This window comes from Rhipicephalus microplus, chromosome 3 (assembly GCF_043290135.1).
Source record: "Rhipicephalus microplus isolate Deutch F79 chromosome 3, USDA_Rmic, whole genome shotgun sequence".
NCBI lineage: Eukaryota > Metazoa > Arthropoda > Arachnida > Ixodida > Ixodidae > Rhipicephalus > Rhipicephalus microplus.
Genome location: NC_134702.1, coordinates 196,571,765 through 196,685,843, shown reverse-complemented (window position 1 = coordinate 196,685,843; position 114,079 = coordinate 196,571,765). Strand labels below are relative to the sequence as shown.

Here is a 114,079-nt window from a genome sequence, read left to right as displayed (position 1 = left end):
ACAGTGAGTTATCGCGGTCGAGATTGATGGAATTGGCTATAACCGAATTTCGCTGCCGGGTTATCACCTTCAACTTTTACCTGCGTAGAGCTAGTCAAGCGCTGTCTTCTCTGTGTCTATTGTGTAAGGAGGAGAAATAATTAGTTGTAACTATCCTGTGCCTGGTACACGCAATAGAGAATATTCATAGCAACATCTCTTCGAACCTTGGGTCTGGAAATATCCGAATCAGTTGTTCTATCAAATGGCGCCTAAACACTCGGCTACAGTGACATAGATGTTCACTACGACAGTGAGAAATTTCTGTCAGACTAAAAGAATACTGAGCAAAATTCTCCATTCCTTTAAACATATAAATAATTATACTAAGTAATTAAATTTGTTGTATTAGCTATTCCTAGTTCACAAGAGTAGTAATGCGAAAAAACAGTTTAAAGAAAACAAAAAAATTGGCAGATCCCACGTCCAGTGGGAATGAATGATATGCGAAGCATAAATGACAAATATTGATATGTCACTTTAAAAGCAGCACAAAGTTACGAGGTGAAGGTAAATTATGCCTTACATGACTTCTGTGTCATGATTACCATGTTTGGATGCGTCATTTACCTTTGTCTTCTATTAACCTCAAGTGGTACCAAATTTTGTATAGGTGGAGCTAGCGAAACGGCCGCGAACACGCTATGAGCGTGTTATGTTGTCACGTTGTTACATGACACGCGGGTCAAGATTTTCCTGTTTGCACCAGTCATATATTTTGTCGTTCATTGACGTCAAGTAACTCGAAATTTGATATATGTGGAGCTAGCGAAACGGCCGCGAGCGCATCATGAAGGGTCCAATATACTCCAAAGTAGCGCTGGCGCACGCGCACGCTGGGCACAGTGACGCTGCGCTAGCAAAACGCGAGCATTTATGTCTGACGCCAGGCGCAACCAGCCCAGCGCCCGTCAGCGCGGCCAGACAAACCGGATATATATATATATATATATATATATATATATATATATATATATATATATATATATATATATATATTGCCACGTTCCATTTCCCAAGTTTTTCTTATCGTCCCAAAACATCACACGATTCTCAGCGCAAATCGCGCCTGCAGTTTTCGAGAAGGTTCCGGACTGTAGTAGATCATTTCGATAAGATCACGCCCACTGTGTGAACGGTACAATTGTTCTGGAACCTAGGCCACCGCCAGCGATAACGCTAGAACATTCGACGGCAAGAGTATAAATGCCGACGCGCTTCGCCGCTTGTCAGTTGTTGATCGAAGGCCGACGCTCCGTTCGCCGCTATCAGTCCGAGACTGCTATCTGTGCGAGACTGCTGCTGTAATTAGAGTTTCCGTTTACCGGGCACAGGTTCGCCCAAACAAACAGTTAAATCCCAACACGAAGCCTCCTGTCTTCGGCCACGTCACGAACCCGTGACATCTGGTGGAAGTGCTGCTTCGTTCATGTACTGGACGCCCCCGTCAAGCCGTGAACCCAGCCCACGTCGCGGAGAAGACACCGACGCACACCAGGAGCAGCGAACAAGCCGCTGACAGCAAGGGCTACCACCGGAGTACGGGCTTCTACAAGACAAGGCGCGGAAGACCAACGCCATGACCGCGACTGCAGCGACAATGACAACCGCAGCGTCCCCGCCCACGATGGTCATGCATCAACCCAGGGAACCACCAATTTTCCATGGGTCATCGTTCGAAGACCCGGAGTCCTGGCTAGAAACCACTGGGACCATGATGAAAAGCCGCGTCGTGTGTTTTTCTATTTGGAAGACACCGCAAGGACCTGGCTCGAAAATCGAGAGTCCACGCTCCGAACGTGGGATGTTTTCTGCGGAACATTTCTGCAAACGTTCGCGAGCGTCGCTCGCAAAGAGAGGGCCGCTGCTTTATTAGAGACCCGGGTTCAGCTACCAAATGAAAATGTCGCCATTTTCACAGAAGAAATGACCCGACTATTCCGTCACGCTGACCAAGACATGCCTGAGGAGAAAAAAGTTCGTTTCCTCATGCGAGGAGTCAAACAGGAGCTCTTCGCGGGACTGATGAGAAACTTACCGAAAACCGTCCAAGAATTTGTAGCCGAAGCGACCACTATCGAAAAGACCCTGGACATGCGCACCAGACAGTATAATCGTCGCCTGACTGCAGACTGCGCTGCTGCTCAAGCCAGTAACTCCGGAGACCTGCGTGAAACGATCCGAGCGATCGTGCGGGAAGAGCTGCGCAAGCTGTTGCCTTCGGCACAGCCTCAAGTGGATTCAATCGCCGACATTGTGCGAGAAGAAGTTCAGCAATCGCTTCAAATTCCCCATGCACCGCTGCCCTAGCCGGAAGCTATGAGCTACGCCGCTGCACTGCGCCACAACGCTCCTCCCCGTCCACGCCAAAACGCCGCCCCATCGCACTTCCGTCGACAGACGCCACCGCCGCCACCACCCCCACCGACGTCATACCGTTCGCCAGCGGCCCAGCGCAGTGCACCGAGGAAGACTGACATCTGGCGCACCCCTGACCATCGCCCGCTCTGCTACCACTGCGGCGAGGCCGGACACACATACCGCCGTTGCCAGTACCGACAGATAGGACTGCGTGGCTTCGCCGTCAATGCACCGCGTCCACAGCCAGGAGAACGACCACGTGACATCGCCGACTACCTGACAGGAACTCAATGGACACCACGAAGCCCTTCGCGTTCGCCGTCGCCCAGCCGCCGCACGTCACCACACCACCGGCAGTACTTTGGCCCAACGCGGGGCCGGTCTCCTAGCCCGTATCCGGGAAACTAAGGGCAGCAACCGATGGAGGTGCGTTTGCTGTGCGACGAACTACCGAAGATCCTCCGACGACGACGACGCCGCGACGGAGCTTTCCGAACACAACGCCAAACAGGCAAAGCCCTGACGGCGAAAGCTCACTCACTGAAGGTGGCCTGACGACGCAACATTGAAGCAGCGGAACAAGCCGACGCAGCCGTGACCCGACGCCACGCCCTAACTGTTTTGCTAGACGGCGAACTAGCGACCTCGACGTTCTTATCGACGGCCACAGTGTGACCGCTCTCGTTGATACTGGAGCCGACTATTCTGTCATCAGTGGGTCGTTCGCCGCGAAGTTAAAGAAAGTTAGGACAACTTGGAAAGGCCCTGAAATCCGCACAGCCGGAGGTCATCTCGTAACGCCTGCAGGAATCTGCACAGTGAGAGTCACCATTAACGGCCGTATTTATTCTACAGACTTCGTAGTCCTACAGCGTTGCTCGAGAGATGTCATCCTTGGCATGGACTTCTTATGCCTCCATGGTGCTGTCATCAACCTAAAAACAAAGTCGATAACGTTATCCACAGAAGAAGCGCTACCGCCGCGCACGCCGTCAGGACACCATGCGTTGAATGTGCTGGAAGAAAAAGTCACCATTCCGCCTCGCTCAAGCGTCATTATTTCAGTCGGCGCTCCTAAATCTCCTGACTTGGAAGGCGTCGTTAAAGGCAGTAAGCATTTGTTGGTCACCCGAAATATTTGCGTCGCAAGAGGAATTGCAGAGCTGCGGGGAGGCAAAGCAACGGTTATGCTCACAAATTTCAGCAATGAGTACAAACACGTGAACAAAGGAACAACGGTCGCATACATCGAAGAAATATTCGAAGCCACCAGTGCTTTCTCCCTCGCCGATTCTGCGGAACCTGCTCAGGGGAACCAAGCCCCTCCCATAGCTTTCGACGTCAATCCAAGACTTCCGAACGATAAGCAAGAACAGCTCAAGGCCCTGCTCCTGCAATACGAAGATTGGTTTTCGTCGTCATCGAAAATTCGGCAGACCCCAATCACGAAACATCGCATCATAACCGAAGAAAATGCCAGACCATTCCATCAGAGTCCGTACAGGGTTTCGACGCGAGAACGTGAGGCCATGAAGAGACAAGTTAATGAAATGCTGCGGGATGACATTATCCAGCCGTCCAAGAGTCCATGGGCATCCCCCGTGGTGTTAGTGAAGAAAAAGAATGGGACCCTACGTTTCTGCGTCGATTATCGCCGCCTGAACAAAATCACAAGAAAGGACGTGTATCCTCTCCCACGATTAGACGACGCACTTGATCGACTCCATAACGCCAAGTACTTTTCGTCAATGGACCTCAAGACCGGCTATTGGCAAATCGAAGTCGACGAAAGAGACCGAGAGAAGACGGCGTTTATAACACCGGACGGCCTCTTCGAGTTTAAGGTGATGCCCTTCGGCCTTTGCTCAGCGCCTGCAACCTTTCAACGCGTTATGGATACAGCACTGGCAGGATTGAAGTGGCAGACTTGCCTTGTGTACTTGGATGACGTCGTCGTGTTTTCCTCGAGCTTCGACGAGCATCTTCGGCGCCTTGAAGCTGTACTTCAAGCCATCAAGACTTCGGACTCACACTGAAGCCAGAAAAGTCCAGATTTACGTATGGGGAGCTTTTGTTTCTTGGACACGTTATCAGCAAGTCCGGAGTTCGTCCCGATCCACAGAAAACAGCCGCCATCGCCGACTTCCCGCCGCCCACTGACAAGAAAGCCGTGCGCCGATTTCTGGGCCTGTGTGCCTATTATAGGCGGATCGTGAAAAACTTCGCCCGCATCGCCGATCCTCTCACTAACCTTACCAAGGCCGACGTGGAGTTTAAGTGGGAAATGCCACTGGAACACGCTATCCAGGAGCTTAAACATCGCCTCCAGACGCCTCCGTTACTTGCCCATTTCGACGAATTGGCCGAGACAGAAATACATACTGATGCAAGCAGCGTAGGTCTTGGCGCCGTTCTTGTGCAGAGGGCTGACGGACATGAAAGGGTTATTAATAATAGTTACGCCAGCCGATCGCTATCCAAAGCAGAAGCAAATTATTCCACAACAGAAAAGGAGTGCCTCGCCATTATCTGGGCTACGTCGAAATTTCGCCCTTACCTCTACGGCAGGCCCTTCAAAGTTGTGAGCGACCACCACGCATTGTGTTGGCTAGCCACCTTGAAGGACCCTTCAGGTCGCCTCGCACGATGGAGCCTGAGACTTCAAGAATATGACATTACTGTCATTTACAAGTCCGGCAGAAAACACTCCGACGCCGACTGTCTCTCTCGTGCGCCTGTCGACCAACCGCTACCCGACGACCCGGATGACGACTACTATTAGGAACGATAACTGCCGACGACTTCGCTGAATGACAGTGGGCCGACCCGGAACTTAAAGCCCTAATAGAATACCTCGAAGACAGGACCGCCGAAGTCCGGAAGATATTCAAGCACGCACTTGCGTTGTTCTTCCTATAAAACGGGCTTCTCCAAAAGAAAAACTTTTCACCGCTTTAAGCCAAGTACCTCCTTGTGGTGCCTTCAGCTCTGCGACCAGAACTCCTGCAGGCCCTGCATGACGATCCGACGGCAGGGCACCTCGGTGTTTCTCGCACGCTTGCGAGGATACAAGAAAGGTACTACTGGCCCCGTCTTACCACCGACGTCACTCGTTATGTGAAAACAAGCCGGGACTGTCAGCGACGCCAGACACTACCGACAAGACCAGCGGGACTTCTGCAGCCAATTGATCCACCTTGCCGACCTTTCCAGCAGATTGGTATGGACCTACTGGGGCCGTTCCCGACGTCGGCTTTCGGAAACAAGTGGATCGTGGTATCTACCGACTACCTCACCCGCTACGCCGAGACAAAAGCCCTGCCAAAAGGCAGTGCATTCGAGGTAGCTAAGTTCTTGGTCGAAAATATCGTCCTACGACACGGCGCCCCGGAGGTCCTTATCACCGACAGAGGAAATGCATTCACTGCCTACTTAACTCAAGCGATCTTGGCATACAGCCAAACGAACCACCACCGGACGACAACGTACCACCCACAGACCAACGGCCTCACCGAGTGGCTTAACAAGACGATCGCCGACATGCTGTCAATGTACGTCGATGTCAAACACAAGACGTGGGACGCCATTTTTCCGTATGTGACCTTCGCATACAAAACGGCGGTGCAGGAGACGACGCAGATATCTCCATACAAATTGGTCTACAGAAGGATCCCGGCAACGACGCTCGATGCCATGTTACCAACGTCACAGACGAAGAAAACCTCGATGTGAGCGAGTACCTTCAACGCGCCGAAGAATCCCGACATTTTGCGCGTCTCCGTATCAAGAATCAACAGACGACCGACCGCCACCACTACAACCTTCGACGACGCTTCGTGGAATACCAGCCCGGTGAACGTGTTTGGGTGTGGACGACGATACGCCGACGTGGACCAAGTGAAAAGCTTCTGCGACGGTACTTCGGACCGTACAGGGTGGTTCGACGTCTCGGCCCACTTGATTACGAGGCTGTGCCTGACGGCATCACGAACTCTCAACGACGCCGATCGCGACCTGAAGCCGTCCATGTCGCGCGCCTCAAGCCGTTTCATGCGCGTCAACAAACTGAACAAGTGTTTTTTGTATAATTGTTGTATCGTAATTTATTCATTGTACTTTCTTGCATTATTATTGTACTTTCATCTTTAGTTAAAGCATCGGGCCCCGCCGCGGTGGTCTAGTGGCTAAGGTACTCGGCTGCTGACCCGCAGGGCGCGGGTTCAAATCCCGGCTGCTGCGGCTGCATTTCCGATGGAGGCGGAAATGTTGTAGGCCCGTGTGCTCAGATTTGGGTGCACGTTAAAGAACCCCAGGTGGTCTAAATCTCCGGAGCCCTCCACTACGGCGTCTCTCATAATCATATAGTGGTTTTGGGACGTTAAACGCCACATATCAATCAATAAATCAGTTAAAGCATCGGGACGATGCCTTTTTTCAGAGGGAGGCAATGCCACGTTCCATTTCCCAAGTTTTTGTTATCATCCCAAAACATCACACGATTCTCAGCGCAAACCGCGCCTGCAGTTTTTGAGAAGGTTCAGGACTGTAGTAGATCATTTCGATAAGATCACGCCCACTGTGCGAACGGTACAAATTGTTCTGGAACCTACGCCACTGCCAGCGATAACGCTAGAACATTCGACGGCAAGAGTATAAATGCCGACGCGCTTCGCCGCTTGTCAGTTGTTGATCGAAGGCCGACGCTCCATTCGCCGCTATCAGTCCGAGACTGCTATATGTGCGAGACCGCTGCTGTAATTGGACTTTTCGTTTACCGGGCACAGGTTCGCCCAAATAAACAGTTAAATCCCAACACGAAGTCTCCTGTCTTCGGCCACGTCACAACCCCGGGACAATATATATATATTGACGCTCGTATGTGCCAGAGGTGAGGACAACGAAGGAGCGCGAGTGTCTTTGGCCGAGGGAAAAAGACGAAGAAGTCGTTGCAGTCTGTTTCCTGCGATCGATAAATCGTATTTGTTTGAGGCGCTTTGTGTGCTCGTCAATCTCGCGTCGTCACACTGGTGGAAGTGCTGGGTACGTCTTCATGCTTGGCACCCCTTCGCAGACCCGACATTCAAGCCCGGAATCACTACCACCCGTCGACACACCAGTCCACCGTTCCAGTCGCCGTCTGCGAGGCCTAGCTCCCGAGCTCAATCCCTTTCCAGAAACTGCCAGCAATCGCTTGCCTCCTTCAACCACCATGGCCACTGCAGCTACATCGCACATGACACTTCAGAATCCCATGATTCCTGACTGCTTTCATGGTGAGACCTATGAAGATGCACAAGACTGGCTGGACCAGTTCGAACGCTGCGCGAAGTACAACCAGTGGGCCACCCCAGAAGACAAGCTCGCGAATGTGTACTTCTACCTGAAAGACAACGCCCAGACGTGGTACATTAACAGGGAAAGAAGCATGGCTACGTGGAATGACTGCCGCAACCAGCTGATTGACACCTTCAGCAGTCCTGACAGGAAGGAGAATGCGCAACGTCTCCTGGAAGCTCGAATTCAAAAACCAAACGAGAGCGTCGCTATGTTCGCCGAGGACATGACCCGTCTTTTCGGCAGGGCGGATCCCGAGATGCCGGAAGACAGGAAGCTCCGGTATCTAATGCGAGGCGTGAAGGAGCAACTGTTTGCTGGGCTTGTGAGAAATCCGCCAACAACAGTAGCTGAGTTCACGAAAGAAGCCACAGCTATTGAACGGCCCTTACAGCAACGGTACCGCCAGCAGAACCCGGTCAACGTTCGAGCGAGTAGCCCTGTCACGACTGCGGCGAGCCTCTGCGACAACGACAGGCCTCTGCGGGAAGTCATCCGGGAGATTTTGAGGGAGGAGCTTCGGCAGCTTGGTTTAATTCCAGCAACTGAACCGACGCTGGCATTGTCTTTTGTCGCTGATGTTGTCCGGGATGAGGTCCGCCATGCTCTGTCTTCATCCGGCTATAATGGTGTGCGACGACATTTTACTTATGCTGATGCAGTCCGACGCCCCGTCGTCGCTCCTTCAGCACAGCAGACCCCAATGACTGGACCACCACCAACCCTGCAAACACAGCCACAGTCAGCACCGACCACTTTCGCAACCTCACCGATTCCTCCGACAAGACGAATGCCGTATAACCAACGTGCCCCACAACGTCGCCCCACAACGTGGCCCAATAGTGAGTCTCCACTTACCTATCAGCGTCGGAAAACCGATTTGTGGCGTACCGCTGACCGTCGACCGGTATGCTTTCATTGTGGCGAAGCTGGGCACGTCTACAGAGTTTGACGTCATTGCGACGCTCAGTACTCGAGATTTCCTCGCTACCCTGATTACGTTGCGTACAACGATCAACGCATGTACAACTACGCCCATGTGAACACACCGCCGCAGAATCCAGTAATGCCCAGATCACGTTCTCCATCTCCTGCGCGGCCCAGTTCACCTAATCGTCGCAGTTTTGCCGACGTCACCAGGGGCAGGTCCCCTAGCCCGCGACGGGGAAACTAGACGCAGCGACCTCGGGGGGTGGGGTTGCCAATATTCGAAATTCCGAACAGCCCCCATTGCAGACAAGTGATAGCTCGAAGCCATCGATACCAGAGAAGACGACAGCAACGACTAATTCGACGAATGAGACAACTGCCGACGTAACCGACGTTATCAGCGCTGACCTCGTCGTTCACATTGACGGCCACCAAGTGACGGCACTTGTGGACACTGGCTCCCACTTTTCTATAATAAGCCTACAGCTAGCCGAAAGACTCAGGAAGGTGAAAATGCCATGGCAGGGACCCAATATAAGAACTGCAGGAGGTCAGTTGATGACACCGGTTGGAAAGTGCACGGCCCGACTCCTCATTGCTGGTTCAACCTTTGTCGCCACCCTCGTCATTCTCCACGAGTGCTGTAAACAGCTCATATTGGGAATGGATTTCTTGCGCGAATACGGGGCTGTGATTGACATCCGTGACAGAAGCGTAACGTTCACTGTAAGCTCGGAGACTGCTACAGATGAGGAACACCAGCCACCTCGCTTCAGTATTGCCGATGACGACGTCATACTGCCGCCACGAAGTTGTTCTCTCGTATCCGTGCAGTGTGACAAATTACGAAATGGTACTGGCGTCGCTGAACACATCAAAGAGCTCGCATTCACTAGCGGCATTTCTGTTGCCAGGGCTGTCATCACTGTTATTGACGGATGCGCTGAACTGCTAATGACAAATTTTAGCAGAGAACAGCCGACACATAGTTAAAGGCACGGCTATTGCCTATTTTGACGAACTCTCGCAAACAGAAGATTGTCATTTAGTGGAGGAAGCAGCAGCGTCTACTATCACTACACCGACACCTGTAGACGTTGGTGCAATGTTATCTCTCATTGAGCGAGACCGCCTTCTCACGCTGATCAACAAGTTCCACGGCTGCTTCTCATCCACATCAAGAGTTGGTCAAACGGCACTGACGAAACACCGCATCATCACGGATTCTGATGCCAGACCCATCCGGCAAAATCCTTATCGAGTCGCCCCAAAGGAGCGTGAGGTAATTCAAAAACAGGTGAAAACGATGCTAGAAGATGGTGTTATTCGGCCGTCTAACAGTCCTTGGGCATCACCGGTAGTACTCGTCAAAAAGAAGGATGGTAGCTTGCGTTTCTGCGTCGACTACCGTAATTAAGCTTAATCAGATCACAAAGAAGGACGTCTACCCTCTGCCGCGTATTGATGATTCATTGGATAGGCTACGAAACGCACGCTACTTTTCGTCTATGGACTTAAAAAGCGGCTACTGGCAAATTGAAGTGGACGAGAGAGATCGTGAGAAGACCGCCTTTGTTACGCCCGACGGACTTTATGAATTTCAGGTTCTTCCTTTCGGTTTGTGTTCGGCGCCAGCAACATTCCAGCGTCTCATGGACACGGTTCTGTCGGGACTGAAGTGGCAAACCTGCTTGGTGTACCTCGATGACGTGATTGTCTTTTCGGCGACTTTCGAGGAACACTTACAAAGGCTCGAAGCAGTTTTTGAAGCAATACGCTTGGCCGGTCTTACTCTAAAACCAGAAAAGTGCCACTTCGGCTTCCACAAACTTCGATTCCTCGGTCACGTCGTGAGCAGCCAAGGGATCCGACCCGACCCGGATAAAATTGCCGCCGTGGCAAACTTCCCGACGCCATCAGACAAAAAATCAGTGCGGCGTTTTTTAGGTCTCTGTGCCTACTACCGGCGGTTTATTGCTAATTTTTCGCGCATCGCATGGCCATTGACACAGCTTACTCGGGAAGATACCCCCTTCAGATGGGGCGAAGACCAACAGCAGGCATTTCACGAGCTTCGTCAGCGAATGCAAACACCCCCCGTGTTGGCCCACTTCGATGAAGACGCACCGACAATACTTCATACAGACGCTAGTAATGTGGGTCTTGGAGCAGTGCTCGTACAGTCAAAGGACAACAATGAAAACGTGATCGCCTATGCCAGCAGGACGCTGTCCCGAGCTGAAGCTAATTACACTACGACAGAAAAAGAATGTCTTGCAATGGTATGGGCAGTCCTGAAGTTTCGTCCTTATTTGTACGGCCGCCCATTCACCGTTATCAGCGATCACCACTCTCTCTGTTGGTTAGTCAACTTGAAAGATCCGTCTGGCTGCCTTGCACGATGGAGTCTTCGGCTCCAAGAATTTGACTTCACTGTTGCCTACAAGTCGGGAAAACGACACACCGATGCCGACTGTCTTTCTCGGTCTCCGGTTGAGACGGCATGCCCGGACAACGACGATGGCGACACGGCCTTTCTCGGAATTGTGGACACTGCCACCTTTTCTCAACAGCAGCGTGGCGATGCTGAGCTGCTACCACTCATAGATTACCTACAAGGGCGAGCGAATAGCGTTCCGAAGTTATTTGCGAGAGGGCTGCCGTCGTACTGCTTGCGAAATGACGTTCTTTATAAGAGGAACTTTTCGCCCACCGGCAGCAGCTACTTGCTCGTCGTTCCTTCTTCGCTTCGCCGTGAGGTACTGCAAGCCTGTCACGACGAACCTACTGCTGGTCACTTGGGTTACGCAAGAACATTGGCGAGGATAAGGCAGAACTATTACTGGCCAAGACTTGCCGAAGTTGTCAAAACTTACGTGCAGGCATGTCTAGATTGCCAGCGCCGCAAGCCACCATCCATCAAACCAGCTGGCCTGCTGCAGCCTGTTCGAGTGCCGGCGACACCGTTTGCACAAATTGGCATGGATTTTCTGGGCCCCTTCCCAAAGTCTGCCACTGGAAACAGGTGGATAATCGTCGCCACGGATTACCTGACCCGATACGCGGAGACAGGCGCTCTGCCACGGGCAACGGCAGCTGAAGCGGCGCAATTTTTCATCGAAGCCATCGTCTTAAGACACGGTGCCCCCGCAATAGTAATCACCGACAGAGGTACTGCGTTCATGGCCGAGCTTTTGAACACCATTTTCCGACTAAGTGGTACAGCTCACAGGAAGACAACGGCGTATCATCCCCAGACCAACGGGCTCACCGAACGCCTCAACAAGACCCTGGCTGACATGATAAGCATGTACGTAGATGTAGAGCACAAGAACTGGGACATCATTTTGCCCTACGTCACGTTCGCCTACAACACGGCTCGTCAAGAGACCACTCGGAAGACACCTTTTAGTCTCCTCTACGGACGCGAGGTTTTAACAACGTTAGACGCAATGCTCCCTCATGAAAATGATGGCAATGAGACAGACGCCCAAGAGTTTACCCAGCTAGCAGAAGAAGCCAGACAACTTGCCAGGTTGCGAATCACCAAACAGCAAGACGAAGATGCCAAGTATTACAACCTCCGGCACAGACCCGTCATATACAACGTGGACGACAAAGTATGGGTCTGGACACCTGTTCGTCAGCGTGGGCTTTCCGAAAAGCTGTTGCGAAGATACTTCGGACCCTACAAGGTTCTGCGACGCATTAGTGACGTCAACTACGAGGTTGTTCCGGACGGCGTGCAGTGTTCAAAGCGGCGCAGACATTCACCAGAAATTGTCCACGTGCTTCGGATGAAGCCTTACTTTCAGTGACTAACTGTGCGGTTTTGGTTTCGCCTTGCTTCTCAAACGTGTAACATCGGGACGATGTTTTTTTTAAAGGGGGAATAATGACGCGCGTATGTGCCAGAGGTGAGGACAACGAAGGAGCGCGAGTGTCTTTGGCCGAGGGAAAAAGACGAAGAAGTCGTTGCAGTCTGTTTCCTGCGATCGATAAATCGTATTTGTTTGAGGCGCTTTGTGTGCTCGTCAATCTCGCGTCGTCACAATATATATATATATATATATATATATATATATATATATACAGACAGACAGATACGCTCAAAGTCGCTGAAGTTCACTAAGAAGTGCTTCGCATTAAAAAAATAGGAAGCATTATTCTTCAAACGTTTGGTTCTCACGTTCCATCGATTGATTGTTCTTTGGGCTTTAACATCCCAAAAATACCATCTGATTATAAGAGACGCTGTAGTGGAAGGCTCCGGAAATTTTGACCACCTGCGGTTTTATAACGTGCACCCAAATCTGAGTACATGGGCCTACAACATTACCGCCTTCATCAGAAACGCAGCCACCACAGCCGGCATTCGATCCAGCGACCTGCGGGTCAGCAGCCGAGTACTTCAGCCACTAGACCACCGTGGCGGGGCTTGGTTCTCACGTTCGAAATGCCGTTATGAACGCCATGCGATGTATTCGCATTTCCCCACGATCCGCTTCGGGGAGGTGGGGTCAATTTTTTGTGCATTCTTTCGTCTTGAGCGGCGCGTTGCACGGTCTGATTTGGTAATCTGGTTGCTGTTCGTTCCCTGACATTGCGCTTTCTTGCTGTCGCATTCATTGCCCCGTCTTTGTGGCGATACTACGACTTTTTCACGAGCCCTTCCTCGCTCATACAGGGAACAGTATAGAAAGTGGGTAACAGTCCACAGCCAGTATAAGAAGCGCTCTTTATATGAAATCTTGACAGTAAAAATATTTCTTTTTCCTTTCTCACAGGCGGAGCCAAGCGTCATTCGTAATGATTTCTTCTTATTGGAACAATTTCATAATCACGACAGCGATGATCTTTATGGGCTTGCTTCTTAGCCTCATTACAGGTGAGTAGACGCCTCACTCATGCATGCGCATCTTCGCGCGTTCATTCACGTGATCCCCACAAAAATGGTCGTATATGATGCGTAGGACCAGTTGCATATAGGTTTGTTGCATATGAGCTCACTTTTGGCTAATCAAATATAGTTACTGCGTTGTTATACGCACTTTTTTCGGTTTTGTTTCTGCGGGAGAAATTCAAGCCCACATCAACTTTAAACGTGAATTGGCTAGGTCATTTTTATTCAGTCTATGTGAAATAGAACAGGATTTTGATAGCTCAAGTTGGCCTTTCATACAATGGCCTTTCATACAGTATGTCGAAGTGAGAAATTCACAGCGCAATTCATACAAAATATCGTCGTAACGAGCGAATATGATAGTGAACTTCGTTATATATTTTGTACGTGAGTAACCTTACACCGCTAAAGCAACTGATAAACACAATATCTTACAGACGCACCAGGCACTCAATCGTGGTGACATTATCATAGAAGAATACGAAGATAAATAATACCGTGACTTGACACACCTGCTACAAAACAGCACATCCAATGCAAGCTAAACGGCAACCGACACATTGCAACTTTGCTGAAATGACTGCTCATTCAAGTCTTGATAGTCGTTTTAAAGTGACCTTTAGCATTCTCATGCGGCTATTGTACAGTATCCGAAGAAGAAGCCGCACTGATCGGCTGTGTTATAAAATAATCTCTGCTGGTAACAGCGAATCGGCCAACGGTCGAGGATCATCGACTCCGTTTTATGATGAAGACTCAAGCTATAAAGTCGTCCTGCCACGTCTTCCAACCGGTAACGACGTTTTGAATTCTGTTTTCCTTCATGCCGACTTGAGTTGTAGGCCGTACCGTGCCCAGACTTCGGTGACGCGCTGCTTCCTTTAAAGTGGTGAGCACAGCGGGCATTAGAGGAGATGGCCAGTATCAAATGAGCCATGTATGGATGGTTACGTGTGCCAGCAGCATGGCGAAACAGAAACTGGTCACTTGTTGTGAGCTCCGTGTAAAAGGGCTGAAGTGCATGTTGATAAATCCGGAGACCAAGAATATTAGACTGCAACTTCTTTGGCTTCCGCCTCATCTTGAATCGCGACGTGTTGAAGAGGCGTTCCAAGCTTACGGCGTTGTGAAGTTCGTTGAGAGAGAGGAATGGAAATGTGCTGGAATGAAACAATGAATGACGACAAATAGGGACGTTGCCTTGGAGCTCAAGGGCACCATCACTGTGAGCTCACTACCACACCTTATGAAAATCTATGGACACCAATGCCTCGTACTTATTCCCGGTAGGCCTCTACTGTGTGTTCGCTGCAAGCGAGTGGGTAATGTACGTCGACAGTGCAAAACACCGAGGTGCTTTCAGTGCTAGCGATTTGGTCACACGTCGGATGCATGTGTGTCGACTTATGCCAACAAGCTCAATTCTGACCAAGGCACAGAAGAGCAGCATCTGGATCATCTTATGGATGTCACTGAGGTAGTTTCTGCGACAGGGGACGCAGTGGGAGAAGCAGAAGGTGCCTCAAAGTAAGCTGAACACTTGTCCATTGATACCCTCGGAACGCAAATTAACATCGCTAACGACGCAGTGAAACCATAAACGAATGCAATGATGCAAAAGAACACCACTTGGAAGACCTTGAAGACAAGCCTCCTGACAATGAGGAACAAGAAGGAATGGATAGTGGTCAGACAAGGAAGCGTCAGGCACCGGTAACCGATGAAGCAACAACGAGTTGCGCCAGATACGACAGAGCAAGTGTCTTCGTGTGGTCCAGGTGTCACCTTCTTTGAGGACCGAGGAACGCGCTGCCTATGCCAGCGTCCTCAGGAAAGTGCTCCTAAAAAGTGCCAAGGAGGTAAAGCCACAGATTTCCTTGTGGCTAAAGGTGACCTACAAAAGTTTTAGGATAGCAAAATTGCTACCAGGCTAACGTTTTCCTTGTGTGTAGCGACACCCAACGTACATGGCTTGAGGAATGTAAGGCGTCAGTGGCAGTTGCGCCACGTGCTTGAGCAGTACAACATTGATTTACTTGCAGTGCAAGAGACTAAGATTTCGCCTGCTCGTGACAGCGATCTTGCACTGGAAATTTTTGGACATTAAAATTTATACATCAGCCCAGCACGTGGTGCATCCGGTGGATACATTTTATTAGTTAGAAAGCACTTCAATATATTTTGACGTCACTACTTGCTGATGGGGAAGAACGCCTCATTTGTTGCGACTTATCTTTCCATTCCCATAATTGGAGGTTTACTGTGTCTATGCTCCCTCCAAAGTGAATGCCAGCTAGGAATGCTTTTTTTTCTCTTTAACTTCGCTGCTAAACACTGACAGAATTTTTGTCGTTTTTGGAGACTTTACTTGTGTTCATGACGCGAGAGATAATTCATATATAACAAATCGTTATGATGCAAGTGCAACTTTACTGCATAAATTATTGAATGACCACAATTTAATAGATGTGGGAGCACATGCACCTTTTTCGGTGAGGTTCACGCACTTTGAAGGCATCTCTTATGCTCGGCTTGACCGCGTATATGTATCTCTGAGCTTATGGTCTCACATTCATAATTATGTTGTAAAGCCCATATTTTTTACAGACCATTGCTTGGTCACTGTTTCTTGGTGGTCCTGAAAATGTTTGTAAAACCCCTCTAAATTGGGACCTATGGAAGCTTAACGTACAGTTGTTGCTCGAAGATTGTTATGTTAAAATAGTAAAAGAATCGGTACAAGAAGTAAGAGAGTGTCGACAGCTGCCAATTTTCGCTCAAAAGGAAAGGTTCGAAGAAGGAGTCAAGTATCAGGCAATTAGTATTTCATGTGAAATGGCGCAAAAAAAAGCTGAAAAACTCTATCTTTATGATTCACTTCATAAGCTCCATACTTTTGAAAGTCGACAGCCGGGATTGTACGTGAACGAGATAAATGTGATTCGAGCACAGATACAAAAACTTCATACAGATTTATACACAGGAGCAATGATTCGTTCCCGTGTTACCATTTCACTGAAGATGAACTCACTAAAAAATCCCTTGGGGATGAAAAGAGATATGCACTTTCTAAACAGATACTGCAAACTGAGTCACGGTATTCCCTTTACATAGAGACATGTGAAATAAGAACCGAATTTGAAGATTATTACAAAAGTTTGTTCACCGCGGCAGAGCTTCAGAAGAATTTCGAGGAAGAAGCTGACCACTTCATTGCCCTTGTGCCTCAGTTACAAGAAGATGATAGACTCACTGTAGGTGGCCCCGTAACCAGAGAGAAAATTAGATTTGCAATAACAACGGTACAGAAAAGCAAGACTCCTGGCCCAGACGGCTTTAGTGGAGAATTTTATATAGCTTTTCAGGAACTTCTGATACCTTTCCTTGAGCAACTTTTTGAAGAGGCTTATGATCGTGGTTAGCTCCTCCTTCTTTCCATGAGAGCCATACAACGTTAATCCCCAAAAGTGCATATCCTGACGCATTAAAGAAAGTTTACAATTACAGGCCTATATTGTTATGTAATGTTGACTACAAAATATTTGGTAAATTGTTGACAAATTGCCAGAGACAGTGATTACTAAATGTGTAGGTGACTACCAAACATGTGAAAATCGCGGTCACTCTATACAGACAGACTTCACATTGCACGTTAATTTCTTAAGTGTATTGATGGTAGCATGAACCATGTAGCCCTCCTTCAAATAGACCTTGCAAAAGCATTCGATAAGGTACAGCGTCCTTTTTTGTTCCGGCTCCTCAGACACCTGTAGTTGGGTGATGTACTGTACAATGGTATTTAACTCTGTTATAAGAAGTGCACAACTGGGGTAATTGTAAATCGCACACTTTCGAATATAATAAAGTTAAATTCATCTGTACGTCAGGGATGTCCCCTCTCACCCTTGATTTTTGCAATTTATCTGGAACCATTTTGTTTAAGTGTGCTTCTAAAGTCTAGAATCAGAGGCTACCAATATGATGCTGAAGAAGTTAAAGTTCTAGCTTATGCTGATGACATTGCTTTCTTCCTAAAAATATACGCATCCCCACATAGGAGGTCACAATGTTTTAATTATTGAGCCGACGTCCATTTTTAACCAACGGTGGTCTAGATTAAAATGTCCACAAGTCATCGTCACACAGAAGCTTTTCGAAACATTACAAGTTAACCTTCGTGAAGTACGAGTACTAAGAACACCTATTCGAACAATGAAATTTGAATTTGACAGTATTTTTCCTAATAATTGCAAAAATCTTCCCAGTAGATATCTAGATGCTATTTTCAAAGACCACCTGGCAAGATTAGACATAAAGATTGTAATAGCAACAGATGCGTCAGTTCGCGAAGAGAAGGCAGGAGTCGGAATTGCATCTTCAGTGTTGGATTGGTCTTTTTTCAATTCGTTTACCAGATTTTTCACCTATTTATCAAGCGGAATTACTGGCAATTCTTTTAGCGTTACGAAAATTACCTCAAGCAATAACAGATGCTATTATTCTTTCAGGCTGCTTGTCTGTGGGTAGTTCATTAACTGCGCCTAATATGTCCAATGCTTTAAAAGTATTTTACGACCTTGCCCCAAGACATTTACGACTCATTCGCTTAGTGTGGATACCAGGGCATAAAGGTTTAACCCTCAATGTATATGCATATGCACTCGCAGTGGCCTCACATAATTATCCCATGATTTCTACATTGCCGACGCTAGCATTTATTGGTGTGGCACGCTTTGAAAAATTTGTCATGTCAGATCAGTTTGAAAATTCTCGCTTGGCAACATCGAATTTTTTCCATCTTAAGTACCCTTGAAAAAATTGATGGTGCTCCTCTAGAACGGCGGAGGTATCAATTACGAGACTAAGATGCCGAGTCCCCCCCCTTAACTTTTATCTACACAGGTCTGGCCTGGCGCAGTCTCCCCTATGCCTCCACTGCAACGAGAGTGAATCCCTTCACCATTTCCTCTTAACATGCAGGTTATACACAAACCAACAGAGCAGACTGTTAGAAGAACCTCTCCGTAGGTTGGCTCTAAATTTATCCCTTCCGGTGGTCCTCTCCTTTGGAGCAACTGAAAAGAGATTTAGCCACAGGAATGTTTGCGAGGCCGTATGCGATTTTCTAAAGGCAACAAAACGATTAGAATGTTAAGCTGAGGCATAAATTCACTTTATTTCAAATCATATTAGCCTGTTCGTTCTTGTTATTACCACAATTTTATTTATAATCTATCGTTTTCCAATTGGTTCTTTGTTTAAACATCGTTATCTAAATAATCAGGGTGGTAAAACAACTCCACTTCACAAATTAGGCACCGTTCGTTTCATGGCCGATCCCCCATGGTGGGTTGCGCCAGGACTCTGAGGAACAACCAACCAACCATTGCCTTCTTTTGCGCTGATAAACCCAGCGTTCAAGAAGCAGTCAACAATACGTTACGTTTCTGTAAAGTCGCTGGCGCAAGCACAAGTTTTGATAAAAGTAGTGGATTGTGGCTAGGCATATGTTCCCAAACTCCTTCCGTCTTCGCATATATTCATTGGAATGCTACTCCTATGAAATACCTAGGTCCGCCTCTTGATATCTATCGTAACAGCGGCCCACACTGGACCGCTTCGATAACTACGATCCGTCGAAAGGTGGCAACATGGCAAGCACGGAAACTTTCCATTCTTGCCAGAGCGAAAGCGTGCAATATATTCCTTGCATCAAACCTTATTTATATTCTGCATGTGTTGCACTGCTCTCGTGTACACAATCAAGCCTTTCATAGAATATTTGCCTGCTTTGTTTGTAGCTCTTCCTGGGAACCCATGAGAAGAGACAACCTTTTTCTTCCGCTTGAAAAGGGTGGCCTCGGCCTTGTGCATTTGTTCGTGCGACAGTTGGTGTTGCGAGTTTTCGCCTAAAGAATATGTGTCACCTTTTTCTTTTAGCGGTTCCTCGTAACCGTCAATGTTACCACCTTCCTTTTATTCATCTCACAACAAGCGTTGCCAAGGAATTGTCATTGCGGGGATTCCTAAAAGAAATTGTTGATACTGTCAATTTTTTGAAAGCTAGGTTTAACTTAGAGTATTTGTATACTATTGACAGAACAAATTTAGTCGCTGTACTTGTGAATAACCTTTTCCCAGAACTTGTTTACCGAAAGCCATATTTCGCTTTTGCCTGGTCACGATGTATTATTTTCTGTACGTAGAATATGGATGTCTCCTAAAGCGAAAACATTTTTCTTTAAACTGCACACTTTTACGCTCCCAGTGAAAACGTGCCTGAATGGAAAATCAAGATACGTACCCTGAACGTTGAATTGTAGACTCTGTAAGCAACCTGAGATTATAAAGCATTGTTTTATTCATTGTCGTGACGCTGTTTATTTTGGGACATTCTAAAAAGAACATTAAGAAAAGAACTATCATGGTATTAGGTTCCTCCAATTCAAAAAGACTCTAACTGATAATACTTCTTATGATCTGTTTATGTTGTTGGGACTTTATTCACTATGGAAAAGTCGCATGATTGATAGACACGCCGAGCCACCACAGTCGACGAGATCTGTCTTCCGAGAAGCAGCTGCGCAAGTGCGCAGTGTTGTTGATACTTTCGACCCCGTTCAGGAATGGTTTCCCGTTCTTGACGCTTGTGTGTGTTTGCCTGACTTCTGGTGAAGTATGCTGTGTGTACTTCACTGGTGATAATTTCATTCATTAAAGAAAAGAAAAGACAGTGGTTAGCGCAGTGGTTAGTGTGCTCACTTTGCAATCGAAAGATAGCAGGTTCGATTCCACGTTGTCACATCTTTTTTTACGGGTGTTTTCTACATCGTTTTCTATACAATTATTTTTATTATTCCTTTAGTGGCAGCTCGTCACGGTGGTTCAGACGCTGCTTCGCGCTCCAGCATTGCCAGCAGGAGCGCGCCATCCATCATCCGCCCAACCATACGCCACTATACACCAAGTTCCACCAACACTTCCACCACCATATTCCACCAAAAGTTTTGAATACACCACTCCTATGGTGGACATTTTTTCAATACGGTTATAGCTGCATCATTGTTAATAACATATTTACAGATATCAGTTGGAATAAAAAAATTGGGAACATATCCACGGAGTGAATGATGGAGAGTGGGGCGAAGCATTCGTCCATCCATTCGTTCTTGCTTCCGTCCGTCCCTGCGTCCGTCTGTGTGACCGTCCATGCGTCCATCCGCCCCTCCGTGCATGCGTCTGTTCGTGCGTCCGTCCCTGCGTTCGTCCATGCATCCGCCCCTGTGTCCGTCCGTTCATGCGTCCATTCATGCATCTGTCTGTGTGTCCGTTCGTCCATGTATTCAACACTCCAAGTGCCACCATCTCGCATCTTTTCAGTATATTTTCCCCATATAGATGCACCGCCATCCAGCGGACATTTCAAAGACTAAACTAGAGGTGACACACGCACACTTTCTTACGGCTTGCGCTTAGGGTCTACTTCCCACCTTTAACCACCTCGAGTTCTTTCATGGTATATACTAGTTCATTGTATTCATGGCACTGCGGCTCAACACTCGCTAAACCTTTCTAAAACTAAGGAGGTTACGCCCAGCGAGTATAACGTAGCAACCCTTTCTTGACAGATAGTGCACAATGTATATACCAATGGCTGCTAATGGGGATCGCAGCGTGCGCGTTAACTAAAATCCGAATGCTCCTGTCTCTCATTCCCCAAGTAGCAGCCATTGGCATGTACATTGAGCACTATTTTTATTGTTCAACAACGCAAAGAAGAAATCTCTCACCGGCACCACCTAGGAGGTCATAATGTTATACTTGTTACATACTACCACGGCTACGAGGGACAAACGGGTGCCGCTATAAGGAGCTTCGCTCCTAAAGCTATGCTCTATGAGAACAAGAGTCGCACGCATTCAACACTGAAATCGGGATACTTGGCGACAACAGTATTAGCTATGCTAGAAGTAGCATAATTCAAGCCAAGCGCTGGAATCATAATCAAACGTATCGAGAAAAGGTATGCTTTTATTTAACACCAATCTATTCCGATGAAACGTTTGGCACGTCAATAGCACTTAAGCAGCATTGCTTCTCAAATAGATCGTCATCTAGACATCACGGTTCAGCATCAACAAAAGACTCGCGAATGAGAGAAGTAAGCTCTACCGCTGCGGAGGAGCACAGATTTGTGTTATAGCGGATACAATTCACATCCGAGCGGTGAGCGTAGTATGCGTAGTGCGTCAGCAAACAATGACTAAAATGCGCAGTGGGTGCCACCGGAGTGGCACCGCCACCTTAACGTGAGTATGGTACCCATTAGTGTGTCAATATTGTAACGAGTGCGTTACTTATTTACCTAAAAAATCAAGGTACTATTGCTAATAACGTTACTTCTAGCGCGTTATGGCCAATACTGGACGAAAACAGCGGTTAGCATGCGTCTCTGGCTAAACAATGGAGGCAAGGCTTCTGAATTCCATGCTGCCAGCGTAATAGTGACGCTCACTTCAACGAACTTCTAAATATAGACTAACGGTTCATGCTAGCTTGTTTCCAGTTTTGATAAAGTGGCCTAGCCCGAAGCAGGACCTCAACACATAAACAATAACGAGTGCTTACTTCTAGTAAAAAATTGTTTTCTAGAGACATAGAAAGAGTAGAAAAAAGAACTAACAAAGCAAGGAATGCGAAATAAAACGAAGATCTCCTTCTGATTGCCGTGTGGCAAGGCAGGTGTTTTCTAGAAATGATTTGGAGAAGGAAATATCGTTGATGGCCCAGAGCACCACCCAGTGAATTATTGTGCTGGTTTGTAGCTTCTGCGATAATCTCCGGGTTTTCAAATGAACACCACAAAAAGAAGGAAAGAAAACGAGAAATAAAGCACTGCACATTCAATTGCCATGAGGAAACACATTTAAAAACGACGCTGCTTGATGGCGCCCGCTGCGCAGTATACAATCCTCCTCACAATAAAAATTTACATTAAAAATACAATTCTCCTCACCTTTGGAACTTAAAATGGCAATATAACATTGTTGGCAAGCTCAAGCAGGTGATCATTCAAACTCAATTCAGTTCTGCCTGAAGATGCGCAATAGGATGTCGGTAGCAAAGTGCCTGCTTTGCTTTCAAGAAGAAGGGAGTCCGTTTCGTCCTCAGCAGAAATGTGCTCGCCGTGGACTACCAAGGTCATGCAGAAAAATTATTATTGTAGACACGTCTCAGCTCATTTCAGAAGAAAAAATTTGGGAGATACCCGTGTCCTGGAGAGTACCGTGATGTGGGCGAAACATTGTACAAGTATTTCACTACTACTACTGAGATACCAATGGATTTTTGAAAAGTATCTCGATACAGCAATACAGATGCTCAGTAGTATCTACATCAATCTTTAATGAGTTACTGAGTGCATGATTACATGTAAGGAACAGAGTTTACAAAAAGGCAAATTAATTCCTGGCATGGTGCCATCACTCATCCCAGTCAATAGTCACAAAAGGGACAGTTATGTACATACGTTAAAATATTTTAGAACAAACAAGTTGTGACAGTTTCACACTTTTCATAGGATGTCATAAGACATCGTTATCAAAACACTGTTACTTCGAAACCAGTCGTTAAGACCTAACTTGTAGTGTAATATTTTTTGCAGACAATAAATCAAGGAATGTGTGAAAATACCGAGACTTCTTGAATAACAACTTGAGGTTACAGCTAACTAAATTAAAATGCAGCGGATGTTTATACACATCAATTTTAACAAAAAGGTGCAAACAAAACGAAAACCTCTGTGATTTCATAGAGAGAGGAAAGTTAATTTGGCAGCATTACTAGATATGTGTGCATTTTCTTTTTAAACTGAGCAACTTTCTTTCAAAATGGTGGTCATTGCGGGATGTGCGTTCAACATTTCAGGGATCGTATGCTGTAGCCTTTGTGTACCGTAGGTCGTTCGTATTCTTTCGATGCAGTATGTTATGCGTCTAAAGTTGTATGTATTATGTCTTCGAGAATATGTATTGTGAAATAGGACAGTATTGGATTTCAATTTATCATATATGGTCATCGATATTTTTTTTGTTAGGATATTCTGAAACGTTTTTATGGGGTGTTTGTGAAAGAGTGGGGCCGACTGCCTTCTAGACTGAACCCTTTCAATTATTCGTACTATTCTTTTCTGTAGCCTGTGAATGCGCTCTTTGTTTGTCTTAGTAGTATTACTCCATATTAATAAACAATAATGGATACGTGAATATATAAAGAATAATGTGGTTACTGTGTTACTCAAGTAGGTAAAAATCATCTGATTTGTTCGGTTACCACAATTGAGCGTAAAAGACTAATCCGAATTTCATTAACGACTAGTGTGAAATACTATCGCGATACTCTTGTATTGCGACACTGCCCAGATCTCCTATACACCATTGCCTGCTTCAATGAAGCTCACGGTGCAGAAAATCCGGCGACGAATCGAGACTTGGGGTAAACACCGATAGCACATGCTTCCTCGACCTAACTAGAAGGAGAGAGAGAGAACTGGACCTACCAGAGAAGCTTTTGTCAGACAATTTGAAACTTAATTCTGTACTATTTTTTTTGGGTCCCGACAGCCAAATGAATTCCAGATTTTGCAGGTGATGAGGAACAACTAATCGCAATAATCTTGGAGTTTGCGAGCCTATTGGAGCAGTTAGTGCTGAACACAATAAAAATAAATCTGTTATTATGGCCACAGAAGTTATTGATAAAGTAAGCTTACGTAGGGTGAAATTGACAGCTATTATTACAATCAAAATTATTTGTGTAATATCTGGAAGCATAACAGAAAACCACAAGCCTAGTTGTGTTGAAAAAAATTCCCACCCCAGCCTATTAATCACAATGCGAGGCATCAGTTGATAATCATAACCATCAAAGGAATCGCACTTATGTGATCCTGAAAAAGGCTATTCATCAGACTACTAGGTAGTAACTTCGCATCGTTAGGAAATATGTCGTCATATTCGACCAATTTCAAATATGGTAGTGTGGTTTGGAACCCGTATAAGAAATGTGACATCCACAAACTATAAGCAGTTCAAAAATGAGCTGTGCACTTTGTGTGCATAAGACATGACAGAGATTTTTCTCCAACCAATCTCCTTCCCCAGCTAGGCCTCATTACACTTGCGAAAGGTCGCCATATCAAATGCCCAAAGTTTCTGCACATTTTAATTAAATTCTTCTCGCTTCAGCACTCTCGAATCATATGGGAAATTTTCCAAATGTTTGTCTACTAGGAGTGACCATGCCCTTAACATTAGAACTTTTCTCACCTACGCCGATATGCTCAAATAACGCTATTTTCCTTCAACTATAGAAGCCTACAATTCGTTTCCTGAAAGCGTTCGTTCTCTACTCCTTCAAAATTTTTTTCACGCCTGTTTAGCAATGCGGATTTGTTGAAGTTATTTTTTTTCCCACTCCTGCTATAGCCCTACTAAGCCTTCAGTATGTGAAAATAAATAAACATTATAAGGCCAGTTCACTCAACCTGTCACCCATAATCTTAATATTGTTAAGCTTTACCTTAAATGCAGCCAATAGCTGCTGCCTAAAGATTGCCAGAAGGGTATGAAAGCGAGGCCATGTTACATTAAAAAATGGAGCTGGATCACTGATAAATATATTGTCTTCTCGTCTTACTAGCAATTCATATACTCTTAAGAATGCCTCAACTGTTAATATTTCAATCTAACATGCAAAGTAGGGATTAGAGATTCCTTGTATAGAACGAAGTTTTCTCAAAATTTGGTTAGCTCCAGGCACCAGTCGCTCGAGTGGAATTAACGTACGTAACTTCCAAGCTGGCTAGAAAAGAAGGCTGACTCAAACTTCATTGTAGGATGTGTGGTCTGTAACGCGCGTGTACTTCGTCACCATCAGTGTCATAATCAGCGTAATCAGTAGCTGGCTAATGCGATTAGCGAAGAAGCCTGGACCCCCTATAAGAAACTTCGTCCCTGCAAGTGCGTGTCTATTAGTTTGTTCACTTTCGCGCCCTAGGAATAGGAAAACGTATACAAACGCACCTTGCGTTGGTTCGTTGCAGATGGCCAGAAGCACTACAAGAAGAACTTGCATCTCACAAGCGCTTGGTTCTTGAAAATATGGGTCAACCATGGAATCATTTCACAAAGCGATGTAGTAAGTTTCTTGCTACGTCATAAAACTTCAAATTATGCTTGTACGTAAACACTCTTTGCAATGATTGAGCAGATTGTTAACTGTCGACTGTGTAAAAAGAAATTAGTTTTGCATCTTATTGAGCATGTCATCTAAACCACTGGTAGTGTAATATAACAAGGTTTACTTTAATGATATTAAAAAAACGTGGCTCGAAATCGGGTCATTTTTAGCGATTCGCAGGCTGCTCTAGCACCGCTGCAAATTGAAAAAACTCTTTTAAACGCTTTGCTATTATACTAAACCTGAATGAACACGCCAAAGCATGAAAAATGAACCACATTTTTGCGTTTCAATGAATTCCAGGTCACTGCATGTTCAGGAAACACTGCAGCGAATGCCGCGGCAAAGATGTCCCATAATAACGCAAATTTGTTCTGCCAATTTCGCACACTGAAATACGTCTGCTTCTGAGACAGATAACCTGTAGCGTCACCAAAGACAAATGGTTTGATGAGAGATTCAACAGTTCAGATTTATATTTAATAGACCCTTGCATAAAACTACCCATCCATTCAGAGTTAAGACAAAGTAGAAGATTTGAAACATTGGTCCGCCACCTACGGCTTGGTAAAGCATTTAGCAGCACTCCCTCCACATGGTAAAGCGTGCGCCTAGCACATAGTGCTCCTGCGGCCACCCTGACGAATGTGCACGTCACCTGCTTCTGGAGGGCCCGAAATATGAAACACAAAGTCAAGTATTACAAGGAACTTGCAGCTTTTAGATAGGAGGCCTTTCACAGGTTCATGGCCAACTACTAGGTTCATGGCCAACTGCACATCTTCAAAAAAGAGCACTTGTTGCCTTCGAGAAGTTTCTGAAAAATGAAATTGTGGAATTATTGACCTACCGTATGTGATCTTGTTTTAATGCAAAAGGAATTATGCAATATTTATATAGTGTGTTTCATATATGTAATCATCTATATTCATGTGAACTAACCTTGTATGTGGAAATTGTGTATATATGTATTTGTAGTGTGAACTGGCCTTGCATGAGGAAATTGTGTACATATGTATCTATTAGGCGAATATAAACTGTCATTAGAGGTGAACAGATTTTGTGTGTGGAATATCTGAACCTATTACTGTATGTGAACTAACCTGCTAAGTTTGGCTAATGTGTACTTTCACATTGTATGTTGCACGTTCTCACAATTAGTGCCCTTATTGTTAATCTTACAGGATTCTTTGCCTTAGGAGAGAAAAGGAGTAGGCGGTGCCACCATAATGGCACCAACCTCGCTTATTTTATCACTTAAATAAAAACAAAGATTTACCTAAAATTCAAAAGAGTGACTAATAAGGAACTAGCAAGCAATTGGCTGTGACCAAAATCTCCAACGTAAGCATAATAAGTTTTGTGAATTTCGCTTCAGAAGAAACAAGGCAACTTTGAACTCTTTTATGAGGTATAAAATTGGTTTAGCCTCTATGAAAAAGACGGTATTTCAGGATTTCTAATCAGCTCATACTACAACTAAAATGTATCAAAAATCTGCACATCCTTTGCTACTTAAAGCAATGATTTAAGCGTACCAATAGAGTTTTCTACTTTGCTTAGCGAAACCTTAAGTAATACGACAGGCCTTTGTACGATAATACGAGTTACTCGTGCATACGATTACGCAATTTTTGCAGTTAGTGAAGCTTTCACTCATACAGGCGGAAAAACTGCTTTGAAAATTTGGTAATTTCGGACCATTGTTATATCCGCACTATTTGATCACGTGCTAGCTCGCGCAACTAGGAATTTTTTTACATAAAAGGCACTACTGGGATCAGTTGTGCTAGAAACTAGGGCTTTGTTTCGCTTTCAGTCGTTGTTAGGTGACATTATAATGCTCGAATGATCAATCTGTAACTGGGTAAAGTGCCTAAAGATCAAAGCTTCAGGAACCTGTGACCCGTGTGAATGATGTTATCTCCCAACGTTCGGTATTAGACTGTCATAAGAAAAACATACGAAAGAGTGAGTGGCTTCAATCTCATTAGCATGTACTACGCTCACTTAGTCTAAGCAAGTCACTGCAATGTGTTAACTCTATGCCTATATATGCCCTAAAATAAACAAAATTATGCAAACTTCTTTACAAATGCGCTTAGCGTAATATAAAAAAGACAATACGATGTGTAGAACACAAAAAATGTTAGCATCCCTCTTGTTTCCGAAAGTGAGCCAGTGCACAACAAAGCAATATGAAAATCTCTGTTAAATTATTCTATTTTGCAATTCATGTCAACAAAATGAAACTGCCGCTTTTAACTGCCAATTATCATGATCGCCAACGGCTTACAAAGCTAAGCTGTGGGCTCATATTAGTTCCGCTGTTCGGTATTCAGCCAAAGCGTTGCAAGTACACTGCATATTCTACTGGAAATATTTGCAAGCAAAATTTTACCGGAGGCACTTTTTTGTACGCAATAGTGAAACTTGCCCTGTCATCAACAGAGAACCTAATCCCACTATCGGAAAACTTGTTTTAATACGTAGTGAATGACCTAAATATCCAACTCAATGGTATTTTGACCAGTGTCACACCTGAAAGCTCATCAAAGCATGAAGAAGATATACTAACAATCGCTTTTTTCTAGCCTTATTAGCTTAGCTTTGTTTTACTAAAGAAAAAGGTTTAGTGGCGTCAGTTACAACTGATTTGAGTGCACTGATAACAAAATTTCATTTCGCCTGTTTCAGAATCAGCTCAATGAAACAAAAGAACAGCCACTCCTAGAAAACGGTGCTGCAAAGCTGGGCAAACTCAGTGAGAGCAGCGTGTGAAATTCTGGAAAAGAAACAAATATTCTGTACATATATGTTGACTGTCCTTGATTCGAAACCACTGATATGTTTTGAGAAATAAATAACCATGAATTCACGTTACCTATGTTATAGGAAGACGATGTGCTGATTTACTTGTTTATTTTTTACTTGAATCATATACCTTACAAGCAGCCGTAGCCCGAAGCCATAGCAGGTGGTCATTCATGTAGTGATATATTATCAAAGCGCATAATAAGCAGAATACTTGAGTAGCATAGTTCGGGCAACAGGCGTACTTGCGCGACACCAATAGGCAAACAAAAAACGCACTCAACACTAACTGTAATGGCTACTGGCTGCCCTGACTGACATTCAAACAATTCAAATTCACATTAGGTGCATGCATATAGGGTGAACGAAAGGATCCCTTCTGCTGTAGCTCAGTAAGCTGAGAATCGAAAGCGTTAGTCGCAGGTCACAGTTCAGTCTCTGCCAGCGGCAAGTCATCTTTTCATGAACTTTTCTTTCTTCATATTTAAGTCTTTGTTACTTCAAATAACGCGCTCTATACTTTCCTTGAGATGACTTTTTGATAGTCTTTATAAAACTTATGCTTTGAATGATAAGAGGCATCCAAATGTTGGACATACATGACAAAACGCTCAGTGTATTAGAACGTAACGTGCACAATAGCACAATTCGCAGTCGTCTTGACAGTGTCCTATTAAGACGATTTCAGCAAACGTTGTACTATTCTCCCTCTAAAAGTCGAATAGTTTCGTGTGTTGACCCCGCTCAAAGTTGTCTATTCCACGCTTGTGCATAACTTGCAGGTAGGTTTTCAGTCCTTTCATATATCGATGCGTGAGCGGCAGGTTTTGCTTATTTTACGGAGCTAGGTGTCTAAAAAGGAAGGCGCCAGCGGGTTTGACGTAATTATCGGAAAATTTTTTCTTAGTCAAAGAAACTGAACAGGAGGAAAAGATGAGTGAAATCGGACAACACACATGAACACAGGACGGCTGCGCGAGTGCTCGTACAGTCGTCTTCTCTATACTCGCGTGTTGTTCATTTGCCCTCAAATATATTCTAAAAAGAACCAACGCACGCAACAAAGCATTTTATCAAGAGGAGGAGAAGGGTAAAAAATGAAATGCAGGGAAGCCAACTTGAGACGCGTCCTGCTTACTACCTTGCACAGAGAGAAGTGGTGAAAGGATTAAAAGAGAACAAAGAGAGGAGAGGTAAAAGAGCACTGTGTGGGTACATGCGCGACTGTCTATTGCAAACTTATTGCCGCGTGGTCACTAAGTACGGTCACATATAAAAACCTAGCAATGATCCCGTCACTTTGTTGGCCTGCGATGCATAGAGCCATGACCCCTGTGTCTTCTCTCCAGAAGAACGTCTACTATCTAGTTTCTTTAACCTTCCGCGTAACACGCTGTGTTCGCTCGCAAAAAATCTCAGGGCCACAGTAAATGTCCTGTTGTTTCCTAACTATTGCATAAGTTACATCTGAAGGTCTCTCTCTCCCCCAATCCCAGTGTAGTGTAGCATACCGGATACTAGCATCTGGTTAACCTCCCTGCCCCTTTTTCTTGTTTTTCTCTTTCTGGAGGTCTCTGCCATTCTGAAGCAAAAGTAATGCCACTTCATGAAAGCGCCTCATAACCACAGGAAGAACAGTAAAATTGGCTCCCGGTGGGGCAGGTCTGATAGAACTTGAAACTTTCTCGAGATGCGCATGCGCAATCAGAATGCTTGTTTGTCCTATTGAATGTGCATATCCAAATAGCAAAATACTTTCCAGTTGAAGGAGACCCTTCATTGGAAACATACTAGCTGTAAACAGTTGTTCTTGACCTGGTAGAAACCAGTTATTTCAACTGGCTGAACAGCTGAAGACCAGTTTTCTTCAACTGGTTAACAATATGAAGTGCCATGTGCAAGTTCTGTGAAGTCGGCAATGACTGAGGTCGTAAAAAGTTCTAGTATTTTTATCAAAAATCATAAAACACCCTATATATACCACTGTATCTACTACAAACGTTTACTTCCATTGAACATCTTGATGGCGCAAGCGGCCACTGCAGCTTGTTCTTTCGAGAACACAGTGAAAAAACCACTGAGCTAGCGTTTGTTTAGTACTAACAACCCTTCCAAAAACGCTGCATTCGAAGTGATAAAGTAAGGTCAAAATAAACTTCAAAAATATTTTCTCAGTACAAAATTTTGAATTCTTTTCTGACGAAAGCAATATTTGTGTACTTTATATTTTGTACATGCACTCACAATGTACATGCACTCACAAAGCAAGCGCTGTGTGCACTCAAAATGTACATGCACTCACAATGCAAGCGCTGTGGCAAGTGCCATCAGCACCGTCATAACTATTGAACCACGCACCACCGCAGCGGACACAAGTCACAAGCTTCACCAGTGTGTTTTATATCCGGCGTCTTCGCAGTAATCAAAAATCCATTGATTCAGCCCTATTTTTTTACAATCAAGGCAAGTATATTGCTTTTAAACTACCTTAACCGTTCTAATATTAGCACCTTTTGCACATTTTGTTCGTTACCCTAACTAGTGTTGGCTCGCGACTGCAGTGGGCACGGTGCGCGGGCGCAGCCAGCAAGAAGTTTGAAAGCTACTGTACATGGTAAGTCTTGTTACATCGATAACACTTTATTATTCATGCAAAGGTAACCACACTCATACGCGAAATTCGAATGACGCACTTCGAATCGCACTGTCGACGTTGGCATTCATGACTGCTTAGGACGAATGCTCACGTGTGGACTATCTCGAACTACCCGATCTGAAAAGTGCCAGAGCGTGCAGTTACAGCGTATAAGACATGTGTCTTAACCGCTTTACTAGAGCATTGTAGCTTATTTTTCTCTCTCTTTTATCATATTTTTGTTTCATGCGGCCTGCCTGTATGGTTACTGATCCAACGCGAAACAAAGAAAAAACTCTGAGCAACAAGAATATATCAGCGACCTCCTTTCCAGAAGCTGCAGCAGAACAGGCGGTAGTTTGACTACAAATACCCTGACTAGCGGAAACTGGGAGTTGTACTACGAAGGTGACTATGTATGAGACATTTTCGCCCATTTATTGTTGTCTAATAAATGTTCTTCGTGTTGAGCACCAGTTTGCTTTAATCGGATGACCATTTGCACTCAGCTGGTTACTCAGTTAGGAACCAGTATATTTCAACTGGCTGACCAGTTCAACACCAAGTACCTTTAATCTAATGACCACAGCTATTGAATTGCTTAACCAATTCAATACCACGTACCGTCGACTGGCCTTCTAGTTGGACACCAATTCTTTCCAACTGGCAAGCCATTTAAACGCCAGCTAGCTTCAGTTTGATGACTACAGCTATTCAAATCAGTTTACCAACTGAGCGCTACCAAGTTTCAACTGGTGGACCACTTAGGTATAACTATATTACCAGTTGCACACCAGTTCACTGTAACTGGTTAGCCATTTGGGCACCAGTTAGCTTCAATTGGATGACCAATTGGTCTTCCGCCTCCATCAATTGTTCAGCTAATTAGCCTCGAGTTCTGTCTGAATGGTTATAACCAATTGCATCTGAACTGGTTCACCCATTAGACATAAGTGTTATGTTTCCAATCGGTGGCAAAACTTTAATGGTTTCAAAACCAATTGATGTCAATTGATATTTTTTCAATAAGACGACTTGAGTTTTTTTGACTGGGCTCTAAATTTATTGACTAGTTGTTCAAGCTATCTTCGTTCTTAACACTGATTGCTAGCTCTAAAGGAATGCGTTAGGGTCACACAAAACAGCTCATTTTTGAGGCCGGGATTCCGCAATACAAAGTATACAGCACGTAAGGCGGCAAGCTTCGCTGCCGTTCATATTGTGCTGTGGGGCACATTGAACTTAATAGTCACTTGGCACGCAAGGATATTAACAGCGCCTCTGCAGTTGTTAGCCGAGATGGGCCTATTGGTGTGAATGTTGGTGCTTTGGCCATATTCTTTATTGAGTTGCAATCATGTCACCGGTCGCAGGACCAATGGTGGTTGACTACTCTTGCTCACAACTCCCCGAATAGTGAGGGGCATTTGTGGTTACTGTAAGCACGGAGGCGACATTGGTTTTTCCCACTGCAGTGGACGCCAACGATTCTGTAGCAGGGTGAGTCACGGGCGTACTTGTCTAATGCACACGCTAGGGTGTTTTTTTTTTTTTTTGCGGCATGACTGGGAAGAGCAGAGCACAAGCAGAGAGCCGTACCATTAAAAATTGTAGAAGAGAACGGTTGATCACATTAGGTGGTTCGAATACAATAGCGCCAATTCCTCCATTGTCGGTGAACTTCGCATGGACACCATATTCTTTCTCATTTTGCTCATCACTCTTCGTTAGCCTGATGGCTCTCTGTGGTTCCGAATTCCCTACTAGCTCAGTTAATGTCTTCCAGGCGGCACCCGCATGCTGGAGCGTCCGATTTTTCACTGCTGCTGTCGGTTTTTTTTATATCTCGTTTCATAAGAGGACTAGTTTGAACCCCGTTTGATTCCAAACAGGGACTGTTACCTGGTAACGTAAATAAAGGTCTCACACTTCACTGGAAAGTGGAACTTGAGGCTAACGAGAGCTAATATAAGTGCCTCTTTCGAAAGTAGGCCTTTACTGGCATTTCTAGGCATTCAGACACAAACGGCTAAATTGGTAATTTTTAGAGAATATAAAACACTTCAAAAGCCCTTTTAACATTTGATTCACTACGATTAAACTTCTGTAGGGCGGAGCTTTTAAAAATAAAACATCAGTGCAAACCAGGAGGGACCACAAAAAATAGAGGAAAGAAGCACTGGCGCTGACCACCAAATGCTCCACTTCTCTCGCACCAACGCTCATAAGTGCCTTAATCTCATAAACATGCGTGCAGTGTCAATAAAGTATGTATTGCATACCTAAGAACGGAGATATCTTACGAGCTTTTCGAACTAAACGGTAAATGCTTGAGGCTCTTGTACTGAGACTCAGACACAAGTTGAAAAATACCACCTGGTTGAACTTTCCTGTGCTCTCCACTACGGCGTCTCTCGTAATATTATTGGTTTGGGGACGGTATCCTCTTATAATTTGAGACATGTAACAAAACTATTACAGGCGTACATTTCTATTTCGAGAATAGAAGGGTGCAGAGATGCACAAAGGTACAAACATCTCTCGTTTTATTTATGTGATACACTTCCGAAGCAAGCCTCCTGCGTTTCTTCTATTTTTCGTAAAGAATCAAGGTCTTACGAAATCGCTGAGCGTAGCTGCAGCAGAATAAACTATAAGTAATAAGATGTGCTCGTTTGTAATACTTTCCTTTATTTTGGGGCATGTTCTTAATGTCCTACGCTTATGTACTACCCACTTTGCCCGAGGTAGGTCTCGTCACAAGACAGGTGCTGTAAGGAATGTAGCACACACCGTGCTTTATCAGGGGCCCATGATTTTTAACAGTTCACATGTGGGAGCGCAACTTGGCTAGATTGTTGGGCGCGAAAACGCAAACGAGACATCGTGCCTGCTAGCAACTCTGTTGAGTTTACGGGCAACTTTGTAAAGGTGAAGTTGCACGATGAGGCATGAAGTGTTCACGTTCGCTCATTACTAACTTATTGGCTTTTCCTTTTGGGGACAAAGCTTTTTACGGTCGAGGTTTGTCTGTTGGTGTCAGCGTTGTTGTGCGCCGTAGCCACCGCTGACGATGACGATGATGCATAAAAGTGTGAAAAACGCACGCGTTCCATACCACACATTTTCTTTCTACCATGACGACACAGCACATTCAAGGTACCCCCATACGACTTGACAATGAGGACATTGCGGCTGACAACGAAGATTATCACAATGACGATCGCAGACAACGACTGGCTTATGCCGCTGTTGACGACTCAGCATGCTCTGTGTTCCATATCGCATACATGCGAAAACAAACACAAGGAGACGTGCCCCAGACCTAATGTTTGCCAACTTCAGAACAGATCTCATACCACAAAACACCCATATTTAAGGCATAACGCTAACAACAAACACTCTAATAACTGTACACACCTTAGCACTCATTTACATGCGTGAGTGGTCAATGTCTGTCAATGGTGGTCAATGTCTGTCAATGTCACTAATGATGCACGGTAACATCAAACGAACCTACTGATTTGCTAACTCATAATCATACACTTCGTGGTAATGCTGTGAGTTCTTTTTTGTCAGGGATTTGGTAACAACTGTTAGCAGCGACATAAAGCAACCTAGAGCGGAACGTCTGACTGTACTTTACGCACAACTTTTGGGTGCCTTTTCTGTTCTGTTCAACTGTATTGCTGTGGAGAGGTTGAGGTGCATATTGCCTCGGCTACTCCATATCACAAAGTTCTGCAGCGAAAAAAAGAATAATAAAGAACGGTACCCAAAAATTAACAGAACAGAAAAAAACATAACTGTAAACTGAAACTAGTTCAAATATCATGCCAATACACAGTTTTCTTGGAGCAGTTCACACAGTCATAAACTGTTTACACGCCCACCTTCCTTTTCTACCGTAAGAATATGCATAAACACATTTTATATATATCCATCTCTGGCTGTCTATCATAGGCACTTGTTTAGTCCATTCTCCACTAAAAAGTCTAAAAAATATTATTCCCTTTTTCTGGAGATGCATCTCAGGCCATGGTCCAAGTAGTTTCTTTATTGCGAGGAGCCTTCTGTCCAAACTTGCTAATTTGTTCCTTATTTTTCTCTTTCATTCGCGTAATTAACGCACTCAAAAGAATATGGCGAACATTTTCTTCTGCATGACCACAATGACATTCCGGTGAGTTGGATCAATGTATCTTTTGCAGGAAGCTGTTTGTGTATGCTACTTCCAATCAAAGTCGGTGGATTAATGTCTCTAGGTGTCGTGGGAGGTCTGCTGCTGTGGAAAATGTTCTGCGTCAATCAACCTCATAAAGTGCGGTTTTCAATAATTTAGGGCTCTCAAACCACTTCTTCATTGAACAATGGTTAGCTCCTCGCGTCATAAAATGTCGAATATCCGCCCCAGACATAGGGATTGCGCAACCCGTCCTTTCTTCAATGCTTTCTTCGCGAGGCTGTCAGTTTCTTCATTTCCCTTTATTCCAATGTGGCTGGGTATCCATTGGAGTACGATGTTGTGGCACTGCGATAAGGCATATTCCACAGTTTCTTCAATACATCGTGCTATTTTACCATTTTTGTATACTGATCTCACATTTTTGATTAGCTGAAGAGCAGGTTTGCTATCCATGCATATCACCCACTTTTGTAGCTCACGATTCTCACAGATAAGCTTAACTGCTTCAAAGATAGCCACCAAATCTGCTGTCGTCGACGAAAATTTGTGCGATAATTTGTACACTCTGTTTTTCTAAATTTCAGGTGTAAAGACCGCACAGGCTGACGCTTCTTTAGTGCATGATCCGTCTGTATATATCTTCATTTTTTCATTATGCTATAGATGAAGCTAACGATGTACCATCTCTGCCGCTACTAGAGGGGCCATGTCTGATTTCTTCTCTACGCCGTCTATTTCACGGATAACGTTCAGAAGTGGCAGCGTCCAAGGTGGTTTTGAAGGTTTCCATCGTTTAAATTATGGTACTACTGCTTGAAATGATGATACACTATTCTGTACTCTCGCTGCCGTCCTCTGTGCTAGTGCACCAGATAAAGAATGATTTTCATGTTGCGTTATTATTCTAAATAAATTTCGAGATGTTTCTTTAGTTCGGAGTACTGCCAAAGGTGGCTGTCAAACCTCTGCATACACTAAAGCACTGAACGTTGGCCGTGGCAACACCACACATACCCTGAAGCTCCTTGCCAGTAACAGGTGAAATCTCCTTTCGGTGGAGGCTGGAAGTTCATGCAGAAGAGGCAGTGAGTAACTTACGATTGGGCGCATCCAGGCAGCATGTAAGGCTAATAATGACTCTGTAGTACCATCCTATTTGGCCCCGCAGAGAAGGCGGAGGATTCGAATGGCCCGATTCACTCTTTGTTCAAAGGACTGAAAATGAGGCGACCACGTTAATCTAAGGTCTAAAATTACTCCCAAGAATTTATGAGTTTTAACCATTTTATTAGGCGGGTTTTCCAGAATATTCTGAAAATCTCCAGGTCTTTTCAATATATATGGTACTATGGCTGTTTTAGCCAGACTCAGTGCCATACCCTTTTTCTTAGAAAATGGTCTACATAATCCAATTCTTTCTGTAAAGTTTGTTTTACATGCAAAAACGATGAACCAGACGTCCATATACTTATATCACCAGCATGTAGTGAACATCTGATGTTAGGTGGAAGATAATACGGGAGCTGCGCCATGACTGCATTGAAGAGACTAGGGCTTAGCACGCTGCCCTGTGGCACTCCTTGAATGACGACATGTTCTGACGTTGGGCCCCCTGCGTTACTACAAAAATTTTCCGGTGCTTCAGGGAGTCAGCAATCCAACGCTGTATCTTGCCCTTGCCCTTGAATACCAGGCCTTCCAGAACGTGAACGTGACTCACTGTGGCGTACGCTCGATGAACATCAAGGAATACAGCGACAGTGACGTTTCCAAGCGTTCGTTAGTTTTTCACATCTGTCATCAAATCCAGAATGCAGTGTATTTTGCATCTACCTCTTCTGGAGCCGGTTATGCTTTCTGGTAGTAGTTTGTCATGTCTTGCCACCATAAAATTTCTTCATTGATCATTTTTTTACAACTTTTGAAAAACAACTCGTCAAACTAACCGGCCTAAACGAGTCCAACTGCATAGGGCTCTTCCCTGGCTTTAGCAACGGTACTACTTTGATATCTTCCAACCTTCCGGAACTTTTTTTGAAAATGTTTACTATAGATGTCCTTTCTCGCAAAAATTCCTTTCTCGCACAAATTAGCAAGTGCAGCATATGTAACTCCATCTGTTCCAGGTGAACCTGTTCGTTTTACTGAAGATAGCACTATTTGGAGCTCCTCTGGTGTGAAGCTGTCATCCAGATCAGATGAACTGACCGCAGAGAACTTTGTTACAACCGCCGAAGCTGAATTTGCTGAGGATTTATATTCGCTAGTTTGGACGGTCTCTCCATTTCTCAGTATAAGATCGCAAAATTCTTTGGCAATCACACGATCGCTAACTGCTCGAGACAGCACTAGAGCCTGCAGTGGTCTCGAGTGGACTACTGGCTGTCGGAGGGCGCGTACCATGTTCCACAGTTGAGGCACCGAGGTAAATAGAGAAAGTGAGGCCCATAAATCTTGCCACCTTTTATTTGAAAGCTTCTGCAGTTAATTATGCATTGCAGATTGTACTTTCCGTGCAGCCTTGAAATTTTCTAAATCACCCGACCTGCAATATCTTCTTTCCGATCGGCGTCGTATTGCCCGAAGCCTCCCATACTCAGCGTCAACAACCGAATACCCATCTGGAATGAGTACTGCACGAGTTGCTTTTGTTAGAAAATGTTTTATCTTCGGTGCATAGGTTTCTGCGTCAAAAAAGTTTCAAGATTTTGTCTCCGTAGTTCTGGAAAGATTGCCCAATTTGTAATTCTTGTTGTGCGGTTATTTCTTGTTTTCTTCAACTTTGGATGATATATGAATACTGACAAGTGGTCACTTCTTCTTGTATCAGTGTCTGTAGTCCAGTCTGCTCCAGCCGCTAATTCAGAGGAGCACACAGTGATGTCTGGTACGCTGCAGTAGTTATGTCCCTGTAGAAACGTCGGAGAACTATCATTTAGTATAGCGTAACCATGGTCTTCGCATATATTTACTATAGATGATCGCCTTACACTACAACGCTCACTACCCCACAATTCATGGTGCATGTTAAAATCGCCATATATAATTATGGGTTCGAAATCAGATCTACACACTGCAGCCACCTCTGCGTATGAAACGTTTGCTTGAGAGGCACGTATACACTAACTACCTTTACAGTAATGTTACCAAACTTCACGTTGCATCTAACAAATTCCGGCGCATCTGTTTTTGAAGTAGCCACAAGTGTCGATAGAATATCGCGTCTCACACACAACATTCCGGCTTTTTGCAGCAAGACGTTCTGCTTGGTACACCACATAATGGGACAAGCCAAAGTTAGTGAATACTCTTGTTTCAGAAACACACAAAATCGGAAACCCGTACTGAGCGACGAATTTACGAAAGTCTCCACTCTTATTCTGCAAACCATTGCAGTTCCACTGGAATATTGCAATTTTTTCACCAGTTAGATAGTCCGGTAGCCATGGTTACTACAAGATAAGATGCTCAACAAGTAGCAGCAGTTTCACTTCTGGTAAAGAGCCTGCTTGTGGAAGGGATCGTATATATGCTTTAAGAGCCGCAGAGATTATTGGCAAAATGACTTGCTCTTTTCCAGCTGTCGCCACCAAGATCACATTTCTTCAAGAACTTTTCCTCATCAAGCTGCTGTGACTTCTTTGCCAACGCGATGTTTTGGTGCTGAGCGCCTAAGTACTCCCGAGTAAGAGTCGTGGCGCCTCTGTTTTGCATTTATTTGTGCCGCAGGAACATCTTCTACTATATCCGCATGGGGTGCTTGACCTCTTTATATCTTATGGTACCCTTTTACGATTCTCTCTGCTTGAGCAGCCGGTGCCAAACGATTGCGAGAGCAGCCTGAAAACGACGCCGGATATGGTCCAGCACAGTTGGCACACTTACGTTGACGCTTCGAGATGCATTCTTTGTAATCATGTGCACCCACACATGCCTTGCATCTCTTGGTTCCTCAGCAGATCTTAGCTTTATGCCCATATCTTTGGGAGCTGTAGCACCTTACAGCCGGCTCAATGTATTCCTCAACAGTGTGAACGGTAAAGCCGAGAGCAACTTTTCTTGGCAATGGCATGCCATGTCTAAACTGGAGTTTTACATTACGCATGGGCTGCATTGCGGCAATTCCATCTTTATTTCTTGCTCATCTCTTTTGTCGTGTGACTGAGATTATTCCAACATCTTTAAGATATTCCAGTTGGTCATATTCACTGAATTCAAGTGGAGCATCTCTCATTTTTGCTAGGGTCTTCATTTAGGACTGAGGTATCATCACATGTACAGGCAATCCAGTCAGACTCTTTATCAGCACCAACTTGTTTGCCGAGTACAAAGACCGTACTCCAACACAAATACTTTTGTCTGTGTTGATTCTTGATCATGTCACTTTCTCATTGATAGCAGAAATTATCTTAGATGTCATGCGTTTTGGATTCACCTTCCAGAAGGAGTCCTCGGCAGCGATTGGCCTGAACACCACTGGTATCTCCGTAGCTCGGTTCTTGTAATGGGTGACCACCGTGTAAGCTCCCTCGTCTTCCTTGGGGGATTGTGTATCCATCTGTGTCATTTCATTAAGGAAGTACATCGATGTGGCGTCGTCGTTTCAACCTCTTCTCCCTCCTCTGTACGCCTCTTCTTACACTGCGAGGCTTCGCTGTTCTCTGTAAGGGACGTCGATATCGTTGCTGAGCCTGCAGCAACTTGAAGTCGAGCGCGATGAATAAGTGGTGCTCCGCTTGGCGCTAGCGGCATCTCGTTGTTCCCCATACCCGGGCTTTGCCAGTATGTGGCACGGGCCCGCTAAGGGGCAATTCTGATCGCGATGTGTAGTGAAACTCCGACTCACCGATGTTTAGCTGCCACTCTGGAGACAGTCCACCCACCGCACACACCGTGAAAAAATCCCGAACTCAATTTATTAACTGCATTAGGAGAGCGAAATGAAGCTACGGCCTCCTTCCATTCACTTCTTTCTCCGTTTCTATACATGACGGCACGAGCACTCTTTTTTAACAACCATTGAAGGGGCTGAATGGAAGTACTCAAGCTAATTTTGTAAGCACGAACAATGGGCGAGACACTCTTTACCATTACTTACTTAGAGCCTAGGCTCCATAATTCACAAAACACACCTCATCAACAGAAACAAGCCCTTTTGGATGCGATGCGTCTTATGGTGGAGTTCATAAGGTTTGTGGCGTGACCATCTTACTGCGTATACGCTTCTTCTCACCCTCTCATTACTCACAACACCTGGCGCGGACAGCGCCTGCTAGCATACGCTCGCTCCCCACTCTCTTCCCGCGGCGTATCCACTCATTTTCCCTGCAGGCGCTCAGACCTATATCACGTCATGTATGGGGAAGCTTTTCGAACGGGTCGTTCACACCCGACTTCAGAATTTCATAGAGGACAGGGAGCTAATTCCGGCTACCAAGCTGGGCTTCCACAGTGGCCTCTCATCACAGGACTATTTCCACCTGATACAAGAAGAGGTCCTCGAAGGCGTTCCCAAAGTAGGAGAGCCTTTGTTGCTTGCTCTTGACTTAAAGGGAGCTTTTAACAATATCTCTCATGAAGCTATACTCTCAGAGCTAAACATAATAGGTTGACGGAAAAAGATATATAACTATATAAATGATTTTCTCACTGATCGGGAAGCCATGATTGCTATCTCAGGTATTAGGTCTGAGCCATTCCGAATGCAACACAAGGGAACGCGGGAACGCCTCAAAGAGCCATAATATCTCCTCTCTTCTTTAATATCGCCATGCGTTGACTCACTTGGGCTTTAGACTGTGTATCACAGCTAGATTATACCCTCTACGCGGACGACATTTCTCTGTGGGCCACACGGGGGTCCCTGGCCAGCAAGGAGCAGACTCTGCAAGAGTCGGCACTGGCTGTAGAAAACTTTGCCAGAACCAGTGGCCTAATCTGCGCACCCGAAAAATCGGAGGTGATCAGAATACACAGCAAACGCTACAAAAGTATTGGAAGAATAGAAATCGAAATCGAAAAGCAGAGTATTAATGAAGTCAACGTCGCCCGGATCCTGGGTTTTTGGGTACAAAGCAACGGTAGGCCAAATTACCCTATCGGCCTTCTTGAATGAGCAACCAAACAAGTGGCTTGGATGATTCCGAGGATCACCTCCCACAAAAAGGGCATGAAGGAAAGTGATACTGTCCGCTTAGTGCAGGCGCTCGTAATGAGCAAATTGACATACAGCTTGCCTTTCCACACGCTGAACAAGAGCGAGGAAGAGATAGTAGACTCTATCATCAGAGGGGCTTACAAGGCAGCATTAGACTTACCGATAAGCACTCCTACACACAGGCTTCTCGAGATCGGCCTGCATAACACGTACGCTGACCTGAAAGCAGCAACATGGATGTCTCAGCGCAACCGCCTCAGCCAGACGAAGTCGGGAAGAGAGACACTGATGAGGGCGGGTATACCTCCGCAACCCCAAAACTTGGACGAGGAGCTGGTAGACGTACCAGACCCAGCCCAACGGCATATTTTGATCGCCCCTATCCCGAGGAACATGACCAAGTAGCGGCATCACGAAAGGCGAGAGGAGCGTGTAAAATGGATCAGAAAATTATTCAGAGGCAATGAGAACGTGCTATACGATGACGCGTCCAGGTACGACTGGAAGCACAGCGTCGTCACCGTGGTAAGCAGCGACACGAGAAGCATGGCGTCCAGCGCATCACTGTACACTACATCGATCACCAAGGCTGAGCGTTTCGCCATCGCATTGGCAATTAAAAGTCGAGACCTGAACGACGGCTAGACGTACATCACCATACTCTCAGATTCGCAAGAGGCATGCCGGCTATTCACGAAAGGCCGCCTCCCAATAAACATTTGCAAATTTCTAGGTGGTGATTTGGGCAACACTAGTAGGTTGGTCTGGTGCCCGGGACATGCAGGCCTACAGGTTAACGAGAGAGTGGACGTTCTAGCTCGAGCGTTCACGAACTGAGTGGAGCAGCAGCCTTTCTCGCTGTTACCACTACCCCGCACTACCCACGACGGCTTTCACGAGGAGGAGGAAAACGACCCGGCTCGGATGGCTCCGCGAGAGCTTCTTGCTCACCAGCGATGCACGCGGCGGATATATGGCACCCCCACAAATCTCTCAAAGGGGAAGACGCCATAGACTTGCGTAATGTTTAAACAGGAGTTTATCCAAATTAATTACGACGCACAAAATTTATCCAACTTTGTATAGGCGCAATTGTCCGTGGTGTCGCGAATCACCACCAATCCTTTACCATATCTCGTGGAGTTGTGCAAAACGGCCAAATGCTCTCGATCGCTTGCAGCGTATGTATAGAATGGAAAACTCTTATGAGCAGTGGGAGGCACTCCTCGCTAGCTCGGACCCGGAGGTGCAACTAGCACTCCTGGACTACGTCCGACAGGCGGCGCAAGCCAGTGAAGCCTTGGACATGGGGCCCCACCCATCTAGCTCCTAAACCCCTTCTATTTTTTTCAACACAATAAAGCTATTTCTCTCTCTCTCTCTCCATCCCCATTATGCATGTGAGTTCAGTCGCCCTCTCTCGCTTCGCAACGCGGACGCAGGTGGCATCTGCTAGTGAGTTTCTAGATTTAAAAAAAAACGGACTGCTCCAGCTGCACAACCATTCAGAGGCCACCGCGTATATATAGGACCTGGATCTTGACCTCCAAGGTAATTCAGGTGGAAGATTTCTTCTGTGCGTTGTTGAAGAATAATAATTTGCACCGTTTGCGTTAACTAAAAGCAGATACGGGTCTCTGTGTCCAGTCGGAGTCTTCTGTCTCTCATTGTCCAGTGTTTGGCATGTCCCAGCAGAAAACACCGGTGCATCACTGCATGCTTTGTTCCTCTTCGGTGCGACGTCACGATGAGTGCCAGCGTCAACGCCGTCACCAGTGTAAGCGTTAGTGCGGGCTGCTTCGCATCTACACATGATTCCCTTTACCGGGATATGGCGTAATGTTTCTTTGTTGCCTTAAAACGTTTGCAATGTTGTTCATCTAATTCAGGCAATGAGTGGTAAGCATTAAAAAGGCGACAAATCATCAAGGTATCTAAATAATTCCAATCTTTAAGCCATTAAACACTGTCTATGGACCTGTCTACAAGAGTTAAAAAATATCGACTACAACCGGAGCACCATAGCAACATAGGACACCATGCAAGTATAACCACGCTGTCCAGATTACAGGCTATTGATAACACTAAAAGTACCCTTCAGATGATGTTCTAATACAGTGAGAAAAATTGTCACAAACATCCCGTCTTCACTCTTGTTCGGAATCGTACCACTCTCTTCAATACATACACGCTAGAAATAGAAAATTTCACACTGTGGAACATAAAAGAATGACTCTTAGACGTCAACTCATAAAGTCGGCAGACCCCATGTACTTATTGAAATTGATGTTATGTGATGTTGTTGTACTTTTTTGTCGCGCAAAACGTTATGAAACTACGCTAAAGATATGTACGAGTGTTGTATACACCGACATTTATTCAACAGAATCATGTGTTTTACGTAATCAGTTCATTACAGTTGCATAGCGATGCCAACAGCAAAGTAGGTATTATCAATACCTACTTTCATATCAGCTGTGAGCTGATATGAGATACTGCTATATGATATGATATGAATATACCGCTACATATCAGCTGTGAGCTGATATGCAGCGCTTGCGCTTGCGAGGATGGTAGCGCTAGCTTGTGCAACGCAGGCGTCGGTACATGTTATCTAAGTGCACATTCGACGTTAGTTCGACGTGATGCCTGCATCATTGGTGTACATGGGGATTGTTTTTGATATTCGATGGCCGGCACTACAACCAAAAGCGACATTGCACCAACAGTACGCAGGCATAAATTCATTTTCTAAAATATTTTTAAACTGGTGTGACTTTGTGGTAGATTGTCCTATTGCCACATGGACTTATTGAATTAGATTTCTGTTGATACCCTAATGTATATTCTTTGCATTCATCGGGCGAACACGATTGGTGTCAGTTTTTTCTTAACACTTATGCATTTACCTCACCAATGTCATTACTCGCACATCTCTGAGTATATAAGAACAGTCTATCGCCAGTGACTCATACCGACATACCACCGCCCGCTGTTTCCGGGTATTTGCAACGCGTGTCTAATGGAGAGCGTTTCATGCCGTACAGGACGGCATTTTCACGTTATCTATATCATGACCAGCCATGCATACTCATTGAATTATGCTACCCTCCCATAGTAATTGTTCTCTACTACAACATAACAAAACAATCACGAGAGCGCCTAGAGGTGGGTGAATAGATAGATAGATAGATAGATAGATAGACAGATAGATAGAAGATAGATAGATAGATAGATAGATAGATAGATAAATAGATAGGTAGATAGATAGATGTCGTCAAGGTCGCTGCAGTCCGCAAAAATACATCACCCTTATAAACATAACCATAGTTTTGATTGCCACGCAACACGCACGTTATTTCATCTGAAAATTTAGTAGGAAATGGGAAATTTAGAGCTTGTAGCCTTGAGTCTCTTTTCCGAGAAGTGGCTGCTGTTATGCTGACAGTAACCATACTCGCTGGTAATGGTTTGAATTGCGCATGAAGAATGAAAGTGATGAACGTATCCGTGATACGTTTCTATCTTTGTAGCAGTTAAAATATGGATTCATTCGTGCTCATCTTCTTTAGACATCTATAAATTTACGTCTACGGTACGTCATGCCAAGGTTGCGCGTACAAGTCTCCGTGGTTGTAGCGTTTATATGCGTTGGACCTAGAAGAATAAAGCAATTCGTTGTCAGTATCAGTACTTATCTCGTTAGTCATGCTTATATATCAAAGTGTACTAGTAGGACCGCAAAAAAAAATCCTTTAAATCCTGTATCTAGTAAGGATGAATTAGTGGAGGTGTTCTTGAAAAAATCACATCACAGCATGGTAGTTACATCGCAGGATAGCCTGTGGTGAATGGTTGTTACAATCACCTACCTTTGTTGCCTTTTCTGCAAAAGCCTAGGCAAACTGAAATTGCAGTGCCTACGGCATCCAAGAAGGACAACTTTATTGTCCAACTAACCAAACCTTTCATGTGTCATCATTTTAGTGAGATAAACTATTTCGTTTACTCGTACTATTGGCTACACTGCCATAGTTCAAAATGCCCAGAGAACTCACAGGCAGTTTTTTGTGCGCCGAGCTAACACTTCGCAGACTACAGCACTTCTCTTCTGTCCATCGACGGGCACCTTTGGTAGCGCCTGGATACGATGAACGATTTTTACAGGAATTCACGATCCACGGTCCTTCACAATTAACGCAGTCTTGCAAGGCCCCGGAGGAGTGGCAATGTTTCTTCTCTGTACAGAAACATCGATTTATATATGAATGTTTACAATCATTGATATATGAGACGTCCCGCATTTCTTTGAGTTTTGATGATTCAGTTTGCTCATGATGTGAAGTGCCTTGAGGAGACCCACGCCGTCGCTCCTGGTACGATATGAATAGCCACAGAATGAACAAGAGGAGCTGCATTCCTCCCAGCATTCTGTAGAGGTCATCGTACGAGCCGAGTGTGTCCCGGAAATAACCTGCACATAGGATGAAAGAGCAAGCACAAACATTGCATGTATGTTTAGTAGAACAGACAATTGAGAGTGTTGGTCAGCACTCATTATATATATAACCGTGGGCAACAAAAGGGTGAAGACGTGGCATATAGCTATTAATAGTTTTTTTATTCTTAAAGGCAACCCTAATCCAAACGAAGAGACGAAAAAGCACATGTTGGTATAGAGCACGCTGTTGAGGTATTTATTTGTACAGTGGTAATTATTATGAAATTGTGAAGAAATAAAGTGGACGACACCACGAATTGCCCCCGGCACAGGTCGAACCTGCTGCCTTCGGATAACGCGTCCGATATTTCCTCAATTCAGTACAGCCGCAATATTCCTCAGGTGCATTTAGGTTCCCGTGGTTATGAGAGCGCTAGCCACCGCCGCTCGCAGCCATGACAGCGTGTGTTCAACACGTTTTGTCAGCTAGGGCCATGTAATACGTGATCTTTTTGCAAGCCGAAAGCTGGCCGATATGTCACCGAATACTACCTGAAGACTTCAAATATGCCAAAAGTGGACTTTTCATTATTTAGCAGCAAATTTTTACTGCCGCGTGATTGATGCGAAAAATTATGGCTGCTGAATTTATTATATTAGGATATAGTGCTCTCTAGGTGGTACTTGTGCATAGGGGTCATATTATTCAGTTATTCGAAAGTTTTTTTTTTTACTTTTTATCATTTTTTGCTGCAGCATGAACTTCTTTTTCAGGATATTTGACCTTAATAAAGCTGCCCTTAAGCCAAATACATGATGACAATGGCCATCTTCTTAACGCGATAGCGTTAAGAAGCTCATTTCGCGGAAATCTCGGTGTCAGCGTCGGCGGCGTCGGTTGGGAGCGAGAACATTGAAGGACCGTTAAGCTTCACTTTTAAAACCTGAACTCTACAGCAATATTCAGTTCCTAGTGCGCATTTCAAAGACTTAGTGCACGAATTTTTTTCGAACTTGGTTTGCACACACTACGTGGTCTTGATGGTGCTGTAGCGTTTGTGTCTTACATAGTAGGTGACTGGCTTTGAACTATGAAGTCGTGAAGATAATCTCATGTTTTGACGCCCCATGGCAATGTAAACTTGTACCACGCATTGTTACGGCAATGCTTTATGTTGTATTGTGAAGCATAAATACAGGACGCGTGTTTTTTAAGCATTGAAGTAACATTCATGGTATTAGCGCGCAGAGGTAGTTATCTTCACTGTTTTTCAAAGCAGGCATGGTAGTGTGGTAGAATACCCGCTTGCCACGCAAACGACGCGGTTTCGATTCGCACTCATACACTAGCGAGCTTGGCTCTATCCGTACTTGCACAGAGGTTTTTTTTTTTTATTGGCATGTTTCTAAATTTCTCTGTCAAGCAAAGATGCTCAGTTTTTCGGTCACGCAAAGAGAAATTTTCGCTCACAACCAATGACGCCGACACCAACGCCATAATCTCTACGAAATAAGCGCCTCACTGTTATCGCGTTAAAATCATTATATTTGTGGGACCAAATAATCAGCATCATTGCGTGTCCGAAAAGTCCAAAAAAGATGCAAATAATAATAAAGAATTCTTAACCTCAGATAGATCAAAGCTAGATCGTTCGCGTGGCACAAGAGTGTTCTACCGCCCAGCCACGCCTTTTTTGTGCTTATGTACAGCTTCTGAAAGATACACACGCAGGAACGCAATGCAGAACCCTTCATCTCTTCAAGCAGACACTTCATCCAAATGGCTATTCGCCTCATGAACATTTATGACAACCTGTACTTTAGACGGGACTGGTACTCTATCTTGGTGAGGTGTTTGGTCTCAATTTTTTTTCTTGTTTGTATAACACGATGTGAATAACTCATGCTTTAGCCACGCCTTCGGTTTTTGAATAGAGCGAAATTAACTGTCGTGCTTTCTAATCACACGTGTCCTCTATACGTGCTTGACAATACAACATGAAATATTGCTTTGATAATGCGCAGTACATGCGTACATTGCCATCGGGCGTCAGAAAATGGGATGACTTCGACTGCCAACTCTTTTCGGAAGAGAAACTTTTGGGTGCTTGGGAACGTGTGGATCACGCCTAACGCAGCTTAAGGGGCCTGCTTGCATTTCTAAGCAAGACAAGTTTAGATTCCCGTCTTTATAGCATCTGCTAACGCAGATACTTTTGTGCTTGTCCTACAACAATCGAGACATTGTGTGCAGTGAGTCATTGTGCTATATTAGAATCACCCGTCATCACGCCCTCCTTTTTCTTTCCTTTTTTCCCTTACCTCTGTGAAAAGTAGCAGGCTAAAAACCCGTTTTTCAGGAAGACCTCTCCAGTCACCCATTACAAAAGCCAGTCACCCACTACAAAAGGGACACACGTTACTGCGCCCTTAAGACCAGGTAGTGGATGCATAGCAAGTTCGAAAAGATTTCGTACACCAAGTGTTCGAAATACGCACTAAGAACAAAATAACTCTGTTGTGTTCAACTCTTAAAGGCAAAGCTTAATGGTCCCATAATTATTTTTTTCCTTCTGCATCATTGCTTTAGAATTCATTATCTACGGTGAGGCTAAACTTGACGCAACGACAACGCAGCGGGGCAAAAATAAGTGGCGAAGGTCCAATAGGGCCCACATGTGTGACTTGGCGTCGTGTTTGTTAATTCTCGTTCATATAGTCTACTGCATTGCACCATAGAAACACACACGCAAGGAGCAAAGGTAGCTGTCTTGAATTCGACGTTCACGAGTAACTGTAATACTGCAGGTTCTTTGCAAGAGACGTTGTCGCTCCATATTTTTGAGGATAGATGTTCTAAGGTAACATAAAAAATCTATGCCCGCCAGCGGAGATAACACATGGTTCGCAAAAGTGGTTCACTTGTAGCAAACAGAAAGAAAAGCTTTACGTGTGTGACCCCTCCTTTTTGGCGCTTTGTTTTCGCCATCGCGCTCTCCGAACGATTCGACAATCATTCATTGATTCATTGTTTTCATTGTATCTAGCTAGTGATATATTTCCGGTAGTTCGTTATATAGATTCCCTTTGGTACGTAGACTACACATAAGTTATTACCTATGAGCACTGGCTTGACCAACAACAGTGGTACGACGAGAATCCCAGCTACGCCATATCCAACGGGGAGGTTATCCATCCCGATGTAATCCGCCATCAGAACACCATGCATAGTCATGCCGCACCCGTTGAAACAGGCAGCAAGCAGGGTAGCCACCACGAGAAAAGCGTACGTGTTGGCTTCCGGTATGATGGCGACGGATGTCGCTGTGAGTGCGGCGTTGCAGCAAACCAACGTGCTGCGCCGAAGGATCTTTCGATCAGCAAGTAGCGGAAGCCCAATGCGTCCTATTGCATCAGTGAAAGACAGATAAGAGAGTAGCGGCACAGCCATATTCTTTGCGAAGCCTTTGTCGACAGCGAAGTCTACTATTGTTGTCAAAAAAATGTCCTCGTTGTAGCACATCACCGTCCACGTCACGAGGATCACGTAGAACATTGGGAGACGAAGAACTTCGGCAGCACTCTGGAGAACTCCTGACTTTCCATTCGTGCTTGATGAAGTTGACGAACTTGAGCAGGATTTGCTATTTGATTCTGGAACATCCTTGATGTTCAAGTTCACATCCCGCGTCTCCACGAGTGTGCTTTGCCCTGTGTCGAGTTGACACGAGGTGCTTCCTGGCGAGCCAGGCCGAAGAAGGAAGCTGATGGGAACCAAGTGCAAGAGCAGCGCACTGAATACTAGCAAGCAGCCACTGAATCCGTACGTGTTTTCCAGGAAGAAGAGCGCTTGCGGAACGACAAGGGACGAAACTATTGATCCCATGAACATCAATCCATGCGCCGTGCCTCGGTACTCGATGAAATTCATGCTCAAGAACACTTGTAGCATCATGCTCACCGTTCCGGCTCCGGCTCCTGCGTAAAGTATAAACGTTTCTTGTATATACAAAATGCGTAGGAATGTGCGAGACCAAGTAGCAACTTGATAGGGACAACATTTACTCTGCCCATCACTGTAACTGATATACGCGTTGTGCTTTCCTATATAAGACCTATGTGGCAGTACTTCAATTTGCTTAAAAATATATTTGAAGAGTGATCGAGAAAAAAAAGAAACCAGCGCAAAACACTTTCGTCAGAAGCTGCATTTTTTTACCAAGTGACTTTACACACTGAACCTAACTCTAGATACATAGCCTGAATGTGTGAGTTGTGGTAAGCACGCATCCAGGAATCCTCAGTTTAAAATAAAGCACGTCTCTTCTTTCATGGAACTACTCAGACGGTTACGCTTCAAGTCAATGCTAAAATGGCGGCTTGTCGACGAATACATTATGGTGTGTAAACTTGTGAAAGACCAAGTCCTACATAAAGCACAAAGTGTTGACGTCTTCCTAGCATTATGTCGCCTTAGATAATTTTGTATGACATTAAAAAGACATAACAGCAAACATAAGAGTCTAGTTGTACTGTCTTATGAAATTCTTCTCTTAGATTTCTTAGAGATATGTGTTGAACAACGCGAACTAGGCTTGAGAACCTTTGGAACAAGAACAACTCTCATTTATGCGGTTCACAAATATGTGTTTACGTGGGAGCTATAAATTAACGAGAAATGCCCGCTGAAGGCGCCTAAAACAGCATAAGTAGATATCACTGTTCTAGGAAAAAAACCATATTGAATACATCGTTTCAGGCTGCCTAATTAGATTCTAGCATGAAATCACCCTGCAATCTATATGTAAAAATATTGCATTTTCGGGTACATGCAGCTTTATCAAGTTCCCGTTTAAAAGGTAATAATTTGGCGATTGAGTAACACTGTGTTTTACAACCTGTTTGTCATAGCATTTAGGAGCAATTTTATTAGTTTCGCCATGACAGTACACTTCATATTTAATATTGTTGACCAACGGACGATTACTAGTCGCGAAAAGGGGGCTTCTTAACGTTTTAAGCAAATAATGCGGTAAATGTGATTGCTTGAATAATCGTAAAAACGAAGTAGCAGTGGTCCTGGTGAGGAACTATCTACCAGCTAGGGCCTTGTGTTGAACAACCAAGGCGATAACCGTAAATGCCCTGGCCTCAGGCATTGGCCTTGCAAAACGTGCATGTGGTACGAAATATCACGTGCACACATGCAGAATCAAAAATTGGCCTGGCCGAAACAAAGCAGATACATTATGTCGGCTGGGCAAGCCTTCTACCAAAGCACCACGCCAGCACTCGAAAATTCTTCAGAAAAAGAATTTACGCAGGTGTCATGCCAGTTGAGCAGCAATGTCAATAGATGCAATGATGCGTGCAACCAACAAGCTCGCCTTGCGACTATATCAAATGTACGTGCAATGCTCTATATGTTTATTTATTTATTTTTTTATTTACAACACAAAAAGTTGGGGGTTCCCCAGGCAAAAAAGCTGTTGAAAAACAGCTTGAAGGGACCTGGGGGACCGTACAGGCAGCAGCGAATAAAAAGTATAACTAACACGACATGTTACAACTTATACAACTTGACAAGATATAATAGCATCGATACATAGCGAAGTAGATATAAGGAGGTACAACAAAAATCCACAGATACAGCGAAACGAATGCAACAGAGAAATGCGTCAGAAATTAAAATGCACCTATATAACTAGGATAACTGCACATACCGAAAATGCAAACGTTTGAACGTATAAAAAACGCAATGCAAGAACAGTGGTGCAGTGAGAGTTAATGAGGTTATGCTGTAACGGCTGCACAGTCATTTAATAGGAAAAGTGTTATTTGTTTTTTTAAATCTATGGAATGGTATATCAAAATTTATTTGTGAAGATACACGATTTATTAGTGCAGGTATTTGATAAGTGAGGGCTGACCTTCCGTAGTTCGTACGTGTTCTGGGTATTGATGTCTGTGTATTACGTAGTGGATAACGTCTTGATGTTGCATGTGCCATGTCTATCAGATCATGTTTCTGTATGTGCAGGAGGAGTTTATAATATTATAATTTGGTTGCTTTAGGCAAATTATACTTAACAAATAAAGGATGTGTGGGTAAGTCTTTTGGCTCAGCAAACTAGTTCTCGAAAAGTCTGAACACTTTCTTTTGCATTGTTTCTAGTTCGTAGTAATTAGTGGTTGTTATTGTACCCCAAACAAGTGTGCAATAAGATAAGCGGGAGTAGAAATGCGCGTAATATATCGCCTTTTTTAGATGTATAGGAATTAAATGGGATAGTTTAAATATTACACCGACGGCTCTGCTTAGCTCTGAAGTGAAATTATTGATGTGTGTATTCCACGACATGCTTTTTTCAAACCATACGCCTAAAAATTTCTGACATTTTACGCGCTCCAAGACGGTGCCCTGATACGTTAGCGTAAGCTCTGTGTCACAGGGCTTATTAACTGGCTTAAAGAAGACGTAATTAGATTTCTTATTATTTAGGGATAGTATTGATGTAAGTAGCATAATCTTGTAAGAGTAATAATGTAATGACTGATGAAGTTTAAGCAGCACTATTTATTGGCGAGAAACCCTTTAGCCGGTACACTTCGCCTGAGAATGTGCGGTCAGACAAATGTACTCAGAGCACTCGCTGATGTAGGCTTAGGGTGTTCATGTCACTGTCGGTGTTCCTGCTCACTGCTTGTTACCGCGCCTTTCATTGATTTTGAAATAATGCTCACCGTGAATGACGCCCAGTGTAACTGTCATCCACGGGATATCTGGTGCAAATGCAGAAGCCATTACTCCCACTGCAGTCACCAGGGCTCCAGCTCTCAGTGTAGCAGCGGCACCGAACCACTGGCACAGTGGTCCTGCTAAGATACCTGCATGAGAAAAAAAGAGCTTTAAGTGCCACTGGCAGCACGCCTTGTAATAAACACTTTCAAAGGAACTATTTCTAACACTATTAAAAGAATATCTTAAGACAAACGCATAAGAAAATGTACAAAGTGATATCCAATGGTAGAAAAATGGTAGAAAAATGTGGAAAAATGTCCACTTAGAAGGCCTGCATTTGAATTGACAGCCCTACTTGCTCTTCAGTAATCAACCTTTATCTCCGCGACACCACTCCACTATATTAGCCTCGATCTAGCTGGCCAATTGCAACCAGATAAAAGCGCGAAAAGTTCTCCCAATAAAGTTAGGAATCGCACGGGATGATTTCATGAAAACCAGTCACACTCCCGTAGTAATCATGCAGAACTATCGATAGCCCTATCGATGCTAGTTATAGTTAAGCGACTATTGAAATATTGATTGTAAAAGAAGGCTAGTGTTATCAATAGGATGAATTATAGCCTTTTCGATAATACAAAATCAACAATGGTAACTGATAGATGCATAAACATCGCTCCGCGTGTGCCTCGTGAAAGGTAATGCTGGAAGAGTGGGATGAAAGACAAGAAAACTAACATGCCCCTTTCCTTTCACCCGAATGCTTCAAAGAACAACAGAATTAAGTTTAGCGTTTTATCTTCGGTAAAAAGGAGGTCGTTCCATATGGCGGCATTGTGTGGCTTCAAATTTAAATGGCGAATGCGCGTTCTAATATCAAGTAGTAATTGTAGTGTTATCGCGTCACAACATAAATATATCACAAACGAAGTTGGTAATTATAAGTTGTAACTAATTACTTTCGACGAAAAATGATCCGGTATTTTAATAATTCAATAGTTTATTATTACTAAATATTATTTGTTAATATTTTTATTTATTTGACCAAAGGATTCCGTATAACTGACCCCAGGAGGTCAAAATTTCCGGAGCCCTTCATAATGGCGTCTCTCATAATCATATGGTAGTTTTGGGACGTTCAACCCCACACATCATCATCATTATTCGTATAACCGAGCCGAGTATTGCTGATAAAATGCTGCAGTAAAAGATCAGGCAGTATCCCCAGCCAAAAACAGCGTTATTCACGGCACTAACAATGGTATTTTTTGTAGCAACTCCAGCAATGGTGCTGCCACTTGCACTATCAGCAAAAAGTTGATAGTTTAATGATATCGATGTTATTTCTAGTTTTCTTGCACAATCGATAGTTTTTAAAGTCTATCCATGCTATCGATAGTCCATTTACCGATAGTTTTACAACGCTACGTGGTAGCCAGTCCAATAAATTGCTCTAGAATCAGACCAGGATTTGGGTCTCTTCCCAGAAAAACGCATTGCTGACAAATTGCATTCGGCTGCACTAACCGTTTTGTGGGTGTTGCCTTCTGAATTTAAATATGAAACATTATTGACTCAGTGAAAACACGTGAGGATTTTCTCGTAGCAATTATTTGCTCTCATTCGATGTCATTTTTATATATATATATATATGTCTAATTCTGAGTTCAGTAGTCTGTGATAATTTCTGCTTAGGGTAGTGGCCCACTATAGTTCCTCCGTATATTCATCATATTCCGCCCACTATACCGTCTGACCCCACAGCAAACTACACAATTAGGCACTGCATTCTGCAGATGACAACACATTAACTACCAAATTGTTTGGCTCATTGAAAATTGACGTTTCCTGGTTGGCTATTACCTGAGCACTCGGTGACGTAACGGGCACCTAATAATTTTTGAACCTCATATACCAGCTATTTAAGCTGCCTAAGGTCCAAGATGCGTTCTCATTTGATTTATGAGGATGCTGTTAGGTGGTGTTTGCGCGCTTGACTCATATGGTACACCTTACTGAAGAGTGAGAAAAGGGCTGACGTCACTCCCGTAGTGTGAGCCTCTCCTCTTCCTCACTCCGCACCATTCACGCCGCGCAAGTGCAGTCAGTGCTAGAGCGCGATGTTAGCCTAAGTGCGGCCACTCAATGAGGGCCGACTATTCTAGCGGCGTTCAATGACAAACCTCTGTTATTAGTACGCCTTGGCATGTTGGCAAGTTCGCTTCTGTTTGTGTGTTATTTGTGTACAAAGCCATCAGACATTTACGAATGCCTGTATACTCTTACTGGTGCTTTATGCAGCACAAGGCTGCCGCTCTGCGCTGTCACGTAATGCGCGTGCGCGTGCGCGTGTGTGGTTTCTTTCTCTCTCTGTTTACTATTTTTTTTATTTCCCCCAACTCTCACTCTTCGCAAGGTAGAATGCCGGTTGTGCGAAACTGATTAACATTCCTGCCTTTGTTATCTTTCCTTTTACTTGCTTCCTCCAATTTACAACTACGTTTCTTGCGTTTACACAACCTATACATCACCTTACCTGAAATGTATTAGGGCTACTCCGTGATCCACCTAGTTCGATCTTAACATTTCTTATCTGCATCTTTGCTGTAAGGATGTATCAATAGCGCTATAGGTTCTTTTAGAACGGATTTAATGCGCGGTAGTAATTTGAAGTACATACCGCCTGCGTCGACGACTGTGCCTAGAACGCTGACGGGCCATGATGCAGCCTCGTGGTCGACTTCGAAGTGATCCATGAGGGCGACATAGATGAATCCCGATGATCGAAATGCCGCCGACTGACCGAAGTCCATGAGAACGGCTATTAGGATCACGTGCCAGTGTAACCGAAGTTCCGACGGCTCACCGTCGTCGGCACAGTCACCACCCACATCAGCAGTTTCTCCTCCTCGCTCGCAATCACCTGAAGGAGCCTGCGGTTAAGTGAACAATATTAAATCACAATCAATAACACAGTGTGCGGATAGAACACCTTGTCTGCAAACCGTTTCTGTGTGCTTTTCCCAAAGTACACAAAATAATTGTGAACTTACACAGCTCTCTAAATCACAGTATCAACGTTGTACCCTAAAACAGAAACGTTGTTATGAGATCAATAGATTTATTTAGGCAAACGTTGTCAGGTCACACATCTTGTTGTCTCTATCAGTCGTGTAGACAGGCTGTGGCATGCAAAACCATGCGTCCCCCATCGTGTATTATATTTCAATGCGATAGCAAATTCATGGACACATTCACTCGATGTTTGCCGTCTGCCGGATTAGGGCCTATGTTATTATTTGTAGGGTGGGTTCCCGTTTGTATTAACTCCAGGTTTCCTAGAATACATGGCGTTTTAATTTCGCAATCCGGTTCTGAAGCTATACTTATGTGCACGACCAGTGGCCCATGAAATCAAATGCGTATATTAGTAGGGTAAAAATTGCAGTCCTGCACAACAAAAATACCTAGAGCTTTCATGTACTCTTAATTGCTTTTATTTAACCATTTTATCAGTGGCTGTTTTCTTCGTCTACATGTAACTCTCAAGCTCCATTGGAGTGCGCAATTTAAATGCCTACTTAATTGTGCATAAAAATGCTCAGATATCTAATCTTTACCTTTTTAACAATATTCCGCGACGTACCAATGAAATTATGCTTAAATTAAGTAAGAAAAATTGAGAGATGGTTGAACTATTTAGGTTTCTTCTATTTCCGCCTCATTCACAACTTTGAATTCATAATCATAACACCTCTCATGTATCGCCCTAATACTGCGACTACACCAGTGCATGTTTTGTTAATCTTGTTTGCGAATACTTAACTTACAATCAACATTGCCACTCCGGACCCAGATCCTTCTCGCAAATAATATATGTTAGCCTGACGCTTGCAAATCGCTTTTTCCTTCTAGTATCTTTCCACTAGATAACACTTCTTCGCAAATTGATTATAACATAAACATTAATAATGGCTTGTAGACCCCAATAACATTAGCTGTACTGTTATTTTACCCCATACAAGCACTGACATCAAATACCGCGCCCCTTACCCTATCGTAATGCAAAATCTTGTCGTGTTCATAGTTGCAATTGGTAATATATTGTTAGACAACTGTTCGCCACAGTACCTGGGGCCCATGAGAGCATAGACAATAAAATAAAAAAACATGACTTATTCTTCTTTCAGATGAATCGGTATAACACCATAGTGAAAACTGTGTTCACAGTAGTGCTTCAGTATGAGAATTTGTACAACGTGAATTGATTTTCGGCAGATATTGTATTGTTTAAGGCGGATGCACCCCCGTTGGTGCCTGGCGGCACATCTCCGTCGCCATGACTAACGCTCATGATCATGATTTACCTCTTTCCCACACGTTGACCACCCCAGGTAACCATTTTTTTTCTATTGAAACACGTGAGCTCTACGTGCCAGATTTTAAATGGCTCATATTTGAAAACATTTGGCAATCTACCATCGATGACGGTACTTTGTTTTGGCTTTATTGTTACATGTTACGTTTGTTTTCTTCCGGCTGCCACCATCCTCAGGGCAAGATGGGTGGTGGACCCAATATATATATATATATATATATATATATATATATATATATATATATATATATATATATATATATATAAGTATGTGCTTATGTGCTGTTCCTAGTGTGCTGACAGGGCCGGAAAGAATGTAGTATTAGTAGGTAATGCTAAGAACTACGAAAATGATGAGCTGTACTTTCATCGAAAGTCGCCTGTATACCCTTAGAGCATGAAGGTCACCTCAGGTGACTGCCTCATAACTAGTGAGTTAAAATTGCCAATCTTTTTGTTGCTTGCGATACATTCATTTTCTGCAAAACATATCACCGTTTATTAAAAAACGAAGCTCGCCTTGGAGGAACTGGACCAACAACGACATCTCGTTGCCAGGTCAAAGGAGGCAGCGAAGGCTAGCGGGTTCCTGGCATGAGGAGACCTACCACCTTAGGTAGACACCGAACCTACACCGTTACACCGTTTCGAAAAATAAACGCTTATTTCTTCTCCTCCTCTGTTTTGCTTAAAAAATAACGTATTGTGCTTGCAAGAGTTAACAATCGCAGTAGCAGAAACTATTAAGATATACTTGGACCCAGCATACCGTGCATTCCATGAGAAGATGACATCACCAAGTTTGTAATAAACCTTGGCACTTGATATGCACTTCATCAACGCTTCGTCGATTAAGGAGAGAAATAGCAATTTGTGTGTAAGAATCGAGTTGTGTAAAGACTGGGTGAAGGAAAAGCAGAAAAAAATTGGCACCGTATTTGGTTGTTACACGGCAAATGTCGTCGAAAGACGATAGTCTTGCGTCTCGACAGAGTGAACGAAACGTTTATTTGATGTTCTGCGCGAGGAAATCGGTGAATGGTGTTCTGGAGGCGCTGCATTAGAGTGCCTCGAGCGTGCAGTGGAGGCGAACGAACACATCAAGTCACGTCACACGTAAGACGTGGGCGCTATTTTGCAGTTATCTTAGAAAACAAAGCGCGCGCGCCCTGCGCGCCCGTCTCGGAGGTGATAAGATGTAGAACGCAAGTCGACGGGAAACGCTAGTCGGCGATGTTTGTCCGGAGCCTTGAATCTGTCTCGATAGTTCAGCAGTAATAAAAAAAAAGCTTCGATAGCTCAGACAGTTCCTCACCGGGTGCTTATCTTCGACGGCCACTGGTTCGGACATTCCATTCCTGAGCAGGAAAATTTTCCTTAACAGCTTCTTTTTGATGTGGTGGCGTGCACTTTATATATGTCTTATCCTTAACTAAAATACGTCTCTGAATTCTTGGTGGAAGCCGGTGCAAAGCGATTTATTGTTAAAAAAAGAACACTTAGGTAGTGCATTCAGAGCCACAAAAAGAACCGTTGGAAGCCTTTCGAGATAGAGAATATTTCCAATGTCTCTTAAAAAATACTTCGTTTTAGGCAAGTTGCTTCATTTTGATAAATGGAAGTACCAGCGCAAAGAAATACCCCAAGATCTAGTCTGGCATTGTAGCTATTCTTCCTGTAATTTCGCTCTGTAAGAACTTGAATTCAAATTTAAAAATGCATTTCAGCTAATAGCATAAAAGCTAATAGTATAATATCATTTAGGTGAAAATAAACAACATTGCCTTTATTTAGTTTAACTGCCTGGTGGTACAGGTCAAGAAAAAGGTGTGATGACGCCCTTCATATGATGACCCGCTTTTGTGCCAGAATTTTTTATCAAATATTACGCCGACAACCACAAACGCATAGAAAGGCGCTGATGTTTGCGCTCCCTGAAAGGCAGCCTTGTTCGCAATAAAAGAGAAGGAAGGAAAGTTATTGTTTAACCTGTATTGCGCACTTGATGTAATCAACTTTCGTATGCGGGTGGCAGACTAGCTTTTACCTTGAGTGGGGCTCCCGTTCTGGATCCCAAAACGTCATCCATTATTAATCTCTCGTTGTTGGAGTCTTCATCTTTTAATTCAAGAATTCTTCCTGATCGGACAGGTGTTCATCGAAGCCTTGATCTCCGCTTTCGGATTGAAACATGAGTGGTCCACAGCCATCTTTTTCATCGGAAACCGGGAGCGCCATAATCGTGCACTAAGTACAACTCCGTGGCAGCTCCGACTTAGTAAAGGTATGGGAATGCTCGGAACACCTTCCTCCGTCCCCTTTTTACTTGAAAAAATTAGAAGGAAAGTGCAGTCAGGTGTGTTCTGAAGAAAAAAGTATGGACCATCTTCCCTAAGGACACTCGTAGGGATACGAAGCAATAGGGGTGCGCACGGCGTTGACCTGGTAGAAACAGGTGTGGACGAATGTGCTGAACTGGTTTGAAGCAAAACTCAGTGTAGCGTTTTCTCCAGTAAACGTTTGTTCGCAACCTAAAGACACAGGAGGTGGGTTTCGGTTTGTGTAAGACACGTTAAAGCGTTTTGCAAAACTTTGTAGTCATCGTTTCTTCAGAGTGGAGACGCGGATGCTAGACCACCGCAGGCATGCGTTTCGCCTTGACTATCATGGCCTTGTGATCAGTGAAGTTCACGCTCAGAAGTTTCTGGAGACACGCAGGACCAAGAAGCTGCTGCGGGTGCTGAGACGAGCGTGCTGAGGGTGAGGGAGAGAGCACCTGCTAGGGAAGCGTGCGAGGTGCGCGTGATGTCAACGCGCAGCTGTGGCATGACCTACTTGACACCGCTCCAACGCCTGCGCTGAGAAGAACGTCTTCCGACATGTTCTCATGGACCCATGTACGTGTAGCATTACACACGTGATTCGCGAAGAGCTGCTTCTGATCTTATAAGTGGCGAGGAAAAGCTAGCACCTGTAGTGAAATTCACGAAGATGATAACGAAACGGCTTTCTCGTGTTTGAAGCCGCTGTGGCTTAAGGGACTTTCAATTGGTTACTCTGGTAGAACGCTCTCTTCGCAAATTATGCAGATTTGCTGCGCAGCACCCAGCCATTTATGGAAACGAGGTCAAAAAATTCAAGTGTTTTGTTGTATTGCTTCCGTTTCTTTAGCTAATGGTGCTGCGGTGCAGTATTGCTTCAACATGTTCGGTGTTCCTCTTGTATACTCGTAACCTGGTCCGGAATTCAAAGTGAAATAGTACCATTCTCTGTATCACATGCAGTACCATCATACCATTTTGGTGGCGTCTCAAGCTGCTCCATTGAAAATTCAGGTTTGGTGGATGCTGGTTATCGTTGGCGGATATGGTAAAATAATGCTGAACATAGTGGAAGTCGTAGTGGTCATGAGGGCTGATCAAGGCGAGAGTGGAAAATAAATAGTGGTAAGCCAATGATGGCGACAGTGGAAAATGCCGGCTGATGCAAGTTGGCGATTGAAAACGTGTTTGGTAGATGGCTTGGTTAACAAGGTGGATGACGGTGGCGTGATGGAAGCTCGGAGAATGATAGTGGCAAGATGAAAAAGCAGATGGCAGTATGTGAAATCACTTAATTATTCGCACTGTTTCACTCTGTAATGCGCTGAGAAATATGTTTATGGTTGAAAGAAACCAACGCCGCTCAAGACCCTTCCTTGAGCATTATTTGAACTATTGTGGAGCATAAAATGTGGCCGTGAAAGTGTTCATTTTGTGCCCGTGTAATCAGTTTGATATGCACGATGTGGTGCTTTGTTTTGATGCTTAGAAGACTAGAAGTGTCACTGTGAAAGCAACAATAAATGTGTTATCTCGCCGCTCATTTTGCAGCAAATAAATAAGCTCCAGTTCGCAATTACCCCTTTCAATGGTAGACCAGAATACAGCGGTGAGCTCATGTCACCACGCTTGAAACGCAACTCTAGCAATTCTTGCAAAACAAAGTACTTGAGCCGTGCTTTGAAGTTAAAAAAGTGCGGGTGACACTAAAATGCAAAAACTTCTACCTTCGGCATACGTCGAGCCGAGTCCCATTGAGTTTGGTTTTCATCCTTCTGTTCTACCACCATGATTTCTACCAAAGGTTAGGCCTACCGAACAAAACCGTACAGGTGTTCTGGGCGCTTCTGGGTTTCATAATACACCATTTCGACGAGTAAAAATCACAATACAGCACAGCCGTGGTATTATTCAACGTAAATGAATAATTTTTATAGTGTACAGTGCCTGCGCAAGAAGCGAAAAATATTGATGCGACGCGGTGCCAGCACTTCTCGCAATTCTACGTTTTGATTACCCGATAGCCTCCGGTCAATCTCGCCGGCACTTCTCTGGCTTTTATGCGAGAACACAGACCTGCCCATTCGTACGCTTACTGAACCAACATGATAGCATAATGTTTCCGGCACACTGTATTCGCTTTGGCCAAGCTGTTCTGTATAATTGTTGCTAACGATAGAGCTACAGCAGTGCGCTGGGACGACTGCGCTCTTCGTTGCGCGAGTAACATCTCATTACTCAATCACTTGTGCGGGCGTATCTATCAAATGAGCCTAGAAGTTTCATTAGGTCTGAGCAGATCTCGCCCTTTAGTACGTGCAAAAACATATAATAAACTTGATAGTAACTACTGGTAAACTGTACCTGCTTCTCAGTCCACTTCGTTTTTTTTTGTCGTGGTTGTGAGTTGTAACCAACAAATAGTGCTGTTGCCATAATCACAGTGGCAATAATTACAAGCAGCGCTCTTTTTCGTTTAATAATTGTGCCAATCGTAGTAGCAGGTGCAGATCCCGTCTATCTGGAGTAAGCAACAAAAAAAACAGAAATTGAACGGTCAGTTCGCAAGTTTGCAGGTCGTTTAACAGCACATTTCCTAGAAGTAGGAAGAAGAAGAAGAAGAAGAAGAAGAAGAAGAAGAAGAAGAAGAAGAAGAAGAAGAAGAAGAAGAAGAAGAAGAAGAAGAAGAAGAAGAAGAAGAAGAAGAAGAAGCCGCACTGCATGGTTGTGTTCGAAAATGCTCTCTGTTGGGAACAGCGTATCGGCCACAAGATGAGGATCATCAACCCCGTTTCCTGGTGAAGACGCAAGCTACAAGGTCGTCCTACCACGTCTACCGACCGTTAATGACGTTTGGAATTTCGTTTTCCTCCATGCGGACTTGGGTGGTAGACCATACCGAGCTCCAAATTAACAATTTTATCGCAGTTTATTTTGCGCATGCTTCTACCCGATGTGTGCGCGCAGTGTACGTGAATACAGGTTTTACCGGCACGCTCTTTCTAACGTGCGACCGTGCAATGCTATTAAGGACGCTACTCTCGCACTGCTAAAGGCAAATAATAGCAATATATAACTTCTGATGTGCGGGCAAACTACGACAACAATTAGAAATACGTTGTGTTCGGAGATATGGGACCACTGCCAAATCCACAGGTAGGGGGAGTTCTTGGAGGAAGGGAGTACTTGGTGGGTACAACTCCTCTCTCCTCTGATTTTTTTTTCAGTTGTTTATGTTCACACATACATACACACAGACAAACGCACATACTAACATGTTTAAAGTATTCTTGAACACTCTAACCCCAGGAACATTTTTTTACGTTACATGCGAGCACTACATTTGACCACCTGCAGTTGTTCTTTTCAAACTGCGTAAACGAGTGTTCTTCCACTTCGCCTCCTACTAAATGTTGCTGTCATGCCATTTATTCAAACCCGTACACTGGAGCTTAGCAGCGTGGTGCATTAGCTGATAAGCTACCAGCATCGATATTTATTTAGCTCGGTTTTTCTCTTCCAAGTAACGCGTTAGCGATGTTACTTATGAGTACCATTTCAAGGCAAAATTAGCGTTGGGTTTTCATCACCGGTGCGAGAACATCGTAAAAACATCTGCCGCAGAAACGCCTTTTTTAGTCTTAACGCGTTCGTATGCTATTGCACTGTGTATATTAGCCTGGTGTTTGCGAAATATGCCACCCTGTTTGGTCTTTGGTGTTTTTACAAACGAATACAAAGGCCTATGCATGTTATTTGGCCCGCAGAGACATCAAGAAACTGTTTTACTGAGAATTATACTCTTTCGTAATTCTTTACATTTTGAGACTCTTGAGTAATTCACCATCTTGCAAGCAATTTAAAAGTTTTTAATCAGATATATAGCACAGCACTTTAGACAAAATTGAGAAACACGTGTTTTGTAGTGAATACACCTCTGAAGCACTTCTCCACATTCTCATGCTATTCGTTCATTCATGCTGCTTTACACAAATACAAAAGTGCCTACACCAGATACAAAATTTTGTGAGCTTGTAAATACCCATCGTTGTCTTTACCGACTCACAAACAGCGCCACGAAACTACCTGAAAGGCAGGGTTTCCACGCTGGCGATTAGCCTACTAAAACGCATGGGCGATCCCCCCCCCCCTTACACATGCATCGTCTGGATTGCGGGTCCCGAAGGTCTCGAGGGAAATCAAGCGGCACACACCGCAGCCCGCGAATGCGTCAACCGGGCATTCCCGTACGAGATCCGAAGCACCTTCCTCTCAACAACAGAAACAGAGGCAAGTGAACCCGTACCGCTAACATATCATGCAATACTGCAACATTATCGACCCGAACGTTTTCATACTTCCACCACATCCAAAAGTCACAAGAGACCAATGCACTGTCTACAGGCACCTTCAAAGCAACACGTTTACCCACGGATCACTATTGCACCTTATGAGGCCGACGTCGTACAGCTACATCTGCCTTCACTGCAATGTGGCAGACACTCTGGCACACCTCCAACTGCAGTGCAAAGTAAGCGTCCCAAAGTTGCAAGCAGCACTAGATGTGGACAAAGAACTCCTCAGTGAAGCGTGGGAGGCTGTCATCTCCCAGCCGGACCTGGTCGAGCAGCGTCAACTCGTGGCTCAAGCACGGCTGGCTGTCCAGGCCACAGGGTTCTTGGAATAAGGGATCCTTCCACCTTCACTCACAAGCTTAACTCAATAAATGTTTTCTCTCTCTATCTCTCTTTCATTCCAAAGTCGTGAGAAATGCCATTGTGGTGTGGTGTATTCATTCCACTGTTAGCAGGTCCTGCGAGCACCTCGTGCAATAGTGTTGATAAGGAGATAAGTTGATAAATGGAAGGTATCCAATTTGTGGAAGTGCTTCCGCTGCTCAGAACGTTCCAAATTTCACCTACAATATGCAAAGCAACGACAAGCAGGTAAACAAGCCAATCTAAAAAACCGCCCCGCCGTGGTGGTCTAGTTGCTAAGGTACTCGGCTGCTGACCCGCAGGTCGCGGGATTGAATCCCGGCTGCGGCGGCTGCATTTCCGATGGAGGCGGAAATGTTGTAGGCCCGTGTGCTCAGATTTGGGTGCACGTTAAAGAACCCCAGGTGGTCTAAATTTCTGGAGCCCTCCACTACTGCGTCTCTAATAATCATATGGTGGTTTTGGGACGTTAAACCCCAGATATCAATCAATCCAAAAAACGGCCCTCGGTCTTCTTTCACATATTCAAGAGTTTTTGCACTGCTTGAAAAAAGTGACCAGCCGACACGAAGTCGACGTGCTTTTTTTGAACACGGAATAAGCTAAGAGCTATGTGTGCTGCTTTGAAGATGCACTTCAGAACTGATGAGCGTGTAAAAAGCGCTCGATGTAAGGCGAAACATTGCGTGCACTTTGTGCCCTGAATAGTGCGGACTGTGTACCACAATTGATTTGCGTGTGGCTGGTGGTATATAAGACGACCGGCCTGGTGCTGGTATAAAAGGTTTAGAGAGGACGACAGTTCGCTAAAAGGTACGGCTTACTCCCACCTTCCGCTACATTGCAATTGATGTGGGTTTGAACCACGGCTATCAGACAATTGTGTCGCTTTTACATACAACGATATACTTACTCGAGGATAATCGAAGTCTTTCTATTCAAAAATAGGGTGAGGCAAGTGTCCATTAACATTCTCTCAATTTTCTGGATAATTACTTCAATCTTTTGCAGAAGCCTCATGATATACATCAGGGAATTTGTTGGTGTTCTTTCGCAGGATTTGGTGACCGTCTATACGAGTGATTGTGCACGTGCTCCACCCAATGTGGTTTAGCCCCGCCGTGGTGGTCTAGTGGCTAAGGTACTCGGCTGCTGACCCGCAGGTCACGGGTTCGATTCCCGGCTGCAGCGGCTGCATTTTCGATGGAGGCGGAAATGTTGTAGATCCGTGTGCTCAGATTTGGGCGCACGTTAAAGAACCCCAGGTGGTCGAAATTTCCGGAGCCCTCCACTACGGCGTCTCTCATAATCAAATTGTGGTTTTGGGACGTTAAACCCCACAAATCAATTAATCAATCAACCCAATGTGGTTTACTTCTTTCGCCTCTTTTTTCGATAAATTACAATCGTAAGTCAGCTCTCGTGGTGTCCTCTCTCTTTTTTTGCCTGTCCTCGTTTTCCGCACTGTTTATTTCGTAATGTGATGCCAGCTTGCCCAAGCATCCGTGCTCCTAAGATAGCATTACCCCGAGATAATGGTTCGATTAGTCGTCACTATGTCACATTAGCCGTTATGTGAGCTTGCGTTGGTCAGGACGTTGTATACGTTATACCGCCCAGGTAGAATCATTTGCGCATGCACGTGCACCAAGGATATTGCACCAAATATGACTTGTTGCTTTAAGGAACCAGTTGGGGCGTTGGCTAACTAATATTGCGAAGCCACGTGTGTCACTGAAAATTGGTACCACAAAAATTGCTGCTTCTTGAATATCCTGTCGGTAAAACTCTTTCACCTGTGACACGATCTCTGTTCTATAGGTCAGGCAAGTGCGTTGCACTAACGCATTCGCTATAAGCAGCTTGTAAGGTATCTCTTTCATGTATATTCTTTGCATACAGTCACTCGCATTGTAATCAAGAACGGTGACGGTCATCAGCGCAAAAGCGAATGCGAATATTATTCATGATCAATATAAAGCAAGATACCTAACGTGAGGAGTTAACTAAAGCATTGCATGTATTTTAATTACCACTTTTTGCGTAGTTGCGTCGCTGGTGTCGCCTGCACTGCTTAAACTTACAGAAGGTACTCTGAAGCTGAGCAGTTGCGATTGCATAAGCGTTTTGTGTTTAGGCAGCGTGTTGTTTGCAGCGCATGCCAAAAAAAAGCAAAAGAGCAGCACTTGACATACCTGCTGCAATGCACCTGCTGCATGCGTACGCCAAACAAACGCATTTCACTACTGCGAAGCAGCCGCTTCCTCACGAGCTCAAAAGATGACGACAACAAAAAGGTGCTGCTTCTGCGCCGCAGAAGTGGTGTGCAAGCGGCCTTTGGTGACTTCGCTCTTCTAGCGAAATATGTTATGGTTTACGCGGTGTTCTGAAAACAAGATTATTCAGCCTATTCGCGCTACCATGACTATTTCAGACTTTATTTCATGACTATTTCAGAGTTTATTTCAGACTAGTAGCACATACCTGTCCAGTGGACGAACGCAAAAGCTAAAGTTTGCTCTAGAGGCTAACATTGACATTTCATATACAGTGACGACGACCACCAAAAAAAGACAAAAATATAGGTTCTGCAATCAATTGGCACTTCGTCAATGAAGTTCGATTATGCATGTTTCGAAGTCTGTTCAACCTTTGCTATTCTAGTGAAAAAAACATAGATAAAAAAGAGGTCACACAATAAACCTTTGTAATATAAATAAGTGCCCTCAAACAAATAATTCTAGAGTCAACAAGTTTTACTTAACTACTGTCGCCAATGACATTTTAGTTATCGCAAAGCATTCCTTCTAAACATAGGATAGGTTGGCGAAACGAGTGCAGACTGGCTCTCGTTATAAAAGCACAAAAAAGTTTACATTGTCTAAAAATAAATTGGCCTCGTATCTGCATATAATATGCAAAGATTACATGCAGATACGAAAGACGATAGTCTTGCGGGCGGAGAGAGTGAACAAAACAATTATTTGATCTTCTGCGCAAGGAAATAGGTGAACGGTATTCCGGAGGCGCTGCCTTAGAATGCCTCGAGCGGGCAGCGGAGGCTCACGAGTGCGTCAAGTCATTTCACACGTGAGCCATGAGCGCCATCTGGCAGTTTCTTTTGGAAAACAAAGCGCGTAGGCGCGCGCGCACGTCTCAGCGGTGATAAGGTGTAAAACGCGAGGTGACGGGTAGGTGCCACCACCATCTCGTCATAGCAAAGCGTTGGAAACACTTCCCGTTCCGTGCAAGCGTTGCATGGTAACCGCAGCGTGATAAGCGCTACGGTCCTTAAAATTACTTATGTAAAAGTTTTATAGCGAGAGATTCATATGCAGAATATATGCGTGTTGTTATGGTCCCCAGACATGCGCAATAATTGCTTTTTAATTCACAATTGCACAAACATAAACGCTCCACCTTGAGAAACATTGGTGGTCACTGCGGATGGGGTCGGCAGTTTCAAGTACCCGAAGCTGGTAAGAGTAGACAAACAGACAAATGTAGAGATAGACAGACAGACACAAAAAGTTTTGCGTCGAATGTCCCCAAGAAAGACAATCGTCTTTAAAAATACTCTGTATAAGTGATAACAAGAAATTATATTAGCACGTATATATGATATGATATGATAGATGTTGCGAAGCAAATACTGTGACAATGTTTGGGTACAGGTCAGTTGGAATTCCAATGCAGGATTGATTAGAGCTCAAAGAAAGTTGCCAGAAAATGAGACGAGCGAAGACGAACACTGTTTACATCTAACAAACTTTCAATCTGAACCAACAATTTATGGAAAACGACGGCGTGCAAAAAAAGACACGACATTTGATAATGAACTCCTCCTTCTAATTACGAAAATAACACGAGCAAGCACTCAAAATAGTAACAATGGAGTAGAAGCCTGGTCAAGAAGAAGAGCGCCAGTGTAAGTCAGAGAAAGAAAGTAGCTTGTCAGTTGAAGCTACTGAAGGATTACTATTAGACCCATCTTGAGCGATTACTGCAGCTGCTGTGGCTAGTCTTTCATTCTCGTTAGGGTGATTTTTAAAGTACTATCTTGCTTTCAATGAACGTAACACAGCCCCATTGTTTGGATTGCGTGCCAATGAAGTATTGTCTTCCTTTCTACACATTCTTCTTATGAGCAAATATTTTGTTAACAATTGTTGAAAAATAGACAATGAAACCGTGCAGGGTGACAAACTTGAGTCTCCGTTAGTAAGATAGTGCGTGGACCTTCAGGATGTGACGTATGAGAACTTGGAGCATCTTTTTTTGTGCTTGTAGTCGACCTATTGTCATTGCGAACACAATGGAAACAGATTATTAGATTGCTGTTGAAAGCACCGGTCATTGAACAGTTTATCTGCTAAACAATTCTCATGTAACACCTTCGATTTCATGACTTGGTACAAAGACGAGTGTGCTCGGTATCGAATTTTGGGCCTCTTAACCATGGAGGGTGTGCGATGATTGCCTTTTAAAGCGTGCACTGATAGAAACGCGGTTATCGTTTTATATCATTACTTACTCATGAGCGCTCAAGACTAAAAGCCGAGTGGGTAGATATTTGATCCCTCTCGTAGTCGGCAGCACAAGGCCAGAGTAGCGTTACGAGAAACGAACATGCAAGCGTTTTTGAAAGCCACCACTTGGCTTTCGGTAAGAGGCGCACATGTGACTCATTTGTCAACGCTAAGAGAAACATCGCATCCGAATTTCTGGGTATCCATATTCTGCGTATATAAGATAGCAGCGTCAATCGTTCGTGCTATTTTTTTTTTGGAGTGAAGAAGCAGTTATTCTGCAGGGAATGGCAAATAACATATAAAGTTTTCTGTTTTCAGTGTTTTCAGTTTCAGTTTACTGAGCGCATTTGGGTGAAGAGTTATATACAGAAAAAAATCCCTTAGTGTGAATACTGCAATGGGATCTCTTGATAGGTTATAAATGAAGAAAATAAAAGCAGGAGCGAAATCGCGCAAGATAGGCGCGAATATGCGCACAAAATACAAGGAGTGGCATTGTTGTATGCAATTACATTTAGAATAATAGACATTTAAACACAAATATTAAATTCATAAAGAAAACCTAACAAAGTGCAACAATGCAATCTTTTAGAGTTTAAACAAATATTTACTTCACAAAAAGAAGAAAATAATGAAAGCGGATAAATAAAACTTGAGATGCATGGCAAAAAACGGCAGCACAGTAACTACACATAATTTAGAAATTAAAAAAATCGATTAGGGTAAAGGCAAACTGAATGTTTAAAGAAATTTAATAAGAATGAAGTTTTAATCTAAAGAGGCAGAGTGTTCCATACCTTGATCGCGAAAAAGCTCACATGTTTTCAGTCTGTAATTTCAGTCCTTCAACAGGCCACTGTTTTTAGTCCACACCGGTGCACCTAATTTTTCAATACGAGGCATTTTTAGTGAGCCGAACCACTTGGACCTTATCTATCTATCTATCTATCTATCTATCTATCTATCTATCTATCTATCTATCTATCTATCTATCTATCTATCTATCTATCTATCTATCTATCTATCTATCTATCTATCTATCTATCTATCTATCTATCTATCTATCTATCCATCTATCTATCTATCTATCTATCTATCTATCTGCTGTGAGTCCGCCAGATACGAAAATTTTTGTGAGGACCTTATTTTTATAGGAATACGATGAACAGACCAATACGAGAATAGCGTCATATATTTGTTGCGTAAGTCATGAGACCTTTCGCTTCAGTCCCGTGTCACACATACCAGGTTTTCAGGCCACGTTGCCTTAGGAATAACTGGGATAGTGGCCGAGGAACTTTCGGCGAGCCGTGTACTTTCGTGCAAATAGGAAAGTTCTAATTGGTGGCGGCCTTCGGCAAGTGATCCTTATCCCCCGAGCTTCCCCGAGAGAAATTCCTCGTGACAGGCCTGCACCCAAAATACTAATACCAACACTAAATACACTAAGAGGTTGATTCAATTCACAAATCTTGACTCATATCAGTGAATAATATTGTAGAGACCCCTTCATGCCGACTCCTTCGGTTGACATCGACTGTTCAAAATGAAATATTAAACTAGAGCACTGCACGAACCGTGATTTTCGGGTAGGGCCGGACCTAGCCTAAGCCCGGCACTTGTTGAAGCTAACCCACCTTAAGCAACCCGCACCCGTGGCTCAAAAGCAACGCCCGGGCCCAGCCTTAATCCGAGAAAAAATATCCACGCATATCGACGCAGTGCATCAAGATAAGTGGGCGCAGTTCTTGGCATTGTACGGCTCGGAAACTACAATTTTCTAGAGGGTAGACCAATATATTATAAAATAATTGACTCACATGCAGTAACCTAACCGCTCGGCGGCAAAGCAAGTTGTTAAGGTTCATGTCCACGTTGAAGTCGCTGACCGATATAAACGGTTAGCCCGTGTAGGTGTTTTATTGTTAAAATTGATATTCGTCTCCTATTAAACTCTTTTTCTTGTGTGTGTCTCACATATGTTTCGATTATATCATAATTTACCCGAGCATTGCCGATATACTTTAGCCGTGACAACAGGCATCCAGCCTAGACCTTCAAGATGTTTCACCCTTAAAAATTTTACCTCTATGGCCTAGCCCAGTCAGAATGAAGAATGAGCTGGACAGGGGCCCGAGCCTATAACCTCCTAGGTGGTATTGCCCGAACATAAAATATACAAGAATTCATTTTGAGGCGTACGTATCCACGTTTTGTTTGTGCATTCTACACTAACTAGTAATATTTGATCTACGCAACTACATATGCGAAATGGCCTCACTGTGGTAACAGCTAACCAGACATACTCGGTACTAAGAGCAGTTGTTCGGCAGTGGTGTAATTTTCATCTATTTAACAAATGCGATAGGAATAACCAAGACTGTTTGGTCGCAGATGTGTTAAAAATGTGATTCGAAGCGTAGGTTCAGTTTCAACAGAAAGCGCAATAACACACGTAACAATGAAGCGGTCGCCCTCTTTGCTCTCTATGAAAATCTAAACACACTCTCCATGAAGCCCAATTGTGCAAAATTCTGACTATTCAGCTGCCGTCTCCAGCATATTAGCATGTTTCATGCCAACAGAAATAGAGGGAAATAGCAAAATTTATTACGTTCATTTTAAGGGCACTAACCTTGACAAAAGTATAACGAATTCCGTGCCCCACGTGTGCTTTTCAAAATACGCATATATAAACAGCTTAAACGTAGAAAAAACATGATGCTAGGTATAGAAACATTTCAATACATCACAGCCTTATTAGTATATACAGTCAATAGGGCTCAAGAAATTGCATCTTTATTGAGTGGTTGCTGCCGTTTTTTGTTTTATTTCACTGCTACTAATTTTTACTTCCACTTTTTTGTAATGCCGAGAGGTTTGAAATTATAAGAAATAAATTGAAGTAAGTTTTTGTGGCATAGCTCAGAGTTCATTTTTTTCGCATAATACTGTGCGAAAAGTCAATTTATCAAAAGTTTCAATTTGAAAGCACGCAAGTCTCTGAATTGGGTGTTGTGCAATGCAAAAAACTCTTGAAGTAGTTGCACTAACTAACCTTTGACGCACTGTATATCTTGTTTTTTTTAATTGTGAAGTGATTTCCAATCATAGTTCTAAAACTTCCACCACATATCTTCGGACCTTTGTAGAATGAACATAGCTTACGAGCTTACCCCTTCGTTTCCTTATTCCAGAACATCGTGTCATTGTCGATTAAATCTATGAAACTCATGTAAAAGGGCTTCTTCTTATGGATTTCACCAATCTATTATATGCACGGTAAAAACTAGACCGAAGTTTTTAAAATATTTCAATCACGTAAGCCTTTCTGATGACGTTGTACAGGCGATAAGGCTACACGCGTACGACTTGCAGGAGGTGCATTTAGAGATTTCGATCTGTTTTCGGGCATCATCCCAGTTTGATAATAAAAGGGCGATAGAGCCTCTTCTTTTTGGCTCACTATGTGTATCAAGATGAGCAGACATCATTCGGTAAGGAAATCAAGACTGCCTTTATTCAAGGCAGATATATTTGCAAGTGAATGTGCTTTGTGTCAAACCTTATTTATTGAACCAGTGTAATTCCTGCACATTGCAGCTATTTTATGGCACTACCATGCAGCTATCACTATAAAGCAGAACAGGACGAAATAACGCTCAGACGTTATATTGTGGGCACGCTGAGAATTATGTGCATTTCCAAGTCACGTCACGCCAACAGTGGCGTAGCTCTATAGTGATTGATTGTAATGAGACGCAGCGCAAACCTTTTCTCTCAGCTTACCGGGCAATAATCAAAAACATTGCCTTGCTTCGAATCACTGTTATCTGTCTTTTGTTAATAGGTTGTCAATTTATTTGCTGACATTTAAAGCGCGATATGGAAATAACATTTTGAATGCGAACAATAGCGAATGCAAATATATAGGAAATAATAGCGATAATTTATCTATATCAGCACGCCGTCTATGAAGCAGCCTCATAGGTAAAAAGCGCAGAGATAAAATGTTGTGCCTCATAAAACGTTTTCAGATAGCTTGCCAAACTTCCAAAAAGATTTTTTTCCGGATACAAGATATTGAACATACAAGTGTGCGCTATGTCGGTAAAAAATCGTAATAACCCACCTGACCTAATCCTTTAATTTTAACTATTACCTTGAGAAAAATGTATCTACAACTGTCTACTAGATCACATTGCTTTGCTTGGAGGCGATGACGCGTTTTGCCTTCGGTTGATAAAAGAGTTTGCTATACTCTGCGTTTGATTCTCTTTATTATTTTTAGGTGAAAATCTCCTGCATGGCTGGTTTTCAATCCAATCAAGTTTGTCTTGTTTGTCTTTTTTTAGCACTGTGAGATGCTTGTGTCTTAATTGTATAGAAATGATGACTTTCATTTCCTACGCAGTACTTATTGTCAAGCTGAGGAACTTTTTGGCGATTCTGTTTAGCGCTCTGTTATATTACTTTCAGTTTTTCAATTATTCTATATTTTTTAATATGGAACTTGCTGGATGTATGTAAATATTTAATGTGTACATGCATGCAACGTATAACCCATCAAGTCGTACGGTATGCCTCCTCAACCTTTGCCTCTTTCGGGGTCTGTAACGTATTCATAAACAAAAAATGAAAAGTAAACAAACAAACTGAGCAAAGGGAGAACCCGGTGCGACTCGAGCCCACCACCTCTATCCCGGGGCTTGCCCTAAGCCTGGAGCTTCAGGACCAAGGCCGCCGCAGTCCCGGCTTGAAAACCAGGTTACCTGGCCTAGTATCGGTTTTCAGGTCAGCCAGATTCTAAGCAATGCTCTACATTGAATGGATGTGATTACCGCCTCAAGGAGGCGTCAATATGGTGTTTCAGTGACCCCGATTCCTATTGGTTCGACAAGTGCCCCATGCTTGGTGTTCTTTTTTTTCGCAGCCCTCGCTTGATATTTATCTCGGCCTTCTGCAATGAATTTTCAACTAAAAAGAAAAAAAATCGTTTTTAGTTCACAGTTCTCTTTGTTTCAGAATTTTTTCTCGCTTTGTGTTCTAATTTAACGCAAGTACAACATTTTCTTCAGAATGATTCTCCAACTTGGAGAGAGACAGGTAGAGCGACAACGTGCTGAGTCATGAATAGAAAATAACTCCGGGTTTTCCATGTCAGAAACATGATACCTTAAGGACAGACGGTGTTGTCGGAGGTGCCAATTCATTCTCACCATCTGGGATTCATTACCGTGCTTCGAAATTCATCGACGTGGGTCCTTCTGCATTCTGCCTCATGGAAACACGGTCGGTCGGACCTGGAAGCAAACGTGCGTCTTCGTACGAAGACGCAAGTTTGCTTCCACTTTAAATAGAGAAAGATTCCACTTTAAATAAAGAAAGAGCTGTTAAATATAATAATTTCACGAGCCAAAACCAGGTCATGATTGTGAGGCAAAAATTACTAGGTGTTTTTGAAATTTTACGCCACACGAGGTTTTTTCACGTGCAATTAAGTATAGTTACAAAACTGGCAGCATATCCACGGAGTGAATGATGGAGAGTGGGGCGAAGCATTCGTCCGTCCATGCGTCCGTCTGTGTGACCGTCCATGCGACTGTTTGTGCGCCCATCCCTGCGTTCTTTCATGCATCCACCCCTGCGTCCGTTGATGCGTCCATCCATGCATCTGTTTGTGTGTCCGTTCGTTCATCTATTCAACACTCCAAGTCCCACCATCTCGCATCTTTTTATCATATATTCCCCATATAGAAGCACCGCCATCCAGCGGACATTCCAAGGACTAAACGAGAGGTGGCACACGCACACTTTTTTACGGCCTGCGCTTTGGGTCCACTTCCCACCTTTAACCACCTCGAGTTCATGGTATATTCTAGTTCACTGTATTCATGGCACTGCGACCAAACACTCGCTAAACCTTTCGAAAACCAAGGAGGTTACGCCCAGCGAGTATAACGTAGCAACCTTTCCCTGTCAGATAGGGCTCAATTTACATGCCAATGGCTGCTAATGAGAAATGAGAGACAGGAGAATTCGGCTTTTACTTTCTTACGGCTTGCGCTTCGTATCTACTTCTCATTTTTAACCACCTTGAGTTCATTCATGGTATATACAAGTTCATTGTATTCATGGCACTGCGGCTCAACGCTCGCTATACCTTTCTAAAGCTAAGGAGGTTACACACAGCGAGTATAATGTAGCATCCCTTTGTTGTCCGATAGTGCTCAATGTACATGCCAATGGCTGCTAATGGGGATCGCAGCGTGCGCGCTGACTAAAAGCCGATTGCTCATGTCTCTCATTCCCCATTAGCAGCCATTGGCATGTACAATGAGCACTATTTTTTATTGTTAAACAACGCACAGAAAAAATCTCTCACTGGCACCACCTTGGAGGTCAAGTGTTATACCTATTTCGGGTATGTGCCACTGGTGGTTACATACGAGGGACGCCCAAGCCACGTCATTAGAAGCTTCGCCCCTAGAAAACTAGCTTTTTCGCCACCGTCAAAAATGCAGCCGACGAGGCTAGTCTGACCTTCGGCTAAGCAACCGAGCACCATAGTGTTTGTACAACCACAGCAGCTGCGGAAAAGCAGATAGCTGAGAATGGGTGAGTTCTTTCCTCATTACTCCAGTTCTCACTGCGTTGTTGAAGAGCTGCAATTTGAAAGGTACTTCTACAGCATATAACATATGTATTCTTGCGAACTGTTTACCTCTGTTATTTTTACGAGTCTCGTTCTGTGCGTGGTCCAAACAGCCTTTTTGTATCCCTAATGGGGATAAAATCTGCGGTTACCTAAGCAGGCTGCCGCAGCTGATGAGGTAGAGATGATATTTGGTTTTGTCAAATTGATTTTAACCATTATACCTGGCGTTTCAAAAAACGCGTCCGAAGTCCTCAAACGTCAGCAAAACGCGACATTCATTCAGTGCTTCCATAATTACTTTTTTTGTAGCCACATGTATTTTAAGATGAGTAAAGAAATCTTTTAGTGCGGTAAGTATGAAAGTTAACTTTTGAAATTAGGGAAATTAGGTCAAATGAAGCATTGTAGCCCTTCATGTGAACTCCTTATTGCAGCTTTGGCATCTCGACAAAAATCACCGCCATATCCACATAGGGAATGGTAGAGAAGCTTTCTCAGAGATGATCGGGTTACCCGCAAATTCTCTCTGCACATCTTCTACCATCATACTTTAGCAACGCAGCACGAACTAGTTAAAAAAATGTTTTTAGCAATGATGAAGCTGTGCGCACAACTAAAAGTGACTGTGGTAAGGACACTACGCTTCAGTCGAAAACCAAAGAAGACAGTCAGCTGTCTTCTTGCGCTCCACGGAAAGTACGAACGCGTGGCACATAAATGCTGGGACGGGCCAGGTGCTCATTCTAAACGATGTTCTCTGCGCGGCGCACCAATGCAGCTTGACTGCGTGCCCTGTGCACACTGGTGAAGTCTTGTTATTTGTATAGGGGCAAGATGTCACGGCAATGTACAGACGTGGCAGCGTTGTTATAGATAAATTATATATACATATGAGATGTTCTTGCAAAATAAAAGAAGGGCGTCCCTCGATGATATAGAGGACTCTTTGCACTATAAATAATATTACTTTATGATGCTCTAGGTATGCTCGACGGCGAGGCTTCCGCGCTGTCATCGCAGGGTTTCAGTGGTGAGTCCATGTTGTTGTCGTTGATGCGAGCCGGCCGTGCTGCTGCGCTGGCTTCTGAAGTGCTTATGCAGCCGAGTGGTAACGAGGAGTGTTCACTGTATGAGCTCCCGCCGAAGAGAAATAAAGTGCACGTGCCGAGAGTGATGTGCGCCAACTTGAGGGACGGCACGTCATCTAGTGAGCATTCTTGAAATTACCAGAAAGCCAACGCCTTCAGCGGTGGCCCACCATCTAGTAAGGATTTCTGAAATGACCATAGAAGTGACAAGCTGCTGCCACCGGACAAGCTGAGAGCATAAGAAAGTTCCGGGTGAGCTACTATAGGTTACTTCGGTAGAGGGGGTTTAATGAACGAGCCGAGAATGCGGGCGGACCAAGATGAAGGTGCTCGATCACCGATCTCGTGCCTTCTTCTCGTGGTGATGATAGTTTAGCACATGATATCCACGTCTTCCTTCTTTTTTATAATTACCCCCAGCGAAAAAAGAAATGAAGCCCTTGTGGCATTCTAGCAGGTGGTGACAAGCGGGTTGAAGTAGGGCTTGACACAGTCTACGCGAACGATATCACTTCCGCACAGCTGAAGGTCGCTCGGTGACGCGACAGGTTCAATGGCGTAGTTAAAGGGTGATGTACGTTCGACCAAGTGGTAGGGGCTATGATAATTAGAAAGTAGCTAGGGCGATAAACCAGAAGCGCAGGGCGGTACATGCTGCCATACAAGTGCTCCAGGAACAAATATTTGTGCTGAACGATGGTCGTCGTCACGGGTCTCCTTCTGGCGCTGTTTGTCGGCTGTAGTAAGGCGCTTGGATAGCTTACGACACTCTTCGGCTTAACTAGTGGCTGCCAAGACAGGCGCGCATTCGGAGGCATCTGGCGCGTATGGCAACAAAGTGTCGATGGTGTGTGATGGTTGGCGAATGTGGAGAAGAAAAAAATGGGGAAAACCCGGTAGTGACTTTTGTAGCGGTTTTATACGCGTATGTCACAAATGGAAGAACGAGTTCTCAGTTTGATGAGAAGCTGCATGCGTCGTGAGCATGTAATCCAGAGTACGATTAAACCACTCAGTGAAACCCGTCGCCTGTGGGTAGTAAGCTGTATTTTCTAGTGTACAATAAGGCACGGTTGAAGCAGTGCTTCTACAAAATTGGAGAGGCATACACGCCCACCGTATATCAGGAGTTCTCGCGGAGGACCGAAACGATTAAAGATGAAAGATGCGACGTCGTGTGCCGTCGCTGTGGAAACGGCAGCAGGTCAAACGTGCCGTGTGAGATGGTCCTCTGCCACGATAGCCCATCGGTTGCCTGCCATTGTCAATGACAGTGGTCTGTAAAGGTCATTTCCAACGCGTTCGAATGAGTGGTTTGACCATGAAAGTGGCTGCAAACGAAACTGTTGCAGGATGTGGTGGGTTTTCGCGCCGCGCCACTGACCCGCAAAAAGTGCGTGGCAGCTCAGAAGGAACGCAGGTGGACCAGGATGATGGTGCTCGATTGCCGATTTCGCGCCTTTTTTCGTGGTGATGATAGTTTAGCACATAATATCCAGGTCTTCCTTCTTAATATACTTCTAACGATAACTTTGATGAAATGAAACTCAACAAACTTCAACGGTGAGACGGACGCCGATACGCGGACGTACGCAACTGTAACGTTCTTCTGAAGCGCTCAGAGTGAGTCAGCGTCGTTACATCACTGAACTGCCCACTTCAAGGTAAGGGTATGCGGGCTGGATGCGCATGCAGAACACACCAACTCGGGTGCTATACCACGATTCCAGCCGCGAACCTGAGTCAAATGTAATGGCTCTCTCACAAAGAACTACGCATGCGCCAAGAAACGCTCCCAAACGTCATGAACCGGGGCGTGATATTGGGCATCTGCCTGTTTCACTTTTTGTACCTCAAAGCTGCTATTGCTTTTTTGTAGGGACAACTTCAGTCCTCCTATTTCACGAAACCATCGAAATTTACAGATTTCCGCGACTATTCCTTAGTTTTTTTGTTGACTGCCTTAATTTTTGTCTCTACTTCAAGATGCTTGCCGCTTTAGTAAAAGTAACTCTGAAGACCACGAGCAAATAGTTTTCCTGATTTTCTAAAATTTAGTACACTTTTAATGAAACACCCTGGATGTGCTTACATTGCTGCCATGAGGGGGCATATGTGTGATCGATAGACTATGTGCTTCGCAGGATCAGTGTGAAAGGAAGTGCCATTGAAACACCTCCTCCCCAATTGGTTGTGCATTGTACTTACCTCTTCTCTTCCCCTATGGTACATCTTCCGGCGTAAAAGCATTACAAAGTGTTATTTGTCTATGCTTTTTGCTTATATTGCAGAACTATATGGGTCGCACGTGGGATATGTGGTTTGAACATTCTGTGCTGTTCGTCAAAGAGTACCAAAACATCCGGCAATTTTTCCACAAGGGTGCTTCTAGCCAGACAAGTAGGTGAATCAGTTTTTGTGCACAAAGCAAATGCATCAACTTTTGAGGGGAAACTAAAATAAATATACAAATGTTAGTCTAACAAACTCAAGCATAGACGAGAATATTACTGTTGTGGTGTGAGGAACTAATTAATCAGTGTGGACTGCAAGGTCGACGAAACCTCACTCCAGGCCGCTAGAATATGATGTGCTTGGCACGAACACTTATTTCATGTTGTCTCGGGGTCTCTAACAACTATGACGGAGTAGAAGGCGTCGACATGCCGACGGCATGGCGTTTATTGCTATTTATATAAGAGCAGATGCGTTTGCGTATCAAACAAGGGCATTTTAAATTTTTTTAAGGGCACAACCATTGTGAACAGACCTATTTTCGATAACTATCGGCACGTGTTGTGTTTCCTGCGTTTGTTCCAGCTGAACACTCAGCTTAACGACATTACAGGGAGCGATGGCCTAACCAACGCTCCAGTTTCGCTAAAGCGCCCAAAGCAATAAATATATAAAGACTAATAAAGATTGGGCAGTGTGTGTCCCTGTTTCGAGCTTTATGTGTCCCGCTATACGCAAGAGCTGTTACTTTTTGCACGCGTAGTATATATCTGTGAACATCTACAGATATTTCATCCATATATCTATCGATCAACCCATCTAGATTGAAGAATGGGAGGAGATTAGGGACCACACAGTGTAGTGGAATGGAATATGTGACCACTTGCAGGACGCAGAAATCTTTATTACCAGGGTCATTGGTTCGAACGTTTCGGGGGGAAGGACTATTTACATTGCGCAGAATTGCTCTGTGAAAAGCGTTCTACATAAATACACGCCCTGTCACGGAGATGGAGTGCCACATTCAGTAGTTTTTATGCAATGTCGCCCGTGAAGCTGTTTGAGTGTTTTGTGGTTTTTAAAGGCGAAGAATTTCTTAGTGAACTTCGGTGACTTTGACCGTATCTCTATATCTATTTAGCCACCTACGATTTTCAGCTCCCTTGGCCGTTTCGATGAAGGTATATATATAAAAATTGGTATGGAATAACATCCCTGCATTACAATATCGCTATCTACTCATAACACCAAAGCCTTGACATGTGTTTCATAAATGTCATTATCTACATTTCCTGGTTCTGCTGCTATAGCAATGGTTTCAATTACATGACGCATTCGAAAACTGCTATGGCATGGCAACACTGCGTGGCGGACATACGTACAAGTCCCAACGTGATAAATTTGACGTGCATGTCATGTAAGTCAAGGCTGCACGCCACGTTATTGGTGTGCTCGCGGTCGTTTCGCTAGCTTTACATATACCAATTTCTGTATTATGGGACGTGATTGGATGACAAAGTTATGACTGGTGCGAACATAGTAATCATGAAATGCATGTCATGTAAGAACATCACAACATGCCACGCATATGATGCGCTCGCAGTCATTTCGCTAGCTTCACTTATACCAAGTTCGGTATTAAGGGACGCGAATGGACGATAAAAGTAAATGACACGTCCAAACATGACATTCGTGACTAGCGTTTCATGTAAAACATGACTACATGCTGCGCTCATAGTGAACTCGCGGCCGTGATGCCAGCTCTACGTATACCAAAGTAGGTATGATGTGACGTGAACTGACGAAGGTAAATGACACATCCAAACACGACAATCATGTTATGCGTGTCATGGCAAACATGACTACTGCTATGCTCATAGCATGCTCGTGGTGGTTTCGCTAGCTTCCCTTTACCATATTTAAAAATAAGTGACGTGAATAGACGAACAACACAAATGCCAGACTTAAACAAGATAATCATGATATGTAAGTGATGTACGACCTAGTTTACGTCCGCCTAGTAGTGCTGTACTGATTTTAAAGTGACATATCAACCTTCCTCGTTCATGCTTCCCATATCATTCATTCCCACTGTACGTGGACTCTGCCAATTTTCGTTACTTTCTTCAACAACAGCAAAAAAAGAAATGAGAGCTGTGACCATTCTAATGGATGTACTCGGTTTTCATTTGGATTGTGTAAAGGTTCTTCTGTCTCTTTCTATTGTAGCTTACGATAGCTTGATTTGAGGCGGTCATATCTTTTCGCGACAGCTTATGCAGCCAGCATCTACCGGGGATGGTATCATCTGTGGACATGGACTTTGGCCGGCCCTCGGCTTACACGTGTGAATTTTCAATGTGAGTAGGCTTAGGTTGCCTACGAAAAACAATCTTGTGTACCTTTTGCGTGTTGACACTACGAAATTAAGCTTGACAGGTCCAAGCCAAAGCATTCTCGATGATACGAAAACGCCCATTTGATATATATTACGAGCACGGTAAACATTTTTCAAACCAAGTTGCACATCAATTTTCAATTTCAAAGTTCAGTAGTATGAGCTAATTGGTGCTACATGAGGAACCCATCTATTGTGTCTCCTAGTTGTATATGCAAACATTCTAATGCGTCTGCGTAACTTTTGACTAGCATTACTCCAGTTCATAATATTTTTCACGTCATCGCATGTGCGCAAACACTACAGTGCATTTCCATTCACTTGCGTTTGTAGCTAAAGAAATTATTGCAGTAAAAGCTTGTTAATGCCAACTCGGTTTGTTGTAACTCTAGTTATTTTAAACTAACGCAACCTTGTCCTGCCACAGCTTTACGTAATTCTACAGGAAATACTTCGAGTGCATTGGCACATACATTGAATATTTCGAGATAAAAACCCCTTGGCTTTCATTCCAGCTCGCAGAAATTGGCCCAGAATGATCACAAATACGCCAAGACAAATCACGATAATTACTCATTACTTTCGGGTGTGTAAAACAAGCATAGTGGTTGATTTATATGTATGCTATCGTAGTTGTAAATCTCCTCTGCATACTACTACCGCTGCAGGTTTGACACGACCATGTCAGGCAATGCATGCCTTCTGCCATATCGCCTTAGAATATTACAAGGAAACATGGCTAAGGTTCCTCAAAGTAAACTAAAAAAAGAAATACTTAAAACTTGGTTGCATTAGCTCTGATATTTAAATAAACGTGTTTTGAATCACAAATGAAATCGCATGTTGTGTAATGAAGGCTCACTCATCAGGTAAATGCAACTCACTGCTTGTTTTTGACGTTTACTGAATAATCAATAAATTCAAGCCTCTGTTAGAGCACCAACATATTTTACGAAATCACTTGCCACAAGCGTGCAGTATCACATAGTTTGCGAGAACGAGGGCACAGATGGCTTCTCTTGGTTCTATACGCACAATGCGGCGCGATATCTTTTCATTCTGGCGGTTCCCAATAATTTAAGGTGAATTCATTTTAAGCGAACAGTTTTATGGTACCGAGAAAATTCGAATTAACGAGCTATTACTTTTTTACAGAACATTTCAAACAGAAGTGTCTTGCAGTAATGCACTATTCAAAGCAATCATTTGATGACACACAGTATGAATCTTCAGAATTGAAGTATATGTGGATTTGGCCTGTAAAATATTGCCTGTTTCTAATATAAATAGCCAGACAAATAGCGCGTCAGCCCGTGTTTTATTTCGCCTGTACCCTTCAGCACTATTCAGCTACGTGGTGTAAACAAGCCACATGCTTTCGCAGCAAAACATACCTCCCTATGTAATTACCCTACATTTCGCAGGATAGAGGCAATTGCGCGAGCCATCCCCAATGAAGAACCTCTCTCATTGTACTGTTCAAGTAGGCTTGAATATAGCAAATTATACGCAAGAGGATGCTATCTGTTGACAAGAATAACCTAACGGTCTGTGCGGTGTAGGGCGCATGGGCGCGAAACCAGCAAAATTGGGCAGTGCGAAAGTGTGTGACCGAAGCTACATTACTTGTGAAAATATGTGGCCATAAAATAATTGCCTAAGATCATTGTAGCCTAGTAAGATAAAACACCTGAATACTTATAAAAACAAAAAACAGCAATATTTCGCCTGCAGAATTAATGATTGAATGCGGCTGCAACTAATAGGAATCGATAGAAATGCTGCATGCAGCAAATACTGCATGCAGCAAATACTGCAGCTCTCTTTTTTAGAATGCGTCGTGCCATGACTCTAGTGATTATGGTACTCGACTGTCATGGATTTATATCATGGCTGTGGTCACAGCTTTTTTTTTTGGTGGAGGCGGAAACGCTCAAGGGTCGTGTGCTTAGATTGAAGCGCACGTTAATGAAGCCCATGCGATCAAAATTGTGGGATCCTTGACCTAAGCTATTTCTAGTAATCATATCGTGAATTTAGGGTGTCAAATCGAACCAGTGCTTGATATTACTCTTTAGAATGTGGTATAGGTTAATAAATCAATACTTTTGTTGCAAGGTTTTTTTTTTCAGTGAGAGTTGCATCGTTTACAGCTGTCCCAGCGTCATAACAACATACTTTATATCTTCCTCTTTCTCACTTTGGCGTTTTAGCAGCTGGTGTGGCATGTGTGTTCCCCTAATAATTCAAATGACATCAAGAGTAAGAAACCCTAACTTTTGCATGACAGAAAGAAAAACAACTTTACAGGACATCAACGGAGGAGAGCTACGTTTTATGCTTATTTTACAGCTGGACACTTTGCTGCTGGAACAGCCAAGAAGCACTTTGGCGCGGCAACCCGGGCCGCTTACATTGCCCCGGACAGGCAACGACAATCTGCACATTTATGACGGAAGAAAAGCTTTGTCTTCGGATGTTTTGCGCGTTGAGTTACTTGTGTATATGTTGGCGCAGTCGTATATCATGTGCTCAATTTTGATGCAGCAAAACCACAGCCTCGGTAGACAGGAGATCTATTGAGAAACATAAGAACGTTAGCTGGGCAAGGGTAAATGCCTGCCTGTAGAAGTCTGTTGCCGGGAAGGTTGCCGTGACAGAGCATACCTACAATTGCTGTACTATCGCTGCCAAATGAAACTACAACAGCGGCAAGCCCTAACATTGGTATGGTGCGTGCCCTCTTTTCATCACTACGGTGAGCTGCAGCCTTCATTTTGACAGCACTGCTCATATGCGAGCCGGCCTCTGGGTATAGCTATACGGCATTCCCCAAACTTTTATAAATGCTTTCAAATGATCGCGGTTGACTTTACGCCCGTAGTATCTCGCTCAAACAACACAAAGGCCCCGTAAAATTTCATATTCGGATGCGTAGTATGCGCGAAGGTTGACGATTGCAGCTTTGATTACACACGCGCCAAAATTTTCTTTATTTCATTGCGTCATCTTGTGATATAGGTGCACATTCCCCGAAGTGGTACAAACCACGGGTGCCTGTCTGACGGAGGAATTAAGAGAGATCAGCCGCTTTTTCCAACAAATTACAGAAACTCCGGCACGGGCAAAAATCTTTCAACCTACCCAGGATACTAGAAGCGAGAGATCTGCAGCGAGTATTCAGCATCAATAATTTCATCTAACAAGTCGTCAATAGCTAATGCCCCACCACTGTGTCCCAGTGGCTGAGGCACCCAACTGCTAACCCGAAGGCCGGGAAAGGAATCCCGGCTGCGTCGGCTGCATTTTAGAAGGAGGCGAAAATGCAGGCCCGTGTGCTCAGGTTTGGGAGCACGTTTAAGAAACCCAGGTGGTCAAAATTTTCAGATACCTCCACTACGGTGTCTCTACTAATCATAAGGTGGTTTTTGGACGTTAAACGCCACTTAATAATATTATAATTATTACCAAAGTGTTAACGCATACAGCTCGTCCAGATTGATTTCGATTAAAAAGCCACGTGCACTTTCAAAATTTACACGAATCAGTGCATCAAGTTTATCTTTTTTTTGTAGATGGTGCACGATGCATAGAGACCACAGCCTGACCAAATTAGGAAGCTTACGCGAAGTAAACTAGGTCCAGTGAGACATGCACAAATGCAAACTACTAACTGGGAGTTTACTGAATGCAAGAACGCATTGAAAAACATGCGAGAAAAACGACATGAAAGATTTGAGTTTATAAGTTACGTTATCTATATCTTATTTGTGCAACTAAACTGACAGCCTGGTAACGCACATATTACCATACTTGTGAATTAGACAAGCCTCAACTATTTCTCGCCCTGTCATATTTCTATGCTGGGACAACATCTTTGACCCAGCAACAAAATACATTTGAGAAATTCGCAATGTATGCATTCACTCGATGAAGACTGAGTCTTCACTGGTGCCCTCTGATTCAGTAAACAATCAGGAAACACCTCTTTGTTTGGTCGATATAGCATCTTTCTGCAAGACGAGGAAATAAGATATACATTGTCTAAGAAAATAAAATACACTTGTTTTGTTTTCATTGCTTGTGTCTACGAACTTCTGTCTGCGACCCTGTTGGCCTTTCTTTGTTGCTATACAAGTTTTGTTTGAAATCCGCGAAATTCCCTCACTGGTCGCCATGATCACGGATGTCACGGAAATTATGGCAATTACTTCAATGTGTTCTCTGCTGCTTGCGACAGCAACCGACAGTGCAAATTTTATTGCATAATGATCGGTACATAAGTATGATGTTCGTGCACACAAAGTTTCCCAAGTCATGCGTGGTCTTGCAAGGTGGGTCTACCATCTTTGTAGTTTTAAGATATCCCCAGGCAGTGTGTTGCACGACGAAATCTCCCAACACCAAAAGTGGAACCTATGGCGGTTTGCGAGCCGCATTGCTTTTGAAACATGAGCCCCAAAGTGGCCCTGCGAACACTTCAGCGAACTGCAAATACTAAGATCTTGATTCAGAAACAAATATTTACAGAAAAAGCAGGAGAAATAACCCACATTTTTTGCAACAGACAGATGAAGACATTCCGGCTCTTGAGCCACACTCGTGACTACCTGAGAGGAAAGTCCACGTGTACACTATATGCAATAACAGTGATTCAGCGGCACTCATGCAGCTACAGGCTCCGCGCGTGTTCTGAGTCTGCGTGGCCCAGCTCGGATCTGAAGCAACAACTAATAGGCCGTCCAGCTAGCACAGGAAACTGGAAAGGCTCATAGTTCTCGGCTGAACTGTAGGCAGGTTCCAGGCCCTATTCTGCAATTCGCTGGGCACTCTATAAAATTTCTAATTTTTGTCTCATGGAGTGGTCATCCTGAGGAGCTATTCTGGCGTTGTCAAATTCGTAGACAAATCCTATTCGGGCTCTGCAGGATGGCTGGAGCTGGCGAGCAGCACGCCACCTGTTTGCGGTGTTTCTTTCACAACGTCATTTTGACGCCATGCCGCTATCGCAACTCTCGACACAAATGAGAAAGATGGAATGCGTTTCACCATAACGAATGCTGCCCCCTGAGACACGTCTTTATATGCACATCTCTGAGGCCATGCATGCACAGCACCACTTAAGCCCTTCAAACAGGTTCGACGTGGCAGCCCACCGGACGCCCCTGAATGCCCTGTACGCATTCCCTGCATCGCTTTTCAAACATCTTCACACGTTCATACGCACTTTCAGACTTGTAAAGTTTGCTTAAAAGTCCTGTTTCTGCACATTTTGTCCAATTAGGGTCTTTTTACGCTGAAATTCTGCTGACGGGTTTGGTTCACAGACGTGGTGAAGCCCACCATGACGTCATGACTCACCGTTTTTTGCGTAACAGAACGCGCTTCGGCGCATTCGACATGGTCACAAATAAGCATCGCGAGAACAGCTCCCCTTGTAGACTGATTCTGAAAACTCAACAAGGAGACGTAGCATGGCTTTACGCGGCTTAAGCGAGTGGTCTCACTACCGGAACTTCGTAGATTTTGGCGTAGTGTAAGGTGCTCGACCGAGTGTTTACTGGAGAAGCTTGTTGAATCATGCCGTAGGTTTATTGCTATGAAAAGAAAATTTTAGCTTAGAAGCTGGTACTAGGGCTGGAATGCACAGCCTAACGAGAAAGCCAGTACGAAATTTCATACGCAATTACTTGTGAACTACGAAGATGTGGAAGCTAATTTATCGTGAAGTTAGAAGAAGCTAGCCGGTAATGTGTCAAATACTTGACCTCCTCTGATGTTTTCCAGCACTCGGTGTAGCCGAGTTGATACGTGAGTACACTGTGAAGTGCCCACGAAGGTTTTCATCCGTTCAATAAAAAGATCAACTATGAAGCAGTCGATGCTTTGGTCGCTGTATTGCAGGCATACGTTGCAAAAGGCTTAGAGGCTGTGGACATACATATATAGCTGGAGAAATCAAGGTCGTAACCTCGCAAAACGTTTTACCAAAGCTGCGTGAGCGCTTAGTGCGTCGTCATAAAAAGTAGTGAAAATGTTCCAGTGTGTGTTCTGAAGAACTATGTAAAGCCACTTGTGGCTGTGAGGTGTAAAATTACAGCTGCAGTGCCAGTTGTCCGTTGGGTGAAGTGAGAGGGTGGACGGCAGAATATAACTGGTGGATTCCGACTGAAGGTGAATAAGAGAACTGGTGTGATAACACGGAGTTGCAGTCAGCGTTGTGAGGGCAGAGTACTGTGGTGAGAGATATGCAGTGTCTTCTCGTAAAGGACAGAGAGATTGGACGTCCCCGTCGGCATGCCTCTTACCAGAGCTTGTGCACTACTTGGAGGTAAATTTGCGACGACAGAGTCTAGTGAGCTAGACAACGCTAATATATTTTATATGGGGCGAATAACAGCGGCCCGCGCCTGCATAACGCAGGCAAATCCACGTACGAAATTATATTAAGGAATCTGGCACGTAATTAGGAGCGGGGGGCAATAGCTTTTGTTAAAGTGACACAACTGTGCCAATCGGCACACGTCAAAAACTATCACACACACACCCGATGACCACAATTCGCTTTATACTGCATGCATCATTGCATAATCTCCCCACCACTCCATGTGTGTTTACTCTCGTACTGTGCCAGGCTAGGAGGTCTTCTCAATTGCTTTTTTCTCACACCTAGCCCGCACATACATCACCCTTGTGGAGTGCACCAAAGCGCATATCACGAAAGATCACCAAGATTCCCACGTTATGACATCCAAGTAACACACTTACTCAAACAAATGTGGCCATGGCATTAGTGGGTGGTAAATCACAGACGCACACATTCCACTTAACACAGGCGTGCACATTCAGACTTCCCCTCCACCTTACTGCGAAAGAATGGCCACGACGACTATCGTCCAGAGTGGCATCCTAGAGAGGCCGAAAATAGACGCCATGTTTCTGCTTCGTCCTGGCGAACCAACGGAACGCTATGAAGTGCTAGCGCTTCGGTGTACTTAAAACGTTGCCAAATTATAAACGCCAGCACCGAATGACGGCCGACGAGGGTGATGCTCAAGGCGAGCGGATGAAATAGCTTCCTCTTGGCAAAGAAACCAAATAAATTCAAACGGACGCCTGACGGTCTTGGTGCTGCGGCGCATCGCCTCTCGTCGCGAACGGCGCCAGTCTGAATTTGTAATTGTTTCATCATGACTGTTACGTCATAGTAATGACTCATGAGCGGCCACAATTGGATGTGCATAATGGACAAATTAACAGTGGTACTTAACAGTGGTACACTTTATTTTTTATTTTTAGCTTGTCACCGACTACAGGAAAAAATAGGAAGCAAGCGAGAAATGAAGATGGGGGGGGGGGAATACAAAGAGCAGCAGAGATAAAGAAATCGATAAAATGAGAGAAAGGAATACAGAGTAAGGAAGTGCGCAAAAGGCAAGAAAAAGAAAAGGAGAACAAAACGAAAAAGTGAGAACAAACGAAAGAAAAACCGAAGAGAAACTTGAAAACAACGGCTGCCCAGCTTCTCACTTCTTTAGGACTTAGAACCACCAGAATGTAGCTGCCTTAAATTTTTTAGTGAAAAACTTACGCAGAGCGTGGTTGTCGCTGAGCAAGTACGCCGGAGAGCCGTAATGAAGAACTAATGCGGTGCACCCAACGTCATCACTGCTGACCTAGCGAAAGGCAGCCACTGCTATGAGTAAAGCAACATTCGCGCTCTCTATAGCTTCAAAGCAAACTTCTTGATGAGAACACCACGCGTACAAAGTATTACCCTCATCAAGAATACAGCGCGAGCTATTGCGAACGAACAGATATAGCAGAAAAAAGTTTGCATACTCCGATAATAGTGTTAGGTGCCATGTCAGGCATATACTTCAAAAGAAGTTCAATAGGCTTGAATTGCTGGCTCAAATATTAATCAGATGTTTTTAATGAATTCCACAACTCTTAAAAAATAAAAACTGCGTGTGGTTCACCAAGTACCCAACAACCACTATGAATCATTCATACCGTGTCACCTTTCCCTTGTCAATGGCATGCATTCTATGTCAATTTCACGTGACCCATATTGCAACGTTCATTTTTTATTGTTTGAAGAGAAGAGGAAAGCAACGCAAGGGAGAAGGCAGGGAGGTTAATTAGAAAGACATCCAGTTGGTTACTCTACCCTGGGGGATTAGGAAAGGAGACAAGAAAAATGAGGAAGAGAAAAGAGAAGGGAAAAAAATAAGACAGTAACTTCACTACAGCGTGTGCAACTCCACCACAAGTCAGAGCCGTTCAAACGAACATATCGTGGAAATACACGCTGCTGCGCTGGTGGCATGTTTTATTCATGGCATGCAACTTGGTAGCGCTTTTTGAGAAATTTACAGCTGGAACCCCGTTTCTATGTTTCAGTGAGTAATTTAGCGGAAAGTCATCGTCACACACTGGAAAGTTTTGACGTTTGAACAAAGTTATATGGAAAAGAAAGGCTCGACTCACTCTCTCATTTCCTCTCTTGTGGGTCACTTAGGCATGGCGCATATAATCGGAGGCCATGATACACCGTGGAATTAATAGCGATAAACATAACAATTCTCGAACTTGGTATGCTTACGAGACACTGCGAAAATGCAACTTAGTTGTTGCTTCTTTCATTTCTTCTTCTTTCTTTTCACACCTCTCAGCTGCCTGCAGCGACGATGCATGTCACCAGCTATCCTCCCTCTTCACAGTGGAGTGTATTTAGGGCAAGAAGGACGCAGACTTCTGCACCTCATAATGAAGCATGCCTCAGCGTCTTTGGGGGAAAGGTAACGGTTAGCGAAGATAGCAGTCACCAAGTCACCAAGAATTGGCACCACAGAGCGCGGGCTCCTGACCTCGCACTGAACAACCTACTTCTTTGTCTTTGTAATCGTCTATATAAATGCGTGACCTTCGTTTCACTTAAGTCTTCTCAGTATGTTCTTTTTTGTAGTTGTAGCTACAATGGCCTCGCTGAGCCAATTAGGCGTGGCCCTGGTCTGCGCATGCGCAGTGATACTCCGCCGCCACCGCGCGCGGCTCGCCGACGGGGTGCCCGCAATTCGATTCGCTGCGCAGACGATCAGTGGTGTCACGCATCGGAGCCGGCACCTCCCTCGCACTCGGCCGCGGCCGCGCGCGACTCGCCGCCGCCGGTGTGCGCTTTCCAGAGGAGTGCCGTCATAGCCTTGGTAGACATATGAACGCCGACGCGCGCGCCTTCCCTGTGCAGTCACCATTTGACACTGCGCTGGAGCCGCTTGATAGCGCCTCTGACAGGCGTTTGCCACTGTGGTATAGCTATAGAGAAGGAGAAGCAAATGCTGCTCAACGGTGCAGTAGAGCGGAGAAGCTTAACTCATCGGATCCCGAATTAGTTGCCCGGCAAAATAAATATATGTGTGTCATTGCAGCAGCAGTAAGTATGATAATCAAGCTAATCCTAGACACTCTGGAAAGCTAACAATAATCAGCTGAACCTTTGCTAACGCTACGTATATCCTGGCATAGCTGAGCTAAGCCACTGCCAATTTTTCTCTTTCTCTCTTTTGTGTGCCTCCTTTTTTTTACCTATCTCTATTGTGTCCTCTTTCTCTCGCTATCACGTTCTCGTCCTTGCTCTTTTGCGAAGGTCATGGGTTTGCTCCCGGCCTCGGCATTCGGATATCAGTGAAGGCTAAAATGGTGGCGGCCTATGTGCTGTGCGATATGCGCATGGTAAAGAACACCACATGGTCAATATTTCCAGAGCCCACAACTACACCATCTCTCGTAATCGTGGTTTTGAGAAGTAAAACCCAAATATATGGTATATCTTTATTATCACTCTTCTTCTTCTTCTTATTCTTCTTATTATATTATTATGATTATTATTGTTGATTGTATTATTGGTAGTAGTATTTCTCTTTATAACTTTGTTCTTTTTCCTGCATTATTTTTTCTCTCTTATTCGTTATTATAAAGTGTGTTTTACTCGCTGCCCTCCTCAATTCTCTCCACCTCACTCTCAGTTCGCTTGTCTACACCTTTGCTGTGGGACACTATACAAGACGATGCTGTGTTTTGTCAGCGTGTCTCAGTAGCCGAATGGTCTGGCACTCGATGAAAACGATCAAATACGTAGTTTCAGCTTGGCGGCAGCAGAAGTCCAGCTGCTGGCATATGCAGATGACATCTCGGTGCTTTGTTCTAACAAAGAAGGTGTTGCGAAAACGATAAGTGTTGTCAAGCATTTTTGTAATGTCAAAGGGAGCCGAGTAAACTGGAGGATATCCCTCGGGTTGTGGCGTAGACGATGGCCGTCAAAACCGGCTGTTTCGCGAATGTGTGCTGAACGGAAACACCTACCAGGTATCCTGGTGTTCCTCTTGAAAGTTATAAAGGCAGCGAAGAGTTTTAGTCGCAGCAAACACGAGAAATTAAAGAAAGGGCAAAAAGTAAAAAGCTACGAACCTGTCTGTTTTTGCTAAATCCACTGTGTGCAACATGTTTTTTGTCACGAAGCTGTGGTATGTTATGCTGGTGCTGCATTCTTTGAGGATCAATGCACAAAGGCTGCATAGAGTGTTCGAGGTCTTTACATGGGGATCGGAATGGGAGAGGTGCAGTCGGACCCATTTGTTCAGGCACGTGAAAGACGGAGTTCTTGGTTTAGCACACCTGTTTGTAAGACAGGTGGTAAGTAGATTCTTGTTCTTCCATGACGTCCATGATTATTTTTTGTGTACGTTATGGCAACTGAGGTTAAGCAACACCATACCAGATCTCGTTGTCACCACTAATAATAGCATGACGAGGACATTGTCCGGCTATCTCAAAGAAGTAGTAGATAGCATATGTTTCTTGTTTGTTCTTCCTTTGATTATCTGTTTAGTGTTAGAAGAAAAGAAGTGCATAGAGATTGATGTGACGTTGTTTGTCCAGTGCCATTGTACAGGGTCATACACAGTAGGAGACCAGGACAAAATGTTCTGAATAAAGTAAAAAACAGGCAGGTACCTACAGGATGAAAACATATTTTTCAATTTTTTAAGCTACACACAGGACCACTATCAGTGAAGACATTCACAGACAAACGGGCTGTTACACACCATGAGAATCACACTGCCTGATATGCGAGAAGCCTGAAACAATAGATCATGTTTTTTCTACACTATTAAGAAGGCGTTTACTTTTGGGATGTCTTACAAAGAACATTAAAGAAGGAGTTCCCACTTGATGCACATGCGATCAGGTATCTGGCTGTGAAGATTGATGACGGAATCTCATTCGATCTGGAGATGTTGAGTGGCCTCCACTGCATATGACGCGCAAAAATGGCTGAATACCACAACAGCCCGGATGCTAAACGAGCAAGAATTTATTTCAGGCAAAGCATGTCTGCTTTCATTGACATGGCGAAAGTGCAGGAGTGAGTGCCGGAATGGCTGACGAGGTTGCAACCTCTGGCAGCCTTGAAGGAATTTCAGGTAGACAACACTAGTCGAGGTGGGGCTGATGACATTTTTTGTTGTGTGTGTCTAAGTAAAAAACATATTTGTATATTTTGTAACATATGCGTGGTTACATTGTCTGAGACTGGCAATGAAAAAACAAGAAAAATGAGTAGCCGAATGGTTAAGACGCTCGCTACCTAACCATGGTTACGCGGTCTCTAATCCCACCATCACATGAAAAAGTTTGTTGCGGGACAATTTTCCACTTCTTGATATAATTATTTCTATGTATCTTTTCGTTTCTTTATTTTTTCACTCTCTTCCTCACTCACGAATATCTCCTCCGCTTGGTATAAGGCGCACAACTCGGCGCATGGATTTCGGGAGCAAAGCAGGAGACTACAAAAAAAAATGCGGGCCAGTTGAGGATTATGATACTTTTGGGTAACGACACATTACACCGAGCTTGTAGAGCTTGGCTGTTGAGAACAGAGGCGACATTAGCCAGAAATTAATACCGAGAAATCAGAGCGCCGGACCGTAGTACCTTTTCTTGCCAACTGACGGCACTGGAATTCTATCTACCAGCAGCAAAACAAGCAGACACAGTAACCACAGACGAGCGACGCGTTTGCTCGCCAACCGCGGCGGCGGCGGACTGAAAAAAAAGACATGATCAAATAGAAGGTGTTCCTTATTCTTCGAGTGTTTTGTTCCGGCTACCGATGACAGAGCAGATATTAAAAGGTTGGTTGGTTGGTTCCTCAACAGCTTAGCGCGACCCACTTAGGGGGATAGGAAAATGAAAGACATAGAGAACAACAGGGTACGTGCTTCTCAATAGGTATACCTGCATTGTTCAACTTGAAAGTGACAAATCCTCTTGCTAGTTGTCCTCGCATTTTGATTAACACACAAACGTTTTGATGCAACCATGGAGCGATAGAGCTGCCTTCTGTGAAGTGTACTATGAAAAATATTCTGAATGTTGGAGTTCGTGCGATATTTTAAACAAAATATACCCGTCCAAGTGCGTCTTACAGATAGTTAACCAGTGAAACTGAAACTTGTAAGCCCCTCTAATTTCAGTGGGATAAACAAGATGCATCAATTAGGTCTTTCTCAAGTATCGCATACATTTGACCACAATTATTATTCTGCGTTTGCCACCTGTGTGTACGATTCATCCTTTGTGGTTGACTAATGGCAAGCAGTGGGACTTGCGGAATTTTGGCGAACAAATTTTTGTTTACCCCTGAACACGTACAGCTCTGCTACAAGAAACACTTACAAGTAGCAATAAAAAGAGTTCACTTCGCCTAGTTCAAGATGACGTCTTTTTTTTCAAAGGCCCGAATATTTATGCAGTTCTAAGGGATATTTTCTTTTTAAAAAGAAAAATGAAAACTGAGCAAGTTTTCTTTGGAGCAGCGTACCTTCATCTCAATTCTAAACTTTATTCCTATACTAACAAAAGGTTTCATGGTCGATCTCCTGGAGTGGGTAAGGGCCAAACAAGAATGGCCAAGCAAGCAAGCAGCTGTTTTCAAAACAGGAGATTCGAGCGCCCAGCTCTCATTTTGGCGAAGCGGAATTATCGTAGGCCCGCGCACTGAACGATGGAGATGCGGATTATAACAAGGAGGCTACGAAAATTCCTCATGGTCCTCATTTATCCCGTCTGTCGCAGTGTTAGTCACTTCGAGATGTTGAAGCTCATCAATAAAAGCAGAGCTCAGGGGAAACTTCATTAAAAATTCACAACGTATGTGGTATAAGAGAGATTTGTTAGTACAATTGAGCAATAATTTTATATTTTCTAAAAAGCTTATAGATGAAGGTGCTCATGAAAATTAATCTTAATACATAATGAGCTATGTGGCACGCTCAGTTGGCTTTCTTTCGCTTGAGTTCTTTCCTCATCTTTTTGTTTCATGAAGGTCAGAAATCGTTGCGTTTTTTTTTCGATAACTTCTCCTGATTCGGGTACATATATTCTTATCTTGTACTTGCAGCAAATGACATGTTTGACTATTTCGACTTAGAAACTTTTAGTGTTTTTAAAATCTATAAAACAACTGAAACAAAAGGTCTCCCTTTACCGAACTGGCAAAACACCACCAGAGCGTAATTGAGCACAAACTGCCTGAAATGTGTCGAACCAAAAGGTTGTCTTTTTATAGAATTTGTGATGGTTTCAGCTGGTGAAACATATAAATTTTGGACAGGTAATCCATTAATATATTTATGTCACATTACCTGCAGTCAAACTATAAAATGTTTTTTTGTATATGCAGACTTCAGTACATACAGCATCAAGTACTTACTGAGTCACCATGAGATTTGGTTGCACCAACGGCGTCACCCGTTGATCGCTGCGAATGGCTCATTAGAGGTTTTCAAGGGGCTGATGCACACGTTGGGTGTCGGTTTCTTGAGCAGTGTTTCCTAAAAAAACAACGACGATACTTTAGCACTTAGCAATCAAAATCTGATGCAGAGAATATAACCGAGCCAGATATGCGGAACACCATGGGCGGGAATAATCCCTTGGGTACACGGCTCACTGTGTTACCTACAACTGTTATACGTTTAAACCAGTGTATGTAATAAAGGAAGGCTACCTTTTGTCAGCTCCAGCGGTGTTGCATATTTGGCGTATACACCGTTGCGAAGGCAGCTTCCATGGCAAGTGCGACCCGGTACCACGCGCGTGGTGTTTCTAGTTCGCTACTGCGCAGCGTTACTATGGCGAGGCTTCACACAAAATGCACTCATCGCATCTGAACCCTCATGACTTTACTTTCTTCTCACTCTCTGGAAAAAAGCCAGCATGTGCACACAATGTTCATTGCACTCTTTATCCGATTTTCCCCTTTCCTACATGCCCACTGCAGGTGGGGGTTATCTCTCTCTCTCTATTTTTTTCTTGCAACCGGAACTGCAGAACTTCCCTCAATCTCTAATAAGCAGAAAGCCTCTACATGCCGGGAAAGAGAAGCATAGCAGCTGTGCTGCTCACTCCAGTAAAGGTATTGCTGGAAAAAATCTAGACACGGTAAAGTAAATAAAGATGGCTCTACTTCAATCGCGTACACTAACCAGCGGTAGCGAGGAAAGCGGCCTTGCCTGACTGATAAGGGGAACACGCTGTACGTATACATTCACGAGCGAATTAACGTAGAGGTATTACTTCCTATGCAAAAATTCTTTTTGAAACCATACAATTTTTGTCGAAATCGAATTGCATGACTCAGTTATTCGTGCTCGACCATAGAAATACATCAAAACAATCCCACGTTATGGCACTTTGATAGCCATAGAGAAAGAAAACACATTTACTCATAGAAAGCGCAATGCGGTTCACGTTGAGCGGCCTCCATATTCCAGATAGCCGCTTTCCTTCACCCTCACTTGTATTAGTTGAACCATACATCACTCATCTTCAGGTCTAAGACCAAAAGGTTGGTCTTCCACTCCCCTTCCGTTGATGAAGCGGCACTGCGGTTTTGTATGAATTCAATACCATATCGTGTGGAGTGTTCGGGACATTACAGCGCTTGCTGATGTAAACATTTAGGTTGTGCTAGACATAGTAGCCAGATCACCAACCAGCGGTTATACACGAAACCGAGCCACAATAATAAATAAGAAGTATGAATACCCTAAGATCTGTTCTTCTTGAAAGGTTCTCTAAAACGAGGTGCTGCACCATGTCACTACACATAAGTGATTCAATGGACACTCTGTTGTGACTGTTGCCACAATCAGCATTAAGACAAGTATTCGTGCATAATCGCGAATTCAGCAATTTGGTAGATGTTCATAGTAGGATAATTGACAGAGCAACAAGTTAGATACAGTCATTAGTGATGTGTACTTTTTTCCTCTCCGTATCTCATCTTTTGCACCCCTTGCGCTGTCAGGTTTTCTACGATGTACAAGTGCCATTGCTGAAGATTTCAATCTTTAGTGTTGCGATAGACTCCCTCGCATGAACCATATTGTTACGTTTTAGAACGTCTGTGTACTCTTGAAGATCCAGCTGAATCAATATTGCTAACACTTTTGATTCGAATGAAGATTAGATTTAGGGTATAATTGATTCTGGTGTAAGTTATTTGTCTCGTATATATATATATATATATATATATATATATATATATATATATATATATATATATATATATATATATTGAAACGCGCTAGCGAAGATTCGACGAAGAGGAGGAAGAGACTCGACTGGCTCGCGAGCGACGCTGTGCATCCTTCGCTGACCTACACCTCTGCATTACCCATCTTGTAAGTAAATGCGTTCCATCGTCACAATTGTGGTGTAGGTGCCGGGGTAAGCTAGCTATTACCAAGTGATACCGGAGAGGCACCGTCCCCTGACGACGGAACCGCTACACGAGCTTCGCCGCAGCCGTCGACTAGCGGGCTTGGCACCATTACCTCAAGAAATGAGCTCGGACGGAGACAACCAGCAACCAGCCGCAAGGAGTCGCCCTACCACTACAGGGAGCCGCGAACCTTCACAGGGAAACCCGGCGATGACGTGGACGAATGGCTAAGCCACTATCAGCGGGTTAGCCGTTCGAACGGTCGGAATGTGGCTTGCCAGCTGTCTCACGTGGGGCTCTTCCTCGAATTCACGGCGCTGGTATGGTTTGAGAACCATGAAGACACATTGACAACCTGGGACCAGTCTGTCGAGGAAATTAAGAAATGCTTTGGAGACCCAACAACGAAGAAGACACGTGCCGAGCAGACGTTGTCGCAGAGGGCTGAAGTCACCGGTGAGATATGCAGAACCTACATTGAAGAGATTCTTAAGTTGTGCAAGTCGGTGGATGCCCACATCACGGAAGAAGACAAAGTGGGCCATATACTCAAGGACATCGCCGATGACGTCTACCGCTTCCTCATTGGCAAGGAGAGCCTGGAATGCGTGGCCGACGTGATTAACCACTGCCGAACCTTCGAGGCTATTAAAACTCGTCGCATCACATCGAAGTTCGGACGTCTGGTCAACGTCACGACTGTTGCCACCGTCGATGTCTCCCAAAATTCTCTACCTGCTGACCTTTCCTCCACGATTCGTCAGATTGTACGGGAGGAACTGCATCGCCATGTCTCTGTTCCCATGAAAGCTGGAGACCCGCAGTGTGATACACTATCCCCAAGCATCAATGCTGCGAGTTTCGATGAACGCAGTTACTCCACCCGCAGTCCGTGGCTGAGGGCTCCGCCACCACAGGCTACTTACGTCGAGTCGCCTTATGCGCCCCGCAGCAGTTATAGCTACGACAGTCAACCGCCTCCATTTGTGTCCGAGTGGCAACAGTTCCCTGAGCATCCTCTACACACCGCAGCATTCAATGTGCCTCGGGAACGCCCGGTGTGCTACCAGTGCGGTGTTCGCGGACATATCGCCCGGTTTTGCCCATCGCGACGTCGCCCACGCACGACGTTTTCTGACCGACCAGCGATGCTTGCACGGCGAAGGCAACAGCCCGATTACGCCTACTGGCCTTCGGATCCAACTGCCCAGAAGCACGGGCACCGGCCGAACATCCGCAGTGACTCGCCTGCCTCTGTGAGGAGCTTGACGCCACCTACTACGCGCCATCGACGGTCCCCATCTCCCCGTCCCCGGCCGCGGCTTTCCTCTCCGCCACCGGGAAACTAGCGGGCGCGGCCGATGGAGGCGAATTCGCTGGACGTACCGGTTCGCACACAAATGTGCCTCCATTAGTTCAAATGCTTCACAACAAGGTTCATGTATTCATTGACGATGTTCCCACGATGGCTCTGGTAGACACCGGTGCAACAGTTTCTGTAATGAGTTTAGTTTTCAAGGAGAGACTTGGCCGCAAGGTTATGTTTTATTGGGATAAATCTTCTACTTTTCGAGCAGTCAGCGGCACGGCTTTGTGTCCAGTAGGTGTGTCCACTGTGTCTGTTCGTGTTGCTGGTAAAGCGTGCAAGGCAGAATTCGCAGTGCTCGCTCATTCCACGCATGAAGTTATCCTTGGAATTGACGACTTCTTGCAAGAGTGCCGTGCGACTGTCGACTGCGGGGCAGGTGAGGTTCTGTTGTCCGCCCTCGCCCAGCAGCCTCAGCGTAGTGGAGACGACAACCTCGTTGTAGTTAAAGACACTATTCTACCGGCATGGTCTACGGCCAGCGTGCCCGTTGCTGCTTCGAATGCCGACTCGAGTTTCAGTTCTCCTGATATTGTGATTGAGCCGTTGCCTTTGCCTTGCTTGAAGAAAAACATCTTTCTGCCGCGCTGCGTTGTGTCTCTCACCGAGGTAAAAACCGAATTATGGGTAGTTATCTGCTCACTCGAGTCTGTTGTCCTACCAGAGGGAATGCGCCTTGCCATGTTTGAAGGGCAGTGCAGTATCTGCATAGGAGCTCTCAGCTATGCGGCAAATTCGGACTATGCTGATGTATACGGCACGGAATACGAATTTTATAAGATGGTTAGCAAGTCTATTCCCTCGCATAAGCGCAAAGTGTTGGTTACAGTGCTGGCCAGGCACGCTAAAGTATTTGATTTTGCACGGAAGTCGCATAGACCTCAGACGCCCAGCACATGCACTCGTCACAAGATCGACACCGGATCTGCGCACCCCCTCAGACAAAAACCTTATCGAGTTTCCGCGTAGGAGCGCAAGGTAATTTCAGAGCAAGTCAGCGAGATGCTAACCTCTGGCGTAATTCAAGAATCGTCAAGTCCCTGGGCCGCGCCTGTTATCTTGGTTAAAAAAATGGGTCCTGGAGGTTCTGCGTTGACTACTGACGTCTCAACTCTATAACTAAGAAGGACGTGTACCCGCTTCCTCCCATCGATGATGTCATCGACTACCTGCATTCAGCGTCCTATTTTTCATCGGTGGACTTGCGATCTGGGTATTGGCAGAACCCCATGGATCCGGCTGACAAAGAAAAGACGGCCTTTGTTACACCCGACCGTCTGTTTGAGTTTAATGTTATGCCATTCGGCTTGTGTAATGCCCCCGCCACATTTGATATATATATGGACACCGTTTTACGGGGCCTCAAATGGAAAATTTGCCTGTGTTACCTGGACGATGTGGTGATTTTTGGCCGAACATTTGAAGAACATAATCATCGCCTTGACCTCGTTCTAACCTGTCTCGAGGAAGCTGCGTTTACACTGAACTAAAAAAAATGTCGCTTTGGAGAACTTGAAACCTTGGTTCTGGGACACCTGGTGGATAAAAATGGCGTGAGACCGGACCCGCAGAAAGTCGCCGCTGTCAGCAACTTCAAGCAGCTGCAATCCCCCAGGGAGTTGCGTAGCTTCCTGGGCCTGTGTTCTTACTTTCGTCGATTTGTTCTAAATTTTGCTGATAAAACACAACCACTGACTGACTTGCTGCAAACGGATGTTCCTTTCCACTGGACACCGGATTGCGAAGCAGCCTTTAAGCAGCTTCGGTTCATACTGACTTCAGGACCGGTACTACGCCATTTCGATGCTTCTGCTGAAACGAAAATTCACACAGATGCCAGTGGAATCGGCCTTGGTGCAGTGATCGTTCAGCGCCATGACAATGCTGAACACGTGGTCGCTTACGCGAGTCGTTCGTTGAGCAAGGCAGAACAAAATTACACAGTCACAGAACAGGAGTGCCTCGCAGTCGTTTTCACCGTGCACAAGTTTCGCCCATACATCTACGGCCGTCGCTTTTCGGTAATCGCCGACCATCATTCTCTATGCTGGTTGGTAGGCCTCCGAGACCCATCTGGACGACTGGCGCGATGGGCTTTGCGCTTACAGGAGTTCGACTTCACAGTACGCTACAAGAGCGGTAACCGGCACGCAGACGCTGACTGCCTATCGCGCCTCCCTCTACCGACGACTGAGTGCGACGCTGACAACTTCGACCAGTATATCGGCGCTATTGCCTCTGAGTTCCCTGATCTCGCGACTTTCCGGGCAGCCCAACATGTGGACCGCTCCTTAGATTCTCTGTTCGCCTCCGCAAATGAACACGCAAACCCAAGCTCTTTTGTGGTTCATGACGGCGTCCTTTACAAGAAGAATTATTCGGACAAGGCGCCCGTCTGCTTCTAGTTGTTCCACGCACTTTACGGGCTCACGTCTTTCGGTCCTTACACGACGACGCAACCTGCGGCCACATGGGCTTCGCCAGAACGCTTCAACGAATCCAGCAAAGGTTCTATTGACCCAAGATGCGACGCGACACGAAAAAATACGTTGCTGGATGCGAACAATGCCAACAACACAAACGTCCCACGGCTACGCCACCAGGACTTCTCCATCCTGTTCCACCTCCTAACTCTCCCTTCGAGACTGTTGGTGTCGATCTGCTCGGTTCATTTCCAGAATCGAGCAGTAACAATCGATGGGTTGTCGTCTGTGTTGACCACCAAACGCGCTACGCAGAAACTGCTGCAATACCTGCTGCAACGGCCATGCACGTGTCGTAGTTTATGCTTCGCTGTATAATTCTCGGCCATGGTCCTCCACGCGTTGTCGTTAGCGACCACGGACGTCAGTTCGTTGCCGATGTCGTTAAAGAGATCCTGCGTCTGTCTGCCTGCCATTTCCGCCATACCACACCATATCACCCGCGGACCAATGGTCTCGTAGAGCGCACGAACCGGACTCTCACGAACATGCTGTCTATTTATGTCGATTCTAAGCACAAAAACTGGGACTAAGTGCTACCTTACATCACGTACGCGTACAATACCGCGAAGCGTGAGACTACAGGTTACTCTCCATTTTACCTGCTGTACGCTCGCTCCCCACGATTTTGTCTCGACACTATACTACCTTTTACACTAGATGTGGAAATCTCGATAGCCGAGACGCTCTGCCGCGCAGAAGAAGCCCGTCGCATCGCACGCCTCCGAACCTTGGCATCCCAGCAGCGTTCTAAGAAACGTTACGACGCCTGCCATCGCTCCGTATCTTATAGTAAGGGCGATCTTGTGTGGTTATGGACACCAGTCCGCAAACGTCGTTTGTGCAAAAGTTCTTGGCTGACTATTCCGGTCCATTCGTCATTCTTGACCGCCTCAGCGACGTCACGTACGTAATCTCGAGCGTCACAAGCAATGGTCGCCGCTCGAGCAAAACACAACTGACTTACGTTGCGCGCCTTAAACCGTGCCACCATCACCCATCTGAGTGACTCGCCCAGAGGGCATCGTCTGCGAACCGGGAAGTGAAACGCACTAGCGAAGATTCGACGAAGAGGAAGAAGAGACTCGACTGGCTCGCGAGCGACGCTGTGGATCCTTCGCTGAGCTACACCTCTGCATAACCCATCTTGTAAATAAACGCGTTCCATCGTCACAATATATATATATATATATATATATATATATATATGTATACTGAAGGGTTAGTTTTTCTGTGTTTCGCACGATAATAATATGATATAACAACCAATATCGACAAGAAATGTAAAGAGGAAGTTATCACCCTTAATTGTAATGTAAATGCGAAGAAAGAGTAGTGGGTGAAAAGATAACTTGCAGTGGGCAGGAACCAAAATCGCGACATTTCAATAACGTGTTTGATGCTTTGCCAACTGAGCTACCACGGCGGCTATCCCCCCAGCCACTTTATTGGATGTATATGTGGTTTGTAAATATGGGAGTGTCAGTCAACACCAGTAGTAGCCATAGAGGTGAGTGTGGCGCGCTCTTTATGAACCTGTTTGACGTTACGTAGCACGTGAGCTTATTACGGGCAGGCAGCTAATTGAAAATTCCTCGTATACAACCTAAAGGCACAAAGTTTGCCAGTACGAGACCCTCACAAATAGAATAAGGAAAGAAGTGTACAAATAAGGGGTTGTTTTACTGCGTTTGACACAATAATAACGAGATCTAAGAGACAATATAGCTAAGGAAAGTGTAGGAAAAGTTATTAGACAGAAGTTTAATGTAAATGCGAAGAAAATAAAAGTGGGTGAGAAGATAGCTTGCTGTGGGCAGGAACCGAACCTTCGACTTTATAATAACGCATTCGACGCTCTACCACTGAGCTACCACGGCGGCTATCCCTCCAGCCACTTTATTGGGTATGTATCTGAATTTATACCTGGGAGTGTCAGTCAGCACCGCCATGGTACGCGTTCGATGCTCGAATCTCGAATTCGATGCTCGATGCTCGAATTACGCGTTCGATGCTCGAATCTAACGCGTAATTCGAAGGTCATAGGTTCGATTCCTGCTCACAGTTGGTAATTTTTTCATCCACTTTTCTTTCTTCTTATCTGCATTCCATTGGTTTTAATAACTTCCCCTGTACATTCCTTGGCATTACTGTCTGTTATATCTCATATATATATATATATATATATATATATATATATATATATATATATATATATATATATATATATATATATATATATACATAAGGGAAAGAAGTGTGTAGCTAAGGGCTTGCTTTTACCGTGTTTTGACACCCGTTAATAGGATCTAACAGACAATAATGCCTGGAATGTATAGGGGAAGTTATTAGAACAAATGGAAAGTAAATAAGAAAGAAAACAGGGCGAAAAAATAACCAGCCGTGAGTAGGAATAATAACCAGCCGTGAGTGGGAAAATAACGCGTTCGGTACTCTAACCACTGAGCTTCTTTCCCTTATACACTTTTTTCGCTTATACACACCTATACACACTTCTTTTCCTTATTCATTAACGAGGGTCTCGTACTGCCAGACTTGGTGTAATTTATACGAGGGACTATTGGTCAGCTGCACGCTCGTAATAAGTTCACGTGCTACGTGACGCCCCACATGCGCATAAAAGGGTGTTTCACACTTGCCACTTAGCTACAGAGCGCACTGACTGACACTACCACTTCTAAAATCACATATAAACCCAAAGTACTGGGTGGAGGGAAGGCCGCTGTGATAGCTCAGTGGTTAGAGCATCGAACGCGTTATTCGAAGGTCGTAGGTTTGATTCGTGCTCGCGGCTGGTTATTTTTCACCCTCTTTTCTTTATTATTATTATATTCCATTTGTTCTAATAACTTCCCCTATACATTCCAGGCATTATTGTCTGTTAGACCGCTTTATTATTGTGTCAAAACACAGAAAAAACGAGCCCTTAGGTACAGACTTCTTTCCCTGATTCATTAACGAGGGTCTCGTACTGGCAGACTTGGTGTCATTAGGGTTGTGTACGAGGGAATGACTATTGGTCAGCTGCCCGCTCGTAATAAGTTCCCGTGCTACGTGACGCTGCACATGCGCATAAAAGGGTGTTTCACACTCGTCGCTTGGCTACAGAGGGCGCTGACTGGCACTCCCACTTCTAAATTCACATATAAACCCCAAAAAGTGGGTTAAGCGAAGGCCGATATGATAGCTCAGTGGTTAGAGCATTGAACGCGTTCGTTATTCGAAGGTCGTAGGTTCGATACGTGCTCGCGGCTGGTTATTTTTCACCCTCTTTTATTTATTTATTTATTTATTTATTTATTTAGCAATACTGCTAGCCCCAACATGGGGCCATAGCAGAGTGGGTGTACATAGTACAACAAAATCAACAGTACAATACTGCAGTCAACACAGAAAAAAGCACTTCAAACAACATAAAGAATACTTCTTTCTTCTTATTTAATTCCATTTGTTCTAATAACTTCCCCTATACATTCCAGGCATTATTGTCGGCTAGACCTCATTAGTATTGTGTCAAAACACGGAAAAAACTAGCCCTTAGGTACACACTTGTTTCTATTATTCATTACCGAGGGTCTCGTACTGGCAGACTTAGTGTCATTAGGTTATATAGGAGGGACAATTAGTCAGCTGCCTGCTCGTAATAAGTTCACGTGCTACGTGACGCCACACATGAGCTTAAAGGATGTTTCGCACTCGTCACTTGGCTACAGAGGGCGCTGACTGGCACTCCTACTTCTAAATTCACATATAAATCCAAAAAAAGTGGGTGGAGGGAAGACCGCTGTGATAGCTCAGTGGTTAGAGCATCGAACGCGTCGTAGGTTTAATTCCTGCTCACGGCTGGTTATTGTAACACCCTCTTTTCTTTCTTCTTATTTGCATTCCATTTGATCTAATAACTTCCCCTATACATTCCAGGCATTATTGTCTGTTAGATCTCATATATATATATATATATATATATATATATATATATATATATATGTATGTATGTCTGTGTGTGTGTGTGTGTGTGTGTACGCCAATAAGTCTAAAAGACAACCCCTTTATCTTCAGAGTAATGTACAATGTACATGTACTGATTCTCATCGTCTTGAGGTATAATATGAGCGAATTTTCCTTGCGAATGTAAACTTGCTGCTCCTTTCATTCGTGTTTAGGACGAAAGGCTTGTATTCTGATATTTTTGTATTCGATAAGTTCGGCTTACAGACTGCCATTATTGGGAAGCGGTTTTTATACATGAACTACTTGAAATTCGATATGCAGGGCTTCAGGTCTCTCACATTCCATTGAAATATGAAGGCGTTTCGGATATCCTTTGAAAACGATTGCTGTTGCCGTTGACAAACCATGGTTCTCCTGTTAATCTTGTTAAGCAGTGGACTTCTTTAGGACTGCTTGAACCGAACTGATGGTAACCAGCAGCGGCAGTGTGCTTCTTGTTATTGGTGTTTTCACCCTTTCTCCAAACACACGAATGGAACTCACAAGGGAGCAGACCAGGGTTACCCCTTGTTTATTCTGATCTGTTGTTTTAGAGGGATCTGACGAGGAGTGCTTTACTGCAGATGTCTGATGGTGCTCTACAATTGCGTGTAGCCGGGCAAGTTCCGGCCAGGCGTCACCTATGTCACTGTTAGAGGCTTCTTTATTCTTCGACCCGACTGCGCTTGTTCTGAAAGACAGAAGCAGAAAAGAATTGGAGCGCAGTTCACGAGGCAACGGTGTTTTGGAGGTCTTAGAAACTGTCTTAGAAAGTATCACTGCCGCCTAATAGATGCAGCTGTTTCCCGGTAAAACGAGTCATCTCGAACAATTTTTTCAGTCGTTTCATTTCCCTTCGAATAATCGGATTATCCTTCAAAGGTTTGTTATGAGGCCCATCACAGTTCGAACATTGCGGCATATTGCCCTGACAAGTGTTCGTGCTTTGTCGTCCAATGCATTAGGCACAAGCGGTGGTGTTCCTGCTCACGCTGCTCACGGTATCCAAATTAATTCATTTGCAGCACTGAACTGGCCTTGGTATGAATGGACGAGCAGCGTGCCCAAAAGTATCCCACCTTCATGTGTGGCGGGATGGTTTCACCCTTGAATATATTATTCATGCAGTGTGATATGCCGAGACTTAAAGCACTTGTGGTGATGGTGTTTCTTTAGCAGACTTGATCACGATTGGCAAGTCTGCGCTGACAATTGTCTCATAAACATCATAAATTACTCCAGTGCTGATTCCTCTGCCCAGCGAAATATAAGAGCGGACTTCCATTCCATTGAGGTGTGTGACCTTGCGCAATATATTGAGTGCACTCACGTGGTTGACGTCAATATCTGAAACATCAATGCGCGTGTTCACTTTGACGTCTTTGATTTTGTTTGGCACCAGTGCCTCAAGCAATGTAGACACGCCTTGCCTGTTCAGGCGCCTCATATTGTCAGTGACCAGAACTGACAACAACAGGACGATTAATGTCTCAATACAGCGCGAAGATCTTATCGGGGACATACTCGATTCAGATGGTGTGCTTAGAAACCATGTCTTAGCCATGCGGCTCCTCACCAGCTCTAGTATAATCATTGAATGTTTCACTGCTGACGCAATAGTTCATAGTATCGTCACTGTCAGTGCCACTCTCGGTACCGTTGCGCTTCCTGGAAGCAGCTGCCGCGGGCTTCGTGGCGTCAGGTAGACTCGTGTGTGATTCCACGTCTATTGCGCACCCGCAGGAACCTGCACTTGACTGGTGACTTCAATGTTATTCACAAAAACTATTAAAACTGAAAGACTCGCTGTTCTATCAAAGACGCACTTCGTCTTTTCAAAGAAGGTCAGAGTTCCGCAAACCAAGAGCGTGGGGAATGAACCGTTATACCATTGTTTAATCAAGCGCAGTGCCAGGTCAAACCGAGGAAGAAAAAGTGCCTCCTTCCACGAGCAAGTCCGTGCTCATGGGCATTTGCAGCCAGCGATCGACAAAAACGGCTGAAAATAAATGTCGTTCATAATGTTTAAGCCTCACTTCTTGCCAGTGAACCGTATGTCACTTTAGACAGTTTGGTGCCGAAGACCTGGGAACTGCAACGAGGAACCACGGAAGACTACGGAAGGCTACGAGTGAACTGAACGCTATGAAGAGGCTGAAACCGAAGCGGACGTCGAGACAATCTCTCAACACCAGCATTATCAACGAGGCAAGAGCTCTTCTCGGCGATGCGACAGCCACAATCAATCAGCTTAACGCCATGTACGGACGTTTGAAGGCAAACAACGATGATTTGAACCAAATCAACAGGGAGTTAGAGAGCCACATACCTGAAGAAGCGTTTGAGGAAGAGTAAGACACCATCCTTGAATACGAAGACAACGCTAACACCGTCTGAGTGAGCTTCTTAGCAAGCGCGACCGTATTGTTGTGGCCACGTCATCAGTACTGGAGCTTCAGACTTCGTCCGTAGCGAGTACCGCTGGAGCTTCTGTGCCAAGCTTCCCAAGCATACCATCGCCCCATTTGCTGGTGACCTGTGCCAGTGGAACGACTTTTGGGAGCAATGCGACCAGATGGTTCACCGGAACGGAAACCTCACGGTAACGGACAAGTTCAACTACCCAAGGTTCTTTCTGAAGGGCCACGCAGCTTCAGCTATTGTGGGCCTGCCAACCGCAGACGCTCTCTACAAGGACGCCATCGGCATAGTCAAAAAACACTTCGGTGACAGAACAATACTCGAGCAGGAGTACTTCTCCAGGCTTCGTACATTGCCTTCAGTTCGTTCAAGTGACCCGACGACTCTCCGCAAACTGTACGACTAGGTCATCATCAGCATCAGAGGATCAGAGACCCTTGGGGTAAGCAAGTCTTTTTTTTTGGCAATGCTGTGCGATATATTGCAGCGGGTTTTACCACACGATTTCATTGTACAGTACCATCGGTCATGCGCCAATCGGCGGCGAACTACAGCAGTACTGAAGCCTCTAACACGGAGCTGGAACGTCAATTAAATTTCTTGTCTATCGAAGTGGAGAGCTTAGAGAAGAGTGAGTTCACTAACCATCGTGGAAAAGACAGTCGTAATTAGAATGCGCAGAACAAATCATGGTGGTCTCATAGCTCAAAACCCACGTCCTCAGTTCTCTATAACAACACAAAAAAGGTACCTCAGAACTGTGTGTTTTGCAAATCAAGCCAACATTCCACGGATGAGTGCTCGTTGGACCCCCGCTACCAGAAAAGAAGCGAATTCTATCAGGAGAGAAGAGGTGTTTTCGATGGACGACGAAAGGTCACAGGGCGTGCGATTGCAGGCGCAAGATTACGTGCTCTACCTGTCAAGGGCGTCATGTCACAAGCCTGTGTGATCCGCAGAAATTAAGCCAGAAGACGCGAGAAACCGACAGAACAAATACTAGAATACCGGCAAGTAAGCCAAGCACCAACACGACTGTATGTGCATCTTTAGGGAAGAATCGACATTCCCTCGAGAGTTTATTGACGAGCGTACTTCTTCAGACGTTTCAGGCTTGGGCCAGAAAAGATGTTACATGTCGGTATGTCAGAGGTGACATAGACAAAGAAAGTCAGCCCACATTCGTCCCAGAGAGGCTATCAAAGCAGCTGAAGTTGCCCTGAGTGATTCGCCATCATTGCGCTCAGCCCTTTTGCAAGCAAGTCAAGCCGATCAGCGCAAAGGCGACGTGTTGTGCAGCTTCGATTCAAGAGTCAGTTTTGACGCATTGAAGTTACCTTGAAAGCAACAGAAATTTCGCACATATGTCAAGATATCGAAGCAAGTACAAAAAATTTACCATTCGTCGCAGAAATACAGAGAGCTGGAAAAGATATCGCTGATCAACTACTATACAGATCCGTTGTCGGGAAAGAATGCATCAATCAGTGTTCTCATCGTTTCCGACCAAATGTGGACGGTGATGACAGGAGAGATCAGTCGATGCGCAGGCAATGACACGCTTATTGCTATGAACTCGAAGCTGGGTGGATGTTTCAAGGAAACATTAGCATGGCATCGGACGTTACACACTCATGGATTATGGTCTGCGTATTGAAAACCAGTGTACAAGAGAGCGACGAATTCTTTCGTTCGTTTTGGGAACTCGAGGGCGTATGAATAACAGACACCGTCGACAATGCGAGCAAACTCAGTCCAGCACTGCAGAATTTTTAACAGACCGTCTGCCTTAGGAGTGAAAGATACGAGATGACGCTGCCCTGGAAGAAAGACGAGAAGCTCTCGGACAACAAGCAGTCATCAGCAGCTTCCAGTGTGCAGATGTCCTTTGCCTGTGGGCCCTAGAACACACTTGGTTCCTCATAACATTGACGGCTACTAAATGCTTGCATCGGTGAGTTGACATTGCAGAACTGAATTTGTTGCTATTCACGCAGTACTATGACGTGTGCAGGTTTTTAAGCCCATCAGTTGTAATGTTTCCCTATGTTAAGTTCATGCATAAAAAATATACGACTACTGTTATATACGTACATATATTACGGAGAGGTAGGCAAATACATCTGAGGATTTTGTGATTTGATATAAGTGAGCTCTTGTTTGAATAATAGGATGGGCGTGTCGATTTACCACGTTTTATAGTTGGAAAAATAACGTGAATTTATTTTGCAGGAGCCAGGTTGCACTTGGGAAATTTATGTTTTTTGAAAAATTTGTTTCATAGACGATTGCTGCTGTGGTAGCACTATCATTCACTAAGACATATATATCGCGGTACTTGAATTTTACGTGAGGCTTCAGTTTGTTTCAAAGTGAGTATAGAAGATTCGGTCACTTCGACACAGTGATAGCTTCGTCAAATAAGTATTAGAGTGAGTGCTTTTGATAATTTTTTTTGAATATCTCATTTTTGGCCCTTCACAGATCGCAGAGATTAGTTTGTTAAGGTTCGCCCCGCCACGGTGGTCTAGTGGCTAAGGTACTCGACTGCTGACCCACAGGTCGCAGGATCAAATCCCGGCTGTGGCGGCTGCATTTCCAATGGAGGCGGAAATGTTGTAGGCCCGTGTACTCAGATTTGGGTGCGCGTTAAAGAACCCCAGGTGGCCAAAATTTCTGGAGTCCTCCACTACGGCGTCTCTCATAATCACATGGTGGTTTTGGGACGTTAAACCCTGCAAATCAATCAGTTTGTTAAGGTTCGGTGATGCATCGGTTGCACAAACTCGCACATCAAGCCTCATCATGACTTGGAGCACCTATACAATAATAGGAAGAACACGTGCTCCCAAACTTTGCAAGTCTATGTCACTGCTGCGACTGTTATCTTTCAGTGTATCTAGATGAGGCCTGGAAGCATGCATGGCAGCCTCATCTGGAAGGACTGCGACCTGCTTGGGAGCTTCAAGGGTACAAAACTGCCTAACGGCTGGCTGCATGGTTAGCTTTTCTTTAATACATACGATTAGGTGAACACCACTTACTGTGCACAAACTGAAAACCCAAGCATTGTTGCTTGCAGTCTATACCTGTATTATTCTCACACATAACGCTTGTTGAAGATTTATTGAACTAAATTACGAGATAATTCAGATGTTGAAAGTTGAAAGCCTGCAGCTTATGAATGAAACTCCAACCATGTGAAGTTCAAAAGCTCGTGCTTTTGAACGAGCACAAATGCTTTGATTCCTTATTGAGCTCTCGAGCTTTTGACTCACTCTGTTGATCAAGTGCTCTGGAAGGAAATAGCAAGTGGGTGAAGATCGCCTGGCTGTTCGCGACTTGCAAGATGAAAGACCTATTGAACAAGCTTCGGAAGACATAGGGCCAGTAACTGCATTTTTACTTGATATAGCTTTTTCTCTCTCAGTGCTGTGGCATGTTGTGTTTCAGCCGAACATGTTCAGCACAAATGCATAGTGATATAATTTTTTCTAATAATTGTACCTGACCTAAGTATGCATTGATGACCTCTAAAGGTGACGTTCAGTGTGTTTCAAAGCCATGGCTCCTCATCTCTCTGTCTGTGGCTAGCATACTTTAGCAGCTGTGCGATGTAGCAAGCACATATGCAAGCCAAGTCACGGAGCGTTACTTTGGTGTACTGTGCAGGACACAGCATATTCATCCGGCAAGGCACTATTGCCAACAGTATTGGTGAGTATTGGTGGCACCTGTAGGAGCCTGTTGTGTTGGTAGCATATGAATATTGCTTCTTATGAAGTGCATTTTTGAAAGGTTTTCTTTGTTTGGAATACTAAATGTCAGCAACAAGCACACTCACAATCCACAAGTGCTTTGTGTCTTCTAAACTGCCCATTCGCTCCTATACGCGGTATGGTGAGCTGGCTATGTTAGACAGCCTAAAAGCTATGAATATTATCTGTTGTGTTGTATACAGTCTAAGTTGTGTTTCTTAGTGAACTTATTTGTAGTCTGCTTCACGCACCTAGTGTAAAATCGAAATGGAAGAAACTTCATTGACTTATCCCTGGCAGAACTTTCATGCCTTCACCTATAACACAGTAGTTTTTCTCTTGTATCATAATAAAATATTGTTTCAGTCTTCACTGTTTCTGTGTGTGTTGACGCTTGTGATGGGCTTCTGAAAATACGATATCTGTAAATATGAGCACATAATAACAACTGTACACTTTTGCAAGTATCGTGATTGTAACAATGATCTGTATTTTTCCAAGTTCCAGCAGTAACAATAGATCCGGTGCTCCCCGGTCATGGACAGTGTATCAAGAACTGAGCACAGAAGACCATCAAGTATAAAGAGACTGCCAGTGACTGTTCTCCAGCGCAAAGTTTACGATAGCAGGAAGAGCACATTGTGATGTCAGGAGCAGTTTGAATTGCATACGTAGTAACATTCTGTGCAGCTGCAGTTTAACTTCTTAGCAGTGCATTATTCAGCAGTTTCTTTGCTTGCACTCCAAAATATTTAAATTTTGCTTGAAACATACCAAACTATGAAACTAATTTAAAGACTGCTGTAGTGTTAGTGGGCAGATAGTTTTGAGCTGAAGTTTTTAACATGCATGTTAATCAAAGTCTTTGCATGTAACTGCCGTAAATCACAGCATCCATGGTCGGCAAAGGTAACAGTGTTTGCATTCTTTTAAGTACAAGAAGTAAAGCCATAAATGCGGCAATCTTGTACTTAGTCGACATAATCCTTCAGGATACACTCATTTGTATAGCACCTATGATGCCGAATGTGTATAAGCTCAGGGAAGTGAATCTATGTGGATTATTTAATTTGGAAGGAAGAGGATCATCACTACTCCCAGTATATCTAGCAGTAGATTTTAATGCTTGTGTATTGTTATCCCACTGCCTGTACATCCCTCAACAGTCTACTTCTCTGTTTCTACTCTGTAAGTGTAACTTTTTTATTGTATTTTTTGTTCGTATGGAATTGTTCATAATTTAATTGTGTACTATGCAAGTGACTTACCATCTATGCAGCTTTACTCAGACTAGAAATAAATGTCTTTATTATATTTTTATATAGCTATAGCATGCATTTACTTGTCTTGTTCTAGGTACCTGTACAATTGTTTAGCCCTACAAAAGTACTGGTATACTCTAATATTGAATCTGGCATCTTAAAACAGTTTGTTAGTGGAAGTAACGATGTGTTTGCAGCCTTTATTACTATTATCAGATGAGCTGTGAAAACTCTATGGAAATGTATTTACATCTTTTGAGCGGTGTGAAGGTAAATGTTCTTATGTTCTTTTAGTGTGGTCCCTGTTTCATGCAAACGACACATAATTATTTTGCAGTGGCATAGTAATAGTTGTAATTTTGCACATGTGCTGAGCAACATCGCAGTTGAGGCCAGCAGCAAGACATACATGCAGTGCACTGGAGCATCACCTCACATAATTAGTGTGCAGTCTTTGCCCACCAGTGAACTGATTTTTTTTTTCAAGCAGGCTGACAGACAGCTGTATGGGGACTGTGTTGATGTGCAAACTTTGAAGTCTTTTTGGGGAGTGCTTTCGGGAAATGAAAGAAAGTCTATAGCGGTCAATATAAAGACTGTTTGCACCAAGGAGCTTAGTAGCTTAGAATTGTAATACTCATGTATTGTCTAGAATTTCTTTGCGCTATGCCAACTTTCAGCCAAAGTGTCCTAACATACTTGGTAAGTGTGTTGTGAAAGAGCCAAGCTATGTAAATAAACAGAGTAATATTGCAGACATGTATGAAATGTTAATGCACAGCCCTTTTCTTTAGCATGCCATTGTCTAGCGCTTTATTATTGTGTTTGTTATAAAAACTGCTCCTCACTGGGCAGCAGCAGAAATTATGCATCAAGCTTTTCTGAGATGGTTCGAGAAACATCGAGTTCAGACATAACAGTGCTGGTGGATTTCTCTCGTAAGTTACTTTGTGTATACTCAAAATTATTGTATTAGAGTTGTTTTATAGCCATTCATTCTAATATTTACACTCAGTGTATGTATGTGTGTATGTATGTATGTATGTATGTATGTATGTATGTATGTATGTATGTATGTATGTATGTATCTTTTAAATGAGAATCCGCTTATCATTGATGAGTATGTTTCGTAATGATTTGGCAGAATTTGTCTCTAGTTCATTTTCTTGTGAGCCATTATACATTTCAATTGGTTTTTACTGCATAAAAATAAATGTAACCTTACACAAAATATGTGCATTCAAAGAAGTTGTTTCATTTGCCAACGTACAATCATGAGCAAGGAATTGGGTAAAATGAAACAAACCAGCGAAGATTAGTTTAGAGCATAGCTCTCCTACATGGTTTATCTCGTAACGTTGCGTTGGTTGATCATATTCATTTAAACATATCAATTTTAATCATAATAAACAAGCTATCACAATGGTTGTATACGCGTGATATTTATGCATATTGTAATACCGGTTGGCAATTACTATTGAAATGACAAACCTAGTCAAGCTGAATGCACGAATTTTGTCCATCGACCTTTCATGTGTACTGGAACTGTTGTTAATAAAAATAAACTTTGGTTTGAAAACTTATTGTAGTACCCAAAAGCAGGGTATCTCTCTATGGCACAAATCAACTTTCCATTGTTCTGTTCTGCTCTCGACATTACGGGACCCTCTCAGCAGGACTCGATTACCTGCTATAGTTCAATTTAACCATTCACAGTGACATTACACTGGAATTCGCAGCATGACAGATAGCGGGAGAAAAGACACAAACAAATCACTCTCTTCGTGTCTTCTGTAGCTGTCCGTGCTCTTTGGCTTTGCTGCATGTAATGATTCCCGCAAACTTAGCACGAAAACACGTTCCGACAAAGAC

The 114,079-nt window shown here is 44.2% G+C and overlaps 1 protein-coding gene across 1 annotated transcript; it reads right to left on the bottom strand.

Moving 5' to 3' along the window:
* Positions 1-45,527: 45,527 nt before the first annotated feature.
* LOC142803093 (monocarboxylate transporter 12-B-like) lies at positions 45,528-95,013 on the bottom strand. The gene is made up of 5 exons (XM_075888198.1): positions 94,891-95,013; positions 55,463-55,715; positions 52,785-52,928; positions 49,158-50,018; positions 45,528-46,073 (listed from the first exon to the last, which is right to left on the bottom strand). Exons 1-5 carry the CDS (start codon positions 94,951-94,953, stop codon positions 45,583-45,585), a joined length of 1,812 nt encoding a protein of 603 aa, XP_075744313.1. The 5' UTR covers positions 94,954-95,013; the 3' UTR covers positions 45,528-45,582.
* Between the last annotated feature and the right edge of the window lie 19,066 nt (positions 95,014-114,079).

Excerpts from the sequence above, each read along its gene's own strand:
- LOC142803093 (XM_075888198.1), bottom strand. The coding sequence starts at position 94,953 with ATGAGCCATTCGCAGCGATCAACGGGTGACGCCGTTGGTGCAACCAAA. Across the intron at positions 52,929-55,462 it reads CACAGTCGTCGACGCAGGCG|GTATCTTAGCAGGACCACTG; the intron begins GTATGTACTTCA and ends TTTCTCATGCAG. Across the intron at positions 50,019-52,784 it reads TACACTGGGCGTCATTCACG|GAGCCGGAGCCGGAACGGTG; the intron begins GTGAGCATTATT and ends TACTTTACGCAG.